This window comes from Schistocerca gregaria, chromosome 1, assembly GCF_023897955.1.
Source record: "Schistocerca gregaria isolate iqSchGreg1 chromosome 1, iqSchGreg1.2, whole genome shotgun sequence".
Taxonomy (NCBI): domain Eukaryota; kingdom Metazoa; phylum Arthropoda; class Insecta; order Orthoptera; family Acrididae; genus Schistocerca; species Schistocerca gregaria.
Window position 1 is genome coordinate 58,579,311 of NC_064920.1, and position 144,179 is coordinate 58,723,489.

Consider the following 144,179-nt stretch of genomic DNA (forward strand, 5'->3'; position numbering starts at 1 on the left):
AAAGTGGGCATGGTGACTGTTGTATTCAGTGAAGAGGCAATTTCTGTGTTTCATCAACACTTTGAAAGTGCACAGATTACAGAATTCCCCCAGATGCGCATCGGAAACTACTACTGGTCTTGCAGGGAACGATCAAAACGTAGACTATTAGAGACATATCTCCCATGGAGGAAAGTGCGCATGGTGACTGTTGCATTCAATACCGATGCAATTTCTGTGTTTCATCAACACTCTGATAGTCCACACATTACAGAATGCCCCCAGATATGCAACGTAAACTACAACTGGTTTTCAGGGAACGATCAAAGCGTAAACTGTTTGAGACATTACTGCCATGGTGGAAAGTGCGCATGGTGATTGTTGTATTCAATCCCGATGCAATTTCTGTGTTTCATCAATATTCTGATATTCCACAGATTACAGAATTCCTCCAGATGTGCATCGGAAACTACAACTGGTCTTCCAGGGAGCGATCAAAGCGTAGACTGTTTGAGACACAACTCCCATGGAGGAACGTGCGCATGGTGACTGTTGTATTCAATCCCGAAGCAATTTCTGTGTTTCATCATCACACTGATAGTCCACAGACTACAGAATGCCTCCAGATGTGCATCGGAAACTACTACTGGTCTTCCAGGGAACGATAAAAGTGTAAACTGTATGACACGTTACACCCATGTATGAAAGTGCGCATGGTGACTGTTGTATTCAATCCCAATGCAATGTCTGTGTTTCTTCATCATTCTCATATTCCACACATTACAGAATGCCCCCAGACGTTCATCGGAAAGTACTACTGCTCTTCCAGGGAACGATCAAAGCGTAGACTGTTTGAGACATGACTCCTATAGAGGAACGTGCGCATAGTGACTGTTGTATTCAATCCCGATACAATTTCTGTGTTTCATCAACACTCTGATAGTCCACAGACTTCAGAATGCCTCCAGATGTGCATCGGAAACTACTACTGGTCCTGCAATGAACGATCAAAGCGTAGACTGTTTGAGACATTACTCCCAAGGAGGAAAGTGCGCATCGTGTCTGTTGTATTTAATCCCGATGCAATTTGTGTGTTTCATCAACACTCTGATAGTCCACACATTACAGAATGAGCCAGATGTGCATCGGAAACTACTACTGGTCTTCCGGGGTACGATCAAAGCGAAGACTGTTTGAGACATAACTCCCATGGAGGAAAGTAAGCATGGTGACTGTTGTATTCAATCCCGATGCAATTTCTGTGTTTCAACAACACTCTGATAGTCCAAAGATTACAGAATGCCTCCAGATGTGCATCGGAAACTACTACTGGTCTTGCAGGGAAAGATCAAAGCGTAGACTGTTTGAGACTTTACTCCCATGGGGGAAAGTGCGCATGGTGTCTGTTGTATTCAGTCCCTAGGCAATTTCTGTGTTTCATCAACACTTTAATGGTCCACAGATTACAGAATTCCTCCAGATGTGCATCGGAAACTACTGCTGGTCTTGCAGGGAAAGATAAAATCGTAGACTATTTGAGAAATTACTCAAATGGAGGAAAGTGCGCATGGCGTCTGTTGTATTCAATCCCGATGCAATTTCTGAGTTTCAACAACACTCTGATAGTCCACACGTTACAGAATGCCCCCAGATGTGCATTGTAAACTACTACTGGTCTTCCAGGGAACGATCAAAGCGTAATCTGTTTGAGACATTACTCCCTTGGAGGAAAGTGCGCATGGTGACTGTTGTATTCAATCCCGATGCAATTTCTATGTTTCATCAACATTCTGATATTACACAGATTACAGAATGCCTCCAGATGTGCATCGGAAACTACTACTGGTCTTAAAGGGAACGATCAAAGCGTAGACTATTTGAGACATTACTCCCATGGAGGAAAGTGCGCATGGTGACTGTTGCATTCAATCCCGATGCAATTTCTGTGTTTCATCAACTCTCTGATAGTCCACACATTACAGAATGCCCCCAGATGTGCATCGTAAACTACAACTGGTCTTCCAGGGAACGATCAAAGCGTAAACTGTTTGAGACATTACTCCCATGGAGGAAAGTGCTCATGGTGACTGTTGTATTCAATACCGATGCAATTTCTGTGTTTCATCAACATTCTGATATTCCACAGATTACAGAATTACTCCAGATGTGCATCGGAAACTACTACTGGTCTTCCAGGCAACGATCAAAGCGTAGACTGTTTGAGACATTACTCGCATCGAGGAACGTGCGCATGGTGAGTGTTGTATTCAATCCCGATGCAATTTCTGTGTTTCATCAACACTTTGAAGGTCCACAGATTACAGAATGCCTCCAAATGTGCATCGGAAAATACTACTGGTCTTCCAGGGAACCATAAAAGTGTAAACTGGTTGAGACGTTACTCCCATGCAGGAAAGTGCGCATGGTGACTGTTGTATTCAATCCCGATGCAATTTCTGTGTTTCATCAATATTTTGAAGGTCCACAGATTACAGAATGCCTCCAGATGTGCATCGGAAACTACTACTGGTCTTCCAGGAAACGATGAAATCGTAGACACTTTGAGACATTACTCCCATGGAGGAAAGTGCGCATGGTTACTGTTGTATTCAATCCCGATGCAATTTCTGTGGTTCATCAACATTCTGATATTCCACAGATTACAGAATTCCCCAAGATGTGCATCGGAAAATACTACTGGTCTTCCAGGGAACGATCAAACGTAGACTGTTTGAGACATTACTCCCATCGAGGAAAGTGCGCATGGTGACGGTTGTATTCAATCCTGATGCAATTTCTGTGTTTCATCAACACTTTGAAGGTCCACAGATTTTAGAATGCCTCCAGATGTGCATCGGAAACTACTACTAGTTTTCCAGGAAACGATCAAAGCGTAGACTGTTTGAGACATTACACCCATGGAGGAAAGTGCGCATGGTGACTTTTGTATTCAGTCCCGAGGCAATTTCTGTGTTTCATCAACACTTTGAAAGTGCACAGATTACAGAATTCCCCCAGATGCGCATCGAAAACTACTACCGGTCTTGCAGGGAACGATCAAAGCGTAGACTATTTGAGACATTACTCCCATGGAGGAAAGTGCGCATGGTGACTGTTGCATTCAATCCCGATGCAATTTCTGTGTTTCATCAACACTCTGATAGTCCACACATTACAGAATGCCCCCAGATGTGCATCGTAAACTACAACTGGTCTTCCAGGGAACGATCAAAGCGTAAACTGTTTGAGACATTAATCCCATTGTGGAAAGTGCGCATGGTGACTGTTGTATTCAATCCCGACGCAATTTCAGTGTTTCATCAAATTCTGATATTCCACTGATTACAGAATTCCTCCAGATGTGCATCGGAAACTAATACTGGTCTTCCAGGGAACGATCAAAGCGTAGACTGTTTCAGACACAACTCCCATGGAGGAACGTGCGCATGGTGACTGTTGTATTCAATCCCGAAGCAATTTCTGTGTTTCATCAACACTCTGATAGTCCACAGACTACAGAATTCCTTCAGATGTGCATCGGAACCTACTACAGGTCTTGCAGGGAATGATAAAAGCGTAGACTGTTTGAGACATTACTCTCATGGAGGAAAGTGCGCATGGTGACTGTTGTAGTCAATCCCGATGCAATTTTTGTGTTTCATCAACACTTTGAAGGTCCACAGATTATAGAATTGCTCCAGATGTGCATCGGAAACTACTACAGGTCTTCCAGGAAACGATCAAAGCGAAGACTGTTTGAGACATAACTCCCATGGAGGAAAGTGGGCATGGTGACTGTTGTATTCAGTGAAGAGGCAATTTCTGTGTTTCATCAACACTTTGAAAGTGCACAGATTACAGAATTCCCCCAGATGCGCATCGGAAACTACTACTGGTCTTGCAGGGAACGATCAAAACGTAGACTATTAGAGACATATCTCCCATGGAGGAAAGTGCGCATGGTGACTGTTGCATTCAATACCGATGCAATTTCTGTGTTTCATCAACACTCTGATAGTCCACACATTACAGAATGCCCCCAGATATGCAACGTAAACTACAACTGGTTTTCCAGGGAACGATCAAAGCGTAAACTGTTTGAGACATTACTGCCATGGTGGAAAGTGCGCATGGTGATTGTTGTATTCAATCCCGATGCAATTTCTGTGTTTCATCAATATTCTGATATTCCACAGATTACAGAATTCCTCCAGATGTGCATCGGAAACTACAACTGGTCTTCCAGGGAGCGATCAAAGCGTAGACTGTTTGAGACACAACTCCCATGGAGGAACGTGCGCATGGTGACTGTTGTATTCAATCCCGAAGCAATTTCTGTGTTTCATCATCACACTGATAGTCCACAGACTACAGAATGCCTCCAGATGTGCATCGGAAACTACTACTGGTCTTCCAGGGAACGATAAAAGTGTAAACTGTATGACACGTTACACCCATGTATGAAAGTGCGCATGGTGACTGTTGTATTCAATCCCAATGCAATGTCTGTGTTTCTTCATCATTCTCATATTCCACACATTACAGAATGCCCCCAGACGTTCATCGGAAAGTACTACTGCTCTTCCAGGGAACGATCAAAGCGTAGACTGTTTGAGACATGACTCCTATAGAGGAACGTGCGCATAGTGACTGTTGTATTCAATCCCGATACAATTTCTGTGTTTCATCAACACTCTGATAGTCCACAGACTTCAGAATGCCTCCAGATGTGCATCGGAAACTACTACTGGTCCTGCAATGAACGATCAAAGCGTAGACTGTTTGAGACATTACTCCCAAGGAGGAAAGTGCGCATCGTGTCTGTTGTATTTAATCCCGATGCAATTTGTGTGTTTCATCAACACTCTGATAGTCCACACATTACAGAATGAGCCAGATGTGCATCGGAAACTACTACTGGTCTTCCGGGGTACGATCAAAGCGAAGACTGTTTGAGACATAACTCCCATGGAGGAAAGTAAGCATGGTGACTGTTGTATTCAATCCCGATGCAATTTCTGTGTTTCAACAACACTCTGATAGTCCAAAGATTACAGAATGCCTCCAGATGTGCATCGGAAACTACTACTGGTCTTGCAGGGAAAGATCAAAGCGTAGACTGTTTGAGACTTTACTCCCATGGGGGAAAGTGCGCATGGTGTCTGTTGTATTCAGTCCCTAGGCAATTTCTGTGTTTCATCAACACTTTAATGGTCCACAGATTACAGAATTCCTCCAGATGTGCATCGGAAACTACTGCTGGTCTTGCAGGGAAAGATAAAATCGTAGACTATTTGAGAAATTACTCAAATGGAGGAAAGTGCGCATGGCGTCTGTTGTATTCAATCCCGATGCAATTTCTGAGTTTCAACAACACTCTGATAGTCCACACGTTACAGAATGCCCCCAGATGTGCATTGTAAACTACTACTGGTCTTCCAGGGAACGATCAAAGCGTAATCTGTTTGAGACATTACTCCCTTGGAGGAAAGTGCGCATGGTGACTGTTGTATTCAATCCCGATGCAATTTCTATGTTTCATCAACATTCTGATATTACACAGATTACAGAATGCCTCCAGATGTGCATCGGAAACTACTACTGGTCTTAAAGGGAACGATCAAAGCGTAGACTATTTGAGACATTACTCCCATGGAGGAAAGTGCGCATGGTGACTGTTGCATTCAATCCCGATGCAATTTCTGTGTTTCATCAACTCTCTGATAGTCCACACATTACAGAATGCCCCCAGATGTGCATCGTAAACTACAACTGGTCTTCCAGGGAACGATCAAAGCGTAAACTGTTTGAGACATTACTCCCATGGAGGAAAGTGCTCATGGTGACTGTTGTATTCAATACCGATGCAATTTCTGTGTTTCATCAACATTCTGATATTCCACAGATTACAGAATTACTCCAGATGTGCATCGGAAACTACTACTGGTCTTCCAGGCAACGATCAAAGCGTAGACTGTTTGAGACATTACTCGCATCGAGGAACGTGCGCATGGTGAGTGTTGTATTCAATCCCGATGCAATTTCTGTGTTTCATCAACACTTTGAAGGTCCACAGATTACAGAATGCCTCCAAATGTGCATCGGAAAATACTACTGGTCTTCCAGGGAACCATAAAAGTGTAAACTGGTTGAGACGTTACTCCCATGCAGGAAAGTGCGCATGGTGACTGTTGTATTCAATCCCGATGCAATTTCTGTGTTTCATCAATATTTTGAAGGTCCACAGATTACAGAATGCCTCCAGATGTGCATCGGAAACTACTACTGGTCTTCCAGGAAACGATGAAATCGTAGACACTTTGAGACATTACTCCCATGGAGGAAAGTGCGCATGGTTACTGTTGTATTCAATCCCGATGCAATTTCTGTGGTTCATCAACATTCTGATATTCCACAGATTACAGAATTCCCCAAGATGTGCATCGGAAAATACTACTGGTCTTCCAGGGAACGATCAAACGTAGACTGTTTGAGACATTACTCCCATCGAGGAAAGTGCGCATGGTGACGGTTGTATTCAATCCTGATGCAATTTCTGTGTTTCATCAACACTTTGAAGGTCCACAGATTTTAGAATGCCTCCAGATGTGCATCGGAAACTACTACTAGTTTTCCAGGAAACGATCAAAGCGTAGACTGTTTGAGACATTACACCCATGGAGGAAAGTGCGCATGGTGACTTTTGTATTCAGTCCCGAGGCAATTTCTGTGTTTCATCAACACTTTGAAAGTGCACAGATTACAGAATTCCCCCAGATGCGCATCGAAAACTACTACCGGTCTTGCAGGGAACGATCAAAGCGTAGACTATTTGAGACATTACTCCCATGGAGGAAAGTGCGCATGGTGACTGTTGCATTCAATCCCGATGCAATTTCTGTGTTTCATCAACACTCTGATAGTCCACACATTACAGAATGCCCCCAGATGTGCATCGTAAACTACAACTGGTCTTCCAGGGAACGATCAAAGCGTAAACTGTTTGAGACATTAATCCCATTGTGGAAAGTGCGCATGGTGACTGTTGTATTCAATCCCGACGCAATTTCAGTGTTTCATCAAATTCTGATATTCCACTGATTACAGAATTCCTCCAGATGTGCATCGGAAACTAATACTGGTCTTCCAGGGAACGATCAAAGCGTAGACTGTTTCAGACACAACTCCCATGGAGGAACGTGCGCATGGTGACTGTTGTATTCAATCCCGAAGCAATTTCTGTGTTTCATCAACACTCTGATAGTCCACAGACTACAGAATTCCTTCAGATGTGCATCGGAACCTACTACAGGTCTTGCAGGGAATGATAAAAGCGTAGACTGTTTGAGACATTACTCTCATGGAGGAAAGTGCGCATGGTGACTGTTGTAGTCAATCCCGATGCAATTTTTGTGTTTCATCAACACTTTGAAGGTCCACAGATTATAGAATTGCTCCAGATGTGCATCGGAAACTACTACAGGTCTTGCAGGGAATGATCAAACCGTAGACTGTTTGAGACATTACTCCCATGGAGGAAAGTGCGCATGGTGACTGTTGTATTCAATCCCCATGCAATTTCTGTGTTTCATCAACACTTTGAAGATCCACAGGTTACAGAATTCCTCCAGATGTGCATCGGAAACTACAACTGGTCTTCCAGGGAACGATCAAAGCGTAGACTGTTTGAGACATGACTCCTATAGATGAACGTGCGCATAGTGACTGTTGTATTCAATCCCGATACAATTTCTGTGTTTCATCAACACTCTGATAGTCCACAGACTACAGAAGCCTCCAGATGTGCATCGGAAACTACTACTGGTCAGGCAATGAACGATCAAAGCGTAGACTGTTTGGGACATTACTCCCAAGGAGGAAAGTGCGCATGGTGTCTGTTGTATTCAATCCCGATGCAATTTCTGTGTTTCATCAACACTCTGATAGTCCACACATTACAGAATGACCCAGATGTGCATCGGAAACTACTACTGGTCTTCCAGGGTACGATCAAAGCGTATACTGTTAGAGACATTATTCCCATGGAGGACAGTGCGCATGGTGACTGTTGTATTCAATCACGATGCAGTTTCTGTGTTTCATCTACACTTTGAAGGTCCACAGTTTACAGAATGCCTCCAGATGTGCATCGGAAACTACTACTGGTCTTCCAGGAAACGATCAAAGCGAAGACTGTTTGAGACATAACTCCCATGGAGGAAAGTGGAATGGTGACTGTTGTATTCAATCCCGATGCAATTTCTGTGTTTCATCAACACTTTGAAGGTCCACAGATTACAGAATGCCTCCAGATGTGCATCGAAATCTACTACCGGTCTTCCAGGAAACGATCAAAGCGTAGACTGTTTGAGACATTACTCCCATGGAGGAAAGTAATTATGGTGACTGTTGTATTCAATCCCGATGCAATTTCTGTGTTTCAACAACACTCTGATAGTCCACAGATTACAGAATGCCTCCAGATGTGCATCGGAAACTACTACTGGTCTTGCAGGGAAAGATCAAAGCGTAGACTGTTTGAGACTTTACTCCCATGGAGGAAAGTGCGCATGGTGTCTGTTGTATTCAGTCCCTAGGCAATTTCTGTGTTTCATCAACACTTCGATGGTCCACAGATTACAGAATTCCTCGAGATGTGCATCGGAAACTACTACTGGTCTTGCAGGGAAAGATCAAATCGTAGACTATTTGAGACATTACTCCCATGGAGGAAAGTGCGCATGGCGTCTGTTGTATTCAATCCCGATGCAATTTCTGTGTTTCATCAACACTCTGATAGTCCACACATTACAGAATGACCCCAGATGTGCATCGTAAACTACAACTCTTCTTCCAGGGAACGATCAAAGCGTAAACTGTTTGAGACATTACTCCCATGGAGGAAAGTGCGCATGGTGACTGTTGTATTCAATCCCGATGAAATTTCTGTGTTTCATCAACATTCTGATATTACACAGGTTACAGAATTCCCCCAGATGTGCATCGGAAACTACTACTGGTCTTCCAGGGAACGATCAAAGCGTAGACTGTTTGAGACATTACTCCCATCGAGGAACGTGCGCATGGTGACTGTTGTATTTAATCCCGATGCAATTTCTGTGTTTCATCAACACTTTGAAGGTCCACAGATTACAGAATGCCCCCAGATGTGCATCGGAAACTACTACTGGTCTTCCAGGAAACGATCAAAGCGTAGACTGTTTGAGACATTACTCCCATGGAGGAAAGTGCGCATGGTGACTGTTGTATTCAGTGAAGAGGCAATTTCTGTGTTTCATCAACACTTTGAAAGTGCACAGATTACAGAATTCCCCCATATGCGCATCGGAAACTACTACTGGTCTTGCAGGGAACGATCAAAACGTAGACTATTAGAGACATATCTCCCATGGAGGAAAGTGCGCATGGTGACTGTTGCATTCAATACCGATGCAATTTCTGTGTTTCATCAACACTCTGATAGTCCACACATTACAGAATGCCCCCAGATGTGCAACGTAAATTACAACTGGTGTTCCAGGGAGCGATCACAGCGTAAACTGTTTGAGACATTACCGCCATGGTGGAAAGTGCGCATGGTGATTGTTGTATTCAATCCCGATGCAATTTCTGTGTTTCATCAATATTCTGATATTCCACAGATTACAGAATTCCTCCAGATGTGCATCGGAAACTACTACTGGTCTTCCAGGGAACGATCCAAGCGTAGACTGTTTGAGACTTTACTCCCATCGAGGAACGTGTGCATGGTGACTGTTGTATTCAATCCCGATGCAATTTCTGTGTTTCATCAACACTTTGAAGGTCCACAGATTACAGAATTCCTCCAGATGTGCATCGGAAACTACAACTGGTCTTCCAGGGAACGATCAAAGCGTAGACTGTTTGAGACACAACTCCCATGGAGGAACGCGCGCATGGTGACTGTTGAATTCAATCCCGATGCAATTTCTGTGTTTCATCAACACTCTGATAGTCCACAGACTACAGAATGCCTCCAGATGTGCATCGAAAACTACTACTGGTCGTCCAGGGAACGATAAAAGTGTAAACTGTTTGACACGTTACTCCCATGTATGAAAGTGCGCATGGTGACAGTTGTATTCAAACCTAATGCAATTTCTGTGTTTCATCAACATTCTGATATTCCACACATTACAGAATGCCCCCAGACGTGCATCGGAAAGTACTACTGCTCTTCCAGGGAACGATCAAAGCGTAGACTGTTTGAGACATTACTCCCATGGAGGAAAGTGCGCATGGTGACTGTTGTAGTCAATCTCGATGCAATTTCTGTGTTTCATCAACACTTTGAAGATCCACAGATTATAGAACTCCTCCAGATGTGCATCGGAAACTACTACAGGTCTTACAGGGAATGATCAAAGCGTAGACTGTTTGAGACATTACTCCCAATGAGGAAAGTGCGCATGGTGACTGTTGTATTCAACCCCCATGCAATTTCTGTGTTTCTTCAACACTCTGATAGTCCACAGACTACAGAATGCCTCCAGATGTGCATCGGAAACTACTACTGGTCTTGCAGGGAAAGATCAAAGCGTAGACTGTTTGAGACTTTACTCCCATGGAGGAAAGTGCGCATGGTGACTGTTGTATTCAGTCCCGATGCAATTTCTGTGTTTCATCAACACTTTGTTGGTTCGCAGATTATGGAATTCCTCCAGATGTGCATCGGAACCCACTACAGGTCTTGCAGGGAATGATCAAAGCGTAGACTGTTTGAGACATTTGTCCCATGGAGGAAAGTATGAATTGTGACTGTTGTATTCAATCCCGATGCAATTTGTGTGTTTCATCAACACTCTGATAGTCCACACATTACAGAATGCCCACAGATGTGCATCGTAATCTACTACTGGTCTTCCAGGGAACGATCAAAGCGTAGACTGTGACATCTGAAATTTTCCCGGCGTATTTGTTCTTCTAATAATTTCCGGGTATGCAACCGGCTGCATACCCGGAAGTTATTAGAAGAAAAAAAAGCGTAGACTGTTTGAGACATTACTCCCATGGAGGAAAGTGCAAATGGTGACTGTTGTATTCAATCCCGATGCAACTTCTGTGTTTCATCAACACTTTGAAGGTCCACAGATTACAGAATGCCTCCAGATGTGCATCGGAATCTACTACAGGTCTTCCAGGAAACGATCAAAGCGTAGACTGTTTGAGACATTACTCCCATGGAGGAAAGTAAGCATGGAGACTGTTGTATTCAATCCCGATGCAATTTCTGTGTTTCAACAACACTCTGATAGTCCACAGATTACAGAATGACTCCAGATGTGCATCGGAAACTACTACTGGTCTTGCAGGGAAAGATCAAAGCGTAGACTGTTTGAGACTTTACTCCCATGGAGGAAAGTGCGCATGGTGACTGTTGTATTCAGTCCCGAGGCAATTTCTGTGTTTCATCAACACTTTGATGGTCCACAGATTACAGAATTCCTCCAGATGTGCATCGGAAACTACTACTGGTCTTGCAGGGAACGATCAAAGCGTAGACTATTTGAGACATTACTCCCATGGAGGAAAGTGCGCATGGTGTCTGTTGTATTCAATCCCGATGCAATTTCTGTGTTTCATCAGCACTCTGATAGTCCACACATTACAGAATGCCCCCAGATGTGCATTGTAAACTACTACTGGTCTTCCAGGGAACGATCAAAGCGTAATCTGTTTGAGACATTACTCCCTTGGAGGAAAGTGCGCATGGTGACTGTTGTATTCAATCCCGATGCAATTTCTGTGTTTCATCAACATTCTGATATTCCACAGATTACAGAATGCCTCCAGATGTGATTCAGAAACTACTACTGGTCTTGCAGGGAACGATCAAAGCGTAGACTGTTTGAGACATTACTCCCAAGGAGGAAAGTGCGCATGGTGTCTGTTGTATTCAATCCCGATGCAATTTCTGTGTTTCTTCAACACTCCGATAGTCCACACATTACAGAATGCCCCAGATGTGCATCGGAAACTACTACGGGTCTTCCAGGGAACGATCAAAGCGTAAACTGTTTGAGACATTATTCCCGTGGAGGAAAGTGCGCATGTTGACTGTTGTATTCAATCCCGATGCAATTTCTGTGTTCCATCAACACTTCGAAGGTCCACAGATTACAGAGTGCCTCCAGATGTGCATCAGAAACTACTACTGGTCTTCCAGGAGAAGATCAAAGCGAAGACTGTTTGAGACATTACTCCCATGGAGGAACGTGCGCATGGTGACTGTTGTATTCTATCCCGATGCAATTTCTGTGTTTCATCAACACTTTGAAGGTCCACAGATTACAGAATTCATCCAGATGTGCATCGGAAACTACAATTGGTCTTCCAGGGAACGATCAAAGCGTAGACTGTTTGAGACATAACTCCCATGGAGGAACGTGCGCATGGTGACTGTTGTATTCAATCCCGATGCAATTTCTGTGTTTTTTCAACACTCTGATAGTAAGCAGACTACAGAATGCCTCCAGTTGTGCATCGGAAACTACTACTGGTCTTCCTGGGAACGATCAAAGCGTAGACTGTTTGAGACATTACTCCCATAGAGGAAAGTGCGCATGGTGACTGTTGTATTCAGTCCCGAGGCAATTTCTGTGTTTCATCAACACTTTGATGGTCCACAGGTTACAGAATTCCTCCAGATGTGCATCGGAAACTACTACTGGTCTTGCAGGGAACGATCAAAGCGTAGACTATTTGAGACATTACTCCCATGGAGGAACGTGCGCATGGTGTCTGTTGTATTCAATCCCGATGCAATTTCTGTGTTTCATCAGCACTCTGATAGTCCACACATTACAGAATGCCCCCAGATGTGCACTGTAAACTACTACTGGTCTTCCAGGGAACGATCAAAGCGTAATCTGTTTGAGACATTACTCCCTTGGAGGAAAGTGCGCATGGTGACTGTTGTATTCAATCCCGATGCAATTTCTGTGTTTCATCAACATTCTGATATTCCACAGATTACAGAATGCCTCCAGATGTGATTCAGAAACTACTACTGGTCTTGCAGGGAACGATCAAAGCGTAGACTGTTTGAGACATTACAACCAAGGAGGAATGTGCGCATGGTGTCTGTTGTATTCAATCCCGATGCAATTTCTGTGTTTCTTCAACACTCCGATAGTCCACACATTACAGAATGCCCCAGATGTGCATCGGAAACTACTACGGGTCTTCCAGGGAACGATCAAAGCGTAAACTGTTTGAGACATTATTCCCGTGGAGGAAAGTGAGCATGTTGACTGTTGTATTCAATCCCGATGCAATTTCTGTGTTTCATCAACACTTCGAAGGTCCACAGATTACAGAGTGCCTCCAGATGTGCATCAGAAACTACTACTGGTCTTCCAGGAAAAGATCAAAGCGAAGACTGTTTGAGACATTACTCCCATGGAGGAACGTGCGCATGGTGACTGTTGTATTCTATCCCGATGCAATTTCTGTGTTTCATCAACACTTTGAAGGTCCACAGATTACAGAATTCATCCAGATGTGCATCGGAAACTACAATTGGTCTTCCAGGGAACGATCAAAGCGTAGACTGTTTGAGACATAACTCCCATGGAGGAACGTGCGCATGGTGACTGTTGTATTCAATCCCGATGCAATTTCTGTGTTTCATCAACACTCTGATAGTAAGCAGACTACAGAATGCCTCCAGTTGTGCATCGGAAACTACTACTGGTCTTCCTGGGAACGATCAAAGCGTAGACTGTTTGAGACATTACTTACATGGAGGAAAGTGCATATGGTGACTGTTGTATTCAATCCCGATGCAATTTCTGTGTTTCATCAACACTTTGAAGGTACACAGATTACAGAATGCCTCCAGATGTCCATCGGATACTTCTACTGGTCTTCCAGGAAACGATCAAAGTGTAGACTGTTTGGGACATTACTCCCATGGAGGAAAGTAAGCATGGTGACTGTTGTATTCAATCCCGATGCAATTTCTGTGTTTCAACAACACTCTGATAGTCCACAGATTACAGAATGACTCCAGATGTGCATCGGAAACTACTACTGGTCTTGCAGGGAAAGATCAAAGCGTAGACTGTTTGAGACTTTACTCCCATGGAGGAAAGTGCGCATGGTGACTGTTGTATTCAGTCCCGAGGCAATTTCTGTGTTTCATCAACACTTTGATGGTCCACAGATTACAGAATTCCTCCAGATGTGCATCGGAAACTACTACTGGTCTTGCAGGGAACGATCAAAGCGTAGACTATTTGAGACATTACTCCCATGGAGGAAAGTGCGCATGGTGTCTGTTGTATTCAATCCCGATGCAATTTCTGTGTTTCATCAGCACTCTGATAGTCCACACATTACAGAATGCCCCCAGATGTGCATTGTAAACTACTACTGGTCTTCCAGGGAACGATCAAAGCGTAATCTGTTTGAGACATTACTCCCTTGGAGGAAAGTGCGCATGGTGACTATTGTATTCAATCCCGATGCAATTTCTGTGTTTCATCAACATTCTGATATTCCACAGATTACAGAATGCCTCCAGATGTGATTCAGAAACTACTACTGGTCTTGCAGGGAACGATCAAAGCGTAGACTGTTTGAGACATTACTCCCAAGGAGGAAAGTGCGCATGGTGTCTGTTGTATTCAATCCCGATGCAATTTCTGTGTTTCTTCAACACTCCGATAGTCCACACATTACAGAATGCCCCAGATGTGCATCGGAAACTACTACGGGTCTTCCAGGGAACGATCAAAGCGTAAACTGTTTGAGACATTATTCCCGTGGAGGAAAGTGCGCATGTTGACTGTTGTATTCAATCCCGATGCAATTTCTGTGTTCCATCAACACTTCGAAGGTCCACAGATTACAGAGTGCCTCCAGATGTGCATCAGAAACTACTACTGGTCTTCCAGGAGAAGATCAAAGCGAAGACTGTTTGAGACATTACTCCCATGGAGGAACGTGCGCATGGTGACTGTTGTATTCTATCCCGATGCAATTTCTGTGTTTCATCAACACTTTGAAGGTCCACAGATTACAGAATTCATCCAGATGTGCATCGGAAACTACAATTGGTCTTCCAGGGAACGATCAAAGCGTAGACTGTTTGAGACATAACTCCCATGGAGGAACGTGCGCATGGTGACTGTTGTATTCAATCCCGATGCAATTTCTGTGTTTTTTCAACACTCTGATAGTAAGCAGACTACAGAATGCCTCCAGTTGTGCATCGGAAACTACTACTGGTCTTCCTGGGAACGATCAAAGCGTAGACTGTTTGAGACATTACTCCCATAGAGGAAAGTGCGCATGGTGACTGTTGTATTCAGTCCCGAGGCAATTTCTGTGTTTCATCAACACTTTGATGGTCCACAGGTTACAGAATTCCTCCAGATGTGCATCGGAAACTACTACTGGTCTTGCAGGGAACGATCAAAGCGTAGACTATTTGAGACATTACTCCCATGGAGGAACGTGCGCATGGTGTCTGTTGTATTCAATCCCGATGCAATTTCTGTGTTTCATCAGCACTCTGATAGTCCACACATTACAGAATGCCCCCAGATGTGCACTGTAAACTACTACTGGTCTTCCAGGGAACGATCAAAGCGTAATCTGTTTGAGACATTACTCCCTTGGAGGAAAGTGCGCATGGTGACTGTTGTATTCAATCCCGATGCAATTTCTGTGTTTCATCAACATTCTGATATTCCACAGATTACAGAATGCCTCCAGATGTGATTCAGAAACTACTACTGGTCTTGCAGGGAACGATCAAAGCGTAGACTGTTTGAGACATTACAACCAAGGAGGAATGTGCGCATGGTGTCTGTTGTATTCAATCCCGATGCAATTTCTGTGTTTCTTCAACACTCCGATAGTCCACACATTACAGAATGCCCCAGATGTGCATCGGAAACTACTACGGGTCTTCCAGGGAACGATCAAAGCGTAAACTGTTTGAGACATTATTCCCGTGGAGGAAAGTGAGCATGTTGACTGTTGTATTCAATCCCGATGCAATTTCTGTGTTTCATCAACACTTCGAAGGTCCACAGATTACAGAGTGCCTCCAGATGTGCATCAGAAACTACTACTGGTCTTCCAGGAAAAGATCAAAGCGAAGACTGTTTGAGACATTACTCCCATGGAGGAACGTGCGCATGGTGACTGTTGTATTCTATCCCGATGCAATTTCTGTGTTTCATCAACACTTTGAAGGTCCACAGATTACAGAATTCATCCAGATGTGCATCGGAAACTACAATTGGTCTTCCAGGGAACGATCAAAGCGTAGACTGTTTGAGACATAACTCCCATGGAGGAACGTGCGCATGGTGACTGTTGTATTCAATCCCGATGCAATTTCTGTGTTTCATCAACACTCTGATAGTAAGCAGACTACAGAATGCCTCCAGTTGTGCATCGGAAACTACTACTGGTCTTCCTGGGAACGATCAAAGCGTAGACTGTTTGAGACATTACTTACATGGAGGAAAGTGCATATGGTGACTGTTGTATTCAATCCCGATGCAATTTCTGTGTTTCATCAACACTTTGAAGGTACACAGATTACAGAATGCCTCCAGATGTCCATCGGATACTTCTACTGGTCTTCCAGGAAACGATCAAAGTGTAGACTGTTTGGGACATTACTCCCATGGAGGAAAGTAAGCATGGTGACTGTTGTATTCAATCCCGATGCAATTTCTGTGTTTCAACAACACTCTGATAGTCCACAGATTACAGAATCCCTCCAGATGTGCATCGGAAACTACTACTGGTCTTGCAGGGAAAGATCAAAGCGTAGACTCTTTGAGACTTTACTCCCATGGAGGAAAGTGCGCATGGTGACTGTTGTATTCAGTCCCGAGGCAATTTCTGTGTTTCATCAACACTTTAAAGGTCCACAGATTACAGAATTCCTTCAATTGTGCATCGGAAACTATTACTGGTCTTGCAGGGAACGATCAAAGCGTAGACTATTTGAGACATTACTCCCATGGAGGAAAGTGCGCATGGTGTCTGTTGTATTCAATCCCGATGCAATTTCTGTGTTTCATCAACACTCTGATAGTCCACACATTACAAAATGCCGACAGATGTGCTTCGGAAACTACTACTGGTGTTGCAGGTAACGATCAAAGGGTAGACTATTTGAGACATTACTCCCATGGAGGAAAGTGCGCATGGTGTCTGTTGTATTCAATCCCGATGCAATTTCTGTGTTTCATCAACACTCTGATAGTCCACACATTACAGAATCCCGACAGATGTGCATCGGAAACTACTACTGGTGTTGCAGGTAACGATCAAAGCGTAGACTATTTGAGACATTACTCCCATGGAGGAAAGTGCGCATGGTGACTGTTGTATTCAATCCCGATGCAATTTCTGTGTTTCATCAACACTCTGATAGTAAACGGACTACAGAATGCCTCCAGATGTGCATCGGAAACTACTACTGGTCTTGCAGGGAACGATCAAAGCGTAGACTGTTTGAGACATTACACCCATGGAGGTAAGTGCGCATGGTGACTGTTGTATTCAATCCCGATGCAATTTCTGTGTTTCATCAACACATTGAAGGGCCACAGATTACAGAATTCCTCCAGATGTGCATCGGAAACTACTACTGGTCTTGCAGGGAAAGATCAAAGCGTAGATTATTTGAGACATTACTCCCATGGAGAAAAGTGCGCATGGTGACTGTTGTATTCAATCCCGATGCAATTTCTGTGTTTCATCAACATTCTGATGTTCCACAGATAACAGAATGCCTCCAAATGCGCATCGGAAGCTACTACTGGTCTTTCAGGGAACGATCAAAGCGTAGACTGTTTGAGACATTACTCCCATGGAGGAAAGTGTGCATGGTGACTGTTGCATTCAATCCCGATGCAATTTCTGTGTTTCATCAACACACTGATAGTCCACAGACTACAGAATGCCTCCATATGTGCATCGGAAACTACTACTGGTCTTCCAGGGAACGATCAAAGCGTAATCTGTTTGAGACATTATTCCCGTGGAGGAAAGTGCGCATGGTGACTGATGTATTCAATCCCGATGCAATTTCTGTGTTTCATCAACACTCTGATAGTAAACAGACTACAGAATGCCTCCAGATGTGCTTCGGAAACTACTACTGGTCTTGCAGGGAACGATCAAAGCGTAGACTGTTTGAGACATTCCTCCCATGGAGGAAAGTGCGCATGGTGACTGTTGTATTCAATCCCGATGCAATTTCTGTGTTTCATCGTCACTTTGAAGGTCCACAGATTACAGAATGACTCCAGATGTGCATCGGAATCTACTACTGCTCTTCCAGGCAACGATCATAGCGTAGACTGTTTGAGACATTACTCCCATGGAGGAAAGTAAGCATGGTGACTGTTGTATTCAATCCCGATGCAATTTCTGTGTTTCATCAACACTTTGAAGGTCCACAGATTACAAAATGCCTCGAGATGTGCATCGGAAACTACTACTGGTCTTGCAGCGAACTATCAAAGCGTAGACTATTTGAGACATTACTCCCATGGAGGAAAGTGCGCATGGTGACTGTTGTATTCTATCCCGATGCAATTTCTGTGTTTCATCAACACTTTGAAGGTCCACAGATTACAGAATTCATCCAGATGTGCATCGGAAACTACAATTGGTCTTCCAGGGAACGATCAAAGCGTAGACTGTTTGAGACATAACTCCCATGGAGGAACGTGCGCATGGTGACTGTTGTATTCAATCCCGATGCAATTTCTGTGTTTTATCAACACTCTGATAGTAAGCAGACTACAGAATGCCTCCAGTTGTGCATCGGAAACTACTACTGGTCTTCCTGGGAACGATCAAAGCGTAGACTGTTTGAGACATTACTCCCATAGAGGAAAGTGCGCATGGTGACTGTTGTATTCAGTCCCGAGGCAATTTCTGTGTTTCATCAACACTTTGATGGTCCACAGATTACAGAATTCCTCCAGATGTGCATCGGAAACTACTACTGGTCTTGCAGGGAACGATCAAAGCGTAGACTATTTGAGACATTACTCCCATGGAGGAACGTGCGCATGGTGTCTGTTGTATTCAATCCCGATGCAATTTCTGTGTTTCATCAGCACTCTGATAGTCCACACATTACAGAATGCCCCCAGATGTGCATTGTAAACTACTACTGGTCTTCCAGGGAACGATCAAAGCGTAATCTGTTTGAGACATTACTCCCTTGGAGGAAAGTGCGCATGGTGACTGTTGTATTCAATCCCGATGCAATTTCTGTGTTTCATCAACATTCTGATATTCCACAGATTACAGAATGCCTCCAGATGTGATTCAGAAACTACTACTGGTCTTGCAGGGAACGATCAAAGCGTAGACTGTTTGAGACATTACAACCAAGGAGGAATGTGCGCATGGTGTCTGTTGTATTCAATCCCGATGCAATTTCTGTGTTTCTTCAACACTCCGATAGTCCACACATTACAGAATGCCCCAGATGTGCATCGGAAACTACTACGGGTCTTCCAGGGAACGATCAAAGCGTAAACTGTTTGAGACATTATTCCCGTGGAGTAAAGTGAGCATGTTGACTGTTGTATTCAATCCCGATGCAATTTCTGTGTTTCATCAACACTTCGAAGGTCCACAGATTACAGAGTGCCTCCAGATGTGCATCAGAAACTACTACTGGTCTTCCAGGAAAAGATCAAAGCGAAGACTGTTTGAGACATTACTCCCATGGAGGAACGTGCGCATGGTGACTGTTGTATTCTATCCCGATGCAATTTCTGTGTTTCATCAACACTTTGAAGGTCCACAGATTACAGAATTCATCCAGATGTGCATCGGAAACTACAATTGGTCTTCCAGGGAACGATCAAAGCGTAGACTGTTTGAGACATAACTCCCATGGAGGAACGTGCGCATGGTGACTGTTGTATTCAATCCCGATGCAATTTCTGTGTTTCATCAACACTCTGATAGTAAGCAGACTACAGAATGCCTCCAGTTGTGCATCGGAAACTACTACTGGTCTTCCTGGGAACGATCAAAGCGTAGACTGTTTGAGACATTACTTACATGGAGGAAAGTGCATATGGTGACTGTTGTATTCAATCCCGATGCAATTTCTGTGTTTCATCAACACTTTGAAGGTACACAGATTACAGAATGCCTCCAGATGTCCATCGGATACTTCTACTGGTCTTCCAGGAAACGATCAAAGTGTAGACTGTTTGGGACATTACTCCCATGGAGGAAAGTAAGCATGGTGACTGTTGTATTCAATCCCGATGCAATTTCTGTGTTTCAACAACACTCTGATAGTCCACAGATTACGGAATCCCTCCAGATGTGCATCGGAAACTACTACTGGTCTTGCAGGGAAAGATCAAAGCGTAGACTCTTTGAGACTTTACTCCCATGGAGGAAAGTGCGCATGGTGACTGTTGTATTCAGTCCCGAGGCAATTTCTGTGTTTCATCAACACTTTAAAGGTCCACAGATTACAGAATTCCTTCAATTGTGCATCGGAAACTATTACTGGTCTTGCAGGGAACGATCAAAGCGTAGACTATTTGAGACATTACTCCCATGGAGGAAAGTGCGCATGGTGTCTGTTGTATTCAATCCCGATGCAATTTCTGAGTTTCATCAACACTCTGATAGTCCACACATTACAAAATGCCGACAGATGTGCTTCGGAAACTACTACTGGTGTTGCAGGTAACGATCAAAGCGTAGACTATTTGAGACATTACTCCCATGGAGGAAAGTGCGCATGGTGTCTGTTGTATTCAATCCCGATGCAATTTCTGTGTTTCATCAACACTCTGATAGTCCACACATTACAGAATCCCGACAGATGTGCATCGGAAACTACTACTGGTGTTGCAGGTAACGATCAAAGCGTAGACTATTTGAGACATTACTCCCATGGAGGAAAGTGCGCATGGTGACTGTTGTATTCAATCCCGATGCAATTTCTGTGTTTCATCAACACTCTGATAGTAAACGGACTACAGAATGCCTCCAGATGTGCATCGGAAACTACTACTGGTCTTGCAGGAAACGATCAAAGCGTAGACTGTTTGAGACATTACACCCATGGAGGTAAGTGCGCATGGTGACTGTTGTATTCAATCCCGATGCAATTTCTGTGTTTCATCAACACATTGAAGGGCCACAGATTACAGAATTCCTCCAGATGTGCATCGGAAACTACTACTGGTCTTGCAGGGAAAGATCAAAGCGTAGATTATTTGAGACATTACTCCCATGGAGAAAAGTGCGCATGGTGACTGTTGTATTCAATCCCGATGCAATTTCTGTGTTTCATCAACATTCTGATGTTCCACAGATAACAGAATGCCTCCAAATGCGCATTTGAAGCTACTACTGGTCTTTCAGGGAACGATCAAAGCGTAGACTGTTTGAGACATTACTCCCATGGAGGAAAGTGTGCATGGTGACTGTTGCATTCAATCCCGATGCAATTTCTGTGTTTCATCAACACACTGATAGTCCACAGACTACAGAATGCCTCCATATGTGCATCGGAAACTACTACTGGTCTTCCAGGGAACGATCAAAGCGTAATCTGTTTGAGACATTATTCCCGTGGAGGAAAGTGCGCATGGTGACTGATGTATTCAATCCCGATGCAATTTCTGTGTTTCATCAACACTCTGATAGTAAACAGACTACAGAATGCCTTCAGATGTGCTTCGGAAACTGATACTGGTCTTGCAGGGAACGATCAAAGCGTAGACTGTTTGAGACATTCCTCCCATGGAGGAAAGTGCGCATGGTGACTGTTGTATTCAATCCCGATGCAATTTCTGTGTTTCATCGTCACTTTGAAGGTCCACAGATTACAGAATGCCTCCCGATGTGCATCGGAATCTACTACTGCTCTTCCAGGCAACGATCATAGCGTAGACTGTTTGAGACATTACTCCCATGGAGGAAAGTAAGCATGGTAACTGTTGTATTCAATCCCGATGCAATTTCTGTGTTTCATCAACACTTTGAAGGTCCACAGATTACAAAATGCCTCGAGATGTGCATCGGAAACTACTACTGGTCTTGCAGCGAACGATCAAAGCGTAGACTATTTGAGACATTACTCCCATGGAGGAAAGTGTGCATGGTGTCTGTTGTATTCAATCCCGATGCAATTTCTGTGTTTCATCAACATTCTGATATTCCACAGATTACAGAATGTCTCCAGATGTGAATCGGAAACTACTACTGGTCTTGCAGGGAACGATGAAAGCGTAGACTGCTTGAGACATTACTCCCATGGAGAAAAGTGCGCATGGTGAATGTTGTATTCAATCCCGATGCAATTTCTGTGTTTCATCAACACCCTGATAGACCACAGATTACAGAATGACACCAGGTGTACATCGGAAACTTCTACTGGTCTTCCAGAGAAATATCAAAGCGTACACTGTTTGAGACATTACTCCCATGGAGGAAAGTGCCCATGGTGACTGTTGTATTCAATCCCGATGCAATTTCTGTGTTAGAACAACACTCTGATAGTTTACAGATTACAGAATGCCTCCAGATGTGCATCGGAAACTGCTACTGGTCTTCCAGAAAACGATCAAAGCGTAGACTGTATGAGACATTACTCCCATGGAGGAAAGTGCGCATGGTGACTGTTGTATTCAATCCCGAGGCAATTTCTGAGTCTCATCAACACTCTGATAGTCCACACATTACAGAATGCCCCAGATGTGCATCGTAAACTACTACTGGTCTTTCAGGGAACGATCAAAGCGTAGACCGTTTGAGACATTACTCCCATGGAGGAAAGTGTGCATGGTGACTGTTGTATTCAATCCCGATGCAATTTCTGTGTTTCATCAACACTCTGATAGTCCACAGACTACAGAATGCCTCCATATGTGCATCGGAAACTACTACTGGTCTTCCAGGGAACGATCAAAGCGTAATCTGTTTGAGACATTATTCCCGTGGAGGAAAGTGCGCATGGTGACTGTTGTATTCAATCCCGATGCAATTTCTGTGTTTCATCAACACTTTGAAGGTCCACAGATTACAGAATTCCTCCAGATGTGCATCGGAAACTACTACTGGTCTTGCAGGGAAAGATCAAAGCGTAGATTATTTGAGACATTACTCCCATGGAGGAAAGTGCGCATGGTGACTGTTGTATACAATCCCGATGCAATTTCTGTGTTTCATCAACATTCTGATGTTCCACAGATAACAGAATGCCTCCAAATGCGCATTTGAAGCTACTACTTGTCTTTCAGGGAACGATCAAAGCGTAGACTGTTTGAGACATTACTCCCATGGAGGAAAGTGCGCATGGTGACGGTTGCATTCAATCCCGATGCAATTTCTGTGTTTCATTAACACTCTGATACTCCACAGACTACAGAATGCCTCCATATGTGCATCGAAAACTACTACTGGTCTTGCAGGAAACGATCAAAGCGTAGACTGTTTGAGACATTACTCCTATGGAGGAAAGGGCGCATGGTGCCTGTTGTATTCAATCCCGATGCAATTTCAGTGTTTCATCAACACTCTGATAGTCCACACATTACAGAATGCCCCAGATGTGCATCGGAAACTATTACTGGTCTTCCAGGGAAAGATCAAAGCGTAAACTGTTTGAACATTATTCCCGTGGAGGAAAGTGCGCATGGTGACTATTGTATTCAATCCCGATGCAATTTCTGTGTTTCATCAACACTTTGAATGTCCACAGATTACATAATTCCTCCAGATGTGCATCGAAAACTACAATTGGTCTTCCAGGGAACGATCAAAGCGTAGACTGTTTGAGACATAACTCCCATGGAGGAACGTGCGCATGATGACTGTTGTATTCAATCCCGATGCAATTTCTGTGTTTCATCAACACTCTGATAGTAAACAGACTACAGAATGCCTCCAGATGTGCTTCGGAAACTACTACTGGTCTTGCAGGGAACGATCAAATCGTAGACTGTTTGAGACATTCCTCCCATGGAGGAAAGTGCGCATGGTGACTGTTGTATTCAATCCCGATGCAATTTCTGTGTTTCATCGTCACTTTGAAGGTCCACAGATTACAGAATTCCTCCAGATGTGCATCGGAATCTACTACTGCTCTTCCAGGCTACGATCATAGCGTAGACTGTTTGAGACATTACTCCCATGGAGGAAAGTAAGCATGGTGACTGTTGTATTCAATCCCGTTGCAATTTCTGTGTTTCATCAACACTTTGAAGGTCCACAGATTACAAAATGCCTCGAGATGTGCATCGGAAACTACTACTGGTCTTGCAGCGAACGATCAAAGCGTAGACTATTTTGAGACATTACTCCCATGGAGGAAAGTGCGCATGGTGTCTGTTATATTCAATCCCGATGCAATTTCTGTGTTTCATCAACACTTCGAAGGTCCACAGATTACAGAATTCCTCCAGATGTGCATCGGAAACTACTACTGGTCTTGCAGGGAACGATCAATGCGTAGACTATTTGCGACATTACTCCCATGGAGGAAAGTGCGCATGGTGTCTGTTGTATTCAATCCCGATGCAATTTCTGTGTTTCATCAACACTCTGATAGTCCACACATTCCAGAATGCCCCAGATGTGCATCGTAAACTACTACTGGTCTTCCAGGGAACGATCAAAGCGTAATCTGTTTGAGACATTACTCCCATGGAGGAAAGTGCGCATGGTGACTGTTGTATTCAATAACGATGCAATTAATGTGTTTCATCAACATTCTGATATTCCACAGATTACAGAATGCCTCCAGATGTGCATCGGAAACTACTACTGGTCTTCCAGGGAACGATCAAAGCGCAGACTGTTTGAGACATTTCTCCCAAGGCGGAAATTGCGCATGGTGTCTGTTGTATTCAATCCCGATGCAATTTTTGTGTTTCATCAACACTCCGATAGTCCACACATTACAGAATGCCCCAGATGTGCATCGTAAACTACTTTTGGTCTTCCAGGGAACGATCAAAGCGTAATCTGTTTGAGACATTACTCCCATGGAGGAAAGTGCGCATGGTGACTGTTGTATTCAATCCCGATGCAATTTCTGTGTTTCATCAACATTCTGATATTCCACAGAATACAGAATGCCTCCAGATGTGCATCGGAAACTACTACTGGTCTTGCAGGGAACGATCAAATCGTAGACTGTTTGAGACTTTACTCCCATGGAGGAAAGTGCGCAAGGTGTCTGTTGTATTCAATCCCGATGCAATTTCTGTGTTTCATCAACACTCTGATAGTCCCAACATTACGGAATGCCCCCAGATGTGCATCGTAAACTACTACTGGTCTTCCAGGGAACGATCAAAGCGAAAACTGTTTGAGACATTACTCCCATAGGGGAAAGTCCACATGGTGACTGTTGTATTCAATCCCGATGCAATTTCTGTGTTTCATCAACATTCTGACATTCCACAGACTGCAGAAAGCCTCCAGATGTGCATCGGAAACTACTACTGGTCTTCCAGGGAACGATCAAAGCGTAGACTGTTTGAGACATTACTCCCATGGAGGAACATGCGCATGGTGACTGTTGTATTCCACCCCGATGCAATTTCTGTGTTTCATCAACAATTTGAAGGTCCACAGATTACAGAATTCCTCCAGATGTGCATCGGAAACTACAACTGGTCTTCCAGGGAACGATCAAAGCGTAGACTGTTTGAGACATAACTCCCATGGAGGAACGTGCGCATGGTGACTGTTGTATACAATCCCGATGCAATTTCTGTGTTTCATCAACACTCTGATAGTAAACAGACAACAGAATGCCTCCAGATGTGCATCGGAAACTACTACTGGTCTTGCAGGGAACGATCAAAGCGTAGACTGTTAGAGACATTACTCCCATGGAGGAAAGTGCGCATGGTGTCTGTTGTATTGAATCCCGATGCAATATCTGTGTTTCATCAACACTCTGATAGTGCACACATTACAGAATGCCCCCAGATGTGCATCGGAAACTACTACTGGTCTTCCAGGGAACGATAAAAATGTAAACTGTTTGATACGTTACTCCCATGGAGGAATGTGCGCATGGTGCCTGTTGTATTAAATCCCGATGCAATTTTTGTGTTTCATCAACATTCTGATTGTCCATACATTACAGAATGCCCCCAGACGTGCATCGGAAACTACTACTGCTCTTCCAGTGAACGATCAAAGCGTAGACTGTTTGAGACATTACTCCCATGGAGGAAAGTGCGCATGGTGACTGTTGTATTCAATCCCGATGCAATTTCTGTGTTTCATCAACACTCTGATAGACCACAGATTACAGAATGACACCAGGTGTGCATCGGAAACTTCTACTGGTCTTCCAGAGAAATATCAAAGCGTAGACTGTTTGAGACATTACTCCCATGGTGGAAAGTGCCCATGGTGACTGTTGTTTTCAATCCCGATGCAATTTCTGTGTTAGAACAACACTCTGATAGTTTACAGATTACCGAATGCCTCCAGATGTGCATCGGAAACTACTACTGGTCTTCCAGAAAACGATCAAAGCGTAGACTGTATGAGACATTACTCCCATGGAGGAAAGTGCGCATGGTGACTGTTGTATTCAATCCTGAGGCACTTTCTGAGTTTCATCAACACTTTGAAGGTCCACAGATTACAGAATTCCCCCAGATGTGAATCGGAAACTACTACTGGTCTTGCAGGGAACAATCAAAGCGTAGACTAATTGAGACATTACTCCCATGGAGGAAAGTGCGCATGGTGACTGTTGTATTCTATCCCGATGCAATTTCTGTGCTTCATCAACATTCTGATGTTCCACAGATAACAGAATGCCTCCAATCCCGATGCAATTTCTGTGTTTCATCAACACTCTGATAGTCCACAGACTACAGAATGCCTCCTTATGTGCATCGGAAACTACTACTGGTCTTGCAGGGAACGATCAAAGCGTAGACTGTTTGAGACATTACTCCCAAGGAGGAAAGTGCGCATGGTGTCTGTTGTATTCAATACCGATGCAATTTCTGTGTTTCATCAACACTCTGATTGTCCACACATTACAGAATGCCCCCAGATGTGCATCGTAAAGTACTACTGGTCTTAATGGAACGATCAAAGCGTAAACTGTTTGAGACTTTACTCCCATGGAGGAAAGAGCGCATGGTGACTGTTGTATTCAATCCCGATGTAATTTCTATGTTTCATCAACATTCTGGTATTCCACAGATTACAGAATGCCTACAGATGTGCATCGGAACCTACTACTGGTCTTCCAGGGAACGATCAAATCGTAGATTGTTTGAGACATTACACCCATGGAGGAACATTCGCATGGTGACTATTGTATTCTATCCCGATGCAATTTCTGTTTCATCAACACTTTGAAGGTCCACAGATTACAGAATTCCTCCAGATGTGCATCGGAAACTGCAATTGGTCTTCCAGGAAACGATCAAAGCGAAGACTGTTTGAGACATTACTCCCATGGAGGAAAGTGCGAATGGTGATTGTTATAATCAATCCCGATGCAATTTCTGTGTTTCATCATCACTTTGAAGGTCCACAGATTATAGAATTCCTCCAGTTGTGCATCGGAAACTACTACAGGTCTTGCAGGGAATGATCAAAGCGTAGACTATTTGAGACATTACTCCCATGGAGGAAAGTGCGCATGGTGTCTGTTGTATTCAATCCCAATGCAATTTCTGTGTTTCATCAACACTTCGAAGGTCCACAGACTACAGAATGCCCCCAGATGTGCATCGTAAACTACTACTGGTCTTTCAGGGAACGATCAAAGCGAAAACTGTTTGAGACATTACTCCCTTAGGGGAAAGTCAACATGGTGACTGTTGTATTCAATCCCGATGCAATTTCTATGTTTCATCAACATTCTGACATTCCACAAACTGCAGAATGCCTCCAGATGTGCATAGGAAACTACTACTGGTCTTCCAGGGAACGATCAAAGCGTAGACTGTTTGAGACATTACTCCCATGGAGGAACATGCGCATGGTGACTGTTGTATTCTATCCCGATGCAATTTCTGTGTTCATCAACACTTTGAAGGTCCACAGATTACAGAATTCCTCCAGATGTGCATCGGAAACTACAACTGGTCTTCCAGGGAACGATTAAAGCGTAGACTGTTTGAGACATAACTCCCATGGAGGAACGTGCGCATGGTGACTGTTGTATTCAATCCCGATGCAATTTCTGTGTTTCATCAACACTCTGATAGTAAACAGACTACAGAATGCCTCCAGATGTGCATCGGAAACTACTACTGGTCTTGCAGGGAACGATCAAAGCGTAGACTGTTAGAGACATTACTCCCATGGAGGAAAGTGCGCATGGTGTCTGTTGTATTGAATCCCGATGCAATATCTGTGTTTCATCAACACTCTGATAGTGCACACATTACAGAATGCCCCCAGATATGCATCGGAAACTACTACTGGTCTTCCAGGGAACTATAAAAATGTAAACTGTTTGAGACGTTACTCTCATGGTGGAAAGTGCGCATGGTGACTGTTGTATTAAATCCCGATGCAATTTTTGTGTTTCATCGTCATTCTGATAGTCCACACATTACAGAATGCCCCCAGACGTGCATCGGAAACTACTACTGCTCTTCCAGGGAACGATCAAAGCGTAGACTGTTTGAGACATTACTCCCATGGAGGAAAGTGCGCATGGTGACTGTTGTATTCAATCCCAATGCAATTTCTGTGTTTCATCAACACTCTGATAGACCACAGATTACAGAATGACACCAGGTGTGCATCGGAAACTTCTACTGGTCTTCCAGGGAAATATCAAAGCGTAGACTGTTTGAGACATTACTCCCATGGAGGAAAGTGCGCATGGTGACTGTTGTATTCAATCCCGATGCAATTTCTGTGTTTCATCAACACTTTGAAGGTCCACAGACTACGGAATTCCCCCATTTCTGTGGTTCATCAACATTTTGATGTTCCACAGATAACAGAATGCCTCCAATCCCGATGCAGTTTCTGTGTTTCATCAACACTCTGATAGTCCACAGACTACAGAATGCCTCCAGATGTGCATCGGAAACTACTACTGGTCTTGCAGGGAACGATCAAAGCGTAGACCGTTTGAGACTTTACTCCCATGGAGGAAAGTGCGCAAGGTGTCTGTTGTATTCAATCCCGATGCAATTTCTGTGTTTCATCAACACTCTGATAGTCCCAACATTACGGAATGCCCCCAGATGTGCATCGTAAACTACTACTGGTCTTCCATTGAACGATCAAAGCGAAAACTGTTTGAGACATTACTCCCATAGGGGAAAGTCCACATGGTGACTTTTGTATTCAATCCCGATGCAATTTCTGTGTTTCATCAACATTCTGACATTCCACAGACTGCAGAATGCCTCCAGATGTGCATCGGAAACTACTACTGGTCTTCCAGGGAACGATCAAAGCGTAGACTGTTTGAGACATTACTCCCATGGAGGAACATGCGCAAGGTGACTGTTGTATACTATCCCCATGCAATTTCTGTGTTTCATCAACAATTTGAAGGTTCACAGATTACAGAATGACACCAGGTGTGCATCCGAAACTTCTACTGGTCTTCCAGAGAAATATCAAAGCATAGACTGTTTGAGACATTACTCCCATGGAGGAAAGTGCGCATGGTGACTGTTGTATTCAATCCCGATGCAATTTCTGTGTTAGAACAACACTCTGATAGTTTACAGATTACAGAATGCATCCAGATGTGCATCGGAAACTACTACTGGTCTTCCAGAAAACGATCAAAGCGTAGACTGTATGAGACATTATTCCCATGGAGGAAAGTGCGCATGGTGACTGTTGTATTCAATCCCGAGATAATTTCTGAGTCTCATCAACACTTTGAAGTTCCACAGATTACAGAATTCCCCCAGATGTGAATCGGAAACTACTACTGGTCTTGCAGGGAACAATCAAAGCGTAGACTATTTGAGACATTACTCCCATGGGGGAAACTGCGCATGGTGACTGTTGTATTCAATCCCGATGCAATCTCTGTGTTTCATCAACACTCTGATTGTCCACAGTCTACAGAATGCCTACAGATGTGCATCGGAAACTACTACTGGTCTTGCAGGGAACGATCAAAGCGTAGACTGTTTGAGACATTACTCCCAACGAGGAAAGTGCGCATGGTGTCTGTTGTATTCAATCCCGATGCAATTTCTGTGTTTCATCAACACTCTGATAGTCCACACATTACAGAATGCCCCCAGATGTGCATCGTAAAGTACTACTGGTCTTCCAGGGAACGATCAAAGCGTAAACTGTTTGAGACTTTACTCCCATGGAAGAAAGTGCGCATGGTGACTGTTGTATTCAATCCTGATGTAATTTCTATGTTTCATCAACATTCTGATATTCCACAGATTACAGAATGCCTCCAGATGTGCATCGGAACCTACTACTGGTCTTCCAGGGAACGATCAAATCGTACTCTGTTTGAGACATTACACCCATGGAGGAACATGCGCATGGTGACTGTTGTATTCTATCCCGATGCAATTTCTGTTTCATCAACACTTTGAAGGTCTACAGATTACAGAATTCCTCCAGATGTGCATCGGAAACTGCAATTGGTCTTCCAGGGAACGATCAAAGCGTAGACTATTTGAGACATAACTCCCATGGAGGAACGTGCGCATGGTGACTGTTGTATTCAATCCCGATGCAATTTCTGTGCTTCATCAACACTTCGAAGGTCCACAGATTACAGAATGCCTCCAGATGTGCATCGGGAACTACTACTGGTCTTCCAGGAAACGATCAAATCGAAGACTGTTTGAGACATTACTCCCATGGAGGAAAGTGCGAATGGTGATTGTTATATTCAATCCCGATGCAATTTCTGTGTTTCATCAACACTTTGAAGGTCCACAGATTATAGAATTCCTCCAGATGTGCATCGGAAACTACTACAGGTCTTGCAGGGAATGATCAAAGCGTAGACTATTTGAGACATTACTCCCATGGAGGAAAGTGCGCATGGTGTCTGTTGTATTCAATCCCGATGCAATTTCTGTGTTTCATCAACACTTCGAAGGTCCACAGATTACAGAAAGCCCCCAGATGTGCATCGTAAACTACTACTGGTCTTCCAGGGAACGATCAAAGCGAAAACTGTACTGTTTGAGACATTACTCCCATGGAGGAACATGCGCATGGTGACTGTTGTATTCTATCCCGATGCAATCTCTGTGTTTCATCAACACTCTGATTGTCCACAGTCTACAGAATGCCTACAGATGTGCATCGGAAACTACTACTGGTCTTGCAGGGAACGATCAAAGCGTAGACTGTTTGAGACATTACTCCCAACGAGGAAAGTGCGCATGGTGTCTGTTGTATTCAATCCCGATGCAATTTCTGTGTTTCATCAACACTCTGATAGTCCACACATTACAGAATGCCCCCAGATGTGCATCGTAAAGTACTACTGGTCTTCCAGGGAACGATCAAAGCGTAAACTGTTTGAGACTTTACTCCCATGGAAGAAAGTGCGCATGGTGACTGTTGTATTCAATCCTGATGTAATTTCTATGTTTCATCAACATTCTGATATTCCACAGATTACAGAATGCCTCCAGATGTGCATCGGAACCTACTACTGGTCTTCCAGGGAACGATCAAATCGTACTCTGTTTGAGACATTACACCCATGGAGGAACATGCGCATGGTGACTGTTGTATTCTATCCCGATGCAATTTCTGTTTCATCAACACTTTGAAGGTCTACAGATTACAGAATTCCTCCAGATGTGCATCGGAAACTGCAATTGGTCTTCCAGGGAACGATCAAAGCGTAGACTATTTGAGACATAACTCCCATGGAGGAACGTGCGCATGGTGACTGTTGTATTCAATCCCGATGCAATTTCTGTGCTTCATCAACACTTCGAAGGTCCACAGATTACAGAATGCCTCCAGATGTGCATCGGGAACTACTACTGGTCTTCCAGGAAACGATCAAATCGAAGACTGTTTGAGACATTACTCCCATGGAGGAAAGTGCGAATGGTGATTGTTATATTCAATCCCGATGCAATTTCTGTGTTTCATCAACACTTTGAAGGTCCACAGATTATAGAATTCCTCCAGATGTGCATCGGAAACTACTACAGGTCTTGCAGGGAATGATCAAAGCGTAGACTATTTGAGACATTACTCCCATGGAGGAAAGTGCGCATGGTGTCTGTTGTATTCAATCCCGATGCAATTTCTGTGTTTCATCAACACTTCGAAGGTCCACAGATTACAGAAAGCCCCCAGATGTGCATCGTAAACTACTACTGGTCTTCCAGGGAACGATCAAAGCGAAAACTGTACTGTTTGAGACATTACTCCCATGGAGGAACATGCGCATGGTGACTGTTGTATTCTATCCCGATGCAATTTCTGTGTTTCATCAACACTTTGAAGGTCCACAGATTACAGAATTCCTCCAGATGTGCATCGGAAACTACAACTGGTCTTCCAGGGAACGATCAAAGCGTAGACTCTTTGAGACATAACTCCCATGGAGGAACGTGCGCATGGTGACTGTTGTATTCAATCCCGATGCAATTTCTGTGTTTCATCAACACTCTGATAGTAAACAGACTACAGAATGCCTCCAGATGTGCATCGGAAACTACTACTGGTCTTGCAGGGAACGATCAAAGCGTGGACTGTTAGATACATTACTCCCATGGAGGAAAGTGCGCATGGTGTCTGTTGTATTGAATCCCAATGCAATATATGTGTTTCATCAACACTCTGATAGTGCACACATTACAGAATGCCCTCAGATGTGCATCGGAAACTACTACTGGTCTTCCAGGGAACGATAAAAATATAAACTGTTTGAGACGTTACTCTCATGGTGGAAAGTGCGCATGGTGACTGTTGTATTAAATCCCGATGCAATTTTTGTGTTTCATCATCATTCTGATAGTCCACACATTACAGAATGCCCCCAGACGTGCATCGGAAACTACTACTGCTCTTCCAGGGAACGATCAAAGCGTAGACTGTTTGAGACATTACTCCCATGGAGGAAAGTGCGCATAGTGACTGTTGTATTCAATCCCGATGCAATTTCTGTGTTTCATCAACACTCTGATAGACCACAGATTACAGAATGACACCAGGTGTGCATCGGAAACTTCTACTGGTCTTCCAGGGAAATATCAAAGCGTAGACTGTTTGAGACATTACTCCCATGGAGGAAAGTGCGCATGGTGACTGTTGTATTCAATCCCGATGCAATTTCTGTGTTTCATCAACACTTTGAAGGTCCACAGATTACAGAATTCCCCCATTTCTGTGTTTCATCAACATTCTGATGTTCCACAGAAAACAGAATGCCTCCAATCCCGATGCAATTTCTGTGTTTCATCAACACTCTGATTGTCCACAGACTACAGAATGCCTGCAGATGTGCATCGGAAACTACTACTGGTCTTGCACGAAACGATCAAAGCGTAGACTGTTTGAGTCATTACTCCCAAGGAGGAAAGTGCGCATGGTGTCTGTTGTATTCAATCCCGATGCAATTTCTGTGTTTCATCAACACTCTGATAGTAAACAGACTACAGAATGCCTCTAGATGTGCATCGGAAACTACTACTGGTATTGCAGGGAACGATCAAAGCGTAGACTGTTTGAGACATTACTCCCATGGAGGAAAGTGCGCATGGTGACTGTTGTATTCAATCCCGATGCAATTTCTGTGTTTCATCAACACTTTGAAGGTCCACAGATTACAGAATGCCTCCAGATGTGCATCGGAAACTACTAATGGTCTTGCAGGGAACGATCAAAGCGTAGACTGTTTGAGACATTTCTTCCAAGGAGGAAAGTGCGCATCGTGTCTGTTGTATTCAATCCCGATGCAATTTCTGTGTTTCGTCAACACTCCGATAGTCCACACATTACAGAATGCCCCAGATGTGCATCGCAAACTACTACTGGTCTTCCAGGGAACGATCAAAGCGTAAACTGTTTGAGACATTATTCCCGTGGAGGAAAGTGCGCATGTTGACTGTTGTTTTCAATCCCGATTCAATTTCTGTGTTTCATCAACACTTCGAAGGTCCACAGATTACAGATTGCCTCCAGATGTGTATCGGAAACTACTACCGGTGTTCCAGGAAACGATCAAAGCGAAGACTGTTTGAGACATTACTCCCATAGGGGAAAGTCCACATGGTGACTGTTGTATTCAATCCCGATGCAATTTCGGTGTTTCATCAACATTCTGACATTCCACAGACTGCAGAATGCCTCCAGATGTGCATCGGAAATTACTACTGGTCTCCCAGGGAACGATCAAAGCGTAGACTGTTTGAGACATTACTCCCATGGAGGAACATGCGCATGGTGACTGTTGTATTCAATCCCGATGCAATTTCTGTGTTTCATAAACACTTCGAAGGTCCACAGATTACAGATTGCCTCCAGATGTGCATCGGAAGCTACTACCGGTGTTCCAGGAAACGATCAATGCGAAGACTGTTTGAGACATTACTACCATAGGGGAAAGTCCACATGGTGACTGTTGTATTCAATCCCGACGCAATTTCTGTGTTTCATCAACATTCTGACATTCCACAGACTGCAGAATGCCTCCAGATGTGCATCGGAAACTACTACTGGTCTCCCAGGGAACGATAAAAGCGTAGACTGTTTGAGACATTACTCCCATGGAGGAACATGCGCATGGTGACTGTTTTATTCTATCCCGATGCAATTTCCGTGTTTCATCAACACTTTGAAGGTCCACAGATTACAGAATTCCTCCATGTGTGCATCGGAAACTACAACTGGTCTTCCAGGGAACGATCAAAGCGTAGACTGTTTGAGACATAACTCCCATGGAGGAACGTGCGCATAGTGAATGTTGTATTCAATCCCGATGCAATTTCTGTGTTTCATCAACACTCTGATAGTAAACAGACTACAGAATTCCTCTAGATGAGCATCGGAAACCACTACTGGTGTTGCAGGGAACGATCAAAGCGTAGACTGTTTGAGACATTACTCCCATGGAGGAAAGTGCGCATAGTGACAGTTGTATTCAATCCCGATGCAATTTCTGTGTTTGATCAAAACTTTGAAGGTCCACAGACTACAGAATGCCTCCAGATGTGCATCGGAAACTACTACTGGTCTTCCAGGAAACGATCAAATCGTAGACTGTTTGAGACATTACTCCCATGGAGGAAAGTAACCATTGTGACACTTGCATTCAGTCCCGATGCAATTTCTGTGTTTCATCAACACTCTGATAGTCCACACATTACAGAATGCCCCCAGATGTGCATCGTAAACTACTACTGGTCTTCCAGGGAACGATCAAAGCGTAAACTGTTTGAGACATTACTCCCATGGAGGAAAGTGCGCATGGTGACTGTTGTATTCAATCCCGATGCAATTTCTGTGTTTCATCAACATTCTGATATTCCACAGATTAGAGAATGCCTCCAGATGTGCATCGGAAACTACAATTGGTCTTCCAGGGAACGATCAAAGCGTAGACTGTTTGAGACATTACACCCATGGAGGAACATGCGCATGGTGACTGTTGTATTCAATCCCGATGCAATTTCTGTGTTTCATCAACACTCTGATAGTAAACAGACTACAGAATGCCTCTAGATGTGCATCGGAAACTACTACTGGTATTGCAGGGAACGATCAAAGCGAAGACTGTTTGAGACATTACTCCCATGGAGGAAAGTGCGCATGGTGACTGTTGTATTCAATCCCGGTGCAATTTCTGTGTTTGATCAACACTTTGAAGGTCCACAGATTACAGAATGCCTCCAGATGTGCATCGGAAACTACTACTGGTCTTCCAGGAAACGATCAAATCGTAGACTGTTTGAGACATTACTCCCATGAAGGAAAGTAAGCATGGTGACAGTTGCATTCAATCCCGATGCAATTTCTGTGTTTCATCAACACTCTGATAGTCCACAGATAACAGAATGCCTCCAGATGTGCATCGGAAACTACTACTGGTCTTGCAGGGAAAGATCAAAGCGTAGACTGTTTGAGACTTTACTCCCATGGAGGAAAGTGCGCATGGTGGCTGTTGTATTCAGTCCCGAGGCAATTTCTGTGTTTCATCAACATTTTGAAGGTCCACAAATTACAGAATTCCTCCAGATGTGCATCGGAAACTACTACTGGTCTTGCACTGAACGATGAAAGCGTAGACTATTTGAGACATTACTGCCATGGGGGAAAGTGCGCATGGTGCCTGTTGTATTCAATCCCGATGCAATTTCTGTGTTTCATCAAGATTCTGATAGTCCACACATTACAGAATGCCCCCAGATGTGCATCGTAAACTACTACTGGTCTTCCAGGGAACGATCAAAGCGTAAACTGTTTGAGACATTACTCCCATGGAGGAAAGTGCGCGTGGTGACTGTTGTATTCAATCCCGATGCAATTTCTGTGTTTCATCAACACTCTGATAGTAAACAGACTACAGAATGCCTCCAGATGTGCATCGGAAACTACTACTGGTATTGCAGGGAACGATCAAAGCGTACACTGTTTGAGACATTACTCCCATGGAGGTAAGTGCGCATGGTGACTGTTGTATTCAATCCCGATGCAATTTCTGTGTTTCATCAACACTTTGAAGGTCCACAGATTACAGAATGCCTCCAGATGTGCATCTGAAACTACTACTGGTCTTGCAGGGAACGATCAAAGCGTAGACTGTTTGAGACATTTCTTCCAAGGAGGAAAGTGCGCATGGTGTCTGTTGTATTCAATCCCGATGCAATTCCTGTGTTTCATCAACACTCCGATAGTCCACACATTACAGAATGCCCCAGATGTGCATCGGAAACTACTACTGGTCTTCCAGGGAACGATCAAAGCGTAAACTGTTTGAGACATTACTCCCGTGGAGGAAAGTGCGCATGTTGACTGTTGTATTCAATCCCGATGCAATTTCTGCGTTTCATCAACACTTCAAAGGTCCACAGATTACAGATTGATTCCAGATGTGCATCGGAAACTACTACCGGTGTTCCAGGAAACGATCAAAGCGAAGACTGTTTGAGACATTACTCCCATAGGGGAAAGTCCACATGGTGACTGTTGTATTCAATCCCGATGCAATTTCAGTGTTTCATCAACATTCTGACATTCCACAGAATTCCCCCATTTCTGTGTTTCATCAACATTCTGATGTTCCACAGAAAACAGAATGCCTCCAATCCCGATGCAATTTCTGTGTTTCATCAACACTCTGATTGTCCACAGACTACAGAATGCCTCCAGATGTGCATCGGAAACTACTACTGGACTTGCACGAAACGATCAAAGCGTAGACTGTTTGAGTCATTACTCCCAAGGAGGAAAGTGCGCATGGTGTCTGTTGTATTCAATCCCGATGCAATTTCTGTGTTTCATCAACACTCTGGTAGTAAACAGACTACAGAATGCCTCTAGATGTGCATCGGAAACTACTACTGGTATTGCAGGGAACGATCAAAGCGTAGACTGTTTGAGACATTACTCCCATGGAGGAAAGTGCGCATGGTGACTGTTGTATTCAATCCCGATGCAATTTCTGTGTTTCATCAACACTTTGAAGGTCCACAGATTACAGAATGCCTCCAGATGTGCATCGGAAACTACTACTGGTCTTGCAGGGAACGATCAAAGTGTAGACTGTTTGAGACATTTCTTCCAAGGAGGAAAGTGCGCATCGTGTCTGTTGTATTCAATCCCGATGCAATTTCTGTGTTTCGTCAACACTCCGATAGTCCACACATTACAGAATGCCGCAGATGTGCATCGCAAACTACTACTGGTCTTCCAGGGAACGATCAAAGCGAAAACTGTTTGAGACATTATTCCCGTGGAGGAAAGTGCGCATGTTGACTGTTGTTTTCAATCCCGATTCAATTTCTGTGTTTCATCAACACTTCGAAGGTCCACAGATTACAGATTGCCTCCAGATGTGTATCGGAAACTACTACCGGTGTTCCAGGAAACGATCAAAGCGAAGACTGTTTGAGACATTACTCCCATAGGGGAAAGTCCACATGGTGACTGTTGTATTCAATCCCGATGCAATTTCGGTGTTTCATCAACATTCTGACATTCCACAGACTGCAGAATGCCTCCAGATGTGCATCGGAAACTACTACTGGTCTCCCAGGGAACGATCAAAGCGTAGACTGTTTGAGACATTACTCCCATGGAGGAACATGCGCATGGTGACTGTTGTATTCAATCCCGATGCAATTTCTGTGTTTCATAAACACTTCGAAGGTCCACAGATTACAGATTGCCTCCAGATGTGCATCGGAAGCTACTACCGGTGTTCCAGGAAACGATCAATGCGAAGACTGTTTGAGACATTACTACCATAGGGGAAAGTCCACATGGTGACTGTTGTATTCAATCCCGATGCAATTTCTGTGTTTCATCAACATTCTGACATTCCACAGACTGCAGAATGCCTCCAGATGTGCATCGGAAACTACTACTGGTCTCCCAGGGAACGATAAAAGCGTAGTCTGTTTGAGACATTACTCCCATAGAGGAACATGCGCATGGTGACTGTTTTATTCTATCCCGATGCAATTTCCGTGTTTCATCAACACTTTGAAGGTCCACAGATTACAGAATTCCTCCATGTGTGCACCGGAAACTACAACTGGTCTTCCAGGGAACGATCAAAGCGTAGACTGTTTGAGACATAACTCCCATGGAGGAACGTGCGCATAGTGAATGTTGTATTCAATCCCGATGCAATTTCTGTGTTTCATCAACACTCTGATAGTAAACAGACTACAGAATTCCTCTAGATGAGCATCGGAAACCACTACTGGTGTTGCAGGGAACGATCAAAGCGTAGACTATTTGAGACATTACTCCCATGGAGGAAAGTGCGCATAGTGACAGTTGTATTCAATCCCGATGCAATTTCTGTGTTTGATCAACACTTTGAAGGTCCACAGACTACAGAATGCCTCCAGATGTGCATCGGAAACTACTACTGGTCTTCCAGGAAACGATCAAATCGTAGACTGTTTGAGACATTACTCCCATGGAGGAAAGTAAGCATTGTGACAGTTGCATTCAGTCCCGATGCAATTTCTGTGTTTCATCAACACTCTGATAGTCCACACATTACAGAATGCCCCCAGATGTGCATCGTAAACTACTACTGGTCTTCCAGGGAACGATCAAAGCGTAAACTGTTTGAGACATTACTCCCATGGAAGAAAGTGCGCATGGTGACTGTTGTATTCAATCCCGATGCAATTTCTGTGTTTCATCAACATTCTGATATTCCACAGATTAGAGAATGCCTCCAGATGTGCATCGGAAACTACAATTGGTCTTCCAGGGAACGATCAAAGCGTAGACTGTTTGAGACATTACACCCAAGGAGGAACATGCGCATGGTGACTGTTGTATTCAATCCCGATGCAATTTCTGTGTTTCATCAACACTCTGATAGTAAACAGACTACAGAATGCCTCTAGATGTGCATCGGAAACTACTACTGGTATTGCAGGGAACGATCAAAGCGAAGACTGTTTGAGACAATACTCCCATGGAGGAAAGTGCGCATGGTGACTGTTGTATTCAATCCCGGTGCAATTTCTGTGTTTGATCAACACTGTGAAGGTCCACAGATTACAGAATGCCTCCAGATGTGCATCGGAAACTACTACTGGTCTTCCAGGGAACGATCAAATCGTAGACTGTTTGAGACATTACTCCCATGAAGGAAAGTAAGCATGGTGACAGTTGCATTCAATCCCGATGCAATTTCTGTGTTTCATCAACACTCTGATAGTCCACAGATAACAGAATGCCTCCAGATGTGCATCGGAAACTACTACTGGTCTTGCAGGGAAAGATCAAAGCGTAGACTGTTTGAGACTTTACTCCCATGGAGGAAAGTGCGCATGGTGGCTGTTGTATTCAGTCCCGAGGCAATTTCTGTGTTTCATCAACATTTTGAAGGTCCACAAATTACAGAATTCCTCCAGATGTGCATCGGAAACTACTACTGGTCTTGCAGGGAACGATCAAAGCGTAGACTATTTGAGACATTACTGCCATGGGGGAAAGTGCGCATGGTGCCTGTTGTATTCAATCCCGATGCAATTTCTGTGTTTCATCAAGATTCTGATAGTCCACACATTACAGAATGCCCCCAGATGTGCATCGTAAACTACTACTGGTCTTCCAGGGAACGATCAAAGCGTAAACTGTTTGAGACATTACTCCCATGGAGGAAAGTGCGCGTGGTGACTGTTGTATTCAATCCCGATGCAATTTCTGTGTTTCATCAACACTCTGATAGTAAACAGACTACAGAATGCCTCCAGATGTGCATCGGAAACTACTACTGGTATTGCAGGGAACGATCAAAGCGTACACTGTTTGAGACATTACTCCGATGGAGGTAAGTGCGCATGGTGACTGTTGTATTCAATCCCGATGCAATTTCTGTGTTTCATCAACACTTTGAAGGTCCACAGATTACAGAATGCCTCCAGATGTGCATCGGAAACTACTACTGGTCTTGCAGGGAACGATCAAAGCGTAGACTGTTTGAGACATTTCTTCCAAGGAGGAAAGTGCGCATGGTGTCTGTTGTATTCAATCCCGATGCAATTCCTGTGTTTCATCAACACTCCGATAGTCCACACATTACAGAATGCCACAGATGTGCATCGGAAACTACTACTGGTCTTCCAGGGAACGATCAAAGCGTAAACTGTTTGAGACATTACTCCCGTGGAGGAAAGTGCGCATGTTGACTGTTGTATTCAATCCCGATGCAATTTCTGCGTTTCATCAACACTTCGAAGGTCCACAGATTACAGATTGATTCCAGATGTGCATCGGAAACTACTACCGGTGTTCCAGGAAACGATCAAAGCGAAGACTGTTTGAGACATTACTCCCATAGGGGAAAGTCCACATGGTGACGGTTGTATTCAATCCCGATGCAATTTCAGTGTTTCATCAACATTCTGACATTCCACAGACTGCAGAATGGCTCCAGATGTGCATCGGAAACTACTACTGGTCTCCCAGGGAACGATCAAAGCGTAGACTGTTTGAGACATTACTCCCATGGAGGAAAGTGCGCATGGTGGAAGTTGTATTCAATCCCGATGCAATTTCTGTGTTTGATTAACACTTTGAAGGTCCACAGATTACAGAATGCCTCCAGATGTGCATCGGAAACTACTACTGGTCTTCCAGGAAACGATCAAATCGTAGACAGTTTGAGACATTACTCCCATGGAGGAAAGTAAGCATGGTGACTGTTGCATTCAATCCCGATGCAATATCTGTGTTTCATCAACACTCTGATAGTCCACAGATTACAGAATGCCTCCAGATGTGCATCGGAAACTACTACTGGTCTTGCAGGAAACGATCAAATCGTAGACTGTTTGAGACATTACTCCCATGGAGGAAAGTAAGCATGGTGGCTGTTGTATTCAGTCCCGAGGCAGTTTCTGTGTTTCATCAACATTTTGAAGGTCCACAGATTACAGAATTCCTCCAGATGTGCATCGGAAACTACTACTGGTCTTGCAGGGAACGATCAAAGCGTAGACTATTTGAGACATTACTCCCATGGAGGAAAGTGCGCATGGTGCCTGTTGTATTCAATCCCGATGCAATTTCTGTGTTTCATCAAAACTCTGATAGTCCACACATTACAGAATGCCCCCAGATGTGCATCGTAAACTACTACTGGTCTTCCAGGGAACGATCAAAGCGTAAACTGTTTGAGACATTTCTCCCATGGAGGAAAGTGCGCATGGTGACTTTTGTATTCAATCCCGATGCAATTTCTGTCTTTCATCAACACTTCGAAGGTCCACAGATTACAGATTCCTCCAGATGTGCATCGGAAACTACTACTGGTCTTCCAGGAAACGATCAAAGCGAAGACTGTTTGAGACATTACTCCCCTGGAGGAAACTAAGCATGGTGACTGTTATATTCAATCCCGATGCAATTTCTGTGTTTCATCAACACTTTGAAGGTCCACAGATTATAGAATTCCTCCAGATGTGCATCGGAAACTACTACAGGTCTTGCTGGGAATGATCAAATCGTAGACTGTTTGAGACATTACTCCCATGGGTGAAAGTAAGCATTGTGACAGTTGCATTCAATCCCGATGCAATTTCTGTGTTTCATCAACACTCTGATAGTCCACACATTACAGAATGCCCCCAGATGTGCATCGTAAACTACTACTGGTCTTCCAGGGAACGATCAAAGCGTAAACTGTTTGAGACATTACTCCCATGGAGGAAAGTGCGCATGGTGACTGTTGTATTCAATCCCGATGCAATTTCTGTGTTTCTTCAACATTCTGATATTCCACAGATTAGAGAATGCCTCCAGATGTGCATCGGAAACTACTACTGGTCTTGCAGGGAACGATCAAAGCGTAGACTATTTGAGACATTACTCCCATGGAGGAAAGTGCGCATGGTGCCTGTTGTATTCAATCCTGATGCAATTTCTGTGTTTCTTCAAGATTCTGATAGTCCACACATTACAGAATGCCCCCAGATGTGCATCGTAAACTACTACTGGTCTTCCAGGGAACGATCAAAACGTAAACTGTTTGAGACATTACTCCCATTGAGGAAAGTGCGCATGGTGACTGTTGTATTCAGTCCCGATGCAATTTCTGTGTTTCATCAACACTTCGAAGGTCCACAGATTACAGATTGCCTCCAGATGTGCATCGGAAACTACTACTGGTCTTGCAGGGAACGATCAAATCGTACACTGTTTGAGACATTACTCCCATGGAGGAAAGTGCGCATAGTGACTGTTGTATTCAATCCCGATGCAATTTCTGCGTTTCATCAACACTTTGAAGGTCCACAGATTACAGAATGCCTCCAGATGTGCATCGGAAACTACTACTGGTCTTGCAGGGAACGATCAAAGCGTACACTGTTTGAGACATTTCTTCCAAGGAGGAAAGTGCGCATGGTGTCTGTTGTATTCAATCCCGATGCAATTTCTGTGTTTCATCAACACTCCGATAGTCCACACATTAAAGAATGCCCCAGATGTGCATCGGAAACTACTACTGGTCTTCCAGGGAACGATCAAAGCGTAAACTGTTTGAGACATTATTCCCGTGGAGGAAAGTGCGCATGTTGACTGTTGTATTCAATCCCGATGCAATTTCTGTGTTTCATCAACACTTCGAAGGTCCACAGATTACAGATTGCCTCCAGATGTGCATCGGAAACTACTACCGGTGTTCCAGGAAACGATCAAAGCGAAGACTGTTTGAGACATTACTCCCATAGGAGAAAGTCCACATGGTGACTGTTTTATTCAATCCCGATGCAATTTCTGTGTTTCATCAACACTCTGATAGTAAACAGACTACAGAATGCCTCTAGATGAGCATCGGAAACTACCACTGGTATTGCAGGGAACGATCAAAGCGTAGACTGTTTGAGACATTACTCCCGTGGAGGAAAGTGCGCATGGTGACAGTTGTATTCAATCCCGATGCAATTTCTGTGTTTTATCAACACTTTGAAGGTCCACAGATTACAGAATGCCTCCAGATGTGCATTGGAAACTACTACTGGTCTTCCAGGAAACGATCAAATCGTAGACTGTTTGAGACATTACTCCCATGGAGGAAAGTAAGCATGGTGACTGTTGCATTCGATCCCGATGCAATTTCTGTGTTTCATCAACACTCTGATAGTCCACAGATTACAGAATGCCTCCAGATGTGTATCGGAAACTACTACTGGTCTTGCAGGGAAAGATCAAAGCGTAGACTGTTTGAGACTTTACTCCCATGGAGGAAAGTGCGCATGGTGGCTGTTGTATTCAGTCCCGAGGCAATTTCTGTGTTTCATCAACATTTTGAAGGTCCACAGATTACAGAATTCCTCCAGATGTGCATCGGAAACTACTACTGGTCTTGTAGGGAACGATCAAAGCGTAGACTATTTGAGACATTACTACCATGGAGGAAAGTGCGCATGGTGCCTGTTGTATTCAATCCCGATGCAATTTCTGTGTTTCATCAAAACTCTGATAGTCCACATATTACAGAATGCCCCCAGATGTGCATCGTAAACTACTACTGGTCTTCCAGGGAAAGATCAAAGCGTAAACTGTTTGAGACATTACTCCCATGGAGGAAAGTGCGCATGGTGACTGTTGTATTCAATCCCGATGCAATTTCTGTGTTCCATCAACACTTCGAAGGTCCACAGATACAGATTCCTCCAGATGTGCATCGGAAACTACTACTGGTCTTCCAGGAAACGATCAAAGCGAAGACTGTTTGAGACATTACTCCCATGGAGGAAAGTGCGAATGGTGACTGATATATTCAATCCCGATGCAATTTCTGTGTTTCATCAACACTTTGAAGGTCCACAGATTATAGAATTCCTCCAGATGTGCATCGGAAACTACTACAGGTCTTGCAGGGAATGATCAAAGCGTAGACTATTTGAGACATTACTCCCATGGAGGAAAGTGCGCATGGTATCTGTTGTATTCAATCCCGATGCAATTTCTGTGTTTCATCAACACTCTGATAGTCCACACAATACGGAATGCCCCCAGATGTGCATCGTAAACTACTACTTGGCTTCCAGGGAACGATCAAAGCGAAAACAGTGTGAGACATTACTCCCCTGGAGGTAAGTGCGCATGGTGACTGTTGTATTCAATCCCGATGCAATTTCTATGTTTCATCAACATTCTGATATTGCACAGTTTACAGAAAGCCTCCAGATGTGCTTCGGAACCTACTACTGGTCTTCCAGGGAACGATCAAAGCGTAGACTGTTTGAGACATTACACCCATGGAGGAACATGCGCATGGTGACTGTTGTATTCTATCCCGATGCAATTTCTGTGTTTCATCAACACTTGAGGGTCCACAGATTACAGAATTCCTCCAGATGTGCATCGTAAACTACAATTGGTCTTCCAGGGAACGATCATAGCGTAGACTATTTCAGACATAACTCCCATGGAGTAACGTGGGCATGGAGACATTTGTATTCAATCCCGATGCAATTTCTGTGTTTCATCAACACTCTGATAGTAAACAGATTACAGAATGCCTCCAGATGTGCATCGGAAACTACTACTGGTCTTCCAGGAAAGGATCAAACCGTAGACTGTTTGAGACATTACTCCCATTGAGGAAAGTAAGCATGGTGACTGTTGTATTCAATCCCGATGCAATTTCTGTGTTTCAACATCACTCTGATAGTAAACAGTTTACAGAATGGCTCCAGATGTGCATCGGAAACTACTACTGGTCTTGCAGGGAAAGATCAAAACGTAGACTGTTTGAGGCTTTACTCCCATGGAGGAAAGTGCGCATGGTGACTGTTGTATTCAGTCCCAAGGCAATTTCTGTGTTTCATCAACACTTTGAAGGTCCACACATTACAGAATTCCTCTAAATGTGCATCGGACACTACTACTGGTCTGGCAGGGAACGATCAAAGCGTAGACTATTTGAGACATTACTGCCATGGGGGAAAGTGCGCATGGTGTCTGTTGTATTCAATCCCGATGCAATTTCTGTGTTTCATCAACACTCTGATAGTCCACACATTACAGAATGCCCCAGATGAGCATCGGAAACTACTACTGGTCTTCCAGGGAACGATCAAAGCGTAAACTGTTTGAGACATTATTCCCGTGGAGGAAAGTGCGCATGTTGACTGTTGTATTCAATTCCGATGCAATTTCTGTGTTTCATCAACACTTCGAAGGTCAACAGATTACAGAGTGCCTCCAGATGTGCATCTTAAACTACTACCGGTGTTCCAGGAAACGATCAAAGCGAAGACTGTTTGAGACATTACTCCCATAGGGGAAAGTCCACATGGTGACTGTTGTATTCAATCCCGATGCAATTTCTGTGTTTCATCAACATTCTGACATTCCACAGACTGCAGAATGCCTCCAGATGTGCATCGGAAACTACTACTGGTCTCCCAGGGAACGATCAAAGCGTAGACTGTTTGAGACATTACTCCCATGGAGGAACATGCGCATGGTGACTGTTGTGTTCTATCCCGATGCAATTTCTGTGTTTCATCAACACTTTGAAGGTCCACAGATTACAGAATTCCTCCAGATGTGCATCGGAAACTACAACTGGTATTCCAGGGAACGATCAAAGCGTAGACTGTTTCAGACATAACTCCCATGGAGGAACGTGCGCATGGTGAATGTTGTATTCAATCCCGATGCAATTTCTGTGTTTCATCAACACTCTGATAGTAAACAGACTACAGAATGCCTCTAGATGAGCATCGGAAACTACTACTGGTATTGCAGGGAACGATCAAAGCGTAGACTGTTTGAGACATTACTCCCATGGAGGAAAGTGTGCATGGTGACAGTTGTATTCAATCCCGATGCAATTTCTGTGTTTGATCAACACTTTGAAGGTCCACAGATTACAGAATGCCTCCAGATGTGCATCGGAAACTACTATTGGTCTTCCAGGAAACGATCAAATCGTAGACTGTTTCAGACATTACTCCCATGGAGGAATGTAAGCATGGTGACTGTTGCATTCAATCCCGATGCAATTTCTGTGTTTCATCAACACTCTGATAGTCCACACATTACAGAATGCCCCCAGATGTGCATCGTAAACTACTACTGGTCTTCCAGGGAACGATCAAATTGTAAACTGTTTGAGACATTACTCCCATGGAGGAAAGTGCGCATGGTGACAGTTATATTCAATCCCGATGCAATTTCTGTGTTTCATCAACATTCTGATATTCCACAGATTAGAGAATTCCTCCAGATGTACATCGGAACCTACTACTGGTCTTCCAGGGAACGATCAAAGCGTAGACTGTTTGAGACATTACACCCATGGAGGAACATGCGCATGGTGACTGTTGTATTCTATCCCGATGCAATTTCTGTTTCTTCAACACTTTGATAGTCCACACAATCCGGAATGCCCCCAGATGTGCATCGCAAACTACTACTGGTCTTCCAGGGAACGATCAAAGCGAAAACAGTTTGAGACATTACTCCCATGGAGGAAAGTGCGCATGGTGACTGTTGTATTCAATCCCGATGCAATTTCTATGTTTCATCAACATTCTGATATTCCACAGATTACAGAATGCCTCCAGATGTGCATCGGAACCTACTACTGGTCTTCCAGGGAACGATCAAAGCGTAGCCTGTTTGAGACATTACACCCATGTAATAACATGCGCATGGTGACTGTTGTATTCTATCCCGATGCAATTTCTGTTTCATCAACACTTTGAAGGTCTACAGATTACAGAATTCCTCCAGATGTGCATCGGAAACTACAATTGGTCTTCCAGGGAACGATCAAAGCGTAGAATATTTGAGACATAACTCCCATGGAGGAACCTGCGCATGGTGACTGTTGTATTCAATCCCGATGCAATTTCTGTGTTTCATCAATACTCTGATAGTAAACAGACTACAGAATGCCTCTAGATGTGCATCGGAAACTACTACTGGTATTGCAGGGAATGATCAAAGCGTAGACTCTTTGAGACATTACTCCCATGGAGGAAAGTGCGCATGGTGACTGTTTTATTCAATCCCGATGCAATTTCTGTGTTTGATCATCACTTTGAAGGTCCACAGATTACAGCATGCCTCCAGATGTGCATCGGAAGCTACTACTGGTCTTGCAGGGAACGATCAAAGCGTAGACTGTTTGAGACATTTCTTCCAAGGAGGAAAGTGCGCATGGTGTCTGTTGTATTCAATCCCGATGCAATTTCTGTGTTTCATCAACACTCCGATAGTCCACACATTACAGAATGCCCCAGATGTGCATCGGAAACTACTACTGGTCTTCCAGGGAACGATCAAAGCGTAAACTGTTTGAGACATTATTCCCGTGGAGGAAAGTGCGCATGTTGACTGTTGTATTCAATCCCGATGCAATTTCTGTGTTTCATCAACACTTCGAAGGTCCACAGATTACAGATTGCCTCCAGATGTGCATCGGAAACTACTACCGGTGTTCCAGGAAACGATCAAAGCGAAGACTGTTTGAGACATTACTCCCATAGGGGAAAGTCCACATGGTGACTGTTGTATTCAATCCCGATGCAATTTCTGTGTTTCATCAACACTCTGATAGTAAACAGACTACAGAATGCCTCTAGATGAGCATCGGAAACTACCACTGGTATTGCAGGGAACGATCAAAGCGTAGACTGTTTGAGACATTACTCCCATGGAGGAAAGTGCGCATGGTGACAGTTGTATTCAATCCCGATGCAATTTCGGTGTTTGATCAACACTTTGAAGGTCCACACATTACAGAATGCCTCCAGATGTGCATCGGAAACTACTACTGGTCTTCCAGGAAACGATCAAATCGTAGACTGTTTGAGACATTACTCCCATGGAGGAAAGTAAGCATGGTGACTGTTGCATTCAATCCCGATGCAATTTCTGTGTTTCATCAACACACTGATAGTCCACAGATTACAGAATGCCTCCAGATGTGCATCGGAAACTACTACTGGTCTTGCAGGGAAAGATCAAAGCGTAGACTGTTTGAGACTTTACTCCCATGGAGGAAAGTGCGCATGGTGGCTGTTGTATTCAGTCCCGAGGCAATTTCTGTGTTTCATCAACATTTTGAAGGTCCACAGATTACAGAATTCCTCCAGATGTGCATCGGAAACTACTACTGGTCTTGCAGGGAACGATCAAAGCGTAGACTATTTGAGACATTACTCCCATGGAGGAAAGTGCGCATGGTGCCTTTTGTATTCAATCCCGATGCAATTTCTGTGTTTCATCAAAACTCTGATAGTCCACACATTACAGAATGCCCCCAGATGTGCATCGTAAACTACTACTGGTCTTCCAGGGAACGATCAAAGCGTAAACTGTTTGAGACATTACTCCCATGGAGGAAAGTGCGCATGGTGACTGTTGTATTCAATCCCGATGCAATTTCTGTGTTTCATCAACACTTCGAAGGTCCACAGATTACAGATTCCTCCAGATGTGCATCGGAAACTACTACTGGTCTTCCAGTAAACGATCAAAGCGAAGACTGTTTGAGACATTACTCCCATGGAGTAAAGTGCGAATGGTGACTGTTATATTCAATCCCGATGCAATTTCTGTGTTTCATCAACACTTCGAAGGTCCACAGATTACAGATTCCTCCAGATGTGCATCGGAAACTACTACTGGTCTTCCAGGAAACGATCAAAGCGAAGACTGTTTGAGACATTACTCCCATGGACGAAAGTGCGCATGGTGACTGTTGTATTCAATCCCGATGCAATTTCTGTGTTTCAACAACACTTCGAAGGTCCACAGATTACAGAATCCTCCAGATGTGCATCGGAAACTACTACTGGTCTTCCAGGAAACGATCAAAGCGTAGACTATTTGAGACATTACTCCCATGGAGGAAAGTGCGCATGGTATCTGTTGTATTCAATCCCGATGCAATTTCTGTGTTTCATCAACACTCTGATAGTCCACACAATACCGAATGCCCCCAGATGTGCATCGTAAACTACTACTTGGCTTCCAGGGAACGATCAAAGCGAAAACAGTTTGAGACATTACTCCCATGGAGGAAAGTGCGCATGGTGACTGTTGTATTCAATCCCGATGCAATTTCTATGTTTCATCAACATTCTGATATTCCACAGATTACAGAAAGCCTCCAGATGTGCATCGGAACCTACTACTGGTCTTCCAGGGAACGATCAAAACGTAGAATGTTTGAGACATTACACCCATGGAGGAACATGCGCATGGTGACTGTTGTATTCTATCCCGATGCTATTTCTGTGTTTCATCAACACTTGAGGGTCCACAGATTACAGAATTCCTCCAGATGTGCATCGGAAACTACAATTGGTCTTCCAGGGAACGATCAAAGCGTAGACTATTTCAGACATAACTCCCATGGAGTAACGTGGGCATGGTGACATTTGTATTCAATCCCGATGCAATTTCTGTGTTTCAACAACACTCTGATAGTAAACAGATTACAGAATGAATCCAGATGTGCATCGGAAACTACTACTGGTCTTCCAGGAGAGGATCAAACCGTAGACTGTTTGAGACATTACTCCCATTGAGGAAAGTAAGCATGTTGACTGTTGTATTCAATCCCGATGCAATTTCTGTGTTTCAACAACACTCTGATAGTAAACAGTCTACAGAATGGCTCCAGATGTGCATCGGAAACTACTACTGGTCTTGCAGGGAAAGATCAAAACGTAGACTGTTTGAGACTTTACTCCCATAGAGGAAAGTGCGCATGGTGTCTGTTGTATTCAGTCCCGAGGCAATTTCTGTGTTTCATCAACACTTTGAAGGTCCACACATTACAGAATTCCTCTAAATGTGCATCGGAAACTACTACTGGTCTGGCAGGGAACGATCAAAGCGTAGACTATTTGAGACATTACTGCCATGGGGGAAAGTGCGCATGGTGTCTGTTGTATTCAATCCCGATGATATTTCTGTGTTTCATCAACACTCTGATAGTCCACACATTACAGAATGCCCCAAATGTGCATCGGAAACTACTACTGGTCTTCCAGGGAACGATCAAAGCGTAAACTGTTTGAGACATTATTCCCGTGGAGGAAAGTGCGCATGTTGACTGTTGTATTCAATCCCGATGCAATTTCTGTGTTTCATCAACACTTCGAAGGTCCACAGATTACAGATTGCCTCCAGATGTGCATCGGAAGCTACTACCGGTGTTCCAGGAAACGATCAAAGCGAAGACTGTTTGAGACATTACTCCCATGGAGGAACATGCGCATGGTGACTGTTGTATTCTATCCCGATGCAATTTCTGTTTCATCAACACTTTGAAGGTCTACAGATTACAGAATTCCTCCAGATGTGCATCGGAAACTACAATTGGTCTTCCATTGAACGATCAAAGCGTAGATTATTTGAGACACAACTCCCATGGAGGAACGTGCGCATGGTGACTGTTGTATTCAATCCCGATGCAATTTCTGTGTTTCATCAACACTCTGATAGTAAACAGACTACAGAATGCCTCCAGATGTGCATCGGAAACTACTACTGGTCTTGCAGGGAAAGATCAAAGCGTAGACTGTTTGAGACTTTATTCCCATGGAGGAAAGTGCGCATGGTGGCTTTTGTATTCAGTCCCGAGGCAATTTCTGTGTTTCATCAACATTTTGAAGGTCCACAGATCACAGAATTCCTCCAAATGTGCATCGGATACTACTACTGGTCTTGCAGGGAACGATCAGAGCGTAGACTATTTGAGACATTACTCCCATGGAGGAAAGTGCGCATAGTGCCTGTTGTATTCAATCCCGATGCAATTTCTGTGTTTCATCAACACTCTGTTAGTCCACACATTACTGAATGCCCCCAGATGTGCATCGTAAACTACTACTGGTCTTCCAGGGAAGGATCAAAGCGTAGACTATTTGAGACATAACTCCCATGGAGGAACGTGCGCATGGTGACTGTTGTATTCAATCCCGATGCAATTTCTGTGTTTCATCAACACTCTGATAGTAAACAGACTACATAATGCCTGTAGATGTGCATCGGAAACTACTACTGGTATTGCAGGGAACGATCAAAGCGTAGACTCTTTGAGACATTACTCCCATGGAGGAAAGTTCGCATGGTGACTGTTGTATTCCATCCCGATGCAATTACTGTGTTTCATCAACACTCTGATAGTCCACACATTACTGAATGCCCCCAGATGTGCATCGTAAACTACTACTGGTCTTCCAGGGAAGGATCAAAGCGTAGACTATTTGAGACATAACTCCCATGGAGGAACGTGCGCATGGTGACTGTTGTATTCAATCCCGATGCAATTTCTGTGTTTCATCAACACTCTGATTGTAAACAGACTACAGAATGCCTCTAGATGTGCATCGGAAACTACTACTGGTATTGCAGGGAACGATCAAAGCGTAGACTCTTTGAGACATTAACCCCATGGAGGAAAGTTCGCATGGTGCCTGTTGTATTCAGTCCCGAGGCAATTTCTGTGTTTCATCAACATTTTGAAGGTCCACAGATCACAGAATTCCTCCAAATGTGCATCGGATACTACTACTGGTCTTGCAGGGAACGATCAGAGCGTAGACTATTTGAGACATTACTCCCATGGAGGAAAGTGCGCATGGTGCCTGTTGTATTCAATCCCGATGCAATTTCTGTGTTTCATCAACACTCTGATAGTCCACACATTATTGAATGCCCCCAGATGTGCATCGTAAACTACTACTGGTCTTCCAGGGAACGAACAAAGTGTAAACTGTTTGGGACATTACTCCCATGGAGGAAAGAGCGCATGGTGACTGTTGTATTCATTCCCGATGCAATTTCTGTGTTTCATCAACATTATGATATTCCACAGATTAGGGAATGCCTCCAGATGTGCATCGGAAACTACAATTGGTCTTCCAGGGAACGAACAAAGCGTTGACTGTTTGAGACATTACACCCATGGAGGACATGCGCATGGTGACTGTTGTATTCTATCCCGATGCAATTTCTGTGTTTCATCAACACTTTGGGAGTCCAAGGATTACAGAATTCCTCCAGATGTGCATCGGAAGCTACAATTGGTCTTCCAGGGAACGATCAAAGCGTAGACTATTTCAGACATAACTCCCATGGAGGAACGTGCGCATGGTGACTTTTGTATTCAATCCCGATTCAATTTCTGTGTTTCATTAACACTCTGATAGTAAACAGATTACAGAATGCCTCCAGATGTGCATCGGAAACTACTACTGGTCTGGCAGGGAACGATCAAAGCGTAGACTATTTGAGACATTACTGCCATGGGGGAAAGTGCGCATGGTGCCTGTTGTATTGTATCCCGATGCAATTTCTGTGTTTCATCAACACTCTGATAGTCCACTCATTACAGAATGCTCCCATGTGCATCGTAAACTACTACTGGTCTTCCTGGGAACGATCAAAGGGTAAACTGTTTGAGACATTACTCCCATGGAGGAAAAAGCGCATGGTGACTATTGTATTCAATCCAGATGCAATTTCTGTGTTTCATCAACATTCTGATATTCCACAGATTACAGAATGCCTCCAGATGTGCTTCGGAAACTACTACTGGTCTTCCAGGGAACGATCAAAGCGTAGACTGTTTGAGACATAACTCCCATGGAGGAAAGTTTGCATGGTGACTGTTGTATTCAATCCCGATGCAATTTCTGTGTTTCATCAACACTCTGATAGTCCACAGACTACAGAATGCCTCCAAATGTTCATCGGAAACTACTACTGGTCTTGCAGGGAACGATCAAAGCGTAGAATATTTGAGACATTACTCCCAAGGAGGAAAGTAAGCATAGTGACTGTTGTATTCAATCCCGATGCAATTTCTGTTTTTCAACAACACTCTGATAGTCCACAGATTACAGAATGCCTGAAGATGTCCATCGGAAACTACAACTGGTCTTGCAGGGAAAGATCAAAGCGTAGACTGCTTGAGACTTTACTCCCGTGGAGGAAAGTGCGCATGGTGACTGTTGTATTCAATCCCGATGCAATTTCTGTGTTTCATCAACAATTTGAAGGTCCACAGATTACAGAATGCCTCCAGATGTGTATCGGAAACTACTACTGGTCTTCCAGGAAACGATCAAAGCGAAGACTGTTTGGGACATTACTCCCATGGAGGAAAGTGCCAATGGTGACTGTTGTATTCAATCCCGATGCAATTACTGTGTTTTATCAACACTTTGCAGGTCCACATATTATAGAATTCCTCCAGATGTGCATCGGAAACTACTACAGGTCTTGCAGAGAATGATCAAAGCGTAGACTGTTTGAGACATTAGTCCCATGGAGGAAAGTGCGCATGGTGACGGTTGTATTCAGTCCCGAGGCGATTTCTGCGTTTCATCAACACTTTGAAGGTCCACAGAATACAGAATTCCTCCAGATGTGCATCGGAAACTACTACTGGGCTTGCAGGGAAGTATCAAAGCATAGACTATTTGAGACATTACTCACATGGAGGAAAGTGCGCATGGTGTCTGTTGTATTCAATTCCGATGCAATTTCTGTGTTTCATCAACACTCTGATAGTTCACACATTACAGAATGACCCCAGATGTGCATCGCAAACTACTACTGGTGTTCCAGGGAACGATCAAAGCGTTGACTGTTTGAGACATTACTCCCATGGAGGAAAGTGCGCATGGTGACTGTTGTATTCAATCCCGATGCAATTTCTGTGTTTCATCAACACTTCGAAGGTCCACAGATTACAGATTCCTCCAGATGTGCATCGGAAACTACTACTGGTCTTCCAGGAAACGATCAAAGCGAAGACTGTTTGAGACATTACTCCCAAGGAGGAAAGTGCGAATGGTGACTGTTATATTCAATCCCGATGCAATTTCTGTGTTTCATCAACACTCCGATAGTCCACACATTACAGTATGCCCCAGATGTGCATCGGAATCTACTACTGGTCTTCCAGGGAACGATCAAAGCGTAAACTGTTTGAGACATTATTCCCGTGGAGGAAAGTGCGCATGGTGACTGTTGTATTCAATCCCGATGCAATTTCTGTGTTTCATCAACATTTTGAAGGTCCACAGATTACAGAATTGCTCCAGATGTGCATCGGAAACTACTACTGGTCTTGCAGGGAACGATCAAAGCGTAGACTATTTGAGACATTACTCCCATGGAGGAAAGTGCGCATGGTGCCTGTTGTATTAAATCCCGAGGCAATTTCTGTGTTTCATCAAGACTCTGATAGTCCACACATTACAGAATGCCCCCAGATGTGCATCGTAAACTACTACTGGTCTTCCAGGGAACGATCAAAGCGTAAACTGTTTGAGACATTACTCCCATGGAGGAAAGTGCGCATGGTGACTGTTGTATTCAATCCCGATGCAATTTCTCTGTTTCATCAACATTCTGATAGTAAACAGACTACAGAATGCCTCCAGATGTGCATCGGAAACTACTACTGGTCTTGCAGGGAACGATCAAAGCGTAGACTGTTTGAGACATTACTCCCATGGAGGAAAGTAAGCATGGTGACTGTTGTATTCAATCCCGATGCAATCTCTGTGTTTCATCAACACTTCGAAGGTCCACAGATTACAGATTCCTCCAGATGTGCATCGGAAACTACTACTGGTCTTCCAGGAAACGATCAAAGCGAAGACTGTTTGAGACATTACTCCCATGGAGGAAAGTGCGAATGGTGACTGTTATATTCAATCCCGATGCAATTTCTGTGTTTCATCAACACTTTGAAGGTCCACAGATTATAGAATTCCTCCAGATGTGCATCGGAAACTACTACAGGTCTTGCAGGGAATGATCAAAGCGTAGACTATTTGAGACATTACTCCCATGGAGGAAAGTGCGCATGGTATCTGTTGTATTCAATCCCGATGCAATTTCTGTGTTTCATTAACACTCTGATAGTCCACACATTACAGAATGCCCCCAGATGTGCATCGTAAACTACTACTGGTCTTCCAGGGAACGATCAAAGCGTAAACTGTTTGAGACATTACTCCCATGGAGGAAAAAGCGCATGGTGACTGTTGTATTCAATCCCGATGCAATTTCTGCGTTTCATCAACACTCTGATAGTAAACAGACTACAGAATGCCTCCAGATGTGCATCGGAAACTACTACTGGTCTTGCAGGGAACGATCAAAGCGTAGACTGTTTGAGACATTACTCCCATGGAGGAAAGTGCGAATGGTGACTGTTGTATTCAATCCCGATGCAATTTCTGTGTTTCATCAACACTTCGAAGGTCCACAGATTACAGATTCCTCCAGATGTGCATCGGAAACTACTACTGGTCTTCCAGGAAGCGATCAAAGCGAAGACTGTTTGAGACATTTCTCCCATAGAGGAAAGTGCGAATGGTGACTGTTATATTCAATCCCGATGCAATTTCTGTGTTTCATCAACACTTTGAAGGTCCACAGATTATAGAATTCCTCCAGATGTGCATCGGAAACTACTACAGGTCTTGCAGGGAATGATCAAAGCGTAGACTATTTGAGACATTACTCCCATGGAGGAAACTGCGCATGGTGACTGTTGTATTCAATCCCGATGCAATTTCTATGTTTCATCAACATTCTGATATTCCACAGATTACAGAATGCCCCCAGATGTGCATCGTAAACTACTACTGGTATTCCAGGGAACGATCAAAGCGAAAACAGATTGAGACATTACTCCCATGGAGGAAAGTGCGCATGGTGACTGTTGTATTCAATCCCGATGCAATTTCAATGTTTCATCAACATTCTGATATTCCACAGATTACAGAATGCCTCCAGATGTGCATCGAAACCTACTACTGGTCTTCCAGGGAACGATCAAAGCGTAGACTGTTTGAGACATTACACCCACGGAGTAACATGCGCATGGTGACTGTTGTATTCTATCCCGATGCAATTTCTGTTTCATCAACACTTTGAAGGTCTAGAGATTACAGAATTCCTCCAGATGTGCATCGAAAACTACAATTGGTCTTCCAGGGAACGATCAAAGCGTAGACTATTTGAGACATAACTCCCATGGAGGAACGTGCGCATGGTGACTGTTGTATTCAATCCCGATGCAATTTCTGTGTTTCATCAACACTCTGATAGTAAACAGACTACAGAATGCCTCTAGATGTGCATCGGAAACTACTACTGGTATTGCAGGGAACGATTAAAGCGTAGACTGTTTGAGACATTACTCCCATGGATGAAAGTTCGCATGGTGACTGTTGTATTCAATCCCGATGCAATTTCTGTGTTTGATCAACACTTTGAAGGTCCACAGATTACAGCATGCCTCCAGATGTGCATCGGAAACTACTACTGGTCTTGCAGGAAACGATCAAATCGTAGACTGTATGAGACATTACTCCCATGGAGGAAAGTAAGCATGGTGACTGTTGCATTCAATCCCGATGCAAATTCTGTGTTTCATCAACACTCTGATAGTCCACAGATTACAGAACACCTCCAGATGTGCATCGGAAACTACTACTGGTCTTGCAGGGAAAGATCAAAACGTAGACTGTTTGAGACTTTATTCCCATTGAGGAAAGTGCGCATGGTGGCTGTTGTATTAAGTCCCGAGGCAATTTCTGTGTCTCATCAACATTTTGAAGGTCCACAGATCACAGAATTCCTCAAAATGTGCATCGGAAACTACTACTGGTCTTGCAGGGAACGATCAGAGCGTAGACTATTTGAGACATTACTCCTATGGAGGAAAGTGCGCATGGTGCCTGTTGTATTCAATCCCGATGCAATTTCTGTGTTTCATCAACACTCTGATGGTCCACACATTACTGAATGCCCCCAGATGTGCATCGTAAACTACTACTAGTCTTCCAGGGAACGATCAAAGTGTAAACTGTTTGAGACATTACTCCCATGGAGGAAAGTGCGCATGGTGACTGTTGTATTCAATCCCGATGCAATTTCTGTATTTCATCAACATTCTGATATTCCACAGATTAGAGAATGCCTCCAGATGTGCATCGGAAACTACAATTGGTCTTCCAGGGAACGATCAAAGCGTTGACTGTTTGAGACATTACACCCATGGAGGACATGCGCATGGTGACTGTTGTATTCTATCCCGATGCAATTTCTGTGTTTCATCAACACTCTGATAGTAAACAGATTACAGAATGCCTCCAGATGTGCATCGGAAACTACTACTGGTCTTCCAGGAAAAGATCAAACCGTAGACTGTTTGAGACATTACTCCCATTGAGGAAAGTAAGCATGGTGACTGTTGTATTCAATCCCGAAGCAATTTCTGTGTTTCAACAACACTCTGATAGTAAACAGTTTACAGAATGGCTCCAGATGTGCATCGGAAACTACTACTGGTCTTGCAGGGAAAGATCAAAACGTAGACTGTTTGAGACATTACTCCCATGGAGGAAAGTGCGAATGGTGACTGTTGTATTCAATCCCGATGCAATTTCTGTGTTTCATCAACACTTCGAAAGTCCATAGATTACACATTCCTCCAGATGTGCATCGGAAACTACTACAGGTCTTGCAGGGAATGATCAAATCGTAGACTATTTGAGACATTACTCCCATGGAGGAAAGTGCGCATGGTATCTGTTGTATTCAATCCCGATGCATATTCTGTGTTTCATCAACACTCTGATAGTCCACACAATACGGAATGCCCCCAGATGTGCATCGAAAACTACTACTAATCTTCCAGGGAACGAACAAAGCGAAAACAGATTGAGACATTACTCCCATGGAGGAAAGTGCGCATGGTGACTGTTGTATTCAATCCCGATGCAATTTCTATGTTTCATCAACATTCGGATATTCCACAGATTACAGAATGCCTCCAGATGTGCATCGGATCCTACTACTGGTCTTCCAGGGAACGATCAAAGCGTAGACTGTTTGAGACATTACACCCATGGAGGAACATGCGCATGGTGACTGTTGTATTCTATCCCGATGCAATTTCTGTTTCATCAACACTTTGAAGGACTACAGATTACAGAATTCCTCCAGATGTACATCGAAAACTACAATTGGTCTTCCAGGGAACGACCAAAGCGTAGACTATTTGAGACATAACTCCCATGGAGGAACGTGCGCATGGTGACTGTTGTATTCAATCCCGATGCAATTTCTGTGTTTCATCAACACTCTGATAGTAAACAGACTACAGAATGCCTCTAGATGTGCATCGGAAACTACTACTGGTATTGCAGGGAACGATTAAAGCGTAGACTGTTTGAAACATTACTCCCATGGAGGAAAAATCGCATGGTGACTGTTGTATTCAATCCCGATGCAATTTCTGTGTTTGATCAACACTTTGAAGGTCCACAGATTACAGCATGCCTCCAGATGTGCATCGGAAACTACTACTGGTCTTGCAGGAAACGATCAAATCGTAGACTGTTTGAAACATTACTCCCATGGAGGAAAGTAAGCATGGTGACTGTTGCATTCAATCCCGATGCAAATTCTGTGTTTCATCAACACTCTGATAGTCCACAGATTACAGAATGCCTCCAGATGTGCATCGGAAACTACTACTGGTCTTGCAGGGAAAGATCAAAGCGTAGACTGTTTGAGACTTTATTCCCATGGAGGAAAGTGCGCATAGTGGTTGTTGTATTCAGTCCAGAGGCAATTTCTGTGTTTCATCAACATTTTGAAGGTACAGATCACAGAATTCCTCCAAATGTGCATCGGAAACTACTACTGGTCTTGCAGGGAACGATCAGAGCGTAGACTATTTGAGACATTACTCCCATGGAGGAAAGTGCGCATGGTGCCTGTTGTATTCAATCCCGATGCAATTTCTGTGTTTCATCAACACTCTGATAGTCCACACATTACTGAATGCCCCCAGATGTGCATCGTAAACTACTACTGGTCTTCCAGGGAACGATCAAAGTGTAAACTGTTTGAGACATTACTCCCATGGAGGAAAGTGCGCATGGTGACTGTTGTATTCTATCCCGATGCAATTTCTGTGTTTCATCAACATTCAGATGTTCCACAGATAACAGAATGCCTCCAGATGTGCATCGGAAGCTACTACTGGTCTTCCAGGGAACGATCGAAGCGCAGACTGTTTCAGAACATTACTCCCATGGAGGAACGTGCGCATGGTGAGTGTTGTATTCAATCCCGATGCAATTTCTGTGTTTCATCAAAACTTTGAAGGTCCACGGATTACAGAATGATTCCAGATGTGCATCGGAAACTACTACTGGTCTTCCAGGAAACGATCAAAGCGAAGACTTTTAGAGACATTACCCCCATGGAGGAAAGTGCGCATGGTGGCTGTAGTATTTAATCCCGATGCAATTTCTGTCTTTCATCAACACTTTGAAGGTCCACAGGTTATAGAATTCCTCCATATGTGCATCGGAAACTACTACTGGTCTTGCAGGGAACGATCAAATCGTAGACTGTTTGAGACATTACTCCCAAGGAGGAAACTGTGCATGGTGTCTGTTGTATTCAATCCCGATGCAATTTCTGTGTTTCATCAACACTCTGATAGTCCACACATTAAAGAATGCCCCCAGATGTGCATCGTAAACTACTACTGGTCTTCCAGGGAACGATCATAGCGTAAACTGTTTGAGACATTACTCCCATGGAGGAAAGTGCGCATGGTGACTGTTATATTCAATCCCGATTCAATTTCTGTGTTTCATCAACATTCTGATGTTCCACAGATTACAGAATGCCTCCAGATGTGCATCGAAACTACTACTGGTCTTCCATGGAACGATCAAAGCGTAGACTGTTTGAGACATTACTCCCATGGAGGAAAGTGCGCATGGTGACTGTTGTAATCACTCCCGAGGCAATTTCTGTGTTTCATCAACACTTTGAAAGTCCACAGATTACAGAATGCCTCCAGATGTGCATCGGAAACTACTACTGGTCTTCCAGCTAACGATCAAAGCGTAAACTGTTTGAGACATTACTCCCATTCAGGAAAGTGCGCATGGTGACTGTTGTATTCAATCCCGATCCAATTTCTGTGTTTGAACAACACTCTGATAGTTTACAGAATACAGAATGCCTCCAGATGTTCATCGGAAACTACTACTGGTCTTCCAGGGAACGATCAAAGCGTAGACTATTTGAGACATTACTCCCATGGAGGAAAGTGCGCATGGTGACAGTTGTGTTCAACCCCGAGGCAATTTCTGTGTTTCATCAACACTTTGAAGGTCCACAGATTACAGAATGCCTCCAGATGTGCATCGGAAACTACTACCGGTCTTGCAGGGAACGATCAAAGTGTAGACTGTTTGAGACATAACTCCCATGGAGGAAAGTGGGCATGGTGACTGTTCTATTCAATGCCGATGCAATTTCTGTGTTTCATCAACACTCTGATAGTCCACATATTACAGAATGCCTCCAGATGTGCATCGGAAACTACTACTGGTCTTGCAGGAAACGATCAAAGCGTAGACTGTTTGAGACATTACTCCCAATGAGGAAAGTGCGCATGGTGACTGTTGTATTCATTCCCGATGCAATTTCTGTGTTTCATCAACACTCAGTTAGTTCACATATTACAGAATGCCTCCAGATGTGCATTGGAAACTACTACTGGTCTTCCAGGAAACGATCAAAGCGTAGACTGTTTGAGACTTTACTCCCATGGAGTAAAGTGCTCATCGTGACTGTAGTATTCAATCCCGATGCAATTTCTGTGTTTCAACAACACTCTGATGGTCCACAGATTACAGAATGTCTCCAGATATGCATCGGAAACTACTACTGGTCTTGCAGGGAACGATCAGAGCGTGGACTGTTTGAGACATTACTCCCATGGAGGAAAGTGCATATGGTGACTGTTGTATTCAATCCCGATGCAATTTCTGTGATTTATCAACACTCTGATAGTCCACAAATTACAGAATGCCCCCAGATGTGCATCGGAAACTAGTATTGGTCTTCGAGGGAACGATCAAAGCGTAAACTGTGTGAGACATTACTCCTATGGAGGAAACTGCGCCTGGCAACTATTGTATTCAATCCCGATGCAATATCTGTGTTTCATCAACACTCTGATGTTCCAAAGCTTACAGAAAGCCTCCAGATGTGCATCAGAAACTACTACTGGTCTTCCAATGATTGATCAAAGCGTAGACTGTTTGAGACATTACTCCCATGGAGGAAAGTAAGCATGGTGACTGCTGTATCAATCCCGATGCAAGTTCTGTGTTTCATCAACACTCTGATAGTCCACACATTACAGAATGCCCCATATGTGCATCGGAAACTACTACTGGTTTTCCAGCCAACGATCAAAGCGTAGAGTGTTTGAGACTTTACTCCCATGGAGGAAAGTGCGCATGGTGACTGTTGTATTAAATCCCGAGGCAATTTCTGTGTTTCATCAACACTTTGAAAGTCCACAGATTACAGAATGCCTCTGGATGTTAATCGGAAACTACTACTGGTATTGCAGGGATTGATCAAAGCGTAGACTGTTTGAGACATTACTCCCAAGGAGGAAAGTGCGGATGGTGTCTGTTGTATTCAATCCCGATGCAATTTCTGTGTTTCATCAACTCTCTGATAGTCCACACATTACAGAATGCCCCAGATGTGCATCGGAAACTACTACTGGTCTTCCAGGGAACGATCACAGCGTAAACTGTTTGAGACATTATTCCTATGGAGGAAAGTGCGCATGGCGAATGTTGTATTCAATCCCGATGCAATTTCTGTGTTTCATCAACACTTTGAAGGTCCACAGATTATAGAATTCCTCCATATGTGCATCGGAAACTACTACTGGTCTTGCAGGGAATGATCAAAGCGTAGACTGTTTGAGACATTAGTCCCATGGAGGAAAAAGTGAATGGTGAGTGTTGTATTCAATCCCGATGCATTTTGTGTGTTTCATCAACACTCTGATTGTCCACACATTGCAGAATGCCCCCAGATGTGAATCATAAACTACTACTGGTCTTCCAGGGAACGATCAAAGCGTAATCTGTTTGAGACATTACTCCCATGGAGGAAAGTGCGCATGGTGACTGTTGTATTCAATCCCGATTCAATTTCTGTGTTTCATCAACATTCTGATGTTCCACAGATCACAGAATGCCTCCAGATGTGCATCGGAAACTACTACTGGTCTTCCAGGGAACGATCAAAGCGTAGACTGTTTGAGACATTACTCCCATGGAGGAAAGTGCGCATGGTGACTGTTGTATTCAATCCCGATGCAATTTCTGTGTTTCATCAACACGTTGAAGGTCCACAGATTACTGAATGCCTCCAGATGTGCATCTGATACTACTACTGGTCTTCCAGGAAACGATCAAAGCGTAAACTGTTTGAGACATTACTCCCATGGAGGAAAATGCGCATGGTGACTGTTGTATTCAATCCCGATGCAATTTCTGTGTTTGAACAACACTCTGATAGTCCACAGATTACAGATTGCCTCCAGATATTCATCGGAAACTACTACTGGTTTTCCAGGGAACCATCAAAGCGTAGACTGTTTGGGACGTTACTCCCATGGCGGAAAGTGCGCATGGTGACTGTTGTATTCAATGCCGAGGCAATTTCTGTGTTTCATCAACACTTAGAAGGTCCACAGATTACAGAATGCCTCCGGATGTGAATCGGAAACTAGTACTGGTCTTCCAGGGAACGATCAAAGCGTACACTGTTTGAGACATTACCCCCATGGAGGAAAGTGCGCATGGTGGCTGTTGTATTCAACCCCGATGCAATTTCTGTGTTTCATCAACATTTTGAAGGTCTACAGATAATAGAATTCCTCCATATGTGCATCGGAAACTACTACTGGTCTTGCAGGGAACGATCAAATCGTATACTGTTTGAGACATTAGTCCCATGGAGGAAGGGTGAATGTTGACTGTTGTATTCAATCCCGATGCAATTTGTGTGTTTCCTCAACACTCTAACATTCCTCATATTACAGAATGCCTCCAGATGTGCACGAAAACTACTACTGGTCTTCCAGGGAACGATCAAAGCGTAGACTGTTTGAGACATGACTCCTATAGAGGAACGTCCGCATAGTGACTGTTGTATTCAATCCCGATGCAATTTCTGCGTTTCATCAACACTTTGAAGGTCCACAGATTACAGACTGCCTCCAGATGTGCATCGGAAACTACTACTGGTCTTCCAGGAACGATCAAAGCGTAGACTCTTTTAGACATTACTCCCATGGAGGAATGTAAGCATGGTGACTGCTGTATCAATCCCGATGCAATTTCTGTGTTTCATCAACACTTTGAGGTCCACGGATTACAGAATGCCTCCAGATGTGCATCGGAAACTACAACTGGTCTTCAAGGGAACAATCAAAGCGTAGACTTTTTGAGACATTACCCCCATGGAGGAAAGTGCGCATGGTGAGTGTTGTATTCAAACCCGATGCAATTTCTGTGTTTCATCAACATTCAGATGTTCCACAGATAACAGAATGCCTCCAGATTTGCATCGGAAGCTACTACTGGTCTTCCAGGGAACGATCGAAGCGCAGACTGTTTGAGACATTACTCCCATGGAGGAACGTGCGCATGGTGACTGTTGTATTCAATCCCGATGCAATCTCTGTGTTTCATCAACACTTTGAAGGTCCACAGATTACAGAATGATTCCAGATGTGCATCGGAAACTACTACTGGTCTTCCGGGAAACGATCAAAGCGAAGACTTTTTGAGACATTACCCCCATGGAGGTAAGTGCGCATGGTGGCTGTAGTATTTAATCCCGATGCAATTTCTGTCTTTCATCAACACTTTGAAGGTCCACAGGTTATAGAATTCCTCCATATGTGCATCGGAAACTACTACTGGTCTTGCACGGAACGATCAAATCGTAGACTGTTTGAGACATTACTCCCAAGGAGGAAACTATGCATGGTGTCTGTTGTATTCAATCCCGATGCAATTTCTGTGTTTCATCAACACTCTGATAGTCCACACATTAAAGAATGCCCCCAGATGTGCATCGTAAACTACTACTGGTCTTCCAGGGAACGATCAAAGCGTAAACTGTTTGAGACATTACTCCCATGGAGGGAAGTGCGCATGGTGACTGTTGTATTCAATCCCGATTCAATTTCTGTGTTTCATCAACATTCTGATGTTCCACAGATTACAGAATGCCTCCAGATGTGCATCGAAACTACTACTGGTCTTCCATGGAACGATCAAAGCGTAGACTGTTTGAGACATTACTCCCATGGAGGAAAGTGCGCATAGTGACTTTTGTATTCAATCCCGAAGCAATTTTTGTGTTTCATCAACACTTTGAAGGTCCACAGATTACAGAATGCCTCCAGATGTGCATCGGACACTACTACTGGTCTTCCAGGAAACGATCAAAGCGTAAACTGTTTGAGACATTACTCCCATGGAGGAAAGTGAGCATGGTGACTGTTGTATTAAAATCCCGATGCAATTTCTGTGTTTGAACAACACTCAGTTAGTTCACATATTACAGAATGCCTCAAGATGTGCATCGGAAACTACTACTGGTCTTGTAGGAAACGATCAAAGCGTAGGCTGTTTGAGACTTTACTCCCATTGAGGAAAGTGCGCATGGTGACTGTTGTATTCATTCCCGATGCAATTTCTGTTTTTCAACAACACTCTGATGGTCCACAGATTACAGAATGTCTCCAGATATGCATCGGAAACTACTACTGGTCTTGCAGGGAACGATCAGAGCGTGGACTGTTTGAGACATTACTCCCATGGAGGAAAGTGCATATGGTGACTGTTGTATTCAATACCAATGCAATTTCTGTGTTTCATCAACACTCTGATAGTCCACACATTACAGAATGCCCCCAGATGTGCATCGGAAACTACTACTGGTCTTCCAGGGAACGATCAAAGCGTAAACTGTTTGAAACATTACTGCCATGGCGGAAAATGAGCATGGTGAATTTTGTATTCAATCTCGATGCAATATCTGTATTTCATCAACACTCTGATAGTCCACAGATTACAGAATGACACCAGATGTGCATCGCAAACTACTACTGGTCTTCCAGGGAACGATCAAATCGTGGACTGTTTGTGTCTTTACCCCCATGGAGGAACGTGCGCATAGTGAATTTTGTATTCAATCCCGATGCAATTTCTGTGTTTCATCAACACTCTGATAGTTTACAGACTACAGGATGCTTCCAGATGTGCATCGGAAACAACTAATGGTCTTGTAGGGAACGATCAAAGCGTAGACTGTTTGAGACATTACTCCCATGGAGGAACGTGCGCATGGTGACTGTTGTATTCAATCCCGATGCAATTTCTGTGTTTCATCAACACTCCGATAGTCCACACATTACAGAATGCCCCCAGATGTGCATCGGAAACTACTACTGGTCTTCCAGGGAACGATCAAAGCGTAAATTGTTTGAAACATTACTGCCATGGCGGAAAATGCGCATGGTGAATTTTGTATTCAATCCCGATGCAATTTCTGTGTTTTATCAACACTCTGATAGTCCACAAATTACAGAATGCCCCCAGATGTGCATCGGAAACTAGTACTGGTCTTCGAGGGAACGATCAAAGCGTAAACTGTGTGAGACATTACTCCCATGGAGGAAAGTGCGCCTGGTGACTATTGTATTCAATCCCGATGCAATATCTGTGTATCATCAACACTCTGATGTTCCACAGCTTACAGAAAGCCTCCAGATGTGCATCAGAAACTACTACTGGTCTTCCAGGGAACGATCAAAGCGTAGACTGTTTGAGACATTACTCCCATCGAGGAAAGAGCGCATGGTGACTGTTGTATTAAATCCGGATGCAATTTCTGTGTTGCATCGACACTTTGAAGGTCCACACATTACAGAATGCCCCCAGATGTGCATCGGAAACTACTACTGGTCTTCCAGGGAACGATCAAAGGGTAAACTGTTTGAGATATTACTGCCATGGAGGAAAATGCGCATGGTGAATTTTGTATTAAATCTCGATGCAATTTCTGTGTTTGAACAACACTCTGATAGTTTACAGGTTACAGAATGCCTCCAGATGTGCATCGGAAACTACTACTGGTCTTCCAGGGAACGATCAAAGCGTAGACTGTTTGAGACTTAACTCCCATGGAGGAAAGTGCGCATGGTGACTGTTGTAATCACTCCCGAGGCAATTTCTGTGTTTCATCAACACTTTGAAGGTCCACAGATTACAGAATGCCTCCAGATGTGCATCGGAAACTACTACTGGTCTTCCAGCTAACGATCAAAGCGTAAACTGTTTGAGACATTACTCCCATTCAGGAAAGTGCGCATGGTGATTGTTGTATTCAATCCCGATCCAATTTCTGTGTTTGAACAACACTCTGATAGTTTACAGAATACAGAATGCCTCCAGATGTTCATCGGAAACTACTACTGGTCTTCCAGGGAACGATCAAAGCGTAGACTATTTGAGACATTACTCCCATGGAGGAAAGTGCGCATGGTGACTGTTGTATTCATTCCCGATGCAATTTCTGTGTTTCATCAACACTCAGTTAGTTCACATATTACAGAATGCCTCCAGATGTGCATCGGAAACTACTACTGGTCTTGTAGGAAACGATCAAAGCGTAGACTGTTTGAGACTTTACTCCCATTGAGGAAAGTGCGCATGGTGACTGTTGTATTCGTTCCCGATGCAATTTCTGTTTTTCAACAACACTCTGATGGTCCACAGATTACAGAATGTCTCCAGATATGCATCGGAAACTACTACTGGTCTTGCAGGGAACGATCAGAGCGTGGACTGTTTGAGACATTACTCCCATGGAGGAAAGTGCATATGGTGACTGTTGTATTCAATACCAATGCAATTTCTGTGTTTCATCAACACTCTGATAGTCCACACATTACAGAATGCCCCCAGATGTGCATCGGAAACTACTACTGGTCTTCCAGGGAACGATCAAAGCGTAAACTGTTTGAAACATTACTGCCATGGCGGAAAATGAGCATGGTGAATTTTGTATTCAATCTCGATGCAATATCTGTGTTTCATCAACACTCTGATAGTCCACAGATTACAGAATGACACCAGATGTGCATCGGAAACTACTACTGGTCTTCCAGGGAACGATCAAATCGTGGACTGTTTGTGTCTTTACCCCCATGGAGGAACGTGCGCATAGTGAATTTTGTATTCAATCCCGATGCAATTTCTGTGTTTCATCAACACCCTGATAGTCTACAGACTACAGGATGCTTCCAGACGTGCATCGGAAACAACTAATGGTCTTGTAGGGAACGATCAAAGCGTAGACTGTTTGAGACATTACTCCCATGGAGGAACGTGCGCATGGTGACTGTTGTATTCAATCCCGATGCAATTTCTGTGTTTCATCAACACTCCGATAGTCCACACATTACAGAATGCCCCCAGATGTGCATCGGAAACTACTACTGGTCTTCCAGGGAACGATCAAAGCGTAAACTGTTTGAAACATTACTGCCATGGCGGAAAATGCGCATGGTGAATTTTGTATTCAATCCCGATGCAATTTCTGTGTTTTATCAACACTCTGATAGTCCACAAATTACAGAATGCCCCCAGATGTGCATCGGAAACTAGTACTGGTCTTCGAGGGAACGATCAAAGCGTAAACTGTGTGAGACATTACTCCCATGGAGGAAAGTGCGCCTGGGGACTATTGTATTCAATCCCGATGCAATATCTGTGTTTCATCAACACTCTGATGTTCCACAGCTTACAGAAAGCCTCCAGATGTGCATCAGAAACTACTACTGGTCTTCCAGTGAACGATCAAAGCGTAGACTGTTTGAGACATTACTCCCATCGAGGAAAAAGCGCATGGTGACTGTTGTATTAAATCCGGATGCAATTTCTGTGTTGCATCAACACTTTGAAGGTCCACACATTACAGAATGCCCCCAGATGTGCATCGGAAACTACTACTGGTCTTCCAGGGAACGATCAAAGCGTAAACTGTTTGAGATATTACTGCCATGGAGGAAAATGCGCATGGTGAATTTTGTATTAAATCTCGATGTAATATCTGTGTTTATTCTACACTCTGCTAGTCCACAGATTACAGAACGACACCAGATGTGCATCAGAAACTACTACTGGTCTTCCAGGGATCGATCAAAGCGTAGACTGTTTGAGACATTACTCCCATGGAGGAACGTGCGCATGGTGACCCTTGTATTCAATCCTGATGCAATTTCTGTGTTTCAACAACACTCCGATAGTCCACAGATTACAGAACGCCTCCAGATGTGCATCGGAAACTACTACTGGTTTTCCAGCCAACGATCAAAGCGTAGAGTGTTAGAGACTTTACTCCCATGGAGGAAGGTGCGCATGGTGAGTGTTGAATTCAATCCCGATGCAACTTCTGTGTTTCATCAACACTTTGAAGGTCCACAGATTACAGAATTCCTCCAGATGTGCATCGGAAACTACAACTGGTCTTCCAGGGAACGATCAAAACGTAGACTGTTTGAGACATTACTCCCATGGAGGAACGTGCGCATGGTGACTGTTGTATTCAATCCCGATGCAGTTTCTGTGTTTCATCAACCCTCTGATAGTCCACGACTACAGAATGCCTCCAGATTTGCATCGGAAATTACTACTGGTCTTGCAGGGAACGATCAAAACGTACTCTGTTTGAGACATTACTCCGATGGAGGAAAGTGAGCCTGGTGTTTGTTGTATTCAATCCCGATGCAATTTCTGTGTTTCATCAACACTCTGATAGTCCGCACACTACAGAATGCCCCCAGATGTGCATCGGAAACTACTACTGGTCTTCCAGGGAACGATGAAAGCGTAAACTGTTTGAGACATTACTCCCATGGAGGAAAGTGCGCATGGTGACTGTTGTATTCAATCCCGATGCAATATCTGTGTTTCATCAACACTCAGATAGTCCACATATTACAGAATGCCTCCAGATGTGCATCGGAAACTACTACTGGTCTTCCAGGGAATGATCAAAGCGTAGACTGTTTGAGAAATTACTCCCATGGAGGAAAGTGCGGATGGTGACTGTTGTATTTAAACCCGATGCAATTTCGGTGTTTCATCAACACTCTGATAGTCCACAGATTACAGAATGCCTCCAGATTTGCATCGGAAACTACTAATGGTCTTCCAGGGATCGATCAAAGCATAGACTGTTTGAGACATTACTCCCATTGAGGAAAGTGCGCATGGTGACTGTTGTATTAAGTCCCGATGCAATTTCTGTGTTTCATCAACACTCAGTTAGTCCTCATATTGCAGAATGCATCCAGATGTGCATCGGAAACTACTACTGGTCTTCCAGGAAACGATCAAATCGTAGACTGTTTGAGACTTTACTCATATGGAGGAAAGTGCTCATGGTGACTGTAGTATTCAATCCCGATGCCATTTATGTGTTTCAACAACACTCTGATAGTCCACAGATTACAGAATGTCTCCAGATATGCATCGGAAACTACTAATGGTCTTGCAGGGAACGATCAAAGCGTGGACTGTTTGAGACATTACCCCCATAGAGGAAAGTGCATATGGTGACTGTTGTATTCAATACCAATGCAATTCCTGTGTTTCATCATCACTCTGATAGTCCACACATTACAGAATGCCCCCAAATGTGCATCGGAAACTATTACTGGTCTTCCAGGGAACGATCAAAGCGTAGACTGTTTGAGACATTAATGCCATGGAGGAAAAGGCGCATGGTGACTGTTGTATTGAATCCCGATGCAATATCTGTGTTTCATCAACACTTTGAAAGTCCACAGATTACAGAATGCCTCCAGATGTGCATCGGAAACTACTACTGGTCCTCCAGGAAACGATCAAATCTTAGACTGTTTGAGACATTACTCCCATGGAGGAATGTGCGCTTGGTGACTGTTGTATTCAATCCCGATGCAATTTCTGTGTTTTCTCAACACTCTGATAGTCCACAAATTACAGAATGCCCCCAGATGTGCATCGGAAACTAGTACTGGTCTTCGAGGGAACGATCAAAGCGTAAACTGTGTGAGACATTACTCCCATGGAGGAAAGTGCGCCTGGTGACTATTGTATTCAATCCCGATGCAATATCTGTGTTTCATCAACACTCTGATGTTCCACAGCTTACAGAAAGCCTCCAGATGTGCATCAGAAACTACCACTGGTCTTTCAGGGAACGGTCAAAGCGTAGACTGTTTGAGACATTACTCCCATCGAGGAAAGAGCGCATGGTGACTGTTGTATTCAATCCGGATGCAATTTCTGTGTTTCATCAACACTTTGAAGGTCCACAGATTACAGAATGCCTCCAGATGTGCATCGGAAACTACTATTGGTCTTCCAGGAAACGATCAAAGCGTAGACTGTTTGAGACATTATTCCCATGGAGGAAAATGCGCATGGTGACTGTTGTATTCAATGCCTCGGCAATATCTGGGTATCATCAACACTTTGAAGTTCCACAGATTACAGAATTCCTCCAGATATGCATCGGAAACTACTACTGGTCTTGCATGGAACGATCAAAGCGTAGACTGTTTGAGACATTACTCCTGTGGAGGAAAGTGCACATGGTGACTGTTGTATTCAATCCCGATGCAATTTCTGTGTTTCACCAACACTCTGATAGTCCACACATTACAGAATGCCCCCATATGTGCTACGGAAACTACTACTGGTCTTCCAGGGAACGATCAAAGCGTAAACTGTTTGAGATATTACTGCCATGGAGGAAAATGCGCATGGTGAATTTTGTATTAAATCTCGATGTAATATCTGTGTTTATTCAACACTCTGCTAGTCCACAGATTACAGAATGACACCAGATGTGCATCGGAAACTACTACTGGTCTTCCAGGGATCGATCAAAGCGTAGACTGTTTGAGACATTACACCCATGGAGGAACGTGCGCATGGTGACAGATTACAGAATGACACCAGATGTGCATCGGAAACTACTACTGGTCTTCCAGGGATCGATCAAAGCGTAGACTGTTTGAGACATTACACCCATGGAGGAACGTGCGCATGGTGACTCTTGTATTCAATCCTGATGCAATTTCTGTGTTTCAACAACATTCCGATAGTCCACAGATTACAGAACGCCTCCAGATGTGCATCGGAAACTGCTACTGGTTTTCCAGCGAACGATCAAAGCGTAGAGTGTTTGAGACTTTACTCCCATGGAGGAAAGTGCGCATGGTGACTATTGTATTAAATCCCGAGGCAATTTCTGTGTTTCATCAACACTTTGAAGGTCCACAGATTACAGAATGCCTCTGGATGTTAATCGGAAACTACTACTGGTATTGCAGGGATTGATCAAAGCGTAGACTGTTTGAGACATTACTCCCATGGACGAAAGTGCGCATGGTGACAGTTGTATTCAATCACGATGCAATTTCTGTGTTTCATCAACACTTTGAAGGTCCACACATTACAGAATGCCCCAAGATGTGCACGGAAAATACTACTGGTCTTCCAGGGAACGATCAAGTGAAGACTGTTTGAGACATGACTCCTATAGAGGAACGTGCGCATAGTGACTGTTGTATTCAATCCCGACGCAATTTCTGTGTTTCATCAACACTCTGATAGTCCACACATTACAGAATGCCCCAGATGTGCATCGGAAACTACTACTGGTCTTCCAGGGAACGATCAAAGCGTATACTGTTTGAGACATTATTCCTATGGAGGAAAGTGCGCATGGTGAATGTTGTATTCAATCCCGATGCAATTTCTGTGTTACATCAACACTTTGAACGTCCACAGATTATAGAATTCCGCCATATGTGCATCGGAAACTACTACTGGTTTTGCAGGGAATGATCAAAGCGTAGTCTGTTTGAGACATAAGTCCCATCGAGGAAAAAGTGAACGGTGAGTGTTGTATTCAATCCCGATGCGATTTGTGTGTTTCATCAACACTCTGATTGTCCACTCATTGCAGAATGCCCCCGGATGTGAATCGTAAACTACTACTGGTCTTCCAGGGAACGATCAAAGCGTAATCTGTTTGAGACATTACTCCCATGGAGGAAAGTGCGCATGGTGACTGTTGTATTCAATCCCGATTCAATTTCTGTGTTTCATCAACATTCTGATATTCCACAGATTACAGAATGCCTCCAGATGTGCATCGGAAACTACTACTGGTCTTCCAGGAAACGATCAAAGCGTAGACTGTTTGAGACATTACTCCCATGGAGGAAAGTGCGCATGGTGACTGTTGTATTCAATCCCGATGCAATTTCTGTGTTTCATCAACACTTTGATAGTCCACACATTACAGAATGCCCCAGATGTGCATCGGAAACTACTACTGGTCTTCCTGGGAACGATCAAAGCGTAAACTGTTTGAGACATTATTCCTATGGTGGAAAGTGCGCATGGTGAATGTTGTATTCAATCCCGATGCAATTTCTGTGTTTCATCAACACTTTGAAGGTCCACAGATTATAGAATTCCTCCATATGTGCATCGGGAACTACTACTGGTCTTGCAGGGAATGATCAAAGCGTAGACTGTTTGAGACATAAGTCCCATGGAGGAAAAAGTGAATGGTGAGTGTTGTATTCAATCCCGATGCGATTTGTGTGTTTCATCAACACTCTGATTGTCCACACATTGCACAATGCCCCCAGATGTGAATCGTAAACTACTACTGGTCTTCCAGGGAACGATCAAAGCGTAATCTTTTTTGAGACATTACTCCCATGGAGGAAAGTGCGCATTGTGACTGTTGTATTCATTCCCGATTCAATTTCTGTGTTTCATCAACATTCTGATGTTCCACAGATTACAGAATGCCTCCAGATGTGCATCGGAAACTACTACTGGTCTTCCAGGGAACGATCAAAGCGTAGACTGTTTGAGACATTACTCCCATGGAGGAAAGTGCGCATGGTGACTGTTGTATTCAATCCCGATGCAATTTCTGTGTTTCATCAACACTTTGAAGGTCCACAGATTACAGAATGCCTCCCGATGTGCATAGGATACTACTACTGGTCTTCCAGGAAACGATCAAAGCGTAAACTGTTTGAGACATTACTCCCATGGAGGAAAGTGCGCATGGTGAGTGTTGCATTCAATCCCGATGCAACGTCTGTGTTTCATCAACACTTTGAAGGTCCACAGATTACAGAATTCCTCCAGATGTGCATCGGAAACTACAACTGGTCTTCCAGGGAACGATCAAAACGTAGACTTTTTCAGACATTACTCCCATGGAGGAACGTGCGCATGGTGACTGTTGTATTCAATCTAGATGCAGTTTCTGTGTTTCATCAACCCTCTAATAGTCCACGACTACAGAATGCCTCCAGATTTGCATCGGAAATTTCTACTGGTCTTGCAGGGAACGATCAAAACGTACTCAGTTTGAGACATTACTCCGATGGAGGAAAGTGAGCCTGGTGTTTGTTGTATTCAATCCCGATGCAATTTCTGTGTTTCATCAACACTCTGATAGTCCGCACATTACAGAATGCCCCCAGATGTGCATCAGAAACTAATAGTGGTCTTAAGGGGAACGATCAAAGCGTAGACTGTTTGAGACATTACTCTCATGGAGGAAAGTGCGCATGGTGACTCTTGTATTCAATCCCGATGCAATTTCTGTGTTTCATCAACACTTTGAAGGTCCACAGATTACAGAATGCCTCCAGATGTGCATCGGATACTACTACTGGTCTTACAGGCAACGATCAAAGCGTAAACTGTTTGAGACATTACTCCTATGGAGGTAAGTGCGCATGGTGACTGTTGTATTCAATCCTGATGCAATTTCTGTGTTTGAACAAACACTCTGATAGTTTACAGATTACAGAATGCCTCCAGATGTGCATCGGAAAATACTACTGGTCTTGCAGGGAACGATCAAAACGTAGACTGTTTGAGACATTACTCCGATGGAGGAAAGTGAGCCTGGTGTTTGTTGTATTCAATCCCGATGTAATATCTGTGTTTCATCAACACTCAGATAGTCCACTTATTACAGAATGCCTCCAGATGTGCATCGGAAACTACTACTGGTCTTCCAGGGAACGATCAAAGCGTAGACTGTTTGAGACATTACTCCCATGGAGGAAAGTGCGGATGGTGACTGTTGTATTTAAACCCGATGCAATTTCGGTGTTTCATCAACACTCAGATAGTCCACAGATTACAGAATGCCTCCAGATGTGCATCGGAAACTACTACTGGTCTTCCAGGAAACGATCAAATCGTAGACTGTTTGAGACTTTACTCCCATGGAGGAAAGTGCTCATGGTGACTGTAGTATTCAATCCCGATGCAATTTCTGTGTTTCAACAACACTCTGATAGTCCACAGATTACATAATGTCTCCAGATATGCATCGGAAACTACTACTGGTCTTGCAGGGAACGATCAAAGCGTGGACTGTTTGAGACATTACTCCCATGGAGGAAAGTGCATATGGTGACTGTTGTATTCAATACCAATGCAATTTCTGTGTTTCATCATCACTCTGATAGTCCACACATTACAGAATGCCCCCAGATGTGCATCAGAAACTGCTAGAGGTCTTAAAGGGAACGATCAAAGCGTAAACTGTTTGAAACATTACTGCCATGGCGGAAAATGCACATGGTGAATTTCGTATTCAATCTCGATGCAATATCCGTGTTTCACCAACACTCTGATAGTCCACAGATTACAGAATGACACCAGATGTGCATCAGAAACTACTACTGGTCTTCCAGGGAACGATCAAATCGTGGACTGTTTGTGACATTACTCCCATGGAGGAACGTGCGCATGGTGAATTTTGTATTCAATCCCGATGCAATTACTGTGTTTCATCAACACTCTGATAGTCTACAGACTACAGGATGCCTCCAGATGGGCATCGGAAACTACTACTGGTCTTGTAGGGAACGATCAAAGCGTAGACTGTTTGAGACATTACTCCCATGGAGGAACGTGCGCATCTTGACTGTTGTATTCAATCCCGATGCAATTTCTGTGTTTCATCAACACTATGATAGTCCACACATTACAGAATGCCCCAGGTGTGCATCGGAAACTACTAATGGTCTTCCGGGGAACGATCAAAGCGTAGACTGTTTGAGACATTACTCCCATGGAGGAAAGTGCGCATGGTGACTGTTGTATTCAATGCCGATGCAATTTCTGTGTTTCATTAGCACTCTGATAGTCCACACATTACAGAATGGTCTCAGATGAGCATCGGAAACTACTACTGGTCCTCCAGGGAACGATCAAAGCGTAAACTGTTTGAGACATTACTGCCATGGAGGAAATGGCGCATGGTGACTGTTGTATTGAATCCCGATGCAATATCTGTGTTTCATTAACACTTTGAAAGTCCACAGTTTACAGAATGCCACCAGATGTGCATCGGAAACTACTACTGGTCCACCAGGAAACGATCAAAACTTAGACTGTTTGAGACATTACTCCCATGGAGGAACGTGCGGATGGTGGCTGTTGTATTCAATCCCGATGCAATTTCTGTGTTTCATCAACACTCTGATAGTCCACACATTACAGAATGCCCCCAGATGTGCATCAGAAACTACTAGTGGTCTTAAAGGGAACGATCAAAGCGTAAACTGTTTGAAACATTACTGCCATGGCGGAAAATGCAAATGGTGAATTTCGTATTCAATCTCGATGCAATATCTGTGTTTCATCAACACACTGATAGTCCACAGATTACAGAATGACACCAGATGTGCATCGGAAACTACTACTGGTCTTAAAGGGAACGATCAAATCGTGGACTGTTTGTGACATTACTCCCATGGAGGAACGTGCGCATAGTGAATTTCGTATTCAATCCCGATGCAATTTCTGTGTTTCATCAACACTCTGATAGTCTACAGACTACAGGATGCCTCCAGATGTGCATCGGAAACAACTAATGGTCATGTAGGGAACGATCAAAGCGTAGACTCTTTGAGACATTACTCCCATGGAGGAACGTGCGCATGGTGACTGTTGTATTCTATCCCGATGCAATTTCTGTGTTTCATCAACACTCCGATGGTCCACACATTACAGAATGCCCCCAGATGTGCATCGGAAACTATTACTGGTCTTCCAGGGAACGATCGAAGCGTAGACTGTTTGAGACATTAATGCCATGGAGGAAAAGGCGCATGGTGACTGTTGTATTGAATCCCGATGCAATATCTGTGTTTCATCAACACTTTGAACGTCCACAGATTACAGAATGCCTCCAGATGTGCATAGGAAACTACTACTGGTCCTCCAGGAAACGATCAAATCTTAGACTGTTTGAGACATTACTCCCATGGAGGAATGTGCGCTTGGTGACTGTTGTATTCAATCCCGATGCAATTTCTGTGTTTTATCAACACTCTGATACTCCACAAATTACAGAATGCCCCCAGATGTGCATCGGAAACTACTACTGGTCTTCCAGGGAACGATCAAAGCGTAGACTGTTTGAGACATTACTCCCATCGAGGAAAGGGCGCATGGTGACTGTTGTATTAAATCCGAATGCAATTTCTGTGTATCATCAACACTTTGAAGGTCCACAGATTACAGAATGCCTCCAGATGTGCATCGGAAACTACTATTGGTCTTCCAGGAAACGATCAAAGCGTAGACTGTTTGAGACATTATTCCCATGGAGGAAAGTGCGCATGGTGACTGTTGTATTCAATCTCTCGGCAATATCTGCGTATCATCAACACTTTGAAGTTCCACAGATTACAGAATTATTCCAGATATGCATCGGAAACTACTACTGGTCTTGCAATCAACGATCAAAGCGTAGACTGTTTGAGACATTACTCCTATGGAGGAAAGTGCACATGGTGACTGTTGTATTCAATCCTGATGCAATTTCTGTGTTTCAACAACACTCCGATAGTCCACAGATTACAGAACGCCTCCAGATGTGCATCGGAAACTGCTACTGGTTTTCCAGCGAACGATCAAAGCGTAGAGTGTTTGAGACTTTACTCCCATGGAGGAAAGTGCGCATGGTGACTGTTGTATTAAATCCCGAGGCAATTTCTGTGTTTCATCAACACTTTGAAGGTCCACAGATTACAGAATGCCTCTGGATGTTAATCGGAAACTACTACTGGTATTGTAGGGATTGATCAAAGCGTAGACTGTGTGAGACATTACTCCCATGGACGAAAGTGCGCATGGTGACAGTTGTATTCAATCACGATGCAATTTCTGTGTTTCATCAACACTTTGAAGGTCCACACATTACAGAATGCCCCAAGATGTGCACGGAAAATACTACTGGTCTTCCAGGGAACGATCAAGTGAAGACTGTTTGAGACATGACTCCTATAGAGGAACGTGCGCATAGTGACTGTTGTATTCAATCCCGACGCAATTTCTGTGTTTCATCAACACTCTGATAGTCCACACATTACAGAATGCCCCAGATGTGCATCGGAAACTACTACTGGTCTTCCAGGGAACGATCAAAGCGTATACTGTTTGAGACATTATTCCTATGGAGGAAAGTGCGCATAGTGAATGTTGTATTCAATCCCGATGCAATTTCTGTGTTTCATCAACACTTTGAAGGTCCACAGATTATAGAATTCCGCCATATGTGCATCGGAAACTACTACTGGTCTTGCAGGGAATGATCAAAGCGTAGTCTGTTTGAGACATAAGTCCCATCGAGGAAAAAGTGAATGGTGAGTGTTGTATTCAATCCCGATGCGATTTGTGTGTTTCATCAACACTCTGATTGTCCACTCATTGCAGAATGCCCCCGGATGTGAATCGTAAACTACTACTGGTCTTCCAGGGAATGATCAAAGCGTAGACTGTTTGAGACATAAGTCCCATGGAGGAAAAAGTGAATGGTGAGTGTTGTATTCAATCCCGATGCGATTTGTGTGTTTCATCAACACTCTGATTGTCCACACATTGCAGAATGCCCCCAGATGTGAATCGTAAACTACTACTGGTCTTCCAGGGAACGATCAAAGCGTAATCTGTTTGAGACATTACTCCCATGGAGGAAAGTGCGCATTGTGACTGTTGTATTCAATCCCGATTCAATTTCTGTGTTTCATCAACATTCTGATGTTCCACAGATTACAGAATGCCTCCAGATGTGCATCGGAAACTACTACTGGTCTTCCAGGGAACGATCAAAGCGTAGACTGTTTGAGACATTACTCCCATGGAGGAAAGTGCGCATGGTGACTGTTGTATTCAATCCCGATGCAATTTCTGTGTTTCATCAACACTTTGAAGGTCCACAGATTACAGAATGCCTCCCGATGTGCATAGGATACTACTACTGGTCTTCCAGGAAACGATCAAAGCGTAAACTGTTTGAGACATTACTCCCATGGAGGAAAGTGCGCATGGTGACTGTTGTATTCAATCCCGATTCAATTTCTGTGTTTGAACAACACTCTGATAGTCCACAGATTACAGAATGCCTCCAGATATTCATCGGAAACTACTACTGGTTTTCCAGGGAACCATCAAAGCGTAGACTGTTTGGGACGTTACTCCCAAGGAGGAAAGTGCGCATGGTGACTGTTGTATTCAATCCCGAGGCAATTTCTGTGTTTTATCAACACTTTGAAGGTCCACAGATTACAGAATGCCTCCGGATGTGAGTCGGGAACTACTACTGGTCTTGCAGGGAACGATCAAAAGCGTAGACCGTTTGAGACATTCCTCCCATGGAGGAAAGTGCGCATGGTGAGTGTTGCATTCAATCCCGATGCAACGTCTGTGTTTCATCAACACTTTGAAGGTCCACAGATTACAGAATTCCTCCAGATGTGCATCGGAAACTACAACTGGTCTTCCAGGGAACGATCAAAACGTAGACTTTTTCAGACATTACTCCCATGGAGGAACGTGCGCATGGTGACTGTTGTATTCAATCCCGATGCAATTTCTGTGTTTGAACAAACACTGTGATAGTTTACAGATTACAGAATGCCTCCAGATGTGCATCGGAAAATACTACTGGTCTTGCAGGGAACGATCAAAACGTAGACTGTTTGAGACATTACTCCGATGGAGGAAAGTGAGCCTGGTGTTTGTTGTATTCAATCCCGATGTAATATCTGTGTTTCATCAACACTCTGATAGTCCGCACATTACAGAATGCCCCCAGATGTGCATCAGAAACTAATAGTGGTCTTAAAGGGAACGATCAAAGCGTAGACTGTTTGAGACATTACTCTCATGGAGGAAAGTGCGCATGGTGACTCTTGTATTCAATCTAGATGCAGTTTCTGTGTTTCATCAACCCTCTAATAGTCCACGACTACAGAATGCCTCCAGATTTGCATCGGAAATTTCTACTGGTCTTGCAGGGAACGATCAAAACGTACTCAGTTTGAGACATTACTCCGATGGAGGAAAGTGAGCCTGGTGTTTGTTGTATTCAATCCCGATGCAATTTCTGTGTTTCATCAACACTCTGATAGTCCGCACATTACAGAATGCCCCCAGATGTGCATCAGAAACTAATAGTGGTCTTAAAGGGAACGATCAAAGCGTAGACTGTTTGAGACATTACTCTGATGGAGGAAAGTGCGCATGGTGACTCTTGTATTCAATCCCGATGCAATTTCTGTGTTTCATCAACACTTTGAAGGTCCACAGATTACAGAATGCCTCCAGATGTGCATCGGATACTACTACTGGTCTTACAGGAAACGATCAAAGCGTAAACTGTTTGAGACATTACTCCTATGGAGGAAAGTGCGCATGGTGACTGTTGTATTCAATCCCGATGCAATTTCTGTGTTTGAACAAACACTGTGATAGTTTACAGATTACAGAATGCCTCCAGATGTGCATCGGAAAATACTACTGGTCTTGCAGGGAACGATCAAAACGTAGACTGTTTGAGACATTACTCCGATGGAGGAAAGTGAGCCTGGTGTTTGTTGTATTCAATCCCGATGTAATATCTGTGTTTCATCAACACTCAGATAGTCCACATATTACAGAATGCCTTCAGATGTGCATCGGAAACTACTACTGGTCTTCCAGGGAACGATCAAAGCGTAGACTGTTTGAGACATTACTCCCATGGAGGAAAGTGCGGATGGTGACTGTTGTATTTAAACCCGATGCAATTTCGGTGTTTCATCAACACTCAGATAGTCCACAGATTACAGAATGCCTCCAGATGTGCATCGGAAACTACTACTGGTCTTCCAGGAAACGATCAAATCGTAGACTGTTTGAGACTTTACTCCCATGGAGGAAAGTGCTCATGGTGACTGTAGTATTCAATCCCGATGCAATTTCTGTGTTTCAACAACACTCTGATAGTCCACAGATTACATAATGTCTCCAGATATGCATCGGAAACTACTACTGGTCTTGCAGGGAACGATCAAAGCGTGGACTGTTTGAGACATTACTCCCATGGAGGAAAGTGCATATGGTGACTGTTGTATTCAATACCAATGCAATTTCTGTGTTTCATCAACACTCTGATAGTCCACACATTACAGAATGGCCCCAGATGTGCATCAGAAACTGCTAGAGGTCTTAAAGGGAACGATCAAAGCGTAAACTGTTTGAAACATTACTGCCATGGCGGAAAATGCACATGGTGAATTTCGTACTCAATCTCGATGCAATATCCGTGTTTCATCAACACTCTGATAGTCCACAGATTACAGAATGACACCAGGTGTGCATCAGAAACTACTACTGGTCTTCCAGGGAACGATCAAATCGTGGACTGTTTGTGACATTACTCCCATGGAGGAACGTGCGCATGGTGAATTTTGTATTCAATCCCGATGCAATTACTGTGTTTCATCAACACTCTGATAGTCTACAGACTACAGGATGCCTCCAGATGGGCATCGGAAACTACTACTGGTCTTGTAGGGAACGATCAAAGCGTAGACTGTTTGAGACATTACTCCCATGGAGGAACGTGCGCATCTTGACTGTTGTATTCAATCCCGATGCAATTTCTGTGTTTCATCAACACTCTGATAGTCCACACATTACAGAATGCCCCAGGTGTGCATCGGAAACTACTAATGGTCTTCCGGGGAACGATCAAAGCGTAGACTGTTTGAGACATTACTCCCATGGAGGAAAGTGCGCATGGTGACTGTTGTATTCAATGCCGATGCAATTTCTGTGTTTCATTAGCACTCTGATAGTCCACACATTATAGAATGGTCTCAGATGAGCATCGGAAACTACTACTGGTCCTCCAGGGAACGATCAAAGCGTAAACTGTTTGAGACATTACTCCCATGGAGGAAATGGCGCATGGTGACTGTTGTATTGAATCCCGATGCAATATCTGTGTTTCATTAACACTTTGAAAGTCCACAGTTTACAGAATGCCACCAGATGTGCATCGGAAACTACTACTGGTCCACCAGGAAACGATCAAAACTTAGACTGTTTGAGACATTACTCCCATGGAGGAACGTGCGGATGGTGGCTGTTGTATTCAATCCCGATGCAATTTCTGTGTTTCATCAACACTCTCATAGTCCACACATTACAGAATGCCCCCAGATGTGCATCAGAAACTACTAGTGGTCTTAAAGGGAACGATCAAAGCGTCAACTGTTTGAAACATTACTGCCATGGCGGAAAATGCAAATGGTGAATTTCGTATTCAATCTCGATGCAATATCTGTGTTTCATCAACACTCTGATAGTCCACAGATTACAGAATGACACCAGATGTGCATCGGAAACTACTACTGGTCTTAAAGGGAACGATCAAATCGTGGACTGTTTGTGACATTACTCCCATGGAGGAACGTGCGCATAGTGAATTTTGTATTCAATCCCGATGCAATTTCTGTGTTTCATCAACACTCTGATAGTCTACAGACTACAGGATGCCTCCAGATGTGCATCGGAAACAACTAATGGTCATGTAGGGAACGATCAAAGCGTAGACTCTTTGAGACATTACTCCCATGGAGGAACGTGCGCATGGTGACTGTTGTATTCTATCCCGATGCAATTTCTGTGTTTCATCAACACTCCGATGGTCCACACATTACAGAATGCCCCCAGATGTGCATCGGAAACTATTACTGGTCTTCCAGGGAACGATCGAAGCGTAGACTGTTTGAGACATTAATGCCATGGAGGAAAAGGCGCATGGTGACTGTTGTATTGAATCCCGATGCAATATCTGTGTTTCATCAACACTTTGAACGTCCACAGATTACAGAATGCCTCCAGATGTGCATCGGAAACTACTACTGGTCCTCCAGGAAACGATCAAATCTTAGACTGTTTGAGACATTACTCCCATGGAGGAATGTGCGCTTGGTGACTGTTGTATTCAATCCCGATGCAATTTCTGTGTTTTATCAACACTCTGATAGTCCACAAATTACAGAATGCCCCCAGATGTGCATCGGAAACTACTACTGGTCTTCCAGGGAACGATCAAAGCGTAGACTGGTTGAGACATTACTCCCATCGAGGAAAGGGCGCATGGTGACTGTTGTATTAAATACGAATGCAATTTCTGTGTATCATCAACACTTTGAAGGTCCGCAGATTACAGAATGCCTCCAGATGTGCATCGGAAACTACTATTGGTCTTCCAGGAAACGATCAAAGCGTAGACTGTTTGAGACATTATTCCCATGGAGGAAAGTGCGCATGGTGATTGTTGTATTCAATCCCTCGGCAATATCTGCGTATCATCAACACTTTGAAGTTCCACAGATTACAGAATTATTCCAGATATGCATCGGAAACTACTACTGGTCTTGCAATCAACGATCAAAGCGTAGACTGTTTGAGACGTTACTCCTATGGAGGAAAGTGCACATGGTGACTGTTGTATTCAATCCTGATGCAATTTCTGTGTTTCAACAACACTCCGATAGTCCACAGATTACAGAACGCCTCCAGATGTGCATCGGAAACTACTACTGGTTTTCCAGCGAACGATCAAAGCGTAGAGTGTTTGAGACTTTACTCCCATGGAGGAAAGTGCGCATGGTGACTGTTGTATTAAATCCCGAGGCAATTTCTGTGTTTCATCAACACTTTGAAGGTCCACAGATTACAGAATGCCTCTGGATGTTAATCGGAAACTACTACTGGTATTGCAGGGATTGATCAAAGCGTAGACTGTTTGAGACATTACTCCCATGGAGGAAAATTGCGCATGCTGACTGTTGTATTCAATCCCGATGCAATTTCTGTGTTTCATCAACACTTTGAAGGTCCACAGTTTATAGAATTCCTCCATAAGTGCATCGGAAACTACTACTGGTCTTGCAGGGAATGATCAAAGCGTAGACTGTTTGAGACATAAGTCCCATGGAGGAAAAAGTGAATGGTGAGTGTTGTATTCAATCCCGATGCGATTTGTGTGTTTCATCAACACTCTGATTGTCCACACATTGCAGAATGCCCCCAGATGTGAATCGTAAACTACTACTGGTCTTCCAGGGAACGATCAAAGCGTAATCTGTTTGAGTCATTACTCCCATGGAGGAAAGTGCGCATGGTGACTGTTATATTCAATCCCGATTCAATTTCTGTGTTTCATCAACATTCTGATGTTCCACAGATTACAGAATGCCGCCAGATGTGCATCGGAAACTACTACTGGTCTTCCAGGGAACGATCAAAGCGTAGACTGTTTGAGACATTACTCCCATGGAGGAAAGTGCGCATGGTGACTGTTGTATTCAATCCCGATGCAATTTCTGTGTTTCATCAAAACTCTGATAGTCCACACGTTACAGAATGCCCCAGATGTGCATCGGAAACTACTACTGGTCTTCCAGGGAACGATCAAAGCGTAAACTCTTTGAGACATTATTCCTATGGAGGAAAGTGCGCATGGTGAATGTTGTATTCAATCCCGATGCAATTTCTGTGTTTCATCAACACTTTGAAGGTCCACAGATTATAGAATTCCTCCATATGTGCATCGGAAACTACTACTGGTCTTGCAGGGAATGATCAAAGCGTAGACTGTTTGAGACATAAGTCCCATGGAGGAAAAAGTGAATGGTGAGTGTTGTATTCAATCCCGATGCGATTTGTGTGTTTCATCAACACTCTGATTGTCCACACATTGCAGAATGCCCCCAGATGTGAATCGTAAACTACTACTGGTCTTCCAGGGAACGATCAAAGCGTAATCTGTTTGAGACATTACTCCCATGGAGGAAAGTGCGCATGGTGACTGTTGTATTCAATCCCGATTCAATGTCTGTGTTTCATCAACATTCTGATGTTCCACAGATTACAGAATGCCTCCAGATGTGCATCGGAAACTACTACTGGTCTTCCAGGGAACGATCAAAGCGTAGACTGTTTGAGACATTATTCCCATGGAGGAGAGTGCGCATGGTGACTGTTGTATTCAATCCCGATGCAATTTCTGTGTTTCATCAACACTTTGAAGGTCCACAGATTCCAGAATGCCTCCAGATGTTGCATCGGAAACTACTAGTGGTCTTCCAGGGAACGATCAAAGCGTAGATTCTTTGAGACATTACTCCCATGGAGGAACGTGCGCATGGTGACTGTTGTATTCAATCCCGATGCAATTTCTGTGTTTCATCAACACTCCAATAGTCCACACATTACAGAATGCCCCCAGATGTGCATCGGAAACTATTACTGGTCTTCCAGGGAACGATCGAAGCGTAGCCTGTTTGAGACATTAATGCCATGGAGGAAAAGGCGCATGGTGACTGTTGTATTGAATCCCGATGCAATATCTGTGTTTCATCAACACTTTGAAAGTCCACAGATTACAGAATGCCTCCAGATGTGCATCGGAAACTACTACTGGTCCTCCAGGACACGATCAAATCATAGACTGTTTGAGACATTACTCCCATGGAGGAATGTGCGCTTGGTGAATGTTGTATTCAATCCCGATGCAATTTCTGTGTTTTATCAACACTCTGATTGTCCACAAATTACAGAATGCCCCCAGATGTGCATCGGAAACTACTACTGGTCTTCCAGGGAACGATCAAAGCGTAGACTGTTTGAGACATTACTCCCATCGAGGAAAGAGCGCATGGTCACTGTTGTATTAAATCCGGATGCAGTTTCTGTGTATCATCAACACTTTGAAGGTCCACAGATTACAGAATGCCTCCAGATGTGCATCGGAAACTACTATTGGTCTTCCAGGAAACGATCAAAGCATAGACTGTTTGAGACATTATTCCCATGGAGGAAAATGCGCATGGTGACTGTTGTATTCAATCCCTCGGCAATATCTGCGTATCATCAACACTTTGAAGTTCCACAGATTACAGAATTATTCCAGATATGCATCGGAAACTACTACTGGTCTTGCAATGAACGATCAAAGCGTAGACTGTTTGAGACATTACTCCTATGGAGGAAAGTGCACATGGTGACTGTTGTATTCAATCCCGATGCAATTTCTGTGTTTCACCAACACTCTGATAGTCCACACATTACAGAATGCCCCCAGATGTGCATCAGAAACTACTAGTGGTCTTAAAGGGAACGATCAAAGCGTAAACTGTTTGAAACATTACTGCCATGGCGGAAAATGCACATGGTGAATTTCTTATTCAATCTCGATGCAATATCTGTGTTTCATCAACACTCTGATAGTCCACAGATTACAGAATGACACCAGATGTGCATCGGAAACTACTACTGGTCTTAAAGGGAACGATCAAATCGTGGACTGTTTGTGACATTACTCCCATGGAGGAACGTGCTCATGGTGAAATTTTGTATTCAATCCCGATGCAATTTCTGTGTTTCAACAACACTCTGATGGTCCACAGATTACAGAATGTCTCCAGATATGCATCGGAAACTACTACTGGTCTTGCAGGGAACGATCAAAGCGTGGACTGTTTGAGACATTACTCCCATGGAGGAAAGTGCATATGGTGACTGTTGTATTCAATACCAATGCAATTTCTGTGTTTCATCAACAGTCTGATAGTCCACACATTACAGAATGCCCCCAGATGTGCATCGGAAACTACTACTGGTCTTCCAGGGAGCGATCAAAGCGTAAACTGTTTGAAACATTACTGCCATGGCGGAAAATGCGCATGGTGAATTTTGTATTCAATCTCGATGCAATATCTGTGTTTCATAAAAACTCTGATAGTCCACAGATTACAGAATGACACCATATGTGCATCGGAAACTACTACTGGTCTTCCAGGGAACGATCAAATCGTGGACTGTTTTGACATTACCCCCATGGAGAAACGTGCGCATAGTGAATTTTGTATTCAATCCCGATGCAATTTCTGTGTTTCATCAACACTCTGATAGTCTACGGACTACAGGATGCCTCCAGATGTGCATCGGAAACAACTAATTGTCTTGTAGGGAACGATCAAAGCGTAGACTCTTTGAGACATTACTCCCATGGAGGAACGTGCGCATGGTGACTGTTGTATTCAATCCCGATGCAATTTCTGTGTTTCATCAACACTCCGATAGTCCACACATTACAGAATGCCCCCAGATGTGCATCGGAAACTATTACTGGTCTTCCAGGGAACGATCGAAGCGTAGACTGTTTGAGACATTAATGCCATGGAGGAAAAGGCGCATGGTGACTGTTGTATTGAATCCCGATGCAATATCTGTGTTTCATCAACACTTTGAAAGTCCACAGATTACAGAATGCCTCCAGATGTGCATCGGAAACTACTACTGGTCCTCCAGGAAACGATCAAATCTTAGACTGTTTGAGACATTACTCCCATGGAGGAATGTGCGCTTGGTGACTGTTGTATTCAATCCCGATGCAATTTCTGTGTTTTATCAACACTCTGATAGTCCACAAATTACAGAATGCCCCCAGATGTGCATCGGAAACTACTACTGGTCTTCCAGGGAACGATCAAAGCGTAGACTGTTTGAGACATTACTCCCATCGAGGAAAGAGCGCATGGTGACTGTTGTATTAAATCCGGATGCAATTTCTGTGTGTCATCAACACTTTGAAAGTCCACAGATTACAGAATGCCTCCAGATGTGCATCGGAAACTACTATTGGTCTTCCAGGAAACGATCAAAGCGTAGACTGTTTGAGACATTATTCCCATGGAGGAAAGTGCGCATGGTGACTGTTGTAATCAATCCCTCGGCAATATCTGCGTATCATCAACACTTTGAAGTTCCACAGATTACAGAATTATTCCAGATATCCATCGAAAACTACTACTGGTCTTGCAATGAACGATCAAAGGGTAGACTGTTTGAGACATTACTCCTATGGAGGAAAGTGCACATGGTGACTGTTGTATTCAATCCCGATGCAATTTCTGTGTTTCACCAACACTCTGATAGTCCACACATTACAGAATGCCCCCAGATGTGCATCGGAAACTACTACTGGTCTTCCAGGGAACGATCAAAGCGTAAACTGTTTGAGATATTACTGCCATGGAGGAAAATGCGCATTGTGAATTTTGTATTAAATCTCGATGTAATATCTGTGTTTATTCAACACTCTGCTAGTCCACAGATTACAGAATGACACCAGATGTGCATCGGAAACTACTACTGGTCTTCCAGGGATCGATCAAAGCGTAGACTGTTTGAGACATTACTCCCATGGAGGAACGTGCGCATGGTGACTCTTGTATTCAATCCTGATGCAATTTCTGTGTTTCAACAACACTCCGATAGTCCACAGATTACAGAACGCCTCCAGATGTGCATCGGAAACTACTACTGGTTTTCCAGCGAACGATCAAAGCGTAGAGTGTTTGAGACTTTACTCCCATGGAGGAAAGTGCGCATGGTGACTGTTGTATTAAATCCCGAGGAAATTTCTGTGTTTCATCAACACTTTGAAGGTCCACAGATTACAGAATGCCTCTGGATGTTAATCGGAAACTACTACTGGTATTGCAGGGATTGATCAAAGCGTAGACTGTTTGAGACATTACTCCCATGGAGGAAAATTGCGCATGGTGACTGTTGTATTCAATCACGATGCAATTTCTGTGTTTCATCAACACTTTGAAGGTCCACACATTACAGAATGCCCCAAGATGTGCACGGAAAATACTACTGGTCTTCTAGGGAACGATCAAAGCGAAGACTGTTCGAGACATGACTCCTATAGAGGAACGTGCGCATAGTGACTGTTGTATTCAATCCCGACGCAATTTCTGTGTTTCATCAACACTCTGATAGTCCACACATTAGAGAATGCCCCAGATGTGTATCGGAAACTACTACTGGTCTTCCAGGGAACGATCAAAGCGTAAACTGTTTGAGACATTATTCCTATGGAGGAAAGTGCTCATGGTGAATGTTGTATTTAATCCCGATGCAATAACTGTGTTTCATCAACATTCTGATGTTCCACAGATTACAGAATGCCGCCAGATGTGCATCGGAAACTACTACTGGTCTTAAAGGGAACGATCAAATCGTGGACTGTTTGTGACATTACTCCCATGGAGGAACGTGCTCATGGTGAAATTTTGTATTCAATCCCGATGCAATTTCTGTGTTTCAACAACACTCTGATGGTCCACAGATTACAGAATGTCTCCAGATATGCATCGGAAACTACTACTGGTCTTGCAGGGAACGATCAAAGCGTGGACTGTTTGAGACATTACTCCCATGGAGGAAAGTGCATATGGTGACTGTTGTATTCAATACCAATGCAATTTCTGTGTTTAATCAACAGTCTGATAGTCCACACATTACAGAATGCCCCCAGATGTGCATCGGAAACTACTACTGGTCTTCCAGGGAACGATCAAAGCGTAAACTGTTTGAAACATTACTGCCATGGCGGAAAATGCGCATGGTGAATTTTGTATTCAATCTCGATGCAATATCTGTGTTTCATAAAAACTCTGATAGTCCACAGATTACAGAATGACACCATATGTGCATCGGAAACTACTACTGGTCTTCCAGGGAACGATCAAATCGTGGACTGTTTTGACATTACCCCCATGGAGAAACGTGCGCATAGTGAATTTTGTATTCAATCCCGATGCAATTTCTGTGTTTCATCAACACTCTGATAGTCTACAGACTACAGGATGCCTCCAGATGTGCATCGGAAACAACTAATGGTCTTGTAGGGAACGATCAAAGCGTAGACTCTTTGAGACATTACTCCCATGGAGGAACGTGCGCATGGTGACTGTTGTATTCAATCCCGATGCAATTTCTGTGTTTCATCAACACTCCGATAGTCCACACATTACAGAATGCCCCCAGATGTGCATCGGAAACTATTACTGGTCTTCCAGGGAACGATCGAAGCGTAGACTGTTTGAGACATTAATGCCATGGAGGAAAAGGCGCATGGGTACTGTTGTATTGAATCCCGATGCAATATCTGTGTTTCATCAACACTTTGAAAGTCCACAGATTACAGAATGCCTCCAGATGTGCATCGGAAACTACTACTGGTCCTCCAGGAAACGATCAAATCTTAGACTGTTTGAGACATTACTCCCATGGAGGAATGTGCGCTTGGTGACTGTTGTATTCAATCCCGATGCAATTTCTGTGTTTTATCAACACTCTGATAGTCCACTAATTACAGAATGCCCCCAGATGTGCATCGGAAACTACTACTGGTCTTCCAGGGAACGATCAAAGCGTAGACTGTTTGAGACATTACTCCCATCGAGGAAAGAGCGCATGGTGACTGTTGTATTAAATCCGGATGCAATTTCTGTGTATCATCAACACTTTGAAGGTCCACAGATTACAGAATGCCTCCAGATGTGCATCGGAAACTACTATTGGTCTTCCAGGAAACGATCAAAGCGTAGACTGTTTGAGACATTATTCCCATGGAGGAAAGTGCGCATGGTGACTGTTGTAATCAATCCCTCGGCAATATCTGCGTATCATCAACACTTTGAAGTTCCACAGATTACAGAATTATTCCAGATATCCATCGAAAACTACTACTGGTCTTGCAATGAACGATCAAAGCGTAGACTGTTTGAGACATTACTCCTATGGAGGAAAGTGCACATGGTGACTGTTGTATTCAATCCCGATGCAATTTCTGTGTTTCACCAACACTCTGATAGTCCACACATTACAGAATGCCCCCAGATGTGCATCGGAAACTACTACTGGTCTTCCAGGGAACGATCAAAGCGTAAACTGTTTGAGATATTACTGCCATGGAGGAAAATGCGCATTGTGAATTTTGTATTAAATCTCGATGTAATATCTGTGTTTATTCAACACTGTGCTAGTCCACAGATTACAGAATGACACCAGATGTGCATCGGAAACTACTACTGGTCTTCCAGGGATCGATCAAAGCGTAGACTGTTTGAGACATTACTCCCATGGAGGAACGTGCGCATGGTGACTCTTGTATTCAATCCTGATGCAATTTCTGTGTTTCAACAACACTCCGATAGTCCACAGATTACAGAACGCCTCCAGATGTGCATCGGAAACTACTACTGGTTTTCCAGCGAACGATCAAAGCGTAGAGTGTTTGAGACTTTACTCCCATGGAGGAAAGTGCGCATGGTGACTGTTGTATTAAATCCCGAGGCAATTTCTGTGTTTCATCAACACTTTGAAGGTCCACAGATTACAGAATGCCTCTGGATGTTAATCGGAAACTACTACTGGTATTGCAGGGATTGATCAAAGCGTAGACTGTTTGAGACATTACTCCCATGGAGGAAAATTGCGCATGGTGACTGTTGTATTCAATCACGATGCAATTTCTGTGTTTCATCAACACTTTGAAGGTCCACACATTACAGAATGCCCCAATATGTGCACGGAAAATACTACTGTTCTTCTAGGGAACGATCAAAGCGAAGACTGTTTGCGACATGACTCCTATAGAGGAACGTGCGCATAGTGACTGTTGTATTCAATCCCGACGCAATTTCTGTGTTTCATCAACACTCTGATAGTCCACACATTACAGAATGCCCCAGATGTGTATCGGAAACTACTACTCGACTTCCAGGGAACGATCAAAGCGTAAACTGTTTGAGACATTATTCCTATGGAGGAAAGTGCTCATGGTGAATGTTGTATTCAATCCCGATGCAATTTCTGTGTTTCATCAACACTTTGAAGGTCCACAGATTATAGAATTCCTCCATATGTGCATCGGAAACTACTACTGGTCTTGCAGGGAATGATCAAAGCGTAGACTGTTTGAGACATAAGTCCCATGGAGGAAAAAGTGAATGGTTAGTGTTGTATTTAATCCCGATGCGATTTGTGTGTTTCATCAACACTCTGATTGTCCACACATTGCAGAATGCCCCCAGATGTGAATCGTAAACTACTACTATTCTTCCAGGGAACGATCAAAGCGTAATCTGTTTGAGACAATACTCCCATGGAGGAAAGTGCGCATGGTGACTGTTGTATTCAATCCCGATTCAATTTCTGTGTTTCATCAACATTCTGATGTTCCACAGATTACAGAATGCCTCCAGATGTGCATCGGAAACTACTACTGGTCTTCCAGGGAACGATCAAAGCGGTGACTGTTTGAGACATTACTCCCATGGAGGAGAGTGCGCATGGTGACTGTTGTATTCAATCCCGATGCAATTTCTGTGTTTCAACAACACTTTGAAGGTCCACAGATTACAGAATGCCTCCAGATGTGCATCGGAAACTACTAGTGGTCTTCCAGGGAACGATCAAAGCGTAGACTGTTTGAGACATTACTCCCCTGGAGGAAAGTGCGCATGGTGACTGTTGTATTCAATCCCGATGCAATTTCTGTGTTTCATCAACACTTTGAAGGTCCACAGATTACAGAATTCCTCAAGATGTGCATCGGATACTACTACTGGTCTTACAGGAAACGATCAAAGCGTAAACTGTTTGAGACATTACTCCCATGGAGGAAAGTGCGCATGGTGACTGTTGTATTCAATCCCGATGCAATTTCTGTGTTTTAACAAACACTCTGATAGTTTACAGATTACAGAATGCCTCGAGATGTGCTTCGGAAACTACTACTGGTCTTCCAATGAAAGATCAAAGCGTAGACTCTTTGAGACATTAGTCCCATGTAGGAAAATGCGCATGATGACTGTTGTATTCAATCCCGACGCAATTTCTGTGTTTCATCAACACTCTGATAGTCCACAAATTACAGAATGCCCCCAGATGTGCATCGAAAACTACTACTGGTCTTCCAGGGAACGATCAAAGCGTAGACTGTTTGAGACATTACTCCCATCGAGGAAAGAGCGCATGGTGACTGTTGTATTAAATCCGAATGCAATTTCTGTGTATCATCAACACTTTGAAGGTCCACAGATTACAGAATGCCTCCAGATGTGCATCGGAAACTACTATTGGTCTTCCAGGAAACGATCAAAGCGTAGACTGTTTGAGACATTATTCCCATGGAGGAAAGTGCGCATGGTGACTGTTGTATTCAATCCCTCGGCAATATCTGCGTATCATCAACACTTTGAAGTTCCACAGATTACAGAATTATTCCAGATATGCATCGGAAACTACTACTGGTCTTGCAATCAACGATCAAAGCGTAGACTGTTTGAGACATTACTCCTATGGAGGAAAGTGCACATGGTGACTGTTGTATTCAATCCTGATGCAATTTCTGTGTTTCAACAACACTCCGATAGTCCACAGATTACAGAACGCCTCCAGATGTGCATCGGAAACTACTACTGGTTTTCCAGCGAACGATCAAAGCGTAGAGTGTTTGAGACTTTACTCCCATGGAGGAAAGTGCGCATGGTGAATGTTGTATTAAGTCCCGAGGCAATTTCTGTGTTTCATCAACACTTTGAAAGTCCACAGATTACAGAATGCCTCTGGATGTTAATCGGAAACTACTACTGGTATTGCAGGGATTGATCAAAGCGTAGACTGTTTGAGACATTACTCCCATGGAGGAAAATTGCGCATGGTGACTGTTGTATTCAATCCCGATGCAATTTCTGTGTTTCATCAACACTTTGAAGGTCCACAGTTTATAGAATTCCTCCATAAGTGCATCGGAAACTACTACTGGTCTTGCAGGGAATGATCAAACCGTAGACTGTTTGAGACATAAGTCCCATGGAGGAAAAAGTGAATGGTGAGTGTTGTATTCAATCCCGATGCGATTTGTGTGTTTCATCAACACTCTGATTGTCCACACATTGCAGAATGCCCCCAGATGTGAATCGTAAACTACTACTGGTCTTCCAGGGAACGATCAAAGCGTAATCTGTTTGAGACATTACTCCCATGGAGGAAAGTGCGCATGGTGACTGTTGTATTCAATCCCGATTCAATTTCTGTGTTTCATCAACATTCTGATGTTCCACAGATTACAGAATGCCGCCAGATGTGCATCGGAAACTACTACTGGTCTTCCAGGGAAGGATCAAAGCGTAGACTGTTTGAGACATTACTCCCATGGAGGAAAGTGCGGATGGTGACTGTTGTATTTAACCCTTTCGCGGCTGGAAGGCTGAGCGTCCTGCCTGCCTGGCCGGGTGACAGGGACGAGCGCACTGCGCGCCTGGCCGGCGGCGGCTGTCGCAGTCCTGTGGCCGCTGCAGGCTACGGCCGCCGCAGGCTTCCCGCGTGTTGCCGCGTGCACAGAACCACTGTTCAGCAGCGCCTTAAAAAAACACTATACTCTGTATGGTCACTTTGGTTATAGTTTCTGATAACAACGAAAGAGAGCTTCGAAAATAGCCAACACTTTAGTTATATGTTTATTATGGGCTGAAAAATGGTTGGTTTAGAAAAATGATAGGAACTTTTTTAATAGTAATTCCAAAATCCTCTAACTAGAGATTTACACCGTCGATGTATGTGCCTAAAACATATTAAAATTCCACTATCATCACATGAATGTATTTCAAGATATATAGTTTTAAATAGAGTTGTGCGTAGCGAAAACGCCCAAATCTCGAACAATATTCTTACTACGGTCTTAAATAGATAATAATTACAGAAATTTAAAACCTAATTTTGTCATGCAATCGGACTAAAAGTTAAACAAGGAATATATCTGCATAACTCATTTTGCGATAGGCCCTTGCCTTCGTTTGTAATTAAAACCTAAAGTCGATTCTCCACAGTAAGAAATTGGATAGTAAACGCCTACCTTCTTCTAGCTCGCTGTCTTCTTTTTCAGCCCGTCACGTTCAGTACGGTTTACTTTAATGGTTTCCCATCCTCATTTTCGACGCAGGCTTTGGACTGCCGCTGGCTGAGTTAAAAACCATTTTTTTTACTTTTATCTGCTTTTTTTTGTCCGCAGCTCGTGGTCTCGCGGTAGCGTTCTCGCTTCCCGAGCACGGGGTCCCGGGTTCGATTCCCGGCGGGGTCAGGGATTTTTCACCTGCCTCGTGATGACTGGGTGTTTGTGTCGTCTTCATCATCATCATCAATCATCCCCATTACGGTCGGAGGAAGGCAATGGCAAACCACCTCCACTAGGACCTTGCCTAGTATGGCGGCGCGGGTCTCCCGCGTCGCTCCCCTACGCTCGGTAAACGGAGTATGGGACTCATCATCATCATCTGCTTTTTATTTTTATTTTTTTATTTTTTACTTTTATCTATTTGAAACGTACAAAGTTACTAAAACGTGCTAATATTTCTTTAGCGTGTGGTAATTTTCGAAACATGGCACCATGCAGAGAGCCACATCGCACTTTTTGCATCTTATGCGTGTCATTTTTCGTTGTGAATGAGCAGTGCATACTACACAGCGTCTCTGGGGAATCTCCTTTTTCTCCGTTGCTACGAGGAACCCTGGATAATGTCCCTCTTTATTCTGCAGTCGGAAAGGGCTTTCTTCTTTGGTTGTCCGTGGGATCGCACTTTTACACGTTTGACTATGAAATCTGTCAAGCAATTGACGGATTAGCTCCAAGTGGTATTTCGCTAGTGGTATCTTCTGTTGCTTTTGTATTTCAAAAACAGTTTTTGCGTTCAGCACACACAAGTCAGTCAACTGAAAGAATACTTTCTTGTACCACTTCAGTGTCTTTCGGATGCACTGTACAGAAGATAATAGCATGTCTGTCTTATCCACTGCACCCATTGACTTATTATAGCTGACGACACATGTGGGTTTCAATTTGTTTTGGCCTGTTCTATGTTCTTTCTTCTGTGTCTCCACAAACTCTGGTCCATTTACGGTCGAAAGCATCCACACTTCTTTCTTGTCCATCCATTTTAGTGCCATTAATGTTCCACAAGATTTGAACTGTACTTCCCCTTTTTTCAGCTTGTCTGGTAACGGTGGTAGATGTTTCCTGTTTTTTCGTACTGTTCCGACGGCGTTTGTACATTTTTTGTGGAGCCATAGAAATAATTCTGGGCTCGAGTACCAATTGTCCAAATAAATGGTATGACCTTTGTTGAGGTATGGCAATAACAAACTCACAACAACATCGCCTGATTTTCCCCAATCAGAATTTCCAGATTCTATTTCCGTGGCAGCACCAGTGTAGATAATATAATCCAGAATATAATTCGTTTCTACGTCACAAAGGACGAAAATTTTAATGCCAAAACGACTACGTTTATTTGGTATGTACTGCTTGAATCGGAGCCTTCCCTTGAAAAGTAGCAAACTTTCGTCGATCACTAGGTTTTCAAAGGGTACTACTGCCTCGCGGAATTTATTTCTTGTGTGACCTACAATGAGACGTATCTTTACAAGAATATCTTGAGACGCGGTGGAATTGTCACAGAAGTGCAATAAACGCAGAATCAATTTGTACCGGTCCCTGGCCATTATGTTAGAAAATATTGGTGTCTGAAGCAAAGAATCTGTCGACCAATATTCATTCACTTCTAACTTTTTACTTCTAGGCATAAGCAGAGAACATGCTAGGAAACAATAAAATTCTGATGGCTCTATATGCTTCCAGCGTGCTAATCTACTGGGCACTGTCGTCATTTTTTCAGTAATAAATTTATAATAATTATTGATCTGTGTACAAATGGCAGAAACAAATTCCATGGACATGAAGTACAAAAAGAAATCTAAATGACTTGCTGACTCTTCGAAGTCCACCTGTAACCCGCTAAATGTGTTCACAAAACGGTGTCGTTTCGTCACAGGATGATTCTCCGTCCAGTCATACTTTCTTTTTCCTGACGAAGTTTCACTTACTCTATCTTCTTTTCCGTCTTCAGAGGAAGAATCTTCTGTTCGTGATACCGAGGATTCAGCAATAAGTCCAGGAGCATCCAACTCTTCATCGGAAGAAAGCTCCGAAGTATCACTACAATCTTCGTCACTGCTATTCATGAGGATATCCATGATTTCCTTGTCCGATAAACTGTGTCCCGACATGGCAAAGTCTACACACGCGAACGCTGTCGTCTCACCAGAAGCGAAAAACGGACTGGCCGATTGTTAGACTCGTAAGCAGAAAGTGTGCAGGGGAGGGGAAAACTAAAGTGCTTTCTCACTTTACAAAGAAGACCAGACAATGAAAGTGTTGTCTGAAAAGTGGACAACAGCCAGCAGCCGCTCTATTGTGAACGTTTACCTGTTCCCGAGCCCGGGCGTATATGTATGCCATTAGCCGTCTGGTATTCCCACCTGCCGGGCGTAGATGTATGCCCGTAGCCGCCTGGACTTCCCGCCGGCTGGGCATACATCTACGCCCGTAGCCGTCTGGTCTTCTAACTGCCGGGCATACATGTATGCCCGTAGCCGCGAAAGGGTTAAACCCGATGCAATTTCGGTGTTTCATCAACACTCAGATAGTCCACAGATTACAGAATGCCTCCAGATGTGCATCGGAAACTACTAATGGTCTTCCAGGGATCGATCAACGCATAGACTGTTTGAGACATTACCCCCATTGAGGAAAGTGCGCATGGTGACTGTTGTATTCATTCCCGATGCAATTTCTGTGTTTCATCAACACTCAGTTAGTCTACATATTACAGCATGCATCCAGATGTGCATCGGAAACTACTACTGGTCTTCCAGGAAACGATCAAATCGTAGACTGTTTGAGACTTTACTCCCATGGAGGAAAGTGCTCATGGTGACTGTAGTATTCAATCCCGATGCAATTTCTGTGTTTCAACAACACTCTGATAGTCCACAGATTACATAATGTCTCCAGATATGCATCGGAAACTACTACAGGTCTTGCAGGGAACGATCAAAGCGTGGACTGTTTGAGACATTACTCCCATGGAGGAAAGTGCATATGGTGACTGTTGTATTCAATACCAATGCAATTTCTGTGTTTCATCATCACTCTGATAGTCCACACATTACAGAATGCCCCCAGATGTGCATCAGAAACTGCTAGAGGTCTTAAAGGGAAGGATCAAAGCGTAAACTGTTTGAAACATTACTGCCATGGCGGAAAATGCACATGGTGAATTTCGTATTCAATCTCGATGCAATATCCGTGTTTCATCAACACTCTGATAGTCCACAGATTACAGAATGACACCAGATGTGCATCGGAAACTACTACTGGTCTTCCAGGGAACGATCAAATCGTGGACTGTTTGTGACATTACTCCCATGGAGGAACGTGCGCATGGTGAATTTTGTATTCAATCCCGATGCAATTACTGTGTTTCATCAACACTCTGATAGTCTACAGACTACAGGATGCCTCCAGATGGGCATCGGAAACTACTACTGGTCTTGTAGGGAACGATCAAAGCGTAGACTGTTTGAGACATTACTCCCATGGAGGAACGTGCGCATCTTGACTGTTGTATTCAATCCCGATGCAATTTCTGTGTTTCATCAACACTCTGATAGTCCACACATTACAGAATGCCCCAGGTGTGCATCGGAAACTACTAATGGTCTTCCGGGGAACGATCAAAGCGTAGACTGTTTGAGACATTACTCCCATGGAGGAAAGTGCGCATGGTGACTGTTGTATTCAATGCCGATGCAATTTCTGTGTTTCATTAGCACTCTGATAGTCCACACATTACAGAATGGTCTCAGATGAGCATCGGAAACTACTACTGGTCCTCCAGGGAACGATCAAAGCGTAAACTGTTTGAGACATTACTCCCATGGAGGAAATGGCGCATGGTGACTGTTGTATTGAATCCCGATGCAATATCTGTGTTTCATCAACACTTTGAAAGTCCACAGTTTACAGAATGCCACCAGATGTGCATCGGAAACTACTACTGGTCCACCAGGAAACGATCAAAGCTTAGACTGTTTGAGACATTACTCCCATGGAGGAACGTGCGGATGGTAGCTGTTGTATTCAATCCCGATGCAATTTCTGTGTTTCATCAACACTCTGATAGTCCACACATTACAGAATGCCCCCAGATGTGCATCAGAAACTACTAGTGGTCTTAAAGGGAACGATCAAAGCGTAAACTGTTTGAAACATTACTGCCATGGCGGAAAATGCAAATGGTGAATTTCGGATTCAATCTCGATGCAATATCTGTGTTTCATCAACACTCTGATAGTCCACAGATTACAGAATGACACCAGATGTGCATCGGAAACTACTACTGGTCTTAAAGGGAACGATCAAATCGTGGACTGTTTGTGACATTACTCCCATGGAGGAACGTGCGCATAGTGAATTTTGTATTCAATCCCTATGCAATTTCTGTGTTTCATCAACACTCTGATAGTCTACAGACTACAGGATGCCTCCAGATGTGCATCGGAAACAACTAATGGTCATGTAGGGAACGATCAAAGCGTAGACTCTTTGAGACATTACTCCCATGGAGGAACGTGCGCATGGTGACTGTTGTATTCTATCCCGATGCAATTTCTGTGTTTCATCAACACTCCGATGGTCCACACATTACAGAATGCCCCCAGATGTGCATCGGAAACTATTACTGGTCTTCCAGGGAACGATCGAAGCGTAGACTGTTTGAGATATTAATGCCATGGAGGAAAAGGCGCATGGTGACTGTTGTATTGAATCCCGATGCAATATCTGTGTTTCATCAACACTTTGAACGTCCACAGATTACAGAATGCATCCAGATGTGCATCGGAAACTACTACTGGTACTCCAGGAAACGATCAAATCTTAGACTGTTTGAGACATTAGTCCCATGGAGGAATGTGCGCTTGGTGACTGTTGTATTCAATCCCGATGCAATTTCTGTGTTTTATCAACACTCTGATAGTCCACAAATTACAGAATGCCCCCAGATGTGCATCGGAAACTACTACTGGTCTTCCAGGGAACGATCAAAGCGTAGACTGATTGAGACATAAGTCCCATGGAGGATAAAGTGAATGGTGAGTGTTGTATTCAATCCCGATGCGATTTGTGTGTTTCATCAACACTCTGATTGTCCACACATTGCAGAATGCCCCCAGATGTGAATCGTAAACTACTACTGGTCTTCCAGGGAACGATCAAAGCGTAATCTGTTTGAGTCATTACTCCCATGGAGGAAAGTGCGCATGGTGACTGTTGTATTCAATCCCGATTCAATTTCTGTGTTTCATCAACATTCTGATGTTCCACAGATTACAGAATGCCGCCAGATGTGCATCGGAAACTACTACTGGTCTTCCAGGGAACGATCAAAGCGTAGACTGTTTGAGACATTACTCCCATGGAGGAATGTGCGCATGGTGACTGTTGTATTCAATCCCGATGCAATTTCTGTGTTTCATCAAAACTCTGATAGTCCACACGTTACAGAATGCCCCAGATGTGCATCGGAAACTACTACTGGTCTTCCAGGGAACGATCAAAGCGTAAACTGTTTGAGACATTATTCCTATGGAGGAAAGTGCGCATGGTGAATGTTGTATTCAATCCCGATGCAATTTCTGTGTTTCATCAACACTTTGAAGGTCCACAGATTATAGAATTCCTCCATATGTGCATCGGAAACTACTACTGGTCTTGCAGGGAATGATCAAATCGAAGACTGTTTGAGACATAAGTCCCATGGAGGAAAAAGTGAATGGTGAGTGTTGCATTCAATCCCGATGCGATTTGTGTGTTTCATCAACACTCTGATTGTCCACACATTGCAGAATGCCCCCAGATGTGAATCGTAAACTACTACTGGTCTTCCAGGGAACGATCAAAGCGTAATCTGTTTGAGACATTACTCCCATGGAGGAAAGTGCGCATGGTGACTGTTGTATTCAATCCCGATTCAATGTCTGTGTTTCATCAACATTCGGATGTTCCACAGATTACAGAATGCCTCCAGATGTGCATCGGAAACTACTACTGGTCTTCCAGGGAACGATCAAAGCGTAGACTGTTTGAGACATTACTCCCATGGAGGAGAGTGCGCATGGTGACTGTTGTATTCAATCCCGATGCAATTTCTGTGTTTCATCAACACTTTGAAGGTCACAGATTCCAGAATGCCTCCAGATGTGCATCGGAAACTACTAGTGGTCTTCCAGGGAACGATCAAAGCGTAGACTCTTTGAGACATTACTCCCATGGAGGAACGTGCGCATGGTGACTGTTGTATTCAATCCCGATGCAATTTCTGTGTTTCATCAACACTCCAATAGTCCACACGTTACAGAATGCCCCCAGATGTGCATCGGAAACTATTACTGGTCTTCCAGGGAACGATCGAAGCGTAGACTGTTTGAGACATTAATGCCATGGAGGAAAAGGCGCATGGTGACTGTTGTATTGAATCCCGATGCAATATCTGTGTTTCATCAACACTTTGAAAGTCCACAGATTACAGAATGCCTCCAGATGTGCATCGGAAACTACTACTGGTCCTCCAGGAAACGATCAAATCATAGACTGTTTGAGACATTACTCCCATGGAGGAATGTGCGCTTGGTGACTGTTGTATTCAATCCCGATGCAATTTCTGTGTTTTATCAACACTCTGATAGTGCACAAATTACAGAATGCCCCCAGATGTGCATCGGAAACTACTACTGGTCTTCCAGGGAACGATCAAACCGTAGACTGTTTGAGACATTACTCCCATCGAGGAAAGAGCGCATGGTCACTGTTGTATTAAATCCGGATGCAATTTCTGTGTATCATCAACACTTTGAAGGTCCACAGATTACAGAATGCCTCCAGATGTGCATCGGAAACTACTATTGGTCTTCCAGGAAACGATCAAAGCGTAGACTGTTTGAGACATTATTCCCATGGAGGAAAGTGCGCATGGTGACTGTTGTATTCAATCCCTCGGCAATATCTGCGTATCATCAACACTTTGAAGTTCCACAGATTACAGAATTATTCCAGATATGCATCGGAAACTACTACTGGTCTTGCAATGAACGATCAAAGCGTAGACTGTTTGAGACATTACTCCTATGGAGGAAAGTGCACATGGTGACTGTTGTATTCAATCCCGATGCAATTTCTGTGTTTCACCAACACTCTGATAGTCCACACATTACAGAATGCCCCCAGATGTGCATCAGAAACGACTAGTGGTCTTAAAGGGAACGATCAAATCGTAAACTGTTTGAAACATTACTGCCATGGCGGAAAATGCACATGGTGAATTTCGTATTCAATCTCGATGCAATATCTGTGTTTCATCATCACTCTGATAGTCCACAGATTACAGAATGACACCAGATGTGCATCGGAAACTACTACTGGTCTTAAAGGGAACGATCAAATCGTGGACTGTTTGTGACATTACTCCCATGGAGGAACGTGCTCATGGTGAAATTTTGTATTCAATCCCGATGCAATTTCTGTGTTTCAACAACACTCTGATGGTCCACAGATTACAGAATGTCTCCAGATATGCATCGGAAACTACTACTGGTCTTGCAGGGAACGATCAAAGCGTGGACTGTTTGAGACATTACTCCCATGGAGGAAAGTGCATATGGTGACTGTTGTATTCAATACCAATGCAATTTCTGTGTTTCATCAACACTCCGATAGTCCACAGATTACAGAATGACACCATATGTGCATCGGAAACTACTACTGGTCTTCCAGGGAACGATCAAATCGTGGACTGTTTTGACATTACCATCATGGAGAAACGTGCACATAGTGAATTTTGTATTCAATCCCGATGCAATTTCTGTGTTTCATCAACACTCTGATAGTCTACAGACTACAGGATGCCTCCAGATGTGCATCGGAAGCAACTAATGGTCTTGTAGGGAACGATCAAAGCGTAGACTCTTTGAGACATTACTCCCATGGAGGAACGTGCGCATGGTGACTGTTGTATTCAATCCCGATGCAATTTCTGTGTTTCATCAACACTCCGATAGTCCACACATTACAGAATGCCCCCAGATGTGCATCGGAAACTATTACTGGTCTTCCAGGGAACGATCGAAGCGTAGACGGTTTGAGACATTAATGCCATGGAGGAAAAGGCGCATGGTGACTGTTGTATTGAATCCCGATGCAATATCTGTGTTTCATCAATACTTTGAAAGTCCACAGATTACAGAATGCCTCCAGATGTGCATCGGAAACTACTACTGGTCCTCCAGGAAACGATCAAATCTTAGACTGTTTGAGACATTACTCCCATGGAGGAATGTGCGCTTGGTGACTGTTGTATTCAATCCCGATGCAATTTCTGTGTTTTATCAACACTCTGATAGTCCACAAATTACAGAATGCCCCCAGATGTGCATCGGAAACTACTACTGGTCTTCCAGGGAACGATCAAAGCGTAGACTGTTTGAGACATTACTCCCATCGAGGAAAGAGCGCATGGTGACTGTTGTATTAAATCCGGATGCAATTTCTGTGTATCATCAACACTTTGAAGATCCACAGATTACAGAATGCCTCCAGATGTGCATCGGAAACTTTTATTGGTCTTCCAGGAAACGATCAAAGCGTAGACTGTTTGAGACATTATTCCCATGGAGGAAAGTGCGCATGGTGACTGTTGTAATCAATCCCTCGGCAATATCTGCGTATCATCAACACTTTGAAGTTCCACAGATTACAGAATTATTCCAGATATCCATCGAAAACTACTACTGGTCTTGCAATGAACGATCAAAGCGTAGACTGTTTGAGACATTACTCCTACGGAGGAAAGTGCACATGGTGACTGTTGTATTCAATCCCGATGCAATTTCTGTGTTTCACCAACACTCTGATAGTCCACACATTACAGAATGCCCCCAGATGTGCATCGGAAACTACTACTGGTCTTCCAGGGAACGATCAAAGCGTAAACTGTTTGAGATATTACTGCCATGGAGGAAAATGCGCATTGTGAATTTTGTATTAAATCTCGATGTAATATCTGTGTTTATTCAACACTCTGCTTGTCCACAGATTACAGAATGACACCAGATGTGCATCCGAAACTACTACTGGTCTTCCAGGGATCGATCAAAGCGTAGACTGTTTGAGACATTACTCCCATGGAGGAACGTGCGCATGGTGACTCTTGTATTCAATCCTGATGCAATTTCTGTGTTTCAACAACACTCCGATAGTCCACAGATTACAGAACGCCTCCAGATGTGCATCGGAAACTACTACTGGTTTTCCAGCGAACGATCAAAGCGTAGAGTGTTTGAGACTTTACTCCCATGGAGGAAAGTGCGCATGGTGACTGTTGTATTAAATCCCGAGGCAATTTCTGTGTTTCATCAACACTTTGAAGGTCCACAGATTACAGAATGCCTCTGGATGTTAATCGGAAACTACTACTGGTATTGCAGGGATTGATCAAAGCGTAGACTGTTTGAGACATTACTCCCATGGAGGAAAATTGCGCATGGTGACTGTTGTATTCAATCACGATGCAATTTCTGTGTTTCATCAACACTTTGAAGGTCCACAGTTTATAGAATTCCTCCATATGTGCATCGGAAACTACAACTGGTCTTGCAGGGAATCATCAAAGCGTAGACTGTTTGAGACATAAGTCCCATGGAGGAAAAAGTGAATGGTGAGTGTTGTATTCAATCCCGATGCGATTTGTGTGTTTCATCAACACTCTGATTGTCCACACATTGCAGAATGCCCCCAGATGTGAATCGTAAACTACTACTGGTCTTCCAGGGAACGATCAAAGCGTAATCTGTTTGAGACATTACTCCCATGGAGGAAAGTGCGCATGGTGACTGTTGTATTCAATCCCGATTCAATAACTGTGTTTCATCAACATTCTGATGTTCCACAGATTACAGAATGCCGCCAGATGTGCATCGGAAACTACTACTGGTCTTAAAGGGAACGATCAAATCGTGGACTGTTTGTGACATTACTCCCATGGAGGAACGTGCTCATGGTGAAATTTTGTATTCAATCCCGATGCAATTTCTGTGTTTCAACAACACTCTGATGGTCCACAGATTACAGAATGTCTCCAGATATATATCGGAAACTACTACTGGTCTTGCAGGGAACGATCAAAGCGTGGACTGTTTGAGACATTACTCCCATGGAGGAAAGTGCATATGGTGACTGTTGTATTCAATACCAATGCAATTTTTGTGTTTCATCAACAGTCTGATAGTCCACACATTACAGAATGACCCCAGATGTGCATCGGAAACTACTACTGGTCTTCCAGGGAACGATCAAAGCGTAAACTGTTTGAAACATTACTGCCATGGCGGAAAATGCGCATGGTGAATTTTGTAATCAATCTCGATGCAATATCTGTGTTTCATAAAAACTCTGATAGTCCACAGATTACAGAATGACACCATATGTGCATCGGAAACTACTACTGGTCTTCCAGGGAACGATCAAATCGTGGACTGTTTTGACATTACCCCCATGGAGAAACGTGCGCATAGTGAATTTTGTATTCAATCCCGATGCAATTTCTGTGTTTCATCAACACTCTGATAGTCTACAGACTACAGGATGCCTCCAGATGTGCATCGGAAACAACTAATGGTCTTGTAGGGAACGATCGAAGCGTAGACTCTTTGAGACATTACTCCCATGGAGGAACGTGCGCATGGTGACTGTTGTATTCAATCCCGATGCAATTTCTGTGTTTCATCAACACTCCGATAGTCCACACATTACAGAATGCCCCCAGATGTGCATCGGAAACTATTACTGGTCTTCCAGGGAACGATCGAAGCGTAGACTGTTTGAGACATTAATGCCATGGAGGAAAAGGCGCATGGTGACTGTTGTATTGAATCCCGATGCAATATCTGTGTTTCATCAACACTTTGAAAGTCCACAGATTACAGAATGCCTCCAGATGTGCATCGGAAACTACTACTGGTCCTCCAGGAAACGATCAAAGCGTAGACTGTTTGAGACATTATTCCCATGGAGGAAAGTGCGCATGGTGACTGTTGTAATCAATCCCTCGGCAATATCTGCGTATCATCAACACTTTGAAGTTCCACAGATTACAGAATTATTCCAGATATGCATCGAAAACTACTACTGGTCTTGCAATGAACGATCAAAGCGTAGACTGTTTGAGACATTACTCCTATGGAGGAAAGTGCACATGGTGACTGTTGTATTCAATCCCGATGCAATTTCTGTGTTTCACCAACACTCTGATAGTCCACACATTACAGAATGCCCCCAGATGTGCATCGGAAACTACTACTGGTCTTCCAGGGAACGATCAAAGCGTAAACTGTTTTAGATATTACTGCCATGGAGGAAAATGCGCATTGTGAATTTTGTATTAAATCTCGATGTAATATCTGTGTTTATTCAACACTCTGCTAGTCCACAGATTACAGAATGACACCAGATGTGCATCAGAAACTACTACTGGTCTTCCAGGGATCGATCAAAGCGTAGACTGTTTGAGACATTACTCCCATGGAGGAACGTGCGCATGGTGACTCTTGTATTCAATCCTGATGCAATTTCTGTGTTTCAACAACACTCCGATAGTCCACAGATCACAGAACGCCTCCAGATGTGCATCGGAAACTACTACTGGTTTTCCAGCGAACGATCAAAGCGTAGAGTGTTTGAGACTTTACTCCCATGGAGGAAAGTGCGCATGGTGACTGTTGTATTAAATCCCGAGGCAATTTCTGTGTTTCGTCAACACTTTGAAGGTCCACAGATTACAGAATGCCTCTGGATGTTAATCGGAAACTACTACTGGTATTGCAGGGATTGATCAAAGCGTAGACTGTTTGAGACATTACTCCCATGGAGGAAAATTGCGCATGGTGACTGTTGTATTCAATCACGATGCAATTTCTGTGTTTCATCAACACTTTGAAGGTCCACACATTACAGAATGCCCCAATATGTGCACGGAAAATACTACTGTTCTTCTAGGGAACGATCAAAGCGAAGACTGTTTGAGACATGACTCCTATAGAGGAACGTGCGCATAGTGACTGTTGTATTCAATCCCGACGCAATTTCTGTGTTTCATCAACACTCTGATAGTCCACACATTACAGAATGCCCCAGATGTGTATCGGAAACTACTACTGGTCTTCCAGGGAACGATCAAAGCGTAAACTGTTTGAGACATTATTCCTATGGAGGAAAGTGCTCATGGTGAATGTTGTATTCAATCCCGATGCAATTTCCGTGTTTCATCAAAACTCTGATAGTCCACACATTACAGAATGCCCCAGATGTGCATCGGAAACTACTACTGGTCTTCCAGGGAACAACCAAAGCGTAAACTGTTTGAGACATTACTCCCATGGAGGAAAGTGCGCATGGTGACAGTTGTATTCAATCCCGGTGCAATTTCTGTGTTTCAACAACACTCTGATAGTCCACAGATTACAGAATGCCGCCAGATGTGCATCGGAAACTACTACTGGTCTTCCAGGGAACGATCAAAGCGTAGACTGTTTGAGACATTACTCCCATGGAGGAGAGTGCGCATGGTGACTGTTGTATTCAATCCCGATGCAATTTCTGTGTTTCAACAACACTTTGAAGGTCCACAGATTACAGAATGCCTCCAGATGTGCATCGGAAACTACTAGTGGTCTTCCAGGGAACGATCAAAGCGTAGACTGTTTGAGACATTACTCCCATGGAGGAAAGTGCGCATGGTGACTGTTGTATTCAATCCCGATGCAATTTCTGTGTTTCATCAACACTTTGAAGGTCCACAGATTACAGAATTCCTCAAGATGTGCATCGGATACTACTACTGGTCTTACAGGAAACGATCAAAGCGCAAACTGTTTGAGACATTACTCCCATGGAGGAAAGTGCGCATGGTGACTGTTGTATTCAATCCCGATGCAATTTCTGTGTTTTAACAAACACTCTGATAGTTTACAGATTACAGAATGCCTCCAGATGTGCTTCGGAAACTACTACTGGTCTTCCAGGGAACGATCAAAGCGTAGACTATTTGAGACATTACTCCCATGGAGGAAAGTGCGCATGTTGACTGTTGTATTCAATATCGAAGCAATTTCTGTGTTTCATCAACACTTTGAAGGTCCACAGACTACAGAATGCCTCCAGATGTGCATCGGAAACTACTACTGGTCATGCAGGGAACGATCAAAACGTAGACTGTTTGAGACATTACTCCCATGGAGGAAAGTGAGCCTGGTGTTTGTTGTATTCAATCCCGATGCAATATCTGTGTTTCATCAACACTCAGATAGTCCACATATTACAGAATGCCTCCAGATGTGCATCGGAAACTGCTACTGGTCTTCCAGGGAACGATCAAAGCGTAGACTGTTTGAGACATTACTCCCATGGAGGAAAGTGCGGATGGTGACTGTTGTATTTAAACCCGATGCAATTTCGGTGTTTCACCAACACTCAGATAGTATACAGATTACAGAATGCCTCCAGATGTGCATCGGAAACTACTAATGGTCTTCCAGGGATCGATCAAAGCATAGCCTGTTTGAGACATTACTCCCATTGAGGAAAGTGCGCATGGTGACTGTTGTATTCATTCCCGATGCAATTTCTGTGTTTCATCAACACTCAGTTAGTCCACATATTACAGAATGCATCCAGATGTGCATCGGAAACTACTACTGGTCTTCCAGGAAACGATCAAATCGTAGACTGTTTGAGACTTTACTCCGATGGAGGAAAGTGCTCATGGTGACTGTAGTATTCAATCCCGATGCAATTTCTGTGTTTCAACAACACTCTGATAGTCCACAGATTACATAATGTCTCCAGATATGCATCGGAAACTACTACTGGTCATGCAGGGAACGATCAAAGCGTGGACTGTTTGAGACATTACTCCCATGGAGGAAAGTGCATATGGTGACTGTTGTATTCAATACCTATGCAATTTCTGTGTTTCATCATCACTCTGATAGTCCACACATTACAGAATGCCCCCAGATGTGCATCGGAAACTACTAATGTTCTTAAAGGGAACGATCAAAGCGTAAACTGTTTGACACATTACAGCCATGGCGGAAAATGCACATGGTGAATTTCGTATTCAATCTCGATGCAATATCTGTGTTTCATCAACACTCTGATAGTCCACAGATTGCAGAATGACACCAGATGTGCATCGGAAACTACTACTGGTCTTCCAGGGAACGATCAAATCGTGGACTGTTTGTGACATTACTGCCATGGAGGAACGTGCGCATGGTGAATTTTGTATTCAATCCCGATGCAATTTCTGTGTTTCATCAACACTCTGATAGTCTACAGACTACAGGATGCCTCCAGATGGGCATCGGAAACTACTACTGGTCTTGTAGGGAACGATCAAAGCGTAGACTGTTTGAGACATTACTCCCATGGAGGAACGTGCGCATCGTGACTGTTGTATTCAATCCCGATGCAATTTCTGTGTTTCATCAACACTCTGATAGTCCACACATTACAGAATGCCCCAGGTGTGCATCGGAAACTACTATTGGTCTTCCAGGGAACGATCAAAACGTAGACTGTTTGAGACATTACTCCCATGGAGGAAAGTGCACATGGTGACTGTTGTATTCAATGCCGATGCAATTTCTGTGTTTCATTAGCACTCTGATAGTCCACACATTACAGAATGGTCTCAGATGAGCATCGGAAATTACTACTGGTCCTCCAGGGAACGATCAAAGCGTAAACTGTTTGAGACATTACTCCCATGGAGGAAATGGCGCATGGTGACTGTTGTATTGAATCCCGATGCAGTATCTGTGTTTCATCAACACTTTGAAAGTCCACAGTTTACAGAATGCCACCAGATGTGCATCGGAAACTACTACTGGTCCACCAGGAAACGATCAAAGCTTAGACTGTTTGAGACATTACTCCCATGGAGGAACGTGCGGATGGTGGCTGTTGTATTCAATCCCGATGCAATTTCTGTGTTTCATCAACACTGATAGTCCACACATTACAGAATGCCCCCAGATGTGCATCGGAAACTACTACTGGTCTTCAGGGGAACGATCAAAGCGTAGACTGTTTGAGACATTACTGCCATGGAGGAAAAGGCGTATGGTGACTGTTGTATTGAATCCCGATGCAATATCTGTGTTTCATCAACACTTTGAAAGTCCACAGATTACAGAATGCCTCCAGATGCGCATCGGAAACTACTACTGGTCCTGCAGGAAACGATCAAATCTTAGACTGTTTGAGACATTACTCCCATGGAGGAAAGTGCGCATGGTGACTGTTGTATTAAATCCGGATGCAATTTTTGTGTTTCATAAACACTTTGAAGGTCCACAGATTACAGAATGCCTCCAGATGTGCATCGGAAACTACTATTGGTCTTCCAGGAAACGATCAAAGCGTAGACTGTTCGAGACATTATTCCCATGGAGGAAAGTGCGCATGGTGACTGTTGTGTTCAATCCCTCGTCAATAACTGTGTATCATCAACACTTTGAAGTTCCACAGATTACAGAATGCCTCCAGATATGCATCGGAAACTACTACTGGTCTTGCAATGAACGATCAAAGCGTAGACTGTTTGAGACATTACTCCTATGGAGGAATGTGCACATGGTGACTGTTGTATTCAATCCCGATGCAATTTCTGTGTTTCACCAACACTCTGATAGCCCACACATTACAGAATGCCCCCAGATGTGCATCGGAAACTACTACTGGTCTTCCAGGGAACGATCAAAACGTAAACTGTTTGAGATATTACTGCCATGGAGGAAAATGCGCATGGTGAATTTTGTATTAAATCTCGATGTAATATCTGTGTTTATTCAACACTCTGCTAGTCCACTGATTACAGAATGACACCAGATGTGCATCGGAAACTACTACTGGTCTTCCAGGGATCGATCAAAGCGTAGACTGTTTGAGACATTACTCCCATGGAGGAACGTGCGCATGGTGACTCTTGTATTCAATCCTGATGCAATTTCTGTGTTTCAACAACACTCCGATAGTCCACAGAATACAGAACGCCTCTGGATGTTAATCGGAAACTACTACTGGTATTGCAGGGATTGATCAAAGCGTAGACTGTTTGAGACATTACTCCCACGGAGGAAAGTGCGGATGGTGTCTGTTGTATTCAATCCCGATGCAATTTCTGTGTTTCATCAACACTCTGATAGTCTACAGACTACAGGATGCCTCCAGATGTGCATCGGAAACTACTACTGGTCCTCCAGGAAACGATCAAATCTTAGACTGTTTGAGACATTACTCCCATGGAGGAAAGTGCGCATGGTGACTGTTGTATTCAATCCCGATGCAATTTCTGTGTTTTATCAACACTCTGATAGTCCACAAATTACAGAATGCCCCCAGATGTGCATCGGAAACTATTACTGGTCTTCGAGGGAACGATCAAAGCGTAAACTGTGTGAGACATTACTAACATGGAGGAAAGTGCGCCTGGTGACTATTGTATTAAATCCCGATGCAATATCTGTGTTTCATCAACACTGTGATGTTCCACAGCTTACAGAAAGCCTGCAGATGTGTATCAGAAACTACTACTGGTCTTCCAGGGAACGATCAAAGCGTAGACTGTTTGAGACATTACTCCCATCGAGGAAAGAGCGCATGGTGACTGTTGTGTTCAATCCCTCGGCAATATCTGTGTATCATCAACACTTTGAAGTTCCACAAATTACAGAATGGCTCCAGATATGCATCGGAAACTACTACTGGTCTTGCAATGAACGATCAAAGCGTAGACTGTTTGAGACATTACTCCTATGGAGGAATGTGCACATGGTGACTGTTGTATTCAATCCCGATGCAATTTCTGTGTTTCACCAACACTCTGATAGCCCACACATTATAGAATGCTTCCAGATGTGCATCGGAAACTACTACTGGTCTTCCAGGGAACGATCAAAGCGTAAACTGTTTGAGATATTACTGCCACGGAGGAAAATGCGCATGGTGAATTTTGTATTAAATCTCGATGTAATATCTGTGTTTATTCAACACTCTGCTAGTCCACAGATTACAGAATGACACCAGATGTGCATCGGAAACTACTACTGGTCTTCCAGGGATCGATCAAAGCGTAGACTGTTGGAGACATTACTCCCATGGAGGAACGTGCGCATGGTGACTCTTGTATTCAATCCTGATGCATTTTCTGTGTTTCAACAACACTCCGATAGTCCACAGATTACAGAACGCCTCCAGATGTGCATCGGAAACTACTACTGTTTTTCCAGCGAACGATAAAAGCGTAGAGTGTTTGAGACTTTACTCCCATGGAGGAAAGTGCGCATGGTGACTGTTGTATTAAATCCCGAGGCAATTTCTGTGTTTCATCAACACTTTGAAGGTCCACAGATTACAGAATGCCTCTGGATGTTAATCGGAAACTACTACTGGTATTGCAGGGATTGATCAAAGCGTAGATTGTTTGAGACATTACTCCCATGGAGGAAAGTGCGCATGGTGACTGTTGTATTCAATCCCGATGCAATTTCTGTGTTTCATCAACACTTTGAAGGTCCACACATTACAGAATGCCCCGAGATGTGCACGGAAAATACTACTGGTCTTCCAGGGAACGATCAAAGCGAAGACTGTTTGAGACATGACTCCTATAGAGGAACGTGCGCATAGTGACTGTTGTATTCAATCCCGATGCAATTTCTGTGTTTCATCAACACTCTGATAGTCCACAGTCTACAGAATGCCTCCAGATGTGCATCGGAAACTACTACTGGTCTTGCAGTGAACGATCAAAGCGTAGACTGTTTGTGACATTACTCCCAAGGAGGAAAGTGCGGATGGTGTCTGTTGTATTCAATCCCGATGCAATTTATGTGTTTCATCAACACTCTGATAGTCCACACATTACAGAATGCCCCAGATGTGCATCGGAAACTACTACTGGTCTTCCAGGGAACGATCAAAGCGTAAACTGTTTGAGACATTATTCCTATGGAGGAAAGTGCGCATGGTGAATGTTGTATTCAATCCCGATGCAATTTCTGTGTTTTATCAACACTTTGACGGTCCACAGATTATAGAATTCCTCCATATGTGCATCGGAAACTACTACTGGTCTTGCAGGGAATGATCAAAGCGTAGACTGTTTGAGACATAAGTCCCATGGAGGAAAAAGTGAATGGTGAGTGTTGTATTCAATCCCGATGCGATTTGTGTGTTTCATCAACACTCTGATTGTCCACACATTGCAGAATGCCCCCAGATGTAAATCGTAAACTACTACTGGTCTTCCAGGGAACGATCAAAGCGTAATCTGTTTGAGACATTACTCCCATGGAGGAAATTGCGCATGGTGACTGTTGTATTCAATCCCGATTCAATTTCTGTGTTTCATCAACATTCAGATGTTCCACAGATTACAGAATGCCTCCAGATGTGCATCGGAAACTACTACTGGTCTTCCAGGGAACGATCAACGCGTAGACTGTTTGAGACATTACTCCCATGGAGGAAAGTGCGCATGGTGACTGTTGTATTCAATCCCGATGCAATTTCTGTGTTTCATCATCACTCTGATAGTCCACACATTACAGAATGCCCCCAGATGTGCATCAGAAACTACTAGTGGCCTTAAAGGGAACGATCAAAGCGTAAACTGTTTGAAACATTACTGCCATGGCGGAAAATGCACATGGTGAATTTTGTATTCAATCCCGATGCAATTTCTGTGCTTCAACAACACTCTGATAGTCTACAGACTACAGGATGCCTCCAGATGGGCATCGGAAACTACTACTGGTCTTGTAGGGAACGATCAAAGCGTAGACTGTTAGAGACATTACTCCCATGGAGGAACGTGCGCATGGTGACTGTTGTATTCAATCCCGATGCAATTTCTGTGTTTCATCAACACTCTGATAGTCCACACATTACAGAATGGTCTCAGATGAGCATCGGAAACTACTACTGGTCCTCCAGGGACCGATCAAAACGTAAACTGTTTGAGACATTACTCCCATGGAGGAAATGGCGCATGGTGACTGTTGTATTGAATCCCGATGCAATATCTGTGTTTCATCAACACTTTGAAAATCCACAGTTTACAGAATGCCACCAGACGTGCATCGGAAACTACTACTGGTCCACCAGGAAACGATCAAAGCTTAGACTGTTTGAGACATTACTCCCATGGAGGAACGTGCGGATGGTGGCTGTAGTATCCAATCCCGATGCAATTATTGTGTTTCATCAACACTCTGATTGTCCACACATTACAGAATGCCCCCAGATGTGCATCGGAAACTACTACTGGTCTTCAGGGGAACGATCAAAGCGTAGACTGTTTGAGACATTACTCCCATGGAGGAACGTGCGCATGGTGACTCTTGTATTCAATCCTGATGCAATTTCTGTGTTTCAACAACACTCCGATAGTCCACAGATTACAGAATGCCTCCAGATGTGCATCGGAAACTACTACAGTTTACCAGCGAACGATAAAAGCGTAGAGTGTTTGAGACTTTACACCCATGGAGGAAAGTGCGCATTGTGACTGTTGTATTAAATCCCGAGGCAATTTCTGTGTTTCATCAACACTTTGAAGGTCCACAGATTACAGAATGCCTCTGGATGTTAATCGGAAACTACTACTGCTATTGCAGGGATTGATCAAAGCGTAGATTGTTTGAGACATTACTCCCATGGAGCAAAGTGCGCATGGTGACTGTTGTATTCAATGTCGATGCAATTTCTGTGTTTCATTAGCACTCTGATAGTCCAACCATTACAGAATGCCCCCAGATGTGCATCGGAAACTACTACTGGTCTTCAGGGGAACGATCAAAGTGTAGACTGTTTGAGACATTACTGCCATGGAGGAATAGGCGCATGGTGACTGTTGTATTGAATCCCGATGCAATATCTGTGTTTCATCAACACTTTGAAAGTCCACAGATTACAGAATGCCTCCAGATGTGCATCGGAAACTACTACTGGTCCTCCAGGAAACGATCAAATCTTAGACTGTTTGAGACATTACTCCCATGGAGGAAAGTGCGCATGGTGACTGTTGTATTCAATCCCGATGCAATTTCTGTGTTTTATCAACACTCTGATAGTCCACAAATTACAGAATGCCCCCAGATGTGCATCGGAAACTAGTACTGGTCTTCGAGGGAACGATCAAAGCGTAAACTGTGTGAGACATTACTAACATGGAGGAAAGTGCGCCTGGTGACTATTGTATTAAATCCCGATGTAATATCTGTGTTTCATCAACACTGTGATGTTCCACAGCTTACAGAAAGCCTGCAGATGTGTATCAGAAACTACTGCTGGTCTTCCAGGGAACGATCAAAGCGTAGACTGTTTGAGACATTACTCCCATCGAGGAAAGAGCGCATGGTGACTGTTGTAATAAATCCGGATGCAATTTTTGTGTTTCATCAACACTTTGAAGGTCCACAGATTACAGAATGCCTCCAGATGTGCATCGGAAACTACTATTGGTCTTCCAGGAAACGATCAAAGCGTAGACTGTTTGAGACATTATTCCCATGGAGGAAAGTGCGCATGGTGACTGTTGTGTTCAATCCTTCGGCAATATCTGTGTATCATCAACACTTTGAAGTTCCACAGATTACAGAATGGCTCCAGATATGCATCGGAAACTACTACTGGTCTTGCAATGAACGATCAAAGCGTAGACTGTTTGTGACATTACTCCCAAGGAGGAAAGTGCGGATGGTGTCTGTTGTATTCAATCCCGATGCAATTTCTGTGTTTCATCAACACTCTGATAGTCCACACATTACAGAATGCCCCAGATGTGCATCGGAAACTACTACTGGTCTTCCAGGGAACGATCAAAGCGTAAACTGTTTGAGACATTATTCCTATGGAGGAAAGTGCGCATGGTGAATGTTGTATTCAATCCCGATGCAATTTCTGTGTTTTATCAACACTTTGACGGTCCACAGATTATAGAATTCCTCCATATGTGCATCGGAAACTACTACTGGTCTTGCAGGGAATGATCAAAGCGTAGACTGTTTGAGACACAAGTCCCATGGAGGAAAAAGTGAATGGTGAGTGTTGTATTCAATCCCGATGCGATTTGTGTGTTTCATCAACACTCTGATTGTCCACACATTGCAGAATGCCCCCAGATGTAAATCGTAAACTACTACTGGTCTTCCAGGGAACGATCAAAGCGTAATCTGTTTGAGACATTACTCCCATGGAGGAAAGTGCGCATGGTGACTGTTGTATTCAATCCTGATTCAATTTCTGTGTTTCATCAACATTCTGATGTTCCACAGATTACAGAATGCCTCCAGATGTGCATCGGAAAGTACTACTGGTATTCCAGGGAACGATCAAAGCGTAGACTGTTTGAGACATTACTCCCATGGCGGAAAGTGCGCATGGTGACTGTTGTATTCAATCCCGATGCAATTTCTGTGTTTCATCAACACTTTGAAGGTCCACAGATTACAGAATGCCTCCAGATGTGCATCGGATACTACTACTGGTCTTCCAGGAAACGATCAAAGCGTAAACTGTTTGAGACATTACTCCCATGGAGGAAAGTGCGCATGGTGACTGTTGTATTCAATCCCGATGCAATTTCTGTGTTTGAACAACACTCTGATAGTCCACAGATTACAGAATGCCTCCAGATATTCATCGGAAACTACTACTGGTTTTCCAGGGAACCATCAAAGCGTAGACTGTTTGGGACGATATTCCCATGGAGGAAAGTGCGCATGGTGACTGTTGTATTCAATCCCGAGGCAATTTCTGTGTTTCATCAACACTTTGAAGGTCCACAGATTACAGAATGCCTCCGGATGTGAATCGGAAACTACTTCTGGTCTTGCAGGGAACGATCAAAAGCGTAGACCGTTTGAGACATTACTCCGATGGAGGAAAGTGAGCCTGGTGTTCGTTGTATTCAATCCCGATGCAATTTCTGTGTTTCATCATCACTCTGATAGTCCACACATTACAGAATGCCCCCAGATGTGCATCAGAAACTACTAGTGGTCTTAAAGGGAACGATCAAAGCGTAAACTGTTTGATACATTACTGCCATGGCGGAAAATGCACATGGTGAATTTCGTATTCAATCTCGATGCAATATCTGTGTTTCATCAACACTCTGATAGTCCACAGATTACAGAATGACACCAGATGTGCATCGGAAACTACTACTGGTCTTCCAGGGAACGATCAAATCGTGGACTGTTTGTGACATTACTCCCATGGAGGAACGTGCGCATGGTGAATTTTGTATTCAATCCCGATGCAATTTCTGTGTTTCATCAACACTCTGATAGTCTACAGACTACAGGATGCCTCCAGATGGGCATCGGAATCTACTACTGGTCTTTTAGGGAACGATCAAAGCGTAGACTGTTTGAGACATTACTCCCATGGAGGAACGTGCGCATCGTGACTGTTGTATTCAATCCCGATGCATTTTTCTGTGTTTCATCAACACTCTGATAGTCCACACATTACAGACTGCCGCAGGTGTGCATCGGAAACTACTAATGGTCTTCCTGGTAACGATCAAAGCGTAGACTGTTTGAGACATTACTCCAATGGAGGAAAGTGCGCATGGTGACTGTTGTATTCAATGCCGATGCAATTTCTGTGCATCATTAGCACTCTGATAGTCCACACATTACAGAATGATCTCAGATGAGCATCGGAAACTACTACTGGTCCTCCAGGGAACGATCAAAGCGTAAACTGTTTGAGACATTACTCCCATGGAGGAAAGTGCGCATGGTGACTGTTGTATTCAATCCCGATGCAATTTCTGTGTTTGAACAACACCCTGATAGTTTACAGATTACAGAATGCCTCCAGATGTGCATCGGAAACCACTACTGGTCTTCCAGGGAACGATCAAAGCGTAGACTATTTGAGACATTACTCCCATGGAGGAAAGTGCGCATGGTGACTGTTGTATTCAATCCCGAGGCAATTTCTTTGTTTAATCAACACTTTGAAGGTCCACAGTTTACAGAATGCCTCCTGATGTTTATCGGAAACTACTACCGGTCTTGCAGGGAACGATCAAAATGTAGACTGTTTGAGACATTACTCCCATGGAGGAAAGTGCGCATGGTGATTGTTGTATTCAATCCCGATGCAATTTCTGTGTTTCATCAACCCTTTGAGGTCCACAAATTACAGAATGCCTCCAGATGTGCATCGGAAACTACAACTGGTCTTCAAGGGAACAATCAAAGCGTAGACTCTTTGAGGCATTACTCCCACAGGGGAACGTACGCATGGTGACTGTTGTATTTCATCCCAATTCAATATCTGTGTTTCATCAACACTCTGATAGTCCACACTTTACAGAATGCCCCCAGATGTGCATCGGAAACTACTACTGGTCTTCAGGGGAACGATCAAAGCGTAGACTGTTTGAGACATTACTGCCATGGAGGAAAAGGCGCATGGTGACTGTTGTATAGAATCCCGATGCAATATCTGTGTTTCATCAACACTTTGAAAGTCCACAGTTTACAGAATGCCTCCAGATGTGCATCGGAAACTACTACTGGTCTTCCAGGAAACGATCAAATCTTAGACTGTTTGAGACCTTACTCCCACGGAGGAAGCTGCTCATGGAGACTGTTGTTTTCAATCCCGACGCAATTTCTGTGTTTCATCAACACTCTGATGATCCACAGATATCAGAATGCCTCCAGATGTGCATCGGAAACTACTAGTGGTCTTCCAGGGAACGATCAAAGCGTAGACTGTTTGAGACATTACCCCCATGGAGGTAAGTGCGCATGGTGACTGTGGTATTCAATCCTGATGCAATTTCTGTGTTTCACCAACACTCTGATAGTCCGCAGATTGCAGAATGCCTCCAGATGTGCATCGGAAACTACTACTGGTCTTGCAGGGAACGATCAAAGCGTAGACTGTTTGAGACATTACTCCCATGGAGGAAAGTGCGCCTGGTGGCAGTTGTATTTAATCCCGATGCAATTTCTGTGTTTCATCAACACTCAGATAGTCCACAGATTACAGAATGGCTCCAGACGTGCATCGGAAACTACTACTGGTCTTCCAGGGAACGATCAAAGCGTAGGCTGTTTGAGATATTATTCGCATGGAGGAAAGTGCGCATGGTCAATGTTGAATTCAATCCCGGTGCGATAACTGTGTTTCATCAACACTCTGATAGTCCACAGATTATAGAATGCCCCCAGATGTGCACCGGAAATCGTTACTGGTCTTCCAGGGAAAGATTAAAGCGTAAACTGTTTGAGACATTACTCCCATGGAGGAAAGTGCGCATGGTGACTGTTGTATTCAATCCCGATGCAATTTCTGTGTTTCATTAACACTCTGATAGTCCACACATTACAGAGTGCCCCCAGATGTGCATCGTAAACTACTACTGGTCTCCCAGGGAACGATCAAAGCAAGAACTGTTCGAGAAATTACTCCCATGGAGGAAAGTGCGCATGGTGCCTGTTCTATTCAATCCCGATGGAATTACTGTGTTTCTACAACACTTTGATAGTCCACAGATTACAAAATGCCTCCAGATATGCATCGGAAACTACTACTGGTCTTGCAGGGAACGATCAAAGCGTAGACTGTTTGAGACATTACTAACATGGAGGAAAGTGCGCAAGGTGACTGTTGTATTCAATGCCCATTCAATTTCTGTGCTTCATCAACACTTTGAAGGTCCACAGATTACAGAATGCCTCCAGACGTGCATCGGAAACTACTAGTAGTCTTCCAGGGAACGATTAAAGCGTAGACTGTTTGAGGCATTACTCCCATGGAGGAAAGTGGCATGGTGGCTGTTGTATTCAATCCCGATGCAATTTTGGTTTCAGCAACAGTCTGATAGTCCGCAGATTACAGAATACCTCCAGATGTGCATCGAAAACTACTACTGGTCTTCCAGGGAACGATCAAAGCGTAGACTGTTTGAGACATTACCCCCATGGAGGTAAGTGCGCATGGTAACTGTGGTATTCAATCCTGATGCAATTTCTGTGTTTCATCAACACTCTGATAGTCCGCAGATTGCAGAATGCCTCCAGATGTGCATCGGAAACTACTACTGGTCTTGCAGGGAACGATCAAAGCGTAGACTGTTTGAGACATTACTCCCATGGAGGAAAGTGCGCCTGGTGGCAGTTGTATTTAATCCCGATGCAATTTCTGTGTTTCATCAACACTCTGATAGTCCACAGATTACAGAATGCCCCCAGATGTGCACCGGAAATCGTTACTGGTCTTCCAGGGAAAGATTAAATCGTAAACTGTTTGAGACATTACTCCCATGCATGAAAGTGCGCATGGTGACTGTTGTATTCAATCCCGATGCAATTTCTGTGTTTCATTAACACTCTGATAGTCCACACATTACAGAGTGCCCCCAGATGTGCATCGGAAACTAATACTGGTCTCCCAGGGAACGATCAAAGCAAGAACTGTTCGAGAAATTACTCCCATGGAGGAAAGTACGCATGGTGCCTGTTCTATTCAATCCCGATGGAATTACTGTGTTTCTACAACACTTTGATAGTCCACAGATTACAAAATGCCTCCAGATATGCATCGGAAACTACTACTGGTCTTGCAGGGAACGATCAAAGCGTAGACTGTTTGAGACATTACTCCCATGGAGTAAAGTGCGCATGGTGACTGTTGTATTCAATCCCGATGTAATTTCTGTGCTTCATCAACACTCTGATAGTCCACACATTACAGAATCCCCCAGATGTGCATCGAAAACTACTACTGGTCTTGCAGGGAACGATCAAAGCGTAAACTGTTTGAGACATTATTTCCATGGAGGAAAGTTGCATGGTGACTGTTGTATTCAATTCCGATGTAATTTCTGTGTTTCATCAACACTCTGATAGTCCAAACTTTTCAGAATGCCCCCAGATGTGCGTCGGAAGCTACTACTGGTCTTCCAGGGAACGATCAAAGCGTAAACTGTTTGAGACATTACTCCCATGGAGGAAAGTGCGCTTGGTGACTGTTGTATTCAATCCCGATGCAATTTCCGTGTTTCATCAACACTCTGATAGTCCACAGATTACAGAATGCCTCCAGATGTGCATCGGAAGCTACTACTGGTCTTCCAGGGAACGATCAAAGCGTAAACTGTTTGAGACATTACTCCAATCTGGGAAAGTGCGCATGGTGAATGTTGTATTCAATCCCGATGTAATTTCTGTGTTTCATCAACACTCTGATAGTCCAAACTTAACAGAATGCAACCAGATGTGCGGCGGAAACTACTACTGGTCTTCCAGGGAACGATCAAAGCGTAATCTGTTTGATACGTTACTCCCATGGAGGAAAGTGCACTTGGTGACTGTTGTATTCAATCCCGATGCAATTTCTGTGTTTCATCAACACTCTGAAAGTCCACAGATTACAGAATGACACCAGATGTGCTTCGTAAACTACTACTGGTCTTCCAGGAAACGATCAAAGAGTAGACTGTTTAATACATTAATTCCATGGAGGAAGTGCGCATGGTGACTGTTAAATTCAATCCCGATGCAATTTCTGTGTTTCATCAACACTTGAAGGTCCTCAGATTACAGAATGCCTCCAGATGGGCATCGGAAACTACTACTGGTCTTCCAGGGAAAGATCTAAGCGTAAACTGTTTGAGACGTTACTCCCATGGAGGAAAGTGCGCTTGGTGACTGTTGTATTCTATCCCAATGCAATTTCTGTGTTTGAACAACACTCTGATAGTTTACAGATTACAGAATGCCTCCAGATATGCATCGGAAACTACTACTGGTCTTCCAGGGAACGATCAAAGCGTAGACTGCTTGAGAAATTACTACCATGGAGCAAAATGCGCAAGATGACTCATGTATTCAAACCCGAGGCTATTTCTGTTTTTCATCAACATTTTGAACAACCACAGATTACAGAATGCCTCCAGATATGCATAGGAAACTACTACTGGTCTTGCAGGGAACGATCAAAGCGTAAACTTTTCGAGACATTACTCCCATGGAGGAAAGTGCGCATGGTGACTATTGTATTCAATCCCGATGCAATATCTGTGTTTCATCAACACTCTGATAATCCACACATAACAGAATGCCTCCAGATGTGCATCGGAAACTACTACTGGTCTTGCAGGGAAAGATCAAAGCGTAAATTCTTTGAGACATTACTCCCATGGAGGAACGTGCACATGGTGACTGTTGTATTTAATCCAGATGCAATTTCTGTGTTTAATCTACACTCTGATAGTCCACAGATTACAGATTGCCTCCAGATGTGCATCGGAAACTACTACTGGTCTTCCAGGGAACGATCAAAGCGTAGACTGTTTGAGACATTAGTCCCATGGAGGAAAGTGCGCATGGTGACTGTTGTATTCAATCCCGATGCAATTTCTGTGTTTCATCAACACTTTGAAGGTCCACAGATTACAGAATTATTCCAGATGTGCATCTAAAACTGCTACTGGTCTTCCAGGAAACGATCAAAGCGTAGACAGTTTGAGACATTACTCCCATGGAGGAAAGTACGCATGGTGACTGTTGTATTCAATCCCGATGCAATTTCTGTGCTTCATCAACACTCTGATAGTCCACACATTACAGAATGCCCCCAGATGTGCAGCGAAAACTACTATTGGTCTTGCAGGGAACGATCAAAGCGTAAACTGTTTGAGACATTATTTCCATGGAGGAAAGTTGCATGGTGACTGTTGTATTCAATTCCGATGTAATTTCTGTGTTTTATCAACAGTCTGATAGTCCAAACTTTACAGAATGCCCCCAGATGTGCGTCGGAAACTACTACTGGTCTTCCAGGGAATGATCAAAGCGTAAACTGTTTGAGACATTACTCCAATCTGGGAAAGTGCGCATGGTGAATGTTGTATTCAATCCCGATGTAATTTCTGTGTTTCATCAACACTCTGATAGTCCAAACATAACAGAATGCAACCAGATGTGCGGTGGAAACTACTACTGGTCTTCCAGGGAACGATCAAAGCGTAAACTGTTTGATACGTTACTCCCATGGAGGAAAGTGCACTTGGTGACTGTTGTATTCAATCCCGATGCAATTTCTGTGTTTCATCAACACTCTGATAGTCCACAGATTACAGAATGACACCAGATGTGCTTCGGAAACTACTACTGGTCTTCCAGGAAACGATCAAAGCGTAGACTGTTTGATACATTACCTCCATGGAGGAAAGTGCGCATGGTGACTGTTAAATTCAATCCCGATGCAATTTCTGTGTTTCATCAACACTTTGAAGGTCCTCCGATTACAGAATGCCTCCAGATGGGCATCGGAAACTACTACTGGTCTTTCAGGAAACGATCAAACCGTAGACTGTTTGAGACATTTCTCCCATGGAGGAAAGTGCGCATGGTGACTGTTGTATTCAATCCCGAAGCAATTTCTGTGTTTCATCAACACTTTAAAGGACCACAGATTACAGAATTTCTCCAGATGTGCATCGGAAACTACTACTGGTCTTCCAGGGAAAGATCAAACCGTAAACTGTTTGAGACGTTACTCCCATGGAGGAAAGTGCGCTTGGTGACTGTTGTATTCAATCCCAATGCTATTTCTGTGTTTGAACAACACTCTGATAGTTTACTGATTACAGAATGCCTCCAGATGTGCATCGGAAACTACTACTGGTCTTCCATGGAACGATCAAAGCGTAGACTGCTTGAGACATTACTACCATGGAGGAAAATGCGCATGAAGACTCATGTATTCAAACCCGAGGCAATTTCTCTTTTTCTTCAACATTTTGAGCGACCACAGATTACAGAATGCCTCCAGATATGCATAGGAAACTACTACTGGTCTTGCAGTGAACGATCAAAGCGTAGACTGTTTGAGACATTACTCCCATGGAGGAAAGTGCGCATTGTGACTGTTGTAATCAATCCCGATGCAATTTATGTGTTTCAACAAGACTCTGATGGTCCACAGATTACAGAATGCCTAGAGATGTGAATCGGAAACTTCTACTGGTCTTCTAGGGAACGATCAAAGCGTAAACTTTTCGAGACATTACTCCCATGGAGGAAAGTGCGCATGGTGACTATTGTATTCAATCCCGATGCAATATCTGTGTTTCATCAACACTCTGATAGTCCACACATAACAGAATGCACCCAGATGTGCACCGGAAACTACTACTGGTCTTCCAGGGAAAGATGAAAGCGTAAACTGTTTGAGACATTACTCCCATGGAGGAAAGTGCGCATGGTGACTGTTGTATTCAATCCCGATGCAGTTTCTGTGTTTCATCAACACTCTGATAGTCCACACATTACAGTAAGGCCACCAGATGTGCATCGGAAACTACTACTGGTCTTGCAGGGAAAGATCAAAGCGTAAATTCTTTGAGACATTACTCCCATGGAGGAACGTGTGCATGGTGACTGTTGTATTTAATCCAGATGCAATTTCTGTGTTCAATCAACACTCTGATAGACCACAGATTACAGAATGCACCCAGATGTGCATCGGAAACTACTACAGGACTTCCAGGGAACGATCAGAGCGTAAACTGTTTGGGACATTACTCCCATGGAGGAAAGTGCGCATGGTGACTATTGTATTCAATCCCGATGCAATATCTGTGTTTCATCAACACTCTGATAATCCACACATAACAGAATGCCTCCAGATGTGCATCGGAAACTACTACTGGTCTTGCAGGGAAAGATCAAAGCGTAAATTCTTTGAGACATTACTCCCATGGAGGAACGTGCACATGGTGACTGTTGTATTTAATCCAGATGCAATTTCTGTGTTTAATCTACACTCTGATAGTCCACAGATTACAGATTGCCTCCAGATGTGCATCGGAAACTAATACTGGTCTTCCAGGGAACGATCAAAGCGTAGACTGTTTGAGACATTAGTCCCATGGAGGAAAGTGCGCATGGTGACTGTTGTATTCAATCCCGATGCAATTTCTGTGTTTCATCAACACTTTGAAGGTCCACAGATTACAGAATTCTTCCAGATGTGCATCTAAAACTGCTACTGGTCTTCCAGGAAACGATCAAAGCGTAGACAGTTTGAGACATTACTCCCATGGAGGAAAGTACGCATGGTGACTGTTGTATTCAATCCCGATGCAATTTCTGTGCTTCATCAACACTCTGATAGTCCACACATTACAGAATGCCCCCAGATGTGCAGCGAAAACTACTATTGGTCTTGCAGGGAACGATCAAAGCGTAAACTGTTTGAGACATTACTTCCATGGAGGAAAGTTGCATGGTGACTGTTGTATTCAATTCCGATGTAATTTCTGTGTTTTATCAACAGTCTGATAGTCCAAACTTTACAGAATGCCCCCAGATGTGCGTCGGAAACTACTACTGGTCTTCCAGGGAATGATCAAAGCGTAAACCGTTTGAGACATTACTCCAATCTGGGAAAGTGCGCATGGTGAATGTTGTATTCAATCCCGATGTAATTTCTGTGTTTCATCAACACTCTGATAGTCCAAACTTAACAGAATGCAAACAGATGTGTGGCGGAAACTACTACTGGTCTTCCAGGGAACGATCAAAGCGTAAACTGTTTGATACGTTACTCCCATGGAGGAAAGTGCGCTTGGTGACTGTTGTATTCAATCCCGATGCAATTTCTGTGTTTCATCAACACCCTGATAGTCCACAGATTACAGAATGACACCAGATGTGCTTCGGAAACTACTACTGGTCTTCCAGGAAACGATCAAAGCTTAGACTGTGTGAGACATTACTCCCATGGAGGAAAGTGCGCATGGTGGCTGTTGTATTCAATCCCTCGGCAATTTCTGTGTTTCATCAACACTTTGAAGGTCCACAGATTACAGAATGTCTCCAGATGTGCATCGGAAACTATTACTGGTCTTGCAGGGAACGATCAAAGCGTAAACTGTTTGAGACATTACTCCCTTGGAGGAGAGTGCGCATGGTGAATGTTGTATTCAATCCCGATGCAATTTCTGTGTTCCATCAACACTTTGAAGGACCACAGATTACAGAATTCTTCCAGATGTGCAACGGAAACTACTACTGGTCTTCCAGGAAACGATCAAAGCGTAGACAGATTGAGAAATTACTCCCATGGAGGAAAGTGTGCATGGTGACTGTTGTATTCAATCGCCGATGCAATTTCTGTGTTTCATAAACACTCTGACAGTCCACACATTACAGAATGCCCCCAGATGTGCATCGGAAACTACTACTGATCTTGCAGGGAACGATCAAATCGTATACTGCTTGAGACATTACTCCCATGGAGGAATGTGCGCATGGTGACTGTTGTATTCAATCCTGATGCAATTTCTGTGTTTCATCAACACTCTGATAGTCCACACATTACAGAATGCCCCCAGATGTGCATCGGAAACTACTACTGGTCTTCGAGGGAACGATCAAAGCGTAAACTGTTTGAGACATTACCCCCATGGAGGAAAGTGCGCATGGTGACTGTTGTTTCAATCCCGGTGCAATTTCTGTGTTTCATCAACACTCTGATAGTCCACAGAATACAGATTACTACTACTGGTCTTCCAGGGAACAATCAAAGCGTAGACTGTTTGAGGAACTATACTGGCCTTCCAGGGAACGATAAAAGCGTAAATTGTTTGAGACATTACTCCCATGGAGAAAAAGGCGCAAGGTGACTGTTGTATTCACTCCCAATGCAATTTCTGGGCTTCATCAACACTTTGAAGGTCCACAGATTACAGAATGCCACCAGATGTGCATCGGAAACTACTACTGGTCTTCAGGGAACGATCAAAGCGTAGACTGTTTAAGACATTACTCCCATGGAGGAAAGTGCGCATGGTGACTGTTGTATTCAACCCCGATGCACTTTCTGTGTTTCATCAACACTCTGATAGTCCACAGATTACAGAATGCCCCCTGATGTGCATCGGAAACTACTACTGGTCTTGCAGGGAACGATCAAATCGTAGACTGCTTGAGATATTACTCCCTTGGAGGAAAGTGCGCATGGTGACTGTTGTATTAAATCCCGATACAATTTCTGTGTTTCATCAACACTCTGATAGTCCACAGTTCACAGAATGCCTCCTGATGTGTATCCGAAACTACTACTGGTCTTCCAGGGTACGATCAAAGCGTAGTCTGTTTGAGACATTAGTCCCAGGGAGGAATGTGTGCATGGTGACTGATGTATTCAATCCCGATGCAATTCCTGTGTTTCATCAACACTCTGATAGTCCACACATTAGAGAATGCACCCGCATGTGCATCGGAAACTACTACTGGTCTACCAGGGAACGACCAAAAACGTAAACTGTTTGAGACATTACTCGCATGGAGGAGAGTGCGCCTGGTGTCTGTTGTATTCAATCCCGAGGCAATTTCTGTGTTTCATCAACACTTTAAAGATCCACAGATTACAGTATGCCTCCAGATGTGCATCGGAAAATACTACTGGTCTTGCAGGGAACGATCAAAGCGTAGACTCTTTGAGACATTACTCCCATGGAGAAAAGTGCGCATGGTGACAGTTGTATTCAATCCCGATGCAATTTCTGTTTTTCGTCAACACTCTGATAGTCCACAGATTACAGAATGCCTCCAGATGTGCATCGAAAACTACTACTGGTCTTCCAGGGAACAATCAAAGCGTAGACTGCTTGAGACATTACTCCCATGGAAGAAAGTGCGCATGGTGAATGTTGTATTCAATCCCGATGCAATTTCTGTGTTTCATCAACACTTTCAAGGTCCACAGTTTACAGAATTCTTCCAGATGTGCATCGGAAACTACTAATAGTCTTCCAGGAAACGATCAAAGTGTAGACAGATTGAGAAATTACTCCCATGAAGGAAAGTGCGCATGGTAACTGTTGAATTCAATCCCTATGCAATTTATGTGTTTCATCAACACTCTGATAGTCCACAGATTACAGAATGCCCCCAGATGTGCATCGGAAACTACTACTTGTCTTCCAGGAAACGATCAAAGCGTGGACAGATTGAGACATTACTCCCATGGAGGAAAGCGCGCATTGTGCCTGTTGTAATCAATCCCGATTCAATGTATGTGTTTCAACAACTCTCTGGTAGTCCACAGATTACAGAATGCCTCCAGATGTGCATCGGAAACTACTACTGTTCTTCCAGGGAACAACCAAAGCGTAGACTGTTTGAGACATTACTCCCATGGAGGAAAGTGCGCATGGTGACAGTTGTATTCAATCCCGATGCAATTTCTGTGTTTCAACAACACTCTGATGGTCCACAGATTACAGAATGCCTCCAGATGTGCATCGGAAACTACTACTGGTCTTCCAAGGAATGATCAAAGCGTAGACTGTTTGAGACATTACTCTTTAGGATGAAAAATGCGCATGGTGACTGTTGTTTTCAATCCCGAGGCAATTTCTGTGTTTCATCAACACTTTAAAGGTCCACAGATTACAGAATGCCTCCAGATGTGCATCGGAAACTACTACTGATCTTCCAGGGAATGATCAAAGCGTAGACTGTTTGAATCATTACTCTTATGGAAGAAAATTGCGCATGGTGTCTGTACTTTTCAATTCCTATGCAATTTCTGTGTTTCAACAACACATTGATAGTCCACACATTGCAGAATGCTTCCAGATGTTCATCGGAAACTACTACTAGTCTTCCAGGGAACGATCAAAGGGTAAACTGTTAGAGACATTACTCCCAAGGAGGTAAGTGCGTTTGGTGACTGTTGTAATCAATCCCGAGGCAATTTCTGTGTTTCATCAACACTTTAAAGGTCCACAGATTACAGAATGCCTCCAGATGTGCATCGGAAGCTACTATTGGTCTTCCACGGAACGATCAAAGCGTAGTCAGTTTGCGACATTTCTCCCATGGAGGAAAGTGCGCATGGTGACTGTTGTATTCAATCCCGATGCAATTTGTGAGTTTCATCGACACTCTGATAGTCCACACATTACAGAAGGCAGCCAGATGTGCATCGGAAACTACTACTGGTCTTCCAGGGAACGATCAAAGCGTGATCTGTTTGAGACATTACTCCCATGGAGGAAAGTGTGCATGGTGACTGTTGTATTCAATCCCGATGCGCTCTCTGTGTTTCATCAACACTCTGATAGTCCACACATTAGCGAATGCACGCACATGTGCATCGGTAACTACTACTGGTCTTCCAGGGAACGATCAAAGCGTAAACTGTTTGAGACATTACTACCATGGAGGAAAGTGCGCCTGGTGACTGTTGTATTCAATCCCGAGGCATTTCTGTGTTTCATCAACACTTTAAAAGTCCACAGACTCCAGAATGACTTTAGATGTGCATCGGAAACTACTACTGGTCTTGCAGGGAACGATCAAAGCGTAGACTGTTTGAGACATTACTCCCATGGAGGAAAGTGCGCATGGTGACTGTTGTATTCAATCCCGATGCAATTTCTGTGTTTCATCAACACTCTGATAGTCCACAGATTACCGAACGACCCCAGATGTGCATCGGAAACTACTACTTGTCTTCCAGGAAACGATCAAAGCGTGGACAGATTGAGACATTACTCCCACGGAGGAAAGTGCGCATGGTGACTGTTGTATTCAATCCCGATGACATTTCTGTATTCATCAACACTCTGATAGTCCACACATTACAGAAGGCCCCCTGATGTGCATCGGGAACTACTACTGGTCTTGCAGTTAAAGATCAAATCGTAGACTCTTTGAGACATTACTCACATGGAGGAAAGTGCGCATGGTAACTGTTGTATTCAATCCCGATGCAATTTCTGTGTTTCATCAACACTCTGATAGTCCACAGATTACAGAATGACCCCAGATGTGCATCGGAAACTACTACTGGTCTTCCAGGGAACAACCAAAGCGTAGACTGTTTGAGACATTACTCCCATGGAGGAAAGTGCGCATGGTGACTGTTGTATTCAATCCCGATGCAATTTCTGTGTTTCAACAACACTCTGATAGTCCACAGATTACAGAATGCCTCCAGATGTGCATCGGAAACTACTACTGGTCTTCCAAGGAATGATCAAAGCGTAGACTGTTTGAGACATTACTCTTACGGAAGAAAATTGTGCATGGTGACTGTTCTTTTCAATCCCGAGGAAATTTCGGTGCTTCATCAACACTCTAAAGGTCCACAGATTACAGAATGCCTCCAGATGTGCATCGGAAACCACTACTGGTCTTGCAGGGAACGATCAAAGCGTAGACTGCTTGAGACATTACTCCCATGGAGGAAAGTGCGCATGGTGACTGTTGTATTCAATCCCGATGACATTTCTGTATACATCAACACTCTGATATTCCACACATTACAGAAGGCCCCCAGATGTGCATCGGAAACTACTACTGGTCTTGCTAGGAAAGATCAAATCGTAGACTCTTTGAGACATTACTCCCATGGAGGAAAGTGCGCATGGTGACTGTTGTATTCAATCCCGATGCAATTTCTGTGTTTCAACAACACTCTGATAGTCCACAGATTACAGAATGCCTCCAGATGTTTATCGGAAACTACTACTGGTCTTCCAGGGAACGATCAAAGGGTAAACTGTTAGAGACATTACTCCCATGGAGGAAAGTGCGCTTGGTGACTGTTGTATTCAATCCCGAGGCAATTTCTGTGTTTCATCAACACTTTAAAGGTCCACAGATTACAGAATGCCTACAGATGTGCATCGGAAACTACTACTGGTCGTGCAGGGAACAATCAAAGCGTAGACTGCTTGAGACATTACTCCCATGGAGGAAAGTGCACATGGTGACTATTGTATTCAATCCCGATGCAATTTCTGTGTTTCATCAAGACTCTGATAGTCCACAGATTACAGAATGACCCCAGATGTGCATCGGAAACTACTACTGGTCTTCCAGGAAACGATCAAAGGGTAGTCTGTTTGAGACATTACTCACATGGAGGAAAGTGCGCATGGTGACTGTTGTATTCAATCCCGATGCAATTTCTGTGTTTCATCAACACTTCAAAGGTCCACAGATTACAGAATGCCCCCAGATGTGCAACGGAAACTACTACTGGTCTTCCAGGAAACGATCAAAGCGTGGACAGATTGAGACATTACTCCCATGGAGGAAAGTGCGCATGGTGACTGTTGTATTCAATCCCGATGTAATTTCTGTGATTCAACAGCACTCCGATAGTCCACAGATTACAGAATGCCTCCAGATGTGCATCGGAAGCTACTACTGGTCTTCCTGGGAACGACCAAAGCGTAGTCAGTTTGAGACATTCGTCCCATGGAGGAAAGTGCGCATGGTGAGTGTTGTATTCAATCCCGATGCAATTTCTGTGTTTCATCAACACTCTGATAGTGCATACATTAGAGAATGCACCCACATGTGCATCGGAAACTACTACTGGTCTTCCAGGGAACGATCAAAGAGTAAACTGTTTGAGACATTACTCCCATGGAGGAAAGTGCGCATGGTGACTGTTGTATTCAATCCCGATGCAATTTCTGTGTTTCAACAACACTCTGATTGTCCACAGATTACAGAATGCCTCCAGATGTGCATCGGAAATTACTGCTGGTCTTCCAAGGAATGATCAAAGTGTAGACTGTTTGAGACATTACTCTTATGGAAGAAAATTGCGCATGGTGACTGTTCTTTTCAATCCCGAGGCAATTTCTGTGCATCATCAACACTTTAAAGGTCCACAGATTACAGAATGCCTCCAGATGTGAATCGGAAACTACTACTGGTCGTGCAGGGAACGATCAAAACGTAGACTGCTTGAGACATTACTCCCATGGAGGAAAGTGCGCATGGTGACTGTTGTATTCAATCCCGATGACATTTCTGTATTCATCAACACTATGATAGTCCACACTTTACAGAAGGCCCCCAGATGTGCATCGGAAACTACTACTGGTCTTGCTAGGAAAGATCAAATCGTAGACTCTTTGAGACATTACTCCCATGGAGGAAAGTGCGCATGGTGACTGTTGTATTCAATCCCGATGCAATTTCTGTGTTTCAACAACACTCTGATAGTCCACAGATTACAGAATGCCTCCAGATGTGCATCGGAAACTACTACTGGTCTTCCAGGGAATGATCAAAGCGTAGACTGTTTGAGACATTACTCTTATGGAAGAAAATTGCGCATGGTGACTGTACTTTTCAATCCCTATGCAATTTCTGTGTTTCAACAACACATTGATAGTCCACACATTACAGAATGCTTCCAGATGTTCATCGGAAACTACTACTGTTCTTCCAGGGAACGATCAAAGGGTAAACTGTTAGAGACATTACTCCCATGGAGGAAAGTGCGCTTGGTGACTGTTGTATTCAATCCCGATGCAATTTCTGTGTTTCATCAACACTTTAAAGGTCCACAGATTACAGAATGCCTACAGATGTGCATCGAAAACTACTACTGGTCGTGCAGGGAACGATCAAAGCGTAGACTGCTTGAGACATTACTCCCATGGAGGAAAGTGCGCATGGTGACTATTGTATTCAATCCCGATGCAATATCTGTGTTTCATCAAGACTCTGATAGTCCACAGATTACAGAATGACACCAGATGTGCATCGGAAACTACTACTTGTCTTCCAGTGATCGATCAAATTGTAGACTGTTAGAGACATTACTCCCATGGAGGAAAGTGAGCATGGTGACTGTTGTATTGAATCCCGTTGCAATTTCTGTGTTTCATCAACACTTTGAAGGCCCACAGATTACAGAATGAGTCCAGATATGCATCGGAAACCACTACTGGTCTTCCATGGAACGATCAAAGGGTAGTCTGTTTGAGACATTACTCACATGGAGGAAAGTGCGCATGGTGACTGTTGTATTCAATCCCGATGCAATTTCTGTGTTTCATCAACACTGTGATAGTCCATAGATTACAGAATGCCCCCAGATGCGCGACGGTAACTACTACTTGTCATCCAGGGAACGATGATAGCGTAAACTGTTTGATACATTACTCCCATGGAGGAAAGTGCGCAGGGTGACTATTGTATTCAATCCCGATGCAATTTCTGTGTTTCATCAAGACTCTGATAGTCCACAGATTACAGAATGACACCAGATGAGCATCGGAAACTACTACTTGTCTTCCAGGGATCGATCAAATTGTAGACTGTAAGAGACATTACTCACATGGAGGAAAGTGAGCATGGTGACTGTTGTATTGAATCCCGATGCAATTTCTGTGTTTCATCAACACTTTGAATGTCCACAGATTACAGAATGAGTCCAGATGTGCATCGGAAACCACTACTGGTCTTCCATGGAACGATCAAAGCGTAGTCAGTTTGAGACATTTGTCCCATGGAGGAAAGTGCGCATGGTGAGTGTTGTATTCAATCCCGATGCACTTTCTGTATTCATCAACACACTGATAGTCCACACATTACAGAAGGCCCCCAGATGTGCATCGGAAACTACTACTGGTCTTGCAGTTAAAAATCAAATCGTAAACTCTTTGAGACATTACTCCCATGGAGGAAAGTGCGCATGGTGACTGTTGTATTCAATCCCGATGCAATTTCTGTGATTCATCAACACTCTGATAGTCCACAGATTACAGAATGCCCCCAGATGCGCGACGGTAACTACTACTTGTCTTCCAGGGAACGATGATAGCGTAAACTGTTTGATACATTACTCCCATGGAGGAAAGTGCGCAGGGTGACTATTGTATTCAATCCCGATGCAATTTCTGTGTTTCATCAAGACTCTGATAGTCCACAGATTACAGAATGACACCAGATGTGCATCGGAAACTACTACTTGTCTTCCAGGGATCCATCAAATTGTAGACTGTAAGAGACATTACTCACATGGAGGAAAGTGAGCATGGTGACTGTTGTATTGAATCCCGATGCAATTTCTGTGTTTCATCAACACTTTGAATGTCCACAGATTACAGAATGAGTCCAGATGTGCATCGGAAACCACTACTGGTCTTCCATCGAACGATCAAAGGGTAGTCTGTTTGAGACATTACTCACATGGAGGAAAGTGCGCATGGTGACTGTTGTATTCAATCCCGATGCAATATCTGTGTTTCATCAACACTCTGATAGTCCACAGATTACAGAATGCCCCCAGATGTGCATCGGAAACTACTACTGGTCTTCCAGGAAACGATCAAAGCGTGGACAGATTGAGACATTACTCCCATGGAGGAAAGTGCGCATGGTGACTGTTGTATTCAATCCCGATGTAATTTCTGTGTTTCAACAACACTCTGATAGTCCACAGATTACAGAATGCCTCCAGATATGCATCGGAAGCTACTACTGGTCTTCCAGGGAACGATCAAAGCGTAGTCAGTTTGAGACATTTGTCCCATGGAGGAAAGTGCGCATGGTGAGTGTTGTATTCAATCCCGATGCACTTTCTGTGTTTCATCAACAGTCTGATAGTGCATACATTAGAGAATGCACCCACATGTGCATCGGAAACTACTACTGGTCTTCCAGGGAACGATCAAAGAGTAAACTGTTTGAGACATTACTCCCATGGAGGAAAGTGCGCATGGTGACTGTTGTATTCAATCCCGATGCAATTTCTGTGTTTCAACAACACTCTGATAGTCCACAGATTACAGATTGCCTCCAGATGTGTATCGGAAACTACTACTTGTCATCCAGGGAACGACCAATGAGTAAACTGTTTGAGACATTAGTCCCATGGAGGAAAGTGTGCATGGTGACTGTTGTATTCAATCCTGATGCAATATCTGTGTTTCATCAACACTCTGATAGTCCACACATAAGAGAATGCACCCACATGTGCATCGGTAACTACTACTGGTCTTAAAGGGAACGATCAAAGCGTAAACTGTTTGAGACATTACTACCATGGTGGAAAGTGCGCCTGGTGACTGTTGTATTGAATCCCGATGCAATTTCTGTGTTTCATCAACACTCTGATAGTCCACAGATTACGGAATTCCCCAGATGTGCATCGGAAACTACTACTGGTCTTCCAGCGAACGATCATGGCGTAAACTGTTTGAGACATTACCCCCATGGAGGAAAGTGCGCTTGGTGACTATTGTATTCAATCCCGATGCAATTTCTGTGTTTCATCAACACCCTGATAGTCCACAGATTACAGAATGACACCAGATGTGCATCGGAAACTAGTACTAGTCCTCCAGGAAACGATCAAAGCTTAGACTGTTTGAGACATTACTCCCATGGAGGAAAGTGCGCATGGTGACTGTTGTATTCACTCCCGATGCAATTTCTGTGTTTCATCAACACTCTGATAGTCCACAGATTACAGAATGCCCCCAGATGTGCATCGGTATCTACTACTGGACTTCCAGGGAACGATCATAGCGTAAACTGTTTGAGACATTACTCCCATAGAGGAAAGTGCTCATGGTGATTATTGTATTCAATCCCGATGCAATTTCTGTATTTCATCAACACTCTGATAGTCCACAGATTACAGAATGACACCAGATGTGCATCGGAAACTACTACTTGTCTTCCAGGGATAGATCAAATTGTAGACTGTTAGAGAGATTACTCACATGGAGAAAAGTGCGCATGGTGACTGTTGTATTGAATCCCGATGCAATTTCTGTGTTTCATCAACACTTTGAAGGTCCACAGATTACAGAATGCCTCCAGATGTGCATCGGAAACTACTACGGGTCCTCCAGGAAACGATCAAAACTTAGACCTTTAGAGACATTACTGCCATGGAGGAAAGTGCGCATGGTGACTGTTGTATTCAATCCCTGGGCAATATCTGTGTTTCATCAACACTTTGAAGTTCCACAGATTACAGAATGAGTCCAGATGTGCATCGGAAACAACTACTGGTCTTCCATGGAACGATCAAAGGGTAGTCTGTTTGAGACATTACTCCCATGGAGGAAAGTGCGCATGGTGACTGTTGTATTCACTCCCGATGCAAATTCTGTGTTTCATCAACACTCTGATAGTCCACAGATTACAGAATGCCCCCAGATGTGCATCGGTAACTACTACTGGTCTGCCAGGGAACGATCATAGCGTAAACTGTTTGAGACATTACTCCCATGGAGGAAAGTTCGCATGGTGATTATTGTATTCAATCCCGATGCAATTTCTGTATTTCATCAACACCCTGATAGTCCACGGATTACAGAATGACACCAGATGTGCATCGGAAACTACTATTGGTCTTCCAGGGATCGATCAAATTGTTGACTCTTAGAGACATTACTCACATGGAGAAAAGTGCGCATGGTGACTGTTGTATTGAATCCCGATGCAATTTCTGTGTTTCATCAACACTTTGAAGGTCAACAGATTACAGAATGCCTCCAGATGTGCATCGGAAACTACTACTGGTCCTCCAGGAAACGATCAAAACTTAGACTTTTAGAGACATTACTCCCATGGAGGAAAGTGCGCATGGTGACTGTTGTATTCAATCCCTCGGCAATATCTGTGTTTCATCAATACTTTGAAGGTCCACAGATTACAGAATTAGTCCAGATGTGCATCGGAAACAACTACTGGTCTTCCGTGGAACGATCAAAGGGTAGTCTGTTTGAGATATTACTCCCACGGAGGAAAGTGCGCATGGTGACTGTTGTATTCAATCCCGATGCAATTTCTGTGTTTCATCAACACTCTGATAGTCCACAGATTACAGAATGCTCCGAGATGTGCATCGGAAACAATACTGGTCTTCCAGGGACCGTTAAAAGCGTAAACAGTTTGAGACATTTCTCCCATGGAGAAAAGTGCGCATGGTGACTGTTGTATTCACTCCCAATGCAATTTCTGTGTTTCATTAACACTTTGAAGGTCCACAGATTACAGAATGCCTCCAGATGTGCATCGGAAACTACTTCTGGTCCTCCAGGAAACGATCAAAGCTTAGACTGTTTGAGACATTACTCCCATGGAGGAAAGTGCGCATGGTGGCTGTTGTAATCAATCCCGATGCAATGTATGTGTTTCAACAACACTCTGATAGTCCACAGATTACAGAATGCCTCCAGATGTGCATCGGAAACTACTACTGGTCTTCCAGGGAATGATCAAAGTGTAGACTGTTTGAGACATTACCCTTATGGAAGAAAATTGCGCATGGTGACTGTACTTTTCAATCCCTATGTAATGTCTGTGTTTGAACAACACTTTAAAGGTCCACAGATTACAGAATGCCTACAGATGTGCATCGGAAACTGCTACTGGTCGTGCAGGGAACGATCAAATCGTAGACTGCTTGAGACATTACTCCCATGGAGGAAACTGCGCATGGTGACTGTTGTATTCAATCCCGATGCAATTTCTGTATTCATCAACACTCTGATAGTCCACACATTACAGAAGGCCGCCACATGTGCATCGGAAACTGCTACTGGTCTTGCAGGGAAAGATCAAATCGTACACTGTTTGAGACATTACTCCCATGGAGGAAAGAGCGCATGGTGACTTTTGTATTGAATCCCGATGCAATTTCTGTGTTTCATCAACACTCTGATAGTCCACAAATTACATAATGCCCCCAGATGTGCATCGGTAACTACTACTTGTCTTCCAGGGAACGATCATAGCGTAAACTCTTTGAGACATTACTCCCTTGGAGGAAAGTAAGCATGGTGACTATTGTATTCAATCCCTATGCAATTTCTGTGTTTCATCAACACTCTGATAGTCCACAGATTACAGAATGACACCAGATGTGCATCGGAAACTACTACTTGTCTTCCAGGGATCGATCAAATTGTAGACTGTTAGAGACATTACTCACATGGAGGAAAGTGAGCATGTTGACTGTTGTATTGAATCCCGATGCAATTTCTGTGTTTCATCAACACTATGAAGGTTCCCAGATTACAGAATGCCTCCACATGTTCATCGGAAACTGCTAGTGGCCCTCCACGAAAAGATCAAAGCTTAGACGTTTAGAGACATTACTCCCATGGAGAAAGTGCGCATGGTGACTGTTGTATTCAATCCCTCGGCAATATCTGTGTTTCATCAACACTTTGAAGGTCCACAGATTACAGAATGAGTCCAGATGTGCATCGGTAACAACTACTGGTCTTCCATGGAACGATCAAAGGGTAGTCTGTTTGAGACATTACTCACATGGAGGAAAGTGCGCATGGTGACTGTTGTATTCAATCCCGATGCAATTTCTGTGTTACATCAACACTCTGATAGTCCACAGATTACAGAATGCCCATAGATGTGCATCGGTAACTACTACTGGTCTGCCAGGGAACGATCATAGCGTAACCTGTTTGAGACATTACTCCCATGGAGGAAAGTCCGCATGGTGATTATTGTATTCAATCCCGATGCAATTTCTGTGTTTCATCAACACTTTGAAGGTCAACAGATTACAGAATGCCTCCAGATGTGCATCGGAAACTACTACTGGTCCTCCAGGAAACGATCAAAACTTAGACTTTTAGAGACATTACTCCCATGGAGGAAAGTGCGCATGGTGACTGTTGTATTCAATCCCTCGGCAATATCTGTGTTTCATCAATACTTTGAAGGTCCACAGATTACAGAATTAGTCCAGATGTGCATCGGAAACAACTACTGGTCTTCCGTGGAACGATCAAAGGGTAGTCTGTTTGAGATATTACTCCCACGGAGGAAAGTGCGCATGGTGACTGTTGTATTCAATCCCGATGCAATTTCTGTGTTTCATCAACACTCTGATAGTCCACAGATTACAGAATGCTCCGAGATGTGCATCGGAAACAATACTGGTCTTCCAGGGACCGTTAAAAGCGTAAACAGTTTGAGACATTTCTCCCATGGAGAAAAGTGCGCATGGTGACTGTTGTATTCACTCCCAATGCAATTTCTGTGTTTCATTAACACTTTGAAGGTCCACAGATTACAGAATGCCTCCAGATGTGCATCGGAAACTACTTCTGGTCCTCCAGGAAACGATCAAAGCTTAGACTGTTTGAGACATTACTCCCATGGAGGAAAGTGCGCATGGTGGCTGTTGTAATCAATCCCGATGCAATGTATGTGTTTCAACAACACTCTGATAGTCCACAGATTACAGAATGCCTCCAGATGTGCATCGGAAACTACTACTGGTCTTCCAGGGAATGATCAAAGCGTAGACTGTTTGAGACATTACCCTTATGGAAGAAAATTGCGCATGGTGACTGTACTTTTCAATCCCTATGTAATGTCTGTGTTTGAACAACACTTTAAAGGTCCACAGATTACAGAATGCCTACAGATGTGCATCGGAAACTGCTACTGGTCGTGCAGGGAACGATCAAATCGTAGACTGCTTGAGACATTACTCCCATGGAGGAAACTGCGCATGGTGACTGTTGTATTCAATCCCGATGCAATTTCTGTATTCATCAACACTCTGATAGTCCACACATTACAGAAGGCCGCCACATGTGCATCGGAAACTGCTACTGGTCTTGCAGGGAAAGATCAAATCGTACACTGTTTGAGACATTACTCCCATGGAGGAAAGAGCGCATGGTGACTTTTGTATTGAATCCCGATGCAATTTCTGTGTTTCATCAACACTCTGATAGTCCACAAATTACATAATGCCCCCAGATGTGCATCGGTAACTACTACTTGTCTTCCAGGGAACGATCATAGCGTAAACTCTTTGAGACATTACTCCCTTGGAGGAAAGTAAGCATGGTGACTATTGTATTCAATCCCTATGCAATTTCTGTGTTTCATCAACACTCTGATAGTCCACAGATTACAGAATGACACCAGATGTGCATCGGAAACTACTACTTGTCTTCCAGGGATCGATCAAATTGTAGACTGTTAGAGACATTACTCACATGGAGGAAAGTGAGCATGTTGACTGTTGTATTGAATCCCGATGCAATTTCTGTGTTTCATCAACACTATGAAGGTTCCCAGATTACAGAATGCCTCCACATGTTCATCGGAAACTGCTAGTGGCCCTCCACGAAAAGATCAAAGCTTAGACGTTTAGAGACATTACTCCCATGGAGAAAGTGCGCATGGTGACTGTTGTATTCAATCCCTCGGCAATATCTGTGTTTCATCAACACTTTGAAGGTCCACAGATTACAGAATGAGTCCAGATGTGCATCGGTAACAACTACTGGTCTTCCATGGAACGATCAAAGGGTAGTCTGTTTGAGACATTACTCACATGGAGGAAAGTGCGCATGGTGACTGTTGTATTCAATCCCGATGCAATTTCTGTGTTACATCAACACACTGATAGTCCACAGATTACAGAATGCCCCCAGATGTGCATCGGAAACTACTACTGGTCTTCCAGGAAACGATCAAAGCGTGGACAGATTGAGACATTACTCGCATGGAGGAAAGTGCGCATGGTGACTGTTGTATTCAATCCCGATGCAATTTCTGTGTTTCAACAACACTCTGATAGTCCACAGATTACAGAATGCCTCCAGATGTGCATCGGAAGCTACTACTGGTCTTCCAGGGAACGATCAAAGCGTAGTCAGTTTGAGACATTAGTCCCATGGAGGAAAGTGCGCATGGTGACTGTTGTATTCAATCCCGATACACTTTCTGTGTTTCATCAACACTCCGATAGTGCACACATAAGAGAATGCACCCACATGTGCATCGGAAACTACTACTGGTCTTCCAGGGAACGATCAAAGAGTAAATTGTTTGAGACATTACTCCCATGGAGGAAAGTGCGCATGGTGACTGTTGTATTCAATCCCGATGCAATTTCTGTGTTTCAACAACACTCTGATAGTCCACAGACTACAGAATGCCTCCAGATGTGCATCCGAAACTACTACAGGTCTAGCAGGGAACGATCAAAGCGTAGTCTGTTTGAGACATTAGTCCCATGGAGGAAAGTGTGCATGGTGACTGTTGTATTCAATCTTGATGCACTTTCTGTGTTTCATCAACACTCTGATAGACCACACATTAGCGAATGCACCCACATGTGCAATGGTAACTACTACTGGTCTTCCAGGAAACGATCAAATCGTAAACTGTTTCAGACATTACTACCATGGAGGAAAGTGCGCCTGGTGACTGTTGTATTCAATCCCGAGGCAATTTCTGTGTTTCATCAACACTCTGATAGTCCACAGATTACAGAATGACACCAGATGTGCATCGGAAACTACTACTTGTCTTCCAGGGATCGATCGAATTGTAGACTCTTAGAGACATTACTCACATGGAGAAAAGTGCGCATGGTGACTGTTGTATTGAATCCCGATGCAATATCTGTGTTTCATCAACACTTTGAAGGTCAACAGATTACAGAATGCATCCAGATGTGCATCGGAAACTACTACTGGTCCTCCAGGAAACGATCAAAACATTACTCCCATCGAGGAAAGTGCGCATGGTGACTGTTGTATTCAATCCCGATGCAATTTCTGTGTTTCAACAACACTCTGATAGTCCACAGATTACAGATTGCCTCCAGATGTGTATCGGAAACTACTACTGGTCTTCCAGGGAACGATCAAATCGTAGTCTGTTTGAGACATTAGTCCCATGGAGGAAAGTGTGCATGGTGACTGTTGTATTCAATCTTGATGCACTTTCTGTGTTTCATCAACACTCTGATAGTCCACACATTAGCGAATGCACCCACATGTGCAATGGTAACTACTACTGGTCTTCCAGGGAACGATCAAATCGTAAACTGTTTGAGACATTACTACCATGGAGGAAAGTGCGCCTGGTGACTGTTGTATTCAATCCCGAGGCAATTTATGTGTTTCATCAACACTTTAAAGGTCCACAGACTAAAGAATGCCTTTAGATGTGGATCGGAAACTACTACTGGTCTTGCATTGAACGATCAAAGCGTAGACTGTTTGAGACTTTACTCCCATGGAGGAAAGTGCGCATGGTGACTGTTGTATTCAATCCCGATGCAATTTCTGTGCTTCATCAACACTTTGATAGTCCACAGATTGCAGAATGCCCCCAGATGTGCATCGGAAACTACTACTGGTCTTCCAGGGAACAAGCAAAGCGTAGAATGTTTGAGACATTACTCCCATGGAGGAAAGTGCGCATTGTGACTGTTGTATTCAATCCCGATGCAATTTCTGTGTTTCAACAACACTCGGATAGTCCACAGATTACAGAATGCCTCCAGATGTGCATCGGAAACTACTACTGGTCTTCCAGTGAATGATCAAATAATAGACTGTTTGAGACATTACTCTTATGGAAGAAAATTGCGCATGGTGATTGTACTTTTCAATCCCCATGCAATTTCTATGTTCCATTAACACTTTGAAGGTCCACATATTACAGAATGCCTCCAGATGTGCATCGGAAACTACTACTGGTCTTCCAAGGAATGATCAAAGCGTTGACTGTTTGAGACATTACTCTTATGGAAGAAAATTGCGCATGGTGACTGTTCTTTTCAATCCCGATGCAATTTCTGTGTTTCATCAACACTCTGATAGTCCACAGATTACAGAATGTCCCCACATGTGCATCGGAAACTACTACTGGTCTTCCAGGGAACGAACAAAGCGTAAACTGTTAGAGACATCACTCCTGTGGAGGAAAGTGTGCTTGGTGACTGTTGTATTCAATCCCGAGGCAATTTCTGTGTTTCATCAACACTTTAAAGGTCCACAGATTACAGAATGCCTCCAGATGTGCATCGGAAACTACTACTGGTCGTGCAGGGAACGATCAAAGCGTAGACTGCTTGAGACATTACTACCATGGAGGAAAGTGCGCATGGTGACTGTTGTATTCAATCCTGATCACATTTCTGTATTCATCAACACTCTGATAGCCCACACATTACAGAAGGCCCCCAGATGTGCATCGGAAACTACTACTGGTCTTGCAGGGAAAGATCAAATCGTAGACTCTTTGAGACATTACTCCCAAGGAGGAAAGTGCGCATGGTGACTGTTGAATTCAATCCCGATGCAATTTCTGTGATTCATCAACACTCTGATAGTCCACAGATTACAGAATGCCCACAGATGTGCATCGGTAACTACTACTGGTCTTCCAGGGAACGATCATAGCGTAAACTGTTAGAGACATTACTCCCATGGAGGAAAGTGCGCATGGTGATTATTGTATTCAGTCCCGATGCAATTTCTGTATTTCATCAACACTCTGATATTCCACAGATTACAGAATGACACCAGATGTGCATCGGAAACTACTACTGGTCCTCCAGGAAACGATCAAATCATAGACTTTTAGAGTCATTACTCCCATGGAGGAAGGTGCGCATGGTGACTGTTGTATTCAATCCCTCGGCAATATCTGTGTTTCATAAACACTTTGAAGGTCCACAGATTACAGAATAAGTCCAGATGTGCATCGGAAACTACTACTTGTCTTCCAGGGATCGATCAAATTGTAGACTGTTAGAGACATTGCTCACATGGAGGAAAGTGAGCATGTTGACTGTTGTATTGAATCCAGATGCAATTTCTGTGTTTCATCAACACTATGAAGGTCCACAGATTACAGAATGCCTCCACATGTTCATCGGAAACTACTAGTGGCCCTCCACGAAACGATCAAAGCTTAGACGTTTAGAGACATTACTCCCATGGAGAAAGTGCACATGGTGACTGTTGTATTCAATCCCTCGGCAATATCTGTGTTTCATCAACACTTTGAAGGTCCACAAATTACAGAATGAGTCCAGATGTGCATCGGTAACAACTACTGGTCTTCCATGGAACGATCAAAGGGTAGTCTGTTTGAGACATTACTCACATGGAGGAAAGTGCGCATGGTGACTGTTGTAATCAATCCCGATGCAATTTCTGTGTTACATCAACACTCTGATAGTCCACAGATTACAGAATTCCCCCAGACGTGCATCGGAAACTACTACTGGTCTTCCAGGAAACGATCAAAGCGTGGACAGATTGAGACATTACTCCCATGGAGGAAAGTGCGCATGGTGACTGTTGTATTCAATCCCGATGCAATTTCTGTGTTTCAACAACACTCTGATAGTCCACAGATTACAGAATGCCTCCAGATTTGCATCGGAAGCTACTACTGGTCTTCCAGGGAACGATCAAAGCGTAGTCAGTTTGAGACATTAGTCCCATGGAGGAAAGTGCGCATGGTGACTGTTGTAATCAATCCCGATGCAATTTCTGTGTTACATCAACACTCTGATAGTCCACAGATTACAGAATTCCCCCAGACGTGCATCGGAAACTACTACTGGTCTTCCAGGAAACGATCAAAGCGTGGACAGATTGAGACATTACTCCC